This window comes from Pipistrellus kuhlii, unplaced genomic scaffold (genome assembly GCF_014108245.1).
Source record: "Pipistrellus kuhlii isolate mPipKuh1 unplaced genomic scaffold, mPipKuh1.p scaffold_m20_p_96, whole genome shotgun sequence".
Taxonomy (NCBI): Eukaryota; Metazoa; Chordata; class Mammalia; order Chiroptera; family Vespertilionidae; genus Pipistrellus; species Pipistrellus kuhlii.
Genome location: NW_023425602.1, coordinates 319,697 through 441,592, shown reverse-complemented (window position 1 = coordinate 441,592; position 121,896 = coordinate 319,697). Strand labels below are relative to the sequence as shown.

The 121,896-nt window shown below is 46.7% G+C and overlaps 3 protein-coding genes and 2 long non-coding RNA genes across 17 annotated transcripts; 1 reads left to right on the top strand and 4 right to left on the bottom strand.

Moving 5' to 3' along the window:
- Positions 1-3,826: 3,826 nt before the first annotated feature.
- On the bottom strand, positions 3,827-34,703 carry LOC118714068. Of its 3 annotated transcripts, none has more exons than XR_004986481.2 (2): positions 34,652-34,703; positions 3,827-6,154 (listed from the first exon to the last, which is right to left on the bottom strand). It is a non-coding gene; the product is annotated as an uncharacterized LOC118714068 (long non-coding RNA). The 3 variants fall into 3 exon arrangements; XR_004986482.2 differs by lacking the exon at positions 34,652-34,703 and adding an exon at positions 8,675-8,720; XR_006740963.1 differs by lacking the exon at positions 34,652-34,703 and adding an exon at positions 6,777-7,697.
- Positions 12,454-15,489, bottom strand: RPP21 (ribonuclease P/MRP subunit p21). 2 transcript variants are annotated; one of them, XM_036428980.2, is made up of 5 exons: positions 14,854-15,489; positions 14,681-14,781; positions 14,505-14,587; positions 12,717-12,842; positions 12,454-12,594 (listed from the first exon to the last, which is right to left on the bottom strand). In XM_036428980.2, exons 1-5 carry the CDS (start codon positions 14,908-14,910, stop codon positions 12,464-12,466), a joined length of 498 nt encoding a protein of 165 aa, XP_036284873.1. In that variant the 5' UTR covers positions 14,911-15,489; the 3' UTR covers positions 12,454-12,463. The 2 variants fall into 2 exon arrangements, with proteins under 2 accessions (XP_036284873.1, XP_045434300.1); XM_045578344.1 differs by having other exon boundaries at positions 12,454-12,630; positions 14,854-15,002.
- Positions 15,918-31,678, bottom strand: LOC118714057 (E3 ubiquitin-protein ligase TRIM39). Of its 4 annotated transcripts, XM_045578334.1 has the most exons (8): positions 31,167-31,277; positions 30,794-30,873; positions 27,832-28,291; positions 25,872-25,967; positions 20,685-20,915; positions 19,290-19,312; positions 18,569-18,684; positions 15,918-17,882 (listed from the first exon to the last, which is right to left on the bottom strand). In XM_045578334.1, exons 3-8 carry the CDS (start codon positions 28,282-28,284, stop codon positions 17,335-17,337), a joined length of 1,467 nt encoding a protein of 488 aa, XP_045434290.1. In that variant the 5' UTR covers positions 28,285-28,291; positions 30,794-30,873; positions 31,167-31,277; the 3' UTR covers positions 15,918-17,334. The 4 variants fall into 4 exon arrangements, with proteins under 4 accessions (XP_045434290.1, XP_036284852.1, XP_045434292.1 ...); XM_036428959.2 differs by lacking the exon at positions 30,794-30,873 and having other exon boundaries at positions 31,167-31,307; XM_045578336.1 differs by lacking the exons at positions 30,794-30,873; positions 31,167-31,277 and adding an exon at positions 28,994-29,018.
- TRIM26 (tripartite motif containing 26) lies at positions 31,980-108,417 on the top strand. 7 transcript variants are annotated; one of them, XM_045578332.1, is made up of 8 exons: positions 31,980-32,087; positions 100,073-100,563; positions 100,658-100,753; positions 101,725-101,955; positions 105,430-105,452; positions 105,831-105,946; positions 106,083-106,115; positions 106,540-108,417. In XM_045578332.1, exons 2-8 carry the CDS (start codon positions 100,126-100,128, stop codon positions 107,220-107,222), a joined length of 1,620 nt encoding a protein of 539 aa, XP_045434288.1. In that variant the 5' UTR covers positions 31,980-32,087; positions 100,073-100,125; the 3' UTR covers positions 107,223-108,417. The 7 variants fall into 7 exon arrangements, with proteins under 7 accessions (XP_045434288.1, XP_045434287.1, XP_036284850.1 ...); XM_045578331.1 differs by lacking the exon at positions 31,980-32,087 and adding an exon at positions 89,757-89,873; XM_036428957.2 differs by lacking the exon at positions 31,980-32,087 and adding an exon at positions 89,782-89,890 and having other exon boundaries at positions 101,728-101,955.
- On the bottom strand, positions 74,245-88,250 carry LOC123651948. Its single transcript, XR_006740962.1, has 3 exons — positions 88,238-88,250; positions 88,117-88,155; positions 74,245-75,806 (listed from the first exon to the last, which is right to left on the bottom strand). It is a non-coding gene; the product is annotated as an uncharacterized LOC123651948 (long non-coding RNA).
- Positions 108,418-121,896: the final 13,479 nt, after the last annotated feature.

The following is a 121,896-nucleotide window of genomic DNA, read 5'->3' as shown; positions in this document are numbered from 1 at the left end:
TTTTTCCATAGAGCTGTCAGAAGGAGCATGGCTGGGGTGACACCTTGATTTTTCAACTTCCAGCTCCAGAAATGTGAAAGAATAAGTTCTCTGTGTTTTGGTTAGCCAGTTTATAGTACCTTGTTACAAAAGGCCTAGGAAACGAATAGTCTACTTCCACAGACCCATCTTCAAATCACTCAACCAAAGTCTAAATCTTTTTTTCTCTCTAAATCTTATAATATGCATTTTCTAACACCCTCTATTGTGATACTCCACAGTTCCCTATGTCATGTGTTTTCCCTCACTACACTACACTAAACAATAAACCCAAGTTGTTTAACTTTAAAAAAAGAAATGAAGAATACATGAACTACAATGAAGAATACATTGCAGGGAATCAACCGTAAAACAGACGAAGCAGAGGATCAAGTAAGAGACTGGAAGATAAGGAAGCAAGAAAACAGCAAAAAAGAAAAAACACTCCAAAAAAAAAAAAAGTTTGAATAAAGAGCCTCTGGGACTTCAAGCATATTAACATTTGCATCCTTGGGTATCAGAAGAAGTGGAAAGTGAGGAATTGAAAATCCATGTGGAAATAACGACAGAAAACTTCCTTAACCTGGTGAAGGAAATAGACATACAAGTCTAGAAAGCAGAGAATCTCAAACAAGATAAATCCAAAGGGCCTGCACCAAGATACATTATAATTAAAATGCAAAAGGTTAAAGACAAAGAGATAATCTTAAAAGCAGCAAAAGAAAAACAGTTAGTTAGTTACAAGGGAGCTCCCATAAGACTGATTTCTCAACAGAAACTTTGAAGGCCAGAAGGGCAAAAAAATATTCAAAGTGATGAAAACCAAGGACCTACAATCAAGATTATTCTACCCAGGAAAGATATAATTTAGAATTGAAGCATATATAAAGAACTTCTCTGACAAAACAAAAGCTAAAGGAATTCATCACCACCAAACCAATATTACATGAAATGTTAGAAAGTCTTAGGAAGGAAAATAAGCAAAAATATGAATAATAAAATGGCAATAAGTATGATCTATCAATAGTTGAATCTAAAAAATAAACAAACACAACAGAAATGGATTCATAGATATGGAGAACATTTTGTTGGCTGCCGGATGGGAGGGGATTGAGGGGGATGAGTGAAAAAGGTGAATGTAATTGAAAAGTAAAAAATTATAGCGCTGCCCCCGCAAAAATACTAATGGCATTTTCCAAAGTTGGAGATATCACACTACCTGATATCAAGCTATACTACAAGGCCATACTACTAAAAAAAAAAAAAAAAAAAAAAAGCATGGTACTGGCATGAAAATAGCCACATAAATTCATAAATTAATGGAACAGTATAGAGAACACATGTTTATCTGGTCAATTAATCTATGACAAGGAAAGCAAGAATACACAGTGGGGTAAAGGTGCTGGGACAGATACATGCAAAAAAAAAAAATGTCCAAAGAGGAGATAGAGATGGCCAATAGACATATGAAAAGATGATTAACTAATCATCAGGGAAATGTAAATTAAACCACTTCACACCAGTCAAAATGGTTAGCATCAAATCAACGAAGTGTTGGCAAGGATGTGGAGAAAGTGAACCCTCATGCACTGTTGAGGGGAATGCAAATTGCTCCAGTTACAGTATGAAGATTCCTCAAAAAATTAGTAACTACCTATGGCCCAGCAATTCTACTTCTGGGTATTTATCTGAAGAAGTTCAAAACACTAATTTGAAAAGATATATGCACCCCTATGTTCACTGCAGGCTTATTTACATTAGCCAGGATATGGAAGCAACCCAAATGCCTATCAATGAACAATTGTTTAAAGATGTGTACATATATACAAAGAAATATTATGTGGCCATAAAAAACAAAATCTTACAATTTGCAGCAACATTGAAGGACTAAGAGGGTATTTTGCTGAGTGAAATAAGCCAGTCAGAGAAAGACAAATGTCATATGACTTCACTTATATGTGGAACCTAAAATAAAATATAGCAGATACCAGTTTGGCTCAGTGGATAGAGTGTTGGCCTGCGGACTGAAAGGTCCCAGGTTTGATTCCGGTCAAGGGCATGTACCTTGGCTACGGGCACATTCCCAGCGGGGGATGTACAAGAGGAAGCTGATTGATGATTCTCTCTCATCGATGTTTCTAACTCTCTATCCCTCTCTCTTCCACTCTATAAAAAATAAAATATTAAAAAAACCACTTTGCAACTTTGGTTCTCAAATTTAATTTGTTCTGGAAGGCTGAGAAACGATTTTTTTTGAAAAACTGAATCATCCCCCCCCCCCGCATTGTAAATTATGTAAATTAATTCATCTCAGACCCTTCCCCCAAAATGCTTCCATTTTAACCTTTCTTATATACAGAACATGTCTAATGTATTGTTTAGTCTATAAACAAACACTTCTTAAAATTATGGAACCACCCCGAATACTGTTAAATGAATCACTCTCAGCACTTGTTCGGGGTGTTTGTTTTTCAGTTCAGCATGTGGCATCTCCCGTTGTTCACATCTTGTTGTCAACAACAGTCTTCCTAGCTCTTCAGTTGTCTGTGACCATTTTTCTTCACACCATTAGCAACGTTAGCACTCTTGATGGCCTCTTTATGTTTTGAAATTGTGCTAATTATCCATTTTGCCAGCAACAAAAGTAAAAAACCCTTAATACTCACAGCATGAGTTCTTGAGATATAGACAACTGATTCACATCCCCTTGTTTGTGGCTTGAAAAAGCTTTTTGTCATTTTTAAAAAAAAAAATCAATCTTTATTGTTCATATTATTACAAAGGTTCCTCATTTCTTCCCCCTTCCGCCAGGTTCCCAACCCATCCTCCGCCCCCTCCCCACCCCCAATTGTCCTCATCCATAGGTGCACAGTTTATGTTCAGTCTCTTCCTCCCTCCCTTCCCTCCCCCCTCCCCCCCCCAGAACAGTCAGTCCACTCCCCTCCCATATCGCCGACTCTACTACAATGAACAGCTATTATTGTTCATCAGGTTTTCAATCTCCTTTTTTTTTTAATTAATAAACTTTTACACTTCTAAGAATAAATTTTAAAATCTAATATTTTTAAACCTTGTTTTTTTTCTGCCCTGGGAATTGAGAGCAAACTTGTTTACATGTAAACTTGCCCTTAGGCTATCAAAAGGTGTAGCCATTCAAGTGTAAATGGACACATTGTTTAAACATAGCTGCTCTTTGGAATTGGATTACCTGTTCTGGGTGGGAAGGGCTTGTCATTCCCTTTCTCCATTAAAATTAAGGTGTTAGCTTTAAAACCTCTTTTTGGCAAGAGACCTTAAACTTTCAGAACTTTAAATTTTTCAGATAGTAAATCAGTTACTTAGCATTTTCTTAAATCAATAATGCCTCCACATGCCCAGGGATACACTTCACACAAAAGACCTTTCCAAATAGGTCAACCAACCTCATCCAGGCCCCACACAAGGCACTCACAGATCAACACCCCAGCGCTATACTAACTCAACACATCCAGATCTAAGCCTTCATCACTTGATTCAGCAGACCCTCAAGTTCCCCCAAAAGTTTCCAGCCATGTCTGAGAGGCAGCCTTGGGGCAGAGGCAGGCGAGGAGCGAGCTGTTTCAGGCCTGGCTGCTCCGGGCCTGGCCTCTGTTGCTCTGGTTTGTTCCACAAGCAGCTGCTCCGGGTCTGGCCACTGCCACTCCCGACTTGGCTTCTCCGGGTGTGGCTGCTGCTGCTCCAGGCCTGGCTGCACCCGACCCGGCTGCTCTGGGCCCGGCTGCTACAGGCCAGCTTTTTGTCATGATGATGTATCAGCAGGAAAGGGTTGTCAGGTTGAGAACTGAAGATTTTGTTCAACAACTGAGACATTATTCATGAACAACTTGGTTGAGAATTGAATTGTTTGAGATGAGAGATGTTCAAGAACTGAAGTTTAACTGTAAATTGAATCTATTCTAGAACCCCAAATGATTTTGTTTTGACCTTACATACAGTACACGTCTAATGTACTATTTATAAGTAAATAAGAAACAAAAAGGAATGTACAGTAAAAATGGAAATTTACAGACACTAGAACTTAACGCTGAGAGTGACCGAGGACTGCATGTGGAGGATGGTGTTCTTGTTTGGAAGGGGAGCTCCGTCCATAAAAACGTCAGGTGGCTATTCTGGGGTTCTTCCTCTTTCGTCTCTTTGCTCCACTAGAACGTGCCTCAGGCTCGCTGGGCCTCTGTCTCACTAAGAACCTACCCAGAAGTTGCTTTTGCCTGCGGTTTAACACTTGCCGGAAGTGCCACACGGCACTGTCATTGAACAAATTTATTGCTCGGTTTGCTACCTCTTTGTCAGGGTGATATTTCCCAATGAGACGCTGCATCTCTCCCCATTTCCCAAGCATCCCCTAGATCAGTGAAGTGGGAATAGCCTCCCTCCCCTCTGAAGAGCGCTCCTCAGCTGCCGGCTGTTGCTCCTCCCTCTGAAGGTCTTGGAGCTCCTCGGTGGTCAGCTCAGTGCCGCGGTCCTCCACCAACTCCTCCACATCATCACCATCCACCTCCAAGCCCATGGACCTGCCCAGAGACACAATGTCCTCCACCACAGACCCGGGCTCGTCCTCACAGGCTCTGTGGGCGACAGACTTGGGCCACAGCTTCTTCCAGGCCGCCCACAGGGTCCCGGAACGCACTGCCCCCCATGCTTCGTCTACGAGCCTCAAGCAAGCGAGGATGTGAAAATGTCCCTCCCAGAACTCGCCGAGGGTCAGAAGCGTTTCAGAGGTCACCTCCAAACACCTCTGAAACAGCGCCTTTGTGTAGTTTCTTAAAGTCAGCGGTGACCTGCTGGCCCCTGGGCTGGATGAGTGGGGTTATGGGAGGCGGCAAGAACCTCGCCGTGATGAAGCCGTGCGCCTCCGACAGCTCAGCCTCCAGGCCCGGAGGGTGGCAGGAGCCTCGTCCATGACAAGCAGTGCCCTTAGTGGCAGCAGTTTTTCCCGGAGGTATTGCCTCACACTTGGGGCAAACACTTCCTGAACCCACTCAATAAAAAACTGCCTGGTCACCCAAGCTTTGCTGTTAGCCCTCCACATCACGTTCCACCTGTTTTCCATGACATTGTTTTTCCTGAAAACTCGAGGTCTTCAGAACGGTAGACAAGCAGAGGCTCCAATTCACAGTCCCCACTCACATTCCCACACAACAGCCACGTCGGCCGGTCCGTCAGCGGTCCGTGTCCTGGCGGTGACTTCTCCTGTGTGGTGTGGGTCCTCTTTGGCATTTTCTTCCAGAAGAGGCCGGTCTCATCACAATTGAACACTTGTTGGGGAACAAATCCCTCAGCCTTGACGAATTCTTGAAATTCTGTCACAAAATTATCAGCAGCTGCTTTGTTAGAGCGGTCAGACTCCCCATGCCTCACTACATGACGAATACCACTTCTTTTCTTAAATTTGTCGAACCACCCCCTGCTAGCCTTGAACAAACCCCCTGTGCACTCACTCCAGGGGCGTCTCTCAGGAGGTCAGTATGCAGCAGCCTGGCTTTTTCGCAGATCATTGCCTCCGAAATGCTGTCACCGGCTCGCTATTTCTCATTTATCCAAATCAACAACAACTTTTCTACCTCTTCAGTTGCCTGTGATCATTGTTTTGTGAGCACTGTCACACCCTTAGCAACATCAGCTTTCTTGATGGCCTCTTTGTTTTAGAATTGTGCTGATTTTCGATTTCGTCATGCCATACTTGGTAGCCAGATCAGACACACGAATACCTTTGTCATAATTTGCAATTATTTCTTTTTTAAGCTCTATCGTTGTTCTCACAACTTTCCGCTTCACTTTGCTATCACTGATTTTCTTAGGACCCATGATGACTTACTGTCCGATACTTAATAATAAGCAGCAAAAAGGCAAAACACAGAAACACCCAGAGCAGTTTCCTGAGACGTTAACAGCATGAGGCTTAGCGGCAGTGACTCACACTTGTGCATCCTCTCCTTTGTCACCCTAGAGAGGCATGCCTCACCATGCAGCGGTCAGCATGAAAGGGCTGTTGGGTGGAGAACAGAAGTTTTGTTCAACACCTGAGACACTTTTCTGTGAACAACTTGGTCGAACATGGATTGTTTCAGATGGGAGACATTGGAGAACTGAGGTTAGACTGTAAACGAACAAAGAAAACAGAAAGACTCACAGACAGAACAAGCTGATGGTTGCCAGATGGAAGGAGGTGAAAAAGGGGAGTAAAAAGTACAAGCTGGCATTTACAGAATAGCCGTAGGTGTGTACAGAACAGCACAGGGAATATACTCAGTAACACTGTAATAACTATGTATGGTGCAAGGTGGGTATTATACTTATTGGGAGGGTCACTTCATAAATTATATGAACGTCTGGCCACTCATTGTACTTGAAGCTAATATAATATTGAATGTGAACTGCAATTGAAAAAAATATCTTAAAAGAGTAACCCTTTTATTTATTTTTATTTCAGAGAGGGAGATAAGGAACATCAATGATTGGAGAGAATCACTGATTGGCTGCCTTCTGCACACTCCTCACTGGGGATCAAACCACAACCCAAGCATGTGTCCTTGATTGTAATTGAACCTAGGACCCTTTAGTCAGCAGGCTGACACTCTATCCACTGAGCCAATCCAGCTAGTGCAAGAGTGACTCTTTTAAAATGTTAAGCCATCTTTCCTTGCTAAAATTTCCCAACGGCCTCTCAGTGAACAACTTCCTTACGATTGGCCACACTGCCTACTCTCCCTGACCCACACACTGGCCTTTCAGACTCTGGGACCCCCTGGGCAGGCTCCTACTCCAAGACCTTTGTCCTTCCTGTTCCCTCTGCTCTGGTTCTCCCCAGATGTCTACATGGTAGTTCCCTCACTTACTTTTTTCAAATGTCACTCATTTTGGGTTCCTTCAAAGCAAACAGAGACAACTTGGTGCACTTAGTTTACCTGGAAGATTATTCCAGAAATTATGGTGAGGGAGTGGAGAGTGAGACAAGGGAGGGAACTGTTATCAAGGGCATGTGCATCCCTGGCCAGTGGCTCAGTGGTTAGTCCATCAGCCTGCACACTTCCAAAGTATTGATTCCTATGTACTTTATTACAATGCCCTATAATAGCCTTTAAAGGTGTCTTCACATATATTCTCATTTGCAGTAACTATGTGATATAGAAAATACCAGAATCATTCCCTTTGTTGAAAGACTAAGGAAGTTTCCAATTCCCTTTTGAATTCAGAAGGATGGTTTTTCAATCCTTTCCTCTCTTGTGCTCTCCCCTTGATAATAATAATACTCATTGTTACCACTTTTTAAAAGTGCTAAATGTACCTACCTGTGACTTGGGGATTAAGTCTTGATTTCTATGGCATTTGGGAGGTCTCATTTTCTAGAAAAGATCTAGGTTTTCTTTTTTGTCCACTTCTAAATGTTATTTAAGGACTCTCAAGAGGATTCAAATTTTGAATTACTAAACTGTTTAGAAACATTGAAGAAAGCTGACTTGTGTACAACAGGGATTTCCTGTTAAAGGAAATCTTTTTTCTTTTTCTTTTTTTTGCATATATTGATAACTGGCACGTCATAAAAAGCAAGCATGAGAAACCAAGATGGTGGCATAGGGTAGACACCTGAATACAGCCTACCACAACAAATTTGAATTTAGAACTGGAAAACAGGGGAAACATCACCCTGAAGCGCTGGATGGCTGGCTCCTACCCTCTGGGAAGGAGAGAGAAGGCACGCTGAACCTCAGGAACTGTGAAGGTGCGGAGAACTGTGCGCGCGAAAAGGCGGCCGCCCGACTTCGCTGCTGGCTTGCAGAGCTCGGAGAGGGTGGGCAGAGCTCCCTGATGGCTTACTCCCTGCGTGCAGAGAGGGCAGACAGCTAACGTGCGGCTGGCTTTCTCTGCTTTCTTGTTCGAACCACCCTATTGCTCTGATAGACGGCCCCAGACAGGGAGAGGCCAGACTGTCGGGCAGTGGGCGGGATCTCTCGGAGGTGTGTGAAGCCAACGGCCATTCTGCGGGACTCAGAAACCAGACCCTTGTAGGGAGGGGCTGACCAAAGCTTGTCTACATGACCTGAGACTCCGCCCCATCCAAGCGCAGCACAGAAGCCCTTCCAGTGGCTAGCTTTCTCGTTTGCCCCGAATAGGACTCTCCTAGGGAGGGGCAGACAGGAATCCAAAGCTTGTCTGCGCCTATACCAGAGAGGTGCATGCATCTGTAATCAATCTTGCGGGATTCACCAAAGCTTGGCTGTGCCACCCTGAGACTCCGCCCCATTCAAGCGGAATACAGAAACCCTCCTAGCTGAGACACTTCTGATCCTCAGAGCCAACTGGCTTGGAGATCAGCACTTCCCAGTGATACCAACAACAAGCAAGGCTTAACAAGACTGCACACACAGCCCACAAAGGGCTACACCAAGACTGTCCACCTCAGGTAACTGGGAGGCTGACTCACTGAACCATATAGGACACCTTAGCACACAAAGCCACCCTACCAACTCAGGAAAGCTGTGAAAATGCCAAGACAAGGAAACAGATCACAAACAAAAGAAATGGAGGACAAGAAGAGACTGGAGCTAAAACTGGTTTGGCTCAATGGATAGCATCGGCTTGGGGACTAAAGGGCCCCGGGTTCGTCAAGGGCATGTACCTTGGTTGTGGGCATATCCCCAGTAGGGGGTGTGCAAGAGGCAGCTCTCATCGATGTTTCTAACTCTCTATCTCTCTCCCTTCCTCTCTGTACAAAATGAATAAAATATATTAAAAAAAAAAAAAAAGGAGAATGATTAAAAAAAAAAAAGCGACTGGATATAGAGTTCAAAACCACGGATATAAGGTTTTTCAATAATTTCCTAGAAAAGGCCATTAAATAAATGAGACCTATGAGGATATGAAAAGGGATCAACTAGAAATAAAGAATACATTGTCTGAAATAAAAAATATTATACAGAGTCCTAAAAACAGAATGGAAGATTGCAAGAATCAAGTCAAAGATTTGGAACACAAAGAGCCAGAGGACACTCCTCCATAGAAGCAAGAAGATAAGAGAATCCAGAAAGTTGAAGATAGTCTAAGAAACCTCTGGGACAATTTCAAACAAACCAACATCAGAATTATGAGAATCCCAGAAGGGGAGAGAGAGCAAGATACCGAAAGAATACTGGAAGGAATAGTGACAGAAAACTTCCCCCACCTGGTGAAAGAATTAGACTTATAAGTCCAGGAAGCGTACAGACCCCCAAACAAAAGGAATCCAAAGAGGACCACACCAAGACACATCATAATCAAAATTCCAAGAGCAAAAGACAAGGAGAATATTAAAAGCAGCAAAAGAAAAGCAGGTAGTTGCGTATAAAGGAGCACCCATACGATTGTCAGCTGATTTCTCAACAGAAGCCATGCAGGCCAGACTGGAATGGCAAGAAATATTCAAGGTGATGACTAGCAAGAACCTACAGCCAAAAATACTCTACCCAGCAAAGCTAGCATTCAGAATCAAAGGCCAGATAAAGAGTTCACAAATAAAAAAAGCTAAAGGAGTTCATCACCACCAAACCAGAATTATATGAATTGCTGAAGGGGGTTCTTTATGAAGAGGAAGAAAATAAAGATAAAAATTATGATCAAGAAAAACGTAACTATCAACAAGTGAAACTAAAAGCCAAGGGAATTAAAAAACCTGATGAACAATATTAACTGGTGAATATAATATAATCAGAGGTATGGAAGGGGAGTGCACTGATGATTCTTGGGGAAAAGGCGAGTGGGGGTGTGTGTGCAGGAAGAGCCTGAACAAAAACTGTGCACCTATGGATGAGGACAATGGGGGATGGGGAAAGGGCAGAGGGTGGGGTGGGAACCTGGTGGAGGGGAGCAACTGGGGGAGGGGAGGGAAAGAAGAACATTTTTAATAAGCTGAACAATAAAGATTAAAAAAAAAAAAAAAAAGCAAGCATGAAAAAGGACAGTTTTGGATGGAGGCTGTGACCTAGGGAACTTTTTCCTGCCAGCAGCCATTTGGGTATTTGTAACACCATTTGTGGACCATACACGTTACCACCTTAAAAACTAGCCTATTTGGTGAAACATTTAATTACCTCACCCCAGATGCGTTGGCAGGGACAGACCTCACTGGAGTTACAGGAACTCATAGTGATACAAACACAAACCAGACCAACAAGCCAGGCGCATAAGGAACCACATCTCACACTGACTGGGATCTGATTCCCATGTTCTTCCACAAGAGGAATCACTTAATGGCTCAGTCACGAAAACAGAACTCAAAGCTCCCCACTGCTATTCCACCGAAGGCACGTGCAGCCATAATCACACTCAAGATAACCTTTGCCAGGAGTCAGTTTGGTGCGTGAGCCAATGAACTCGGAAAGGGGAGCGGTCGGGGGAGCCGAGGAAGGTCAGCTGACGGCGGGAAGGGCCCAGGCCTGCTCGGGCTGCTCTAGCTCCGGGTCTAATGTCTGCTTCAGTTGGCCGAGGCGGCTCCAGCACCAGACGTCAGCTGTGGAAGGCTAACTCGGAGCACTCAGCTCCATGCAGAGGTCAGCATCTGCACGTGAGTAATTTTAAATGGAGACTGAGTCAGGGACAAAGGCAAAACAGACGCGGCAAGCTGCTGCATCCGTGGTCCCAGGGAACAGTGGGCTCCCTGCCTTCGTGCCTGTGTTGGATCTGGGCTTGGCCATGTGACTTGCTCTGGTCAAGGGGGAGGAATTAGCCAGCACGGAGAGCACAGAGGCTTGACAAGCACTTTGCATTTGGAGCTTGTCTTCTCGGAGAAAAGCCCATGCACCTGAGACAGCCCCGCTGTGCAGACATTAGCAAGGTCACCTGAAGGAGCAATGAGAGGTCCCACTCATATACAACAAAGCTTCTTCATCTCCCAGGCCAGGTACCGGCCACCAGCAAAATACAGTGGAGTAACTCCAGGCGGTGCTAGTTGGAAAAGAAGAGCCACCCATTTCACGGAATTAAAAAAAACCTAACCCCCCGCCCCCCACCAAAAAACACCACTACCACCCCCCCCCCCCAAAAAAAAAGAACCATCCAATCCAGCCAGCCCTCTAACAGCCTAGCCCACCGAAGCAGAGGAAACAATAAATGACTGTTGTTTTAAGTCACAACATGATGGAGTATTTTTTTTTTTTTTTTTTTTAAAGAAAGCAAGAATTTGCAGCAAAAATTACTTAGGACAAGAAACAAGGAAGGGCACAAAAGCAACAGGAGAGCGTAGGCTGGGCTGCTCTGGTCACTGGGAAGGCAGAGAAAAGGGAGCCATAGGGACAGGGTCAGGGCATTAGTCAGGACAAATGTCCACTGCTCCGCTGGGGGGAGGGATTACCTGCCTGAGAGGGAAGGAGAGGGGAAGGGACTGGCAGGGCGCGCTCCCTGGAGGGAGAGCACCATGTGCTTTTATGAAGCTGTTGATTTTAATGCAGCAGTAAGTGTAGCACAGGACTGATGAGAGAAAGGGAAGAACTGCATGGTGGGAAGAGCAATTTTGTTTATGTACTTTTGGGGCAGACTGATTAACTGGCACCTAACACCGCGGTCAGGATGAAATTCTGTCCCTGAGCAAGTTCTCTAGGGTTCCGAAGAAAACTATTTTGTTGTTTACTAATTCTCAAGAAAATGTTGAGGGTTACTTACAGAGCATACTGTATGTTTGCAGTGTCCTTGTGATTATCACCTTTGACCTTGTTCATTCTGGTTGTACAACTTCCCTCAGTGGAATGTGGTTTTTTTTGTTTGTTTAAAAAAATATATATTTTATTGTTTTTTTAGAGGGAGAAAGGGGAGAGATAGAGAGCTAGAAATGTCGATGAGAGAGAAACATCAACCAGCTGCTTCTTGCACATCCCCTACTGGAGATGGGCCCACAACCAACGTACATGCCCCTGACCGGAATCGAACCTGGGACCCTTCAGTCCGCAGACCGATGCTCTACCACTGAGCCAAACCGGTTTCGGCCCTCACTAGAATGTTAAAGGAGAAAATCCAGAGATGGGAAAGACCGATGCTGGCGTGGGCCGAGGGTCTGAAGCCCCTCCCCCACAGCTTTTCCCTATTTAAAAACAGCACCCGTGGCATCAGCGGTTTGTCCAGCCCATCTGTCAACAAGTCAGGGTCACCTAAATCTGGAATGCCCTGAGGAGGCTCAGGCCACCCTAGGGTCCAAGTCCCAGTCCTGGCACTGCATTAGGAACCACAGGAACCAGGTGCGAAGGGGCCCTGGAGCTGGGGGCCTGGTGTGCGAGCTGCTCAGGGGGGCTGTGGGCTATGGAAATAGGGCCTGCCTGGAAGGTGGGAGTAGGAAGGCGGAAAAGACAAAGGAGCTCTTACCTGGCGACAGAGAAATACAGACAGAGGAAATGAAGTAAGAGCTGAAATACCTACGTTACCGACTCACCAAAGTGAAACAGAATTAAACTTTATTTGTCTGGAAGACAGTGACTCCATCACTGGGTCTAGAGCTCTGGGGCTGCGCTTTCTCCTCAGCGGGGTGGGGTGGGGTGGGGTGGACTGTGCTTGGCAAGGGCTGCGGTGGTCTCAGATCTGGATAGATGGGAGAGTTTTCCAAGACTGTGGCACCTGTCACACCAAGCCAGAACTCACCTGTGTGTCCCCAATCCATCCCTCTCCCCATCGGATAGTCCACATTTCTGCCCACTTCTCACCTGGCTGGCCCCCCAGCTGGGCCTGAGGCAGGTCTCCCCAGAGAACGTGTGCAGGGTCATTGAGGAACCGCTGGCTGCGTTGGCACGTCAGGCAGGTCTGCACCGTCCAGCGCTGTCCCCTGCAGCCTGGGGTGAGAGCAGGAAATGAAGAGTCTGGGTCAGAAGAAAAGGGCTCTTATATCCAGGTTTGTCTCCATTGTTTTCTAGTAGGAATCCACCTGGTCCCACTTTCAATGAAAATTTGATAGTGTCAGTTCCCTGCATAAACTATCAATTTCACCCGAGGATATTTTTTCCATTGATCTTTAGAGAGCATGGAAGGGAGGGAGGAGGAGGAAGCGGAAAGAGAGACATTGACCAGTTGCTCCCTGCATACACCCTGACAGGGGCCAGGGATCAAACCTGCAGCTAAGGTATGTGCCCTTGACTGGGAATGGAACCTGAGGCCCTTCAGTCTATAGACTGATGGGTCAATCACTGAGTCAAACTGCCCAGAGCTAAACTATCAATTTCTTGGTAATTTTTTTTTAAGTTTTCACCAGAGGATATTTTCTCCCATTGATTTTTAACGAGTGGAAGGGGAGAGACAGAGAAAGAGAAGCACTGATGTGAGAGATGCCTCCCACATGAGATCAGATAGGGGCCAGGGTAGAACCTGCAGCCCTCCAATCCCAGGTCTGACACTCTAACCACTGAGCTGAATGGGCTAGGGCCTCGGTGTGCTTTAAGATAAAGTCCAAACACCTTTACAAGTCTCTAAAACATCTGCCATTTACTTCTCCAGCATCATGTCTTGTGCACTTTAAACTCCAGCCTCCTAAACTCTTGCGTGTTTTTTTGTTTTTTTTTTGTTTTTGGCTAAACCTCAGCCAAGGATATTTTTTCCATTGATTTTTAGAGAGTGGAAGGGGGAGGGGAGCATTTACTATGTGAAAAAGACGCATTTATTGACTGTATCCTGTACCGCCTCAACTGGGGCTGGGGCTCGAACCTGCAACCCCGGTACATGCCCTTGACGGAATGAGTCTTTTAATGCTCTAACCACTGACCAGAGTGCTCTTTTAATTGACAGCACGTGCCCCAAAAGCTCTCCTCTCAGAGTCAACACCCATGCTGAGAATTTCCATCTCCCACTGCCTCTTCTTATGCATCTCACCACCACTGGCATAAGGCACAGCATTGTACTCCTCCAACTAAAGCATTTCCTTCACCAGCTAAAATAATTTTTAAAAAATGCAATACCTGATTAGTCAGGTGCACTGACCTCTTTCCCCTCAGATTGTCAAGTAAGGTGGCTCAGATACCAAAAAAGGCTGCGGGTCCCTTCCCGGTCAGGGCACCTGCGGGTCCCAGGCACCTTCACTGGCGGTGCGGGAGGCTCGCCCGACCGCTCTCTCAGTCAATGAACACACCCTCGGGCAAAAACAGCCCACACAACAGTGGTCTGCTGCGAAGGAATCAGCGTCGTGCCTATTTCTTTTTGTCAGCAGAGAAGAGTTTTGGGTGTGCTGCAGAATTTTAGTGGCCGGTTTGTGTGTGCCAAGAGGTGAAAAAGGCTAAGCAGCGCTGTGCTCCACTTATTTGAGCGGTTCCTTCCTCAGTCTGCCCACCAGACTGTGCCGTCACGGACAGTGAGTCCGGCTCGGGACTCGGCACACCCTGGGACACAAGCACCTGAGCCCGACGGCGAGGACCGGCCTCCGCAGTCCGCGCAGCCGCCCCTCCTGCCGGCGGAGTCCGGCCGCGCCGGACACCGCGGCGCCCCGCTCCCCCTCCGGGCGCACTCACGTCTCTGGCGCTGCGTGCAGGTCAGGCCCGGGAGGAGGAGGGAAGAGCAGCCACGGCAGAGGGTCCTCTTCACCGACGGGTCCCTGCGGGCGGAGGGGAGAGAGGGACGGAGGGAGGGAGGGAGGGGGTTCGCGGCCCTCCCGGCCCGGCCCGGCCCGCCGAGCCGCCCCGCTCACCGGCGCAGCACGAGCCGCCGGGCCACGGTCCTCTCCGTGTGGCAGTAGAACCTCGCCAGCGCCTGGTTCTCGGGGTCCTGCGCGAGGACGCAGTGGGCGGCCTGGGGGAGAGGCGGTCACCCGGGGCCGGCGGCACCGGGCGCCCCGTCCGAGCGCCCCCCGCTCGGACTCACCTGATACAGGAAGCTGAGCCGCTGGAAGGCCTCGCGGTCCTTCACCTGCCCCGCCATCCGGGCCTCGCGAACGCGCGCTCTGGCCCGCAGGCCCCGCCCCTCAGCTAGGCCCGCCCCGGCGCCAGCGCAATGCCTCCTGGGAAACGTAGTTCCAGGTCCGCGAGGCACCACCCTGTGGCCTCACAGATCCATCTGTTTGAATTGCATTCTAAGCCATGGTCCCTTTATGAGTCCTAGTCCAGGCTTCCAAGTCCGTCACTAGCAGTGCTCGGTAGAGACTGGAGAGGCTGGTGGAACAGAAGAGGGTTCTCTATGCAGCTAGGTAGGGGGGATGGTTCTGTACAATTTATAGCCAGATAGACGTTCTGCACTACTCTTTGAAGCCAAAGGTGAGTGCCTGGAAGATGTACAGATAGAAGGAGCAGAGGTTATACACTTAAAAAACCACTGATGCCAGTGGGAGTGAAATTGGAAAGGACCATGAGGGTGGTGGAGGGGAGGAACAGGGTTCTGGCCCTCAGCACAACTCTTCCTTGGAGCCACACACACAGTTAGCGTCTGTTAGTTCTAAACAGACACTAACTCCTAATCGTAGGTACTGGAGCACAGAGAAACAGCATCTCCTGCCCCTGAAACCACCCCACCACAGGCAGTCCCTTCTTCTGACCTGTCTCCCATTTGTTCTGTTTGGCCCCCCGTTTCACCTCTGCTTCATAGTTAACGACCAATTCCTGAGGTCAGAGTAGAGGGATGGAGGGGAAGAACATGGATGAACTCCGAGACAGGGAGAGGGCGGCCCAAGTTCTGGGAGGGTGAGGCCTCTCCCCTCTCAAACCCCCTCAGGCTGGGAACCAGGCCTCCAGCTCAGGAAGTGGCTGAAACATCTTCACAAGTTTTACCAGTGTCCCCAGACTCAGATGGAAGGAGGATGCCCAAAATGCAGAAGCCCAGGCCCACAGACCTGATCAGTCACTTGGGATGAGCCCAGGAACACCCATTTTCAACACCCAAAGATTCTGACACATTGGCAGTGGCGGCCATCAAATCAGCATACAGCACAAAGAGCACGTCAGTGGATCCTTTGTTCCATATTGTTTACCCACCAAAGTGTCTTGCCACAAAGAACCACAGTCAAGGCACAAAGGTAAGAGGAGAGTCTGGACAGAGTCCTGTGGAGGTGGTCAGAGGAACTGAAATGCCCTCACTAACCTGCAGCTTGTCCCACCTGTGAACCCCATTACCTGAGCAGCAGATGGTTCAGTCGTGTCCCTTTGGTTTGGCATGCATCGCTCTGCCTTTTTTGACATGTACCCTACAGGTTATTTTGGCCTAACATTAAGTGACTTACATTTTCTGATGTGGGAAATGGCAAACGGTGAGGGATGGCAGCAAACAAGCAAAAGTCTGGCTCCTGTGAACACTAGTTCCAGGCCAGATGCACGCAGGCACATGGAAGTTGCCTCTCTGTCCTTCCCTGCACACTCCACCCTCTTCTACCCTTTCCTCAGGGCGAGAAGACTCTACACCGCTCTCCCTTTCTGGCTTAGACATTTTACCCAGGTAAGAAAGCTGACAACTTGGGAGTAACTATTTTGTAACATTCCTTAAGCTTTGGATAGAAATACTTTTCTCTTTCCTCCAATACCAGACTCTCTCTTTTCCGCGTTCCTTTGGGAAAGCAGTAAAAGGACAGGCTGTCTTGCAGGATCTCTGGCAACTCATCCCTGAAGAGTAAGGTGACCAACTTCTTGGACACGATCAACTCTAAGGAGACAGGCAATAGCCAGCTCTGCTGAAGGCTGACAGGACCTGGGCTCTCCTCTTGTCCTCCTCACCCTTTCCTCCCCACAGTGCTCCTCCGGCCAATCCAACTCACACTGGCAACCTCATTCTGGGAACAGATGGCCAAAGAAACCTCTCTCCCCGTCATTAGTGTCTAGGGGTCTGTCCCTTTGCCCCCTCCCTGACCTTCCTCACCTCGATGCCCGCTCTCTGCCCACAGAAATCTTTGCTCTCGTGGGCCCTCAACTCCCAGACCCACGAGAGCAGCTGTCTTCCGTTTCCATTCAGCCAGCGGCTCACGCACCCGTGCTCTTCCTCAGGAAACCTGGCTGTTCTGCGTTCAAGAGCCCAACAAGGACCCATGGGCTTGTTCGCTCCTCTGGTTTGAGTGCCACACCCTCCCACAGACATTTTGCTTCCGGAAAAGCCCCTCCTCCCTTCCCGACCCGTCCTGTGCAACAGAAAGCCTGACTGGCTTCAGGGGATTGAGTCCTTGGGAGCCTACGCCCCACCCAACAGCGTGCTCTCACCCGGCCAGGCCTGCCTACGCTTCCACAGAACCACTCTAGACCGGGCTCCGCCCGCTGCCTCAGCCGCGCGCTCCCGCAGGTCGCAGGTCACAGGTCACAGGTCGCAGGTCGCAGGAAGGCAGGCCCGTAGCTCCGGATCCGGCCTCGTCCCAGGGTGCCGGCCTTCCCGTCACTCCCAGTCTGTCGGGGGCCTGATGGTGAGCGGTGCCGCGTTCTTCCTTCCAGCCCGGATGCCCGGGTAGAAGAGGGGCCACAGTTTCTCAGTAAAAGTGTCAGTGAAGGTGTAGATATGGGAGCGGTCTGTGACGTTGTAAAAAGACAGTGTGCCGGCCTCATAGTCTAGGAATATGCCCACCCGCTTGGGTTTCACCTTGATGTGCAAAGGAGTGAAAGGCGTGGTGGTGGCTGCATACTTGTCTCCGTTCCACAGCCGCACCCGCCAGTAGCCAGTCTCCGGCAGCGGGGTCAGCTCGCCCTTGCGGCTCACCGAGTCCCGGCACACGCCCACTGCCCAGTGGGTCTTGTCGCCCACCTCCACCTCCCAGTAGTGCCGGCCCGAGGTGAAGCCCTCCGTGGCCAGGACGCAGGGGTAGAAAGTGAAGCGCCGAGGCGTGTCAGGCAGGTCCCGGAGTCTGGTCTCCACAAACTTGACGCTCTTCCGATCTTCCGACAGGACCAGGTTAGGATGAGCAGTCTCCGGGTCCAGGGTCACATCCGCTGGCGGGAGAAGCCAGAGTGGGGAGCTAGATGAGGACGGGGAATAGCTCAACGCCCTGCCTCAGTCTTCCAGCCTGCCTGACAGAGCCTGCTCCCTTAAAGGCCCAGAACACTGTGGTTTGGTAACTTTCTCCATCCCTGGTGTCACCTGAGGCAGGGGAAGGACACTGCTTCGCGTTTCACCGGCCCTAAAAGGCGCAGGTGACTAACTCGCTCTTGCCTTGCCAGGGCCGGTGGGTTAGGCCCTCCATCCACAGCCCCCGACATCATCATCATCTCACGGTGCAGAGAAGCACCAGGCACAGTCAAGGGCCAGAAAGAATGGAAAGTGTATGTGAAGAAGGATACCAAGAAGACACCATCATTGGGTCTAGGGGTAGGGTGACTTGACATCCGTTTTCTTGGAAACTGTATGACTGTATTCTCTGAGTGAAAATGAATGACAATCCCTTCACTCTCTAGAGTGGACTAATTTTAGGCCAATTATTTTACCTTTTTGGGCCCCTGTTCAGAAAAGTGTGGGCCTAAGGTTAGATGACACAAGCTTTTCTCTGCGAGTTCTGTGACTCAGAGTGACCGAAAGCCAGGTAAAGGGATGGGTGACAGATAGGGCAGCTGAAGCCCAGATAAAGACTTTTTGCTCTCTGCCGATTCCCTTTGCTATTTTCCTTTTGGGAACAACTCACCAATTAGCTGCTTAAGGATTTTCCTTAGGGCAAAGTACTGTCGGGGGAAGTTGCTGAAGTTCTTTTCAAGCTGTATGGATACTGAAGTCACCTCCATGGTCTTCATCTTTTCACATCTAGGAGGGGCAGGAAGAGAGGGGAAGAAAGGGCAGGTCAGGGAAGCCCCATCCTTCCACTTTCTCCCTCCTTCCTGAGGACAAGCACTTAAGTATCGCTTCCTTTTGCCAATCTGTGGATAGCCATATGGTCCCCTGGACAAATCCTTAAGAATGAGCCTCAGGATTTTCTGGAGGTATCTGTTATATTCCTTTTTTTTTTTTAAATTAAATTCTTATCTGTGTACATATTTTTCCATTGCCCCCCCCCAATACATATCCTCCCTCCCTATTTGTTATATTTCTTGCAAATGGGTAATTATCCCCCCACCACCACCACCACCCCTATCCTTCTTCCATCTTGTTTGGGCACAATTCCACATACAGGCACAGGCAGAATCTGGTTCTACATGACCTTGGTATCTTCCTTAACCAGGAAGTCCTGATGCTCAAAGGGCTACTATTCCCGATGATTTGCTCTCTGACTGGCATCACGGATGTATAGCCCTTTCCCACGGCCTCCCAGAAGCTGCACGGCTTTTCCATCTTACCCTCCCACTCCTTACTGTGCCGCCAGGCTCTACGCCAAGATCTAATTCACTGAAAGAGCTGCAGGAATCACTTACTTTTCCAGGGTACTTTTGACATCCTAGAGGGAAGGAGAAAAGAAAGCAGTATTGGTCCTGGTAGTCAGGGTCCTACAGGCAAAAGGGCCCCCCTCCTCCCCAACCTCCAGATCTCTAAAACAGGAACAGGGCAGACAGAGGCTGCCATGCAGGAGAGATCCAGAGGGGTCTGAGCACATCTCGCCCAACTTCATCCTCACTTTCAACTTCTGGTCACCACGAAGCTCGGCAACTTATGTTCCTTCCAAATGGCTCCTGTACGTTTGTCTTTGTTCCTCAGGGACACTGGGAGCGCAATGCAGGGCGCAGGGATTGTGTCTGCTCTTCGCTCTGTCCCCCAAGTACCGACCACAACACCTGCCTCCTTGAGGATTAGTACAGAGAGCTCCAGTCTGTGGTAGAGGAACAGGTCCTACTTCCCACTATGGGCTGGCATCCCCTGTTTGGTGTTGGTTAATAAACACTAACAACCGTGTTCCTGATTTGCGAATACTTGGGGTCCAGAAGACAAAGAAGACAAATCTCTGCCCCCAGGATTTCCCAGTTTAATGTGGAAGGCAGAACACACATACATGAAAAGACATGAGAATAAACACCAAGGAGTACATCAGCATGCAGATCACTGTGCAACGGTGCCTCGCTGATTCCAATGCTGCTGGTCTGATCTCTAAGGTGAGAAACATGTTTCCTACAGCCTTGCTAACACCACGCGTCTCCTTAAGACAACAAATGATTTCAAACATCTTAGAGGTGTTTACATATCAAAAACAATGTATTTTTTAATACATAACTTTTAAGTGTCTTTCAACTAGGTTTCTATTGTTTTTTAAAAATGTATGTTTTTATTGATTTTAGAGGAAGGGAAAGAGAGAGAGAGAAACATCAATGTTGAGAGAGAACATCAATCAGCTGCCTCCTGCATGCCTCCTCCTGGGGACTGAGCCCATAACCTGGCATGTGCCCTGACCGGGAATCGGTTCCTGATGCTCAACTGAGCTACACTGGCTGGGCTGTTCCTCTTCTCTTTCAGCACTAGGTCCATCAAATGCCAGGACTTAAAAGTAATGGTGACTGCATTTACACACTTTTTAATGCGTAGTTTTTTTGCTTTTTCACGAATTCAGATTAGATTTCCCTCCTTTCAAAAGAATGGATTTTCCTTTGGTACAAATCAACCACATAATTGTTGACAAGATGTAAGAACACAGAAATGCTCAGAAGGAAACGGGAGCAGTGGGAGGAGCTTTCTGGGGGCAGACCCTCTGCATGTGCCTAGAAGAAAGGACTGGGTTTAAAGGAGCAGAGCAGAGAAGCGAGCTTTCCGGCTGACAGGACCGCCTGTGCAAAGCTAGCCTGTGCCCGACCCGAGGGGCCACGCAGGGGCAAAGGGCGAACCTTAAGCATCTCGAAGCCCGACTGCAAGCACTTGCCCTCCACCTCGGCAGCCAGGTGGGCCAGCTCGCGGCGCCTGTCTCCGAGGCGAGCAGCATTTTCTCGGAGGCGCTGCAGAATGTCCTGTTCCTCCTCCTCCAGTCGGGACAGCAGCAGTTGCTGCTCCTCATCCAGCCGCCTGTGAAGCTCTTCAAACTCCTTCAGGACCTGGTGTCGGCGACTCTCCACCAGCCTCTGAGGAAAGAGGGACGGTATTGCTTCCTTACAGGGGCACAGTGTCCCTCTCCCTACCTGCCACGAGCATAAATTCCAGTGTCATTAAAAACAGTTTAACGGGACACTCATGTTTCTCTCCACTGTCATTTCCTTCTATAAAGAATGGCTCTATCCCACTGGTGACTTGGGAGTGAAGACCATTGGGAAGATAAAAATCAATGTTTATAAGTTTTAATTTTCTTAAATTATATTAACTTCTAAAAAAACATGCTTTTATGTTTTAGGAAAAATAATTCAAGACATAAGAACTCAATAATATAATGACAACCTATTTCAGACATAAGCCATATCTGATGATAAAGCTCTAGGTAATGTAATTTGTTAAGAGAAGGAAAATACAGCACCAGCCAGTGTGGCTCAGCAGATAGAGTGAGTTGACCTGCAGACTGAAGGCTCCTGGTTCCATTCTGGTCAAGGGCCCCCAGTAGGGCGCGCAGGAGGCAGCCAGCCAATCAATTATTTTTTCTCATCATTTATGTTTCTCTCTCTCTCCCCCGATCCTTCCTCTCCAAAATAAAAAAAAACATTAAAAACAAAAACAAAGAAAAGGAAAATACAAATACTGGCCAGTTAAGTGATATGACTGTCATCATTGGTATGTTAGAAGATAGCTACCTGATGAAAACATGATCAGAGAGAACTAAGTGGAAAAGAATCAGTAAGGTTCTAGTAATGGGCTGCAACAAATACAGAGATTTCAGAGCTGTTCCTGAAATAGTTTCAAGTCATTTCTGAGACTTGCTAGCTGCCATCCCAGGAGCAGGTTCCCAAGTTTCTTAGTAAATGAGTTGCTTAAAATGTGAAACATGCTTTCGCTTAGCCAGCACAAAGATTGAAGCTTTCCCATTCCTGAAACTTGCTAATTGGGGACAGTCACTAGCCACAGCCCTTCTGAGGGTTGTCAGCAAGCACAGCCCACCTCTGTACTGCCACTGCAACAAGTGGAATGTAGAAGTCATACTGTGATAAACAGATAGCAAAATAGTTCTCCCTCACATAGCCCTACAGTCCCTTCTCTTTTTTTACTCTGCATTTGCAGTGCAGTGGTTCTTAGAGAGGGAGTGAAATGATATTTGGAAATATCATTCTGAGATATCATGTCACTAAGAGCTAAGCTGCTTGTGGTATGTAAGTCAACATGACTCTCAACTGCCTCGGTCTGAGCCTGCATTTACGGCGTGGTTGATGATGGCACAATTAGGTGCGTGGTTGATGATGGCACATGTAGGTGCAGGGATAAAACCATACTGCCGTGTCTTTCAGGGCACTCGTGTTTAAATATCACACAGCAGAACCATTAAGCACCTAAGCTACTGCCTTGCACAACAATTTCAAAACAACAACTAAAAGACAGAACGGACATCATCCAAAACCACAGGAAAGCTGGCGGAGTGGGAAATCTACAACTAGAAAGGAGAGAGGCTCATGGATTGGATTGGGAGCCACAAAGTGCTGAGATAGGGAGACGCTTGTGTGCAGAGAAAAAGGGCGGCCGAATGCCTGGCTGGCGGGAGGGGAAAGGAAGTCCCCGATTGCACTGAACCCTTTCCGACTGCACTGAATGCCAGCCCCAGCCAAAACCCCGGGGACCCAGGCTCATACGGGTGGAGTCTGGACAGTAGAGAAAGGCACCCAGAGACTCAGAGACTGGGAGACTGGGGGAGCCGGGAGCCGCAGCGGGCAGGGTCTACAGTCGTGCGCGAGTGAGTGCGAGCAGAGGTCTGACCGTGGAGGTTGCCGCAGCCTCTCCATAGCGGAAGGAGTCTGAAGCTCCAGACTACAGAGACCCAACCCAATTCCGGGCGAGCCCCTGGGGCACCCACGCTCTTGCAGGGGAATCTGGACGGTCAGGCGGAAACCCAGGGGAGCCGGGGAAGGCAGAGGTCTGAGGCTCACACACAAGGGCAGGGCTGACAAGAAGCCAAGACTGTCAGCTCAGCCCTGAGACTCCGTCCCATCCAAGCTAAGCACAGAGGCTTTTGCAATTTTGCAAGTCTGATCCTATAAGACTGTCTCCAATACAGAAGGTATCCCAGAGTAGACACAGCTGATACATCCAATGGGCCTGGAGGTCAATTCCTCCCAGGGATACCAACAACAATAAAGACTTAACTACAACAAGACTGTATACTCAATCCACAAAGGGGAGCACCAAGAGAGTCTACCTCAGGTAACTGGGGAGGCTGACCCACTGGGCCATATAGGACACCAAACACACAAAGCAATCCTACATAAAAAATGCCCAGACAAGGAAACAGATCTCAAGTGAAAGAGATGGAGGAGAACAAAAGACTGGATATAGAGTTCAAAACCACGGTTATAAACTTTTTCAAGAATTTCCTAGAAAAGGCTGATAATGAGACCCAACTAGAAACTAAACATACACTGACTAAAATAAAAAAATATTATACAGAGATCCAACAGCAGACTGGAGGAACACAAGAATCAAATCAAAGATTTGGAATACAAAGAGCCAAAGGACACTGCTCTGGAGAAGCAAGAAGAAAAGAGAATCCAGAAAGCTGAAGATAGTGTAAGGAGCCCTCTGGGACAACTTCAAGTGAACCAACATCCGAATTATGGGGTGCCAGAAGAAGAAAGAGTGCAAGATACTGAAAACCTATTTGAAGAAGTAATGTCAGAAAATTTTCCCTACCTGGTGAAAGAAATAGACTTACAAGTACAGGAAGCGCACAGAACCCCAAACAAGAGGAATCCAAAGAGTAACACACCAAGACACATCATAATTAAAATGCCAAGAGCAAAAGACAAAGAGAGAATATCAAAAGCAGAAAAAGAAAAGTAGTTGGTTACCTATAAGGGAGCACCCATAGACTATCAGCTGATTTCTCAACAGAAACTATGCAAGCCAGAAGGGTGTGGCAAGAAATATTCAAAGTGATGAACAGTGAGAACCTACAACCAAGATTACTGTATCCAGCAAAGTTATCATTCAGAATTGAAGGCCAGGAGTCCGGTTTGGCTCAATGGATAGAGCGTCGGCTTGGGGACTGAAGGGTCCCGGGTTCGATTCTGGTCAAGGGCATGTACCTTGGTTGCGGGCATATCACCAGTAGGGGGTGTGCAAGAGGCAGCTGATCGATGACTTTCTCTCATCAATGTTTCTAACTATCTCTCTCCCTTCCTCTCTGTACAAAATCAATAAAATATATATACCGTATTTTTCGGACCATAAGACGCACTTTTTTCCCCCCAGAAGTGGGGGGAAAAAGTCCCTGCGTCTTATGGTCCAAATATAGCCTACACATATACTTAAAAAAAAAGTTTTTTTACTTGCCCGGCTCTGTGTGGTCTCTGTGTGCTTGCCCGGCTCTAAAATGGTTCTAAATGCTGCTGTTTACTTTACAGGGTTGATTACATGTGTTTATGACTGTGATGTTGGGTTTTAATGCACATAAAATATTTTAGGACACTATTTGTTTCAGAATCTTTTTTTCTTCATTTCCCTTCTCTAAAAACTGGTGCGTCTTATGGTCCGGAGCGTCTTATGGTCCGAAAAATACGGTATATATTAAAAAAAAGAAAAGAAAAAAAAAGAATTGAAGGCCAAAGAGCTTCACAGATAAGAAAAAGCTAAAGGGGCCGGAAAACGGTTTGGCTCAGTGGATAGAGTATTGGCCTGCAGACTGAAAGGTCCCGGGTTCGATTCTGGTCAAGGGCATGTACCTTGGTTGCAGGCACATCTCCAGTAGGGGGTGTGCAAGAGGCAGCTGATCAATGATTCTCTCTCATTGATGTTTCTAACTCTCTATCACTCTCTCTTCCTCTCTGTAAAAAAATCAATAAAATATATTTAAAAAAAAAAAAGAAAAGAAAAAGAAAAAGCTAAAGGAGTTCATCACCACCAAACCAGTATTATATGAAATGCTGAAAGGTATTCTTTAAGAAGAGGGAAAAAAAGGAAAAAGATAAAAGTTATGATCAACAAATACATATATATCAACAAGTGAATCTAAAAATCAAGTGAATTAAAAATCTGAGGAATAGAATAAACTGATGAATATAATAGAATCAGGGGGAAAGAAAGGAAGTGGATTGATAATTATCAGGGGAAAGGGGTGTGGAGGGTGCAGGAAGAGACTGGATTAAAATAGTACACCTATGGATAAGGACAATGGGCGGGAATAGGGTGGGGCGGGAATAGGGTGGAAAGGAGCTATTGGGGGGGCGGGGAAGGAGAAACAATTGTAATAATCTGAGCAATAAAGATTAAAAAATAAATATCACACAGCAGACTTCATTACACATTATTTTTCTTTTGTTGTATTATACTATATTTCGACATGACAGTTTACTTTTAAAATTATGTAGATAGATTATTTTATGAATAATTATCATTTCAGCATGGTTAATTACAAGTTATTATTTTTTTAATCTTTATTGTTCAGATTATTACAGATGTCCCTCTTTTTTCCTCCATCCGATTCCCACTCCACCCCAGGACTTTGCTACCCTAACTAACACATTAGTTTTAAAGTCATTGGGTCATCTCAGAGGGAAGGCAAGGGAGGGTGATTGGGTGGAAGATAATCAATCAAAGACCTTGTATGCACATATGCATAACCCAGGGGCACAGATAGTGGTGAGGGCCTGGGGCGGGGGCTTCTCAGGAAGTCCCACCTCTCACACTCAGCAGAACAGCCTCCTCCTGCTGCACAGGAGCCCAGCAGGCACGAAGCCCCTGCACTCACCAGGTGTAAGGCACCCTGCCTGTCCTTTACCCTTCTAGCCTCTTCCTCAGTACTTAGCGCATGACAAGCAACGTCAGTACAATGTCTACTGACCATCAAGCTTAAGAAGATACCATCATTTCTGAGAGTACAGCATTTTTCTAATGAATCAGAACTGGTGGGTGAGATAATGTGGTAATGCTTGGTTCCCTGCCTGCCTTACCTTGAGCTCTGAAGGCTTCTGCTCTTCCGAGGACTTACAGCAGGTGATCTCCTGCAGCTTCTGCTCCAGAGGTGCCAGGCACTTCTGCAGTTTTTCCTGAGGGCAGGAAGTGGGAGAGGTGGGTTGGCTGGCATAGCCTACATTCAGAGGTTAACCTATTTGTTTTAAACCGTTTGTTTGCATCCTACGCCTCTCACCAGCTCTTAAGCCAACTTCCTCCCTTGCCTATCACTTGCGATGTTAACTTCTTACAGGTCTCTCCTCCTGCCACCAGCCTATCTCTATCACCATCTCTCCCCCATATCTAACAGAAGAAAATATGTAAAATATCAATGCGGAGCTAACTCTAGAATTAGGGTTTTACAAGTGGGTAAATATCCTCTCACTGAACCACAGTAGTCCAGCGGTCACCAACTCCATCCACCTTCTAACTCAAGTAACTACCTATTACTGTCAAAGTGACCTCTGGACTCTGATGTCCATCTTTAAACTTGCATTCCTCTTCAACTCTAATCATCTGCAAATACAATGAAATCTTACTTATAAACAACCTTAAATCTTTCTTTCTTTTCTTTTCTTTTTAATTCAGAAAGCTTTATTCTTTTTCTTTTCTTTTTTTTTTTTTTAAAACAAATGTATTTTATTGATTTTTTACAGAGAGGAAGAGAGAGAGATAGAGAGTTAGAAACATCGACCAGCTGCTTCTTGCACACCCCAACTGGGGATGTTCCCGCAACCAAAGTACATGCCCTTGACCAGAATCGAACCCAGGACCTTTCAGTCCACAGGCCGACGCTCTATCCACTGAGCCAAACCCATTTCAGCTTTAAATCTTATTTCTAAAGATTTTATTAACATAACTAAGTCCTGGCCGGTTTGGCTTGGTAGTCAGAGCGTCACCCTGCAGATTGAAGGGTCCCAGGTTCGATTCCAGTCAAGGGCACATGCCCAGGTGGTGGGCTTGATCCCCAGTGGGGGGCATGCAGGAGGCAGCTGATCAACAATTCTCTCTCATCATTGATGTTTCTATCTTTCTCTCCCTCTTCCTTCCTCTTTGAAATCAATAAAAATGTATTTAAAAAAACACAAATTAAGTACTTGATAAAGTACTAAGACATTAGCACCTCTAATTTCTGTTTCTCAAACACTTACTTTGACCCAGCAATAATTTAAATCAGATGTAATGTTATCCATTATCTGGGGAAGATGCAAATAACAGACTGGCTCAGTCTAAAGTGGAATGACAGTCTTCCCAGTGCCAACGGGAAGGGATGTTCTGAGCAGGGAACAGAATGAGGAAACTAGACAACTTTTCAGTTCTTTCCAACGTGGATTTTCTGTATGTGCTCTCATTCATTATGAAAAATACTAGAGACCCGGGGCACTGATGGGGTCCCTCGGCCTGGCCAGCACCCTCTCACAACCCGGGACCCCTCGGGGGATGTCGGAGAACCAGTTTCAGCCCAACCCCCACAGGCCAGGTCAAGGGACCCCACTGGTGCACAAATCCGTGCACTGGGCCTCTAGCATGCATATAAGATCTTTGGTTAATCTCTTCCCGCCCTTCCTCCTCCCCTCTGAGATTCATCAGTCTGTTCCATGTTTCTATGCCTGTGTGTTGAGTGTCTGCCCCCTGGTGGTCAGTGTGCGTCATTGCTACTGATCAAATGGTTGCTTAGGCTTTTATATATATAAATGTCTCTCTTCCTCTCATGCTCAAATGTGTTAGAAAGGTCAGAGAGAAATTTTGGGGTACTCATTGCCACTGTTCTTCGTGCTTGAGGATGGCTGGTAGATGTACTGTGTGGGAGTCCCCTGTGTATGCACCTTAGAGGGAACTATAGAATGAGACCCAGATACAGTCTCGCCCTCTGGAGCTTTTGATCCTCTACCCAGAGAGCCTGCCTCCACAGTGTGCCTCCCTTTGCCCCATGCTGACTTCATGTGCCTGGTTCCCCACCTTGTACTCCTGTGTGGCGTCGTCCAGTGGTGCGACGTTGTGGGCCCGATGGGTGTGGGAAATTGCACATATCAAACACACAGCCTCCTGGTCCTCATAGCAGAAGAGGCTGAGTGCCTCATGATGCTGGGGGCAGAGGCTCTCATCCCGGATCTTCCGCTTGACAGTTTGGAGCTGCTTGGCAATTTCCACCATACTGCCTAGTTGACGATTAGGCCGGAGACTGCGGTACCGGGAGGTCTTTCGACAGACAGGACAAGGAAAGTCCCTCTCTAGGTCCTCCCACCAGCGGGTGATGCAAGCTTTGCAGAAGTTGTGCCCACACTCAATGATGACAGGCTCCTTCAGGTACTCCAGGCACACAGAGCAACTGGCCTCCACCTGTAAGTTCTCCAGAGCCGCGGCTGTGGACGCTGCAGAGGCCCCAGCCTCTAACAGACTCGTCTCTGCCATTATTTAACTTCGGGATAGGAAGGAGGCAGAGAAAAATGTTAGTTGGAGGTTTAAATCTTTCTTTTTCTACATCCCTGCTCCGACATTTACCCACTTGTAAAACCCCAATTCTAGAGTTAGTCCCACATTGGTATTTTACATCTTCTGTTAGATTCAACCTCTCTTTTGTTACTCTAGTTCCAAAACTTGTGACTCCCAGCCATCAATCAAATTTTTTTTTCCTATGCAGCAAACTGATACCCCTCTCCCCCATCTCTTCTGTCTTTTAGCTCTGCTTTCCCTTATTAGAAACAGAGGGTTCCTTTAACTGTAGCTCAACATACTCCTGATCCAGGCTCATCCCACTTGTGTCCTAAAACCAATTTTCTAGACCAGGGTTGGGGAACCTTTTTTCTGCTAAGGGCCATTTGGATATTTATAACATCACTAGAGGCCCGATGCATGAAGATTCATGCAAGAATGGGCCTTCCTTTCCCTGGCTGCCGGCGGCACTGCCTTTGCTCCGGCTCAGAGCCACCTTTTTGCTTTCATTCTGCCCAGAGTCGCTTTTCTGCCTTTCCACGCTGCCCAGAGGCCTGGAGAGACTGGGGCGGTTTGGAATGCCTGTGTTGTCGCCATGGCAATGATGCAAGCATACCGCCTCCAGCCACTTGGCGCCTATGTATGCAAATTAACCCACCATCTTTGTTAGGTTAACTTGCATACTCACTCCTGATTGGCTGGTGGGTATCACGAAGGTAGGGTCAATTTGCATCTTTTCTTTTATTAGTGTAGCGTTGTGGGCCATACAAAATTATCAACTTAAAAACTAGCCTGTTTTTAAAAAAAGAAAACAAAAAAAGAAAAGAAAAAAAAATTAGCCTGGTATATTTGTCTAACATTTAATTAACTCACATCTAATGCCCTAACAGGGCCAGACCAAATGATTTTACAGGTTTTATATGGCCATGGGCCAATGTTCCCCACCAGTTCTATGCCTAGTTTGACATTTTTCTAATAGATGAAAAAGGAGTTTGAGAAAGTGCAGTGCTATAAAAATCAAAGTATTAAGATTTCTTAAATTTATGGATTTTTATTGATTTCAGAGAGGAAAGGAGAGAGATAGAAACATCAATGATGAGAGAATCACCAATTGGCTGCCTCCTGCATGCTCCCCACTGGAAATCGAGCCCACAACCTGGGCATGTGCCCTGACCAGAATCGAACCTGGGATCTTTCAGTCTGCAGGCAGACACTATCCATTGAGCCAAACCAGCCAGGGCACGTTATAGAATTTTTTTTTGCAATAGTCCCCTGGAGCCTAAGCCAGATTCTCTGACACTGTTCTCTCACTCTTTTAAATAATAATAAGCAGAATTAGATAGGCAAGGGTAACAACCTCTTCTTTTCAGGAAAGTCTGATATTATTCTTCCTTCTATCAATTAATCTAGAGCAGTGGTCAGCAAACTCATTAGTCAACAGAGTCAAATATCAACAGTACGATTGAAATTTCTTTTGAGAGCTAAATTTTTTAAACTTAAACTTCTTCTAATACCACTTCTTCAAAATAGACTTGCCCAGGCCGTGGTGTTTTGTGGATGAGCCACACTCAAGGGGCCAAAGAGCCGCGTGTAGCTCGAGAGCCGCAGTTTGGACGCGTGCCCTCCTCTTGGAGTGAAACGATTTATACAAATCCCATTTCTATTCCTGCATTTGGACATTTAGAACTACTGAAAAGTGGCAACTATACTAAAGAGTGTATTATTGACCCAGGCCAATAACTCCAACTTCTTGAAAAGAGAGCTGAAGTCTCTTTCACTCAGCAGTGACTGGAGTCTTATGAAACATCTATCAATAACAAATTCCTTGGACACACTGTGCTTCTAGCTAATGGGTATTGGATGGTTGGGGAAGAAAATAAAGAGGCAATCAAAACCTCCCTCAAGTGAAGCCTTAAAGAGATATATAAGGCAGAAAGCTAGTCCTCTGCTGGTAAAACACCACTTTTACCCCAAAAATGTTTGATTTCTCTATCTGCATGACCCCTCCTGTCCACCTCCCTCCCCTACAGGGGACCGGACAGAGGGAAAGAAATTTAGTAGGTCTGTGTTGAGAGAGAAGTGACCCTATAATGAGTTGGGTTAATAATGACTATTATTCCTGTGTATATTGATGGCACAAATTTAGTCTTTAATTTGGAGTAACTTATTTGAATCTCAAATTCTTCCCTCAACCAGGAGAGACTGTTCAGTCCATGAGGCTTCCCCACCTAGGGGACCCCAATGGTGGTGAGCCTGTCCTTTCCCCAAGTCTTCCAGGAATTAAGAGGTCTCCCCTCCTGGGGGAGCTGAACTGTTTGCAGTTAGGGAACTAGACTGGCAACGTGAGGGGAAACAATGGGAGGAGGTTAGGGAAGGAGACTTGGGGCCGCGGCGCTCTGGGCTGCAGGTCTCTCTCTATTTCTCGTGTGTGCAGAAGCGCCAACTCCAGGCTCGTCCTCATTTTGCTTCTACACTGTCCGGGCCCCACCGGGCGACCCTCTCCTGAGCGTGGTTCACAACTCGGTCCCACCCGGTCTCCGTCTCCTCCCGTCAGGTCAGGCGCAGGGGCTGAGAGGGAGGGAGGGGTGCGTGTCCAGCTGAGGAGTGGACGTGCAGGTGGGGTGCCCGCAGCCGGAACCGCCGGGACGACGTCAGCTTCACCGGGAGGCAGCGGCGGCGGGAAGGGGGCAGGCGGGGTAGCCAAGCAACGCCGGACGCGCTGACGTCGCCGGGGCGGCCAACGTCCCCGGCCCGAGGCGGGCGGAGGCGGCGGCGGGCAGGTGCGGCCGGTGACGCGGGCGCTGGGACGCGGCGTGCGGGCCCGGCCGGCGGGGCGGGCCCGGCGGCGGGGCGGCACCTACCTTCCGGGCCACGGATCCGGCAGTGCGGGCGCGGAGCCGCCGGAGCGCAGCCTCCTCCTTCCTCCTCCCCCCGCCCCGCCCGCGGCGCGACACACAATACTCGCCGGAAGCGGAAGTGGCTCCTGGAGGCTGGCGGCCGGGAGCCCGTGGCGGCGGGGCCGCCGAGGGCGGGAGGCCGGAGGTGAGGGACGCTGGCCGGACGCTAGGGCGAGAAGGGACCGCGGGGCAGGCGGCCGGAACGTGGGCGCCCGGCGGCCCGAGGAACCCGCGGCACCGAGGGCCGCGCATGCGCGTGGCTGAGCGCTGAAGCCAGCCCGCCGGGCGCCGCCGGGCGCGCTGGGAGCGGACCGCCCGGCGGGGCCGGGCTCCGGCTCGGCTCGGGCCGGGTTCGGTCGGTTGGTTCTGGTGGCGCAGGGAGCTGCCGGAGCCGGGCGGGTCGGACTCGGAGCTACCCCTGCCGGCCAGTCCGGGGGAAGGCGCCTCGCTGCGGCCGCCATTTATGGGGCGGGCCTGCAGGCTCCGCGCACGTCACTTCCGCCCGGGTCAGGGCGCGCCCTTTGCCTTCGGAGCCCGGCTCCCAGCCGCGGGGTTCGTGCGCTCGCCGTGACCTCCGTCCCCGCTGGAGCGGGGCCGAGAGCGGCTCCCGCCGCCCTGCGCTCCGCCCGGCGCCGCTGCGCCGCCCTGCGCACCGCGCCGAGGCCGCCCTCTGCCCGCGGGGAGAGGGTCTGGTGTGGACCGCGCAGCGCCTTGGCCGCTGGAAGCTTCGCAGGCCCGGGCCGGAGGGATGGCGGGAGGGCTGGAGCTGGGCCCGGCGGAAGGGTCGCGCCTCTCTCCCCGACCCGGGGCTGCGGCATCCGGCAGAGGGAGGGGACCTGTTGGTGTGCCCGCCGAGGGCGGTGGCCAGAGGCCCACGTGTCCCGGGTGAGTTGTGATGCTCTTGACAATGCTCGGTGTTTAGCTGCACGTCCTGGGAGCCAGAAACTATTCAACGTGTGAGTTATAAAGATTTGTGATCACACGTGCGAACTACAGGTCTGTTTTTTCTTCACTGTTCTTTTGCTTTTTGCTCACTTTTCGATAGCCAATGATTGAAGAGGATTAAACTTGAGAAAATTACATTTATTAACTCCCTACCTGCCTCATTGCTGTTGGACCATTAGAAATTGTAGCAGCAGGCCAAAACCGGTTTGGCTCAGCGGTAGAACGTTGGTCTGCGGACTGAAAGGTCTCAAGTTCGATTCCGGTCAAGGGCGTGTACGTTGGTTGTGGGCACATCCCCAGTAGGGAATGTGCCAGAGGCAGCTGGTCGATGTTTCTCTCTCATCGATGTTTCTAGCTATCTGTCTCTCTTCCTCTCTGTAAAAAATCAATAAAATATATTAAAAAAAGAAAAGAAATTGTAGCAGCAGTATTTGTTCTAGTTCACAAAATGCCCCAATTCTAAGGTAGCCTGGCTTTGCAGGGAGAGTGATGATGTGTAATGCTGATTTATACCAAGGGATGCAAAAAGTGAATTACAATGAGATGATTTTTTTAATGGGATGAAAATTTGTAAACATTTTAAATATAGTTTTTATATCAGAAAGGGAGACTAGAAGATGGCTTAAAATTAATGAGTCGTATAGAAGAAATAGCCAAATTAGCAGCGCAGGTAGAAAACTGCTGAGGTCATGTATGGTGGGTACGTTGTATTGCTTAAGGTGTGCAACGTAATGATCTGGCATGTTTGCACAGGAATGTTTAGATTGTCATGCCATAAAGCAATAAGGTTTCTGGAAGTTGGGTTGCTGGGTCAAAAGGCTAGGACATGAAACGTCTAATAGAGTCTTCCCATAAGGTTGTACCTATGGATGCCCACACTGCATGTTATAAGGTGTCTATCCCTACCACGGAGCCAGTGTTGATATTTCAAGTGTAAACATTTTTGCTGATATTTCTCATTTAATATATTTAAGAAATATATTTTTTATTGATTTTTTACACAGAGGAAGGGAGAGAGATAGAGAGCTAGAAACGTCGATGAGAGAGAAACACCGACCAGCTGCCTCTTGCACACCCCTTACTGGGGATGTGCCCGCAACCAGCATACATGCCCTTGATTGGAATCGAACCCGGGGGGACCTTCAGTCCACAGACCAACGCTCTATCACTGAGCCAAACCGGTTTCGGCTCATTTAATATTTTTAATGATTGCTGAAGGTCTGATGCTGCAGGTACCATACATTTTTCAGCCTTTTGTCAGTAGATGGCATTTATTAATTTATTGAATGTTTCTTGGTTTCCTTTTTAAATTTTTGCTGCTGCATAAACAGTGTTACAATAGTCTCTGAACATATGTCAGTATGTATAGTGGAATATCACTCGGAGGATGGCTCCCTGTTGAGGATGTAATGCGTACTGCAGTGTTGGTTTTTCAGAAGCCTGTTCTTCACATGGCCCTGGCAGCAGAGCATGAGCTGTCCCTCTCCCACACCCTGACAGAGGTGTCATCTTCGTTGGCCACCCCCAACCAGTAAAGAGATGTCTTAGTCACTGAAACTGCATTTTCTCTTCAGTAATTTAGAGTGTTTTTTTGTTAAATGTTTGTCAGTAGCATTTGCTTTTCTGGGCATTTCCAATCCTGCTCTTCGCCTGCTTTTCCTATTGGGTTGTTTGTCTTTTTTATCTATGTCTGCATACACGTGTATGTATGACAAGTTGTCCTCATTAAGAAGTCCATCCTGATTCTAATTTACTTTCCTAGGATCTCATATGGTATTTTTTTTTTTCTTCCCAGAGAGGAAGGGAGAGAGATAGTTAGAAACATCAATGAGAGAGAGTCATCAATCAGCTGCCTCTTGCACACTCCCTACTGGGGATGTGCCTGCAACCAAGGTACATGCCCTTGACTGGAATCAAACCCAGGACCCTTCAGTCCGCAGGCCAATGCTCTATCCACTGAGCAAAACCGGTTTCGGCTCATATGGTATTTTTTATTTTAACTCTATCTTTATTTTTTTAAATTATGATGTAAAGGGAAGATCTTTATTTTTCCTTAGAGCAGTTCTGTTCATTAGAAATATAATGTAAAACACTCAAGTTTTTTATTTGTCGCTGCATTTTATTTTATTTATTTATTTTTAATATATTTTATTTTTTTATTTTTATTTTTTTAAAACAATGATTTTCTTTTTCTTTTTTCTTTTTTTTAAAATATATATTTTTGATTTTTATACAGAGAGGAAGGGAGAGAGATAGAGAGTTAGAAACATCGATGAGAGAGTCATCGATCAGCTGCCTCTTGCACACCCCCTACTGGGGATATGCCCACAACCAAGGTACACGCCCCTGACTGGAATCGAACCCGGCTCCCCAAGCCGACGCTCTATCCATTGAGCCAAACCGGTCCTGGCTGTTGCTGCATTTTAAAAAATTAAAAAGAATAGGTGAAATTTAATTTCACCAACTTAATCCATTCTGTAAAAAAATAGTTTTACAGCCAAAACCGGTTTGGCTCAGTGGATAGAGCGTCGGCCTGCAGACTGAAAGGTCCCGGGTTCGATTCCGGTCAAGGGCATGTACCTTGGTTGTGGGCATATCCCCAGTAGAGGGTGTGTAAGAGGCAGCTGATCGATGATTCTCTCTCATCAATGTTTCTAACTCTCTATCCCTCTCTCTACCTCTCTGTAAAAAATCAATAAAGTATATTAAAAAATATAGTTTTACACGTAATTCATTTTAAACAATAGTTAATGAGATATTTTGTTCTTTTTTTAATATTAAGTCTTTAAAATTTGATGTATATTTTACTTACATCACATCTCAGTTTAGATGCTCAGTGGCCACATGTGGCTCGTGGTTACTGTACTGAACAGATACATTAGATGGATTAGGTGAATGAGAAGTTCCTGTCATGTGTGAAATTCCTTCATAGTTAAGATCTATTTCTGGATTTTTGATCCTGTATTCTAATCCTCTCACCTACAGGGTGTCCCCGAAACATGTATACACATTTTAACAGCTGGTAGCTCAATTGATGTTTCTTTCTTTTCAGCCAGACTAAGCTTCGAACAAAGGAAATTCATCCTGAAATGCTACTAGAAGTTTAAAAATGCAGTTGAAGTACAAACACTGCTTTTATATTTAATCAAAGTGTCTATACCCAGGGTGTCTCCCAAAAAACGTATATACACTTTAACAGCTGACGACTCATTATAGATTCAATACAATCCCTAATAAAATACCAACGGCATATTTCAAAGATCTAGAACAAACACTCCAAAAATTTATATGGAAACAAAAAAGACCCTGGAGAGCCACAGCAATCTTGAGAAAGAAGAACAAAGTTGGAGGAATCACAATACCAGATACCAAGTTATACTATAAAACTACTGTACTCAAAACAGCCTGGTACTGGCACAAGAACAGGCAGATAGACCAATGGAACAAAAACAGAGAACCCAGAAATTGACACAAGCCATTCAACTCAATATTTGACAAAGGAAGCAAGAGCATATAATGGAGTAAGGACAGTCTTTTCAATAAGTGGTGCTGGGAAGTTGGACAGGTACACGGATCATAAGGAAAATGCTTCTAACTTTTTCCAGTTGAGTATCATGTTAGCTATGGGTTTGTCATATATGCTCTTTATCATGTTGAGGTAAGTCCCCATTATTTCTGCTTTGCTGAGAATTTTTATCATAAACGGATGTTGGATTTAAAAAATGTTTTTATTAGCCGAAACTGGTTTGGCTCAGTGGTAGAGCGTCGGTCTGTGGACTGAAAGGTCCCAGGTTTGATTCTGGTCAAGGGCATGTACATTGGTTGCGGGCACATCCCTGGTGGGGGGTATGCAAGAGGCAGCTGGTCAATGTTTCTTTCTCATCGACGTTTCTAGCTCTCTATCTCTCCCTTCCTCTCTGTAAAAAAAATCAATAAAAAAATATATTAAAAAAAATAAAAAATAAAAAATGTTTTTATTAGTTTTAGAGAGAGGAAGGGAGAGAGAGAGATAGAAACATCAATGATAAGAGAATTATGGATTGGCTGCCTACTGGGGATCAAGTCTGCAACCTGGGTATATGTCCGGACTGGGAATTGCCCTATGACTTTCTACAATAGTTCATAGGTGACACTCAACTACTGAGCAGAACTGGCCAGGCTGATGCAGGATTTTGTTGAATGCTTATTCTGCATCTATTGATATGATCATATGATTTTCACCCTTCATTTTTAAATGTGGTGTATCATGTTAATTGATTTGTGGATATTGAACTAATCTCAGGAATAAATCTCACTTGATTCATGATTTATGATCTTTTTTAACATACTACTGGATTCAAATTACTAATATTTAGTTGAGGATTTTTGCATCTGTTCATCAGGGCTGTTGGTCTATAATTTTCTTTTTTTTGTCTTTGGTTTTGGAATAAGGGTAAAACTGGTCTCATAAAATGAGCTTGGGAATCTTCCCTCAATTTTTTTGAGTATGAGGATAGGTATTTTTTTAAATTTTTGTTAAAATTTACCTGTGACATCATTCAGTTGCAGACTTTTGTTTGTTTGGAGTTTTTTGATTACTGATTTGATTTTATTGGTTGTTGGTCTATTCATATTTTTCTGTTTCTTTTTTATTCAGTTTTGGAAGATTGTATATTTCTAAAAATTTATTCATCTTCCAGATCATCCAATTTATTGGTATATAATTGTTCATAGTATTTTTTTAAACATACTCTTTTTTTAAATAGATAACTTAAAATTTCATTTATTTTTTTATATATATTTTTATTGATTTCAGAGAAGGGAGAGGGAAGGAGAGATGGAAACATCAATGATGAGAGAGAATCATTGATTGGCTGCTGCCTCTTGCACATTTCCTACTGGGGACTGAGCGCACAACCTGGGCATATGTCCTCGACCGAATTCAAACCCAGGATCCTTCAGGGCCATACTCGTTTTTTTTGTTTGTTTTTTAAAAAATATTTTATTGATTTTTTTACAGAGAGGAAGGGAGAGGGAGAGAGAGTTAGAAACGTCGATGAGAGAGAAACACCGACCAGCTGCCTCTTGCACACCCCCCACCAGGGATGTGCCTGCAATCAATGTACATGCCCTTGACTAGAATTGAACCCGGGACCTTTCAGTTCTCAGACCGATGCTCTACCACTGAGCCAAACCGGTTTCGGCCATACTCGTTTCTTAAAATATGTTTGTATTGATTTTAGAGAGAGGAAGGGAGAGAGATAGAGAGAAACATTGATATGAGAGAGAAACATCAATTGGCTGCATCCCATATACTGGTACATTTCTAATGGGGATAGAACTACAACCTGAATTGAACTGGTGACTTTTTGGTGCATGGAGTTATGCTCAACCAAGTGAGCCATACCGTCCAAGACTCATAGTTTCCTATATAATAAAGAACTAATATGTAAATGGTTATCACCCTGTCACACCATAAGGGCTCACACCCCCAACACTGGGAAGAGAGGAAAGGGAACCAGCCAGGCCACTGCCTGGGAGAGGGACAAGCCACACAGCCTGCGGTCCTGGGGGCTGGGGCTGTGGCCTGGGAGAGGGACAAGCCGTCCGCCCCATGGTCCTGTGTGCCAGCGCCTGTGACGGGCCCAGGAGAGGGACAAGTTGCCTGCCCATGGCCCTGGGCCCCTGTGGCCCAGGTGAAGCTGCCAGTCCACGGTCCCCTGCAGCTGCAGCCAGCCCAGCCAGAAGCTGGCTTGAGTCCTGGGTACCTGTGGTTGGCCAGAGGGAGGGAAGCCAGGGTCCTGGGTTCCTGTGACCGACCAGAGGGGAGAATCCTGGGTCCCAGATGTGGGGCAAGACAGAGACCGTTAAGGGTGATCAGGCCATCAGGGGAGCAGTTAGTGGCAATCAGGCTGATAGGGGAGCAGTTAGGCAGGGGGATTAGGGGCAATCAGGCAGGCAGGCAGGTTAGCAGTTAGGAACCAGTGGTCCAGAATTGTGAGAGGCAATTGGATAGGGTGCAGGCCCGGCTGAGGGATTCCCCCACCCCTCCATGCACAAATTTCATGCACCAGGTCTCTCTCTATATAAAAGGCTAATGTGCTAAGTGTTCTTCCCACTGTCCAATGGGTTGCTATGACTCACACTGACCACCAGGGGGCAGATGCTCAACACAGGAGCTGTTGTGTGCTCAGAGAAACGGCACCACAGACCTGATGCTGACAAAGTAACACTGGGCATCCCCCAAGTGTGAAACAGGCCCTGCCACCACCCTGGAGCAACACCACACCAAATCTTTACCAAGACAACATGGTGCAAATGCAGCCCACAGCCCAGCCCAGGTGGGCACTGGGTAATGATGTCGCATAGCAACTCCTGGCTTCCTCTCCCTAGCAACGACTAGCCTTGTAGTTTCTTCAGTCCAAGAACACAGATGGAACATTTTACACTTGAACTAAATGTCTGTGAAGTGTTTTCCCTGCCTCATCTCATTTGATCCTCATAGAAGTCCTGGAGTAGGTACATAGGAGATGCAGTGGAATCCTATTTTTTCATTACATGGAAAATGGAGATTTAGAAAGTTTAGAAATTTGATCCAACTGAAACGAAGTCAGAAATGGACCTCTCCTTAGCCAGTTTTGCTCAGTGGATAGAGTGTCGGCCAACGGAAGGGTCGTGGGTTTGATTCTGGCCATAGGCACATGCCCTGGTTGTGGGCTCGATCCCCAGTGTGGGGTGTGCAGGAGGCAGCCGATCAATAATTGTCATAATTGATGTTTCTCTATCTCCCTCTCCTCTGAAATCAATAAAGAAATACATGGTTTTTAAAAAAAGAAGAAGAAATGAAATTGTGGACTTTGAAATTACCTGAAAGAAGTTGGGGTGCTTCACTGAGCTGGAAAAAGTGTAGCTAAATCAGAAAGCATGCCTAATTAAGCAAATTTATTCTATGTATGTATAAAAGGCTAAGTTGACTCGTGCATGTGTGATACATATGAAGCTCTTGCTGGCACCAATCGAATGCATGTGTTTTGATCTGTCATTGTTGATTTTATATTTGGTTGACACCTATTTAGAGAAAGGGCAAATAGTGATGTTAAAATATTTCTTCTAATTAAATTCCTTTTAGTGGGCATGAATTCATGCACCGGGCCATTAGTTTTATAATCTTTTGTATTTCAGTGGTGTCACTTCTATTTCATTTCTGATTTTATTTACTTGGATCCTCTTTTTTTTCTTTATGAGTCTGGGTAAAGGTTTATTGATTTTACCTTTTTATTTTTTTTATTTTTTATTTTTTTAAAATATATTTTATTGATATTTTACAGAGAGGAAGGGAGAGAGATAGAGAGCTAGAAACGTCCATGAGAGAGAAACATCGACCAGCTGCCTCTTGCACACGCCCCACCGGGGATGTGCCCGCAACCAAGGCACTTGCCCTTGACCGGAATCGAACCCGGGACCTTTCAGTCCGCAGACCGACGCTCCACCACTGAGCCTAACCGGCTTCTGCTGATCTTACCTTTTTAAAGACCAGCTCTTTGTTTCATTGATCTTTTAAATTATGTTTTTAGACTATTTTGTTTATATCTATGCTGATTTTGATTATTTCCTTTCTTCTACTCACTTTGGCTTTGTTTCTTATTGTTCTAGTTCCTTTAGGTGTAAGTTTGTTTATTTCAGGTTGTTCTTGAGGTAGGCCTGTGTTGCTAAGAAGTTCCCGCTTAGAACTGCTTTTGCTGTGCCTCACACATTTGGGGTCATTGTATTTTAAAAAATATATATTTTATTGATTTTGTTTTTTTACAGAGAGGAAGGGAGAGGGGTAGAGAAACATCGATGAGAGAGGAACATCAACCAGCTGCCTCCTGCACACCTCCTACTGGGGATGTGCCCGCAACCAAGGTTCATGCCCTTGACCGGAATCGAACCTGGGACCTCTCAGTCCGCAGACCGATGCTCTATTCACTGAGCCAAACCGGTTTCGGCTGGGGTCATTGTATTTTTAAGGTATCATTTGATTTCTTCTTTGATTTTGTTGTTAAATCACTCATTGTTTTATAGCCTTCATTTAGCCTCCGTGTGTTTGTGAGTTTTTCAGTTTTCTTTACTTAATTTCTAATTTTATACTATTGTAATTAGAGTCAATGCTTGATAAGATTTCATTCTTCTTAAATTTATTGAAACTTGTTTGTGTCCATTGAAGTTTTTTTTGGTTCCATATACATTTTTGGAGTATTCTAGATCTGTGAAATATGCCCTTGATATTTTATTTATTTATTTTATTTTCCCCCCTGTTTTATTTATTTTTTTTATTGATTTTTAAATTGATTTTTTTACAGAGAGGAAGAGAGAGATAGTTAGAAACATTGATGAGAGAGAAACATCAATCATCTGCCTCCTGTACACCCTCCACTGGGGATGTGACTGCAACCAAGGTACATGCCCTTGACTGGAATCGAACCTGGGACCTTTCAGTCCACAGGCTGACACTCTATCCACTGAGACAAACCAGTTTCGGCTATTTATTATATGTTTTTTAAAAAAATCTTCCTTGTTCAGATTATTAGAGTTCATCTTTTTTAGCCCCCATAGCTCTCCTTCACCTGGTTCCAACCCCACCCTTACCCCCCTGTCCCACTGTCCTCATCCATAGGTGTAAGATTTTTGTCCAGTCTTTTTCCCCACCCCTCACACCCCTCTTTACCCGAGAATTGTCAGTCCACTCCCTATCTATGCCCCTGATTTTATTATATTCACTAGATTATTTTGTTCATCAGATTTTTTTGTCCACTTGATTTTTAGGTTCACTTGTTGTATTTCTTGTTCATAATTTTTATTTTTATCTTTTCTTCTTCCTCTTAAAGAATACCTTTCAGCCGGGACCGGTTTGGGTCAGTGCAGGGGTCCTCAAACTTTTTAAAGTGGGGGCCAGATCACGGTCCCTCAGAGAGCTGGAGGGCCGGACTATATGAACTACTAATTCCTACCCACACTGCACATATCTTATTTCGCAAAAAGGTAACAAATACAATATAAATAAAATGAAGAACATTTATAAATAAACAGATCACTTACCAGTATTTCAATGGGAACTGTGGGCCTGCTTTTGGCTAATGAGATGGTCAATGTCCGGTTCCATATTTGTCACTGCTAGTCGTAACAAGTGATGCAAGTGGGCATCAGTTAATCTTGATCTGGTTGGAGATTTCAGATGTTTCATTCTTGAAAAAGTCTGTTCACAGACATAAGTGCTACCAAAGATGGTTACCATTTTGAGTGCATGGTTCCTGATATTTGGATATGTCTCAGAGGGGAGAGATGCATAGAAATTCAGAAGGCTACTTGACTTGAATGCGTCTTTCAGAGAGTCACAATTCTGCAGTTCAGCCAGTTCCATTGGTAAATTGTAAGGACATTTTCAATCTCAACAGAAAATGGGTTACGAAAAAGCTGTATGTCCTGTTCATGGAGATGAAGCTCTTTGAATCTAAATTGAAACTCCTTTTGCAACAATTCCAGTGAATCCACACATGTTTTCTTTGGGAATGCAACCAATGGTTTGTCCGCTGACAGGTTTTGAATTGTTGGGAGATGGCTGAAGTTTTCCTCCTTTACTTGTTTGATGAGAAGGCCTAATTTTACTTCAAATGCTTTCACATGCGATGCCATATCACAGATGAGCTTCCCCTTTCCTTGAAGTTGCAGATTGAAACTGTTGAGTAGCTCTGTTATATCTGTCAGAAAGGCAAGGTGCCATTTCCATTCTGCATCATTGAGCTCTGGTACTTCTTTGTTTTTTGAAAGTAGAAAAGCTGTAATCTGCAGAAGTAAGTCATAGAAACATTTCAAAACTCTCCCTCTACTCAGCCAACGGACTTCTGTGTGGTACAGAACATCCTCATGGGCAACATTTAGCTCAGACAGAAATTCCTGAAATTGTCTGTGGTTTAGTGCATGAACTCTAATGAAATTAACACAAGATACCACAATTTTCATAACAGAGTCCCACTTCAGTGATGTAAAACACAGTGCTTGTTGGTGGATGAGGCAGTGTATGGCAATTGGATGAGGATGGTTATGTTTGTCCATCTCTTGTTTAATGTGAGCAATTACTCTCCTCTTAGACCCCACCATGCTAGGAGCACCATCAGTTGTCACACTGGCTAGTTTAGCCCAGTCCAGCTCCAAACCATTCACAGTTTGGCAAACCTTTTCATATATATCCACTCCTGTAGTTGTACCTTTGATACTTTGCAGTGCAGCAAGCTCTTCTGTGACTTCAAAATACTCATTTGTCCCACGCATGAAAATGAGAAGTTGGGCAGAATCACGAACATCATTGCTTTCGTCGAGTGCCAAGGAAAAATAGCAAAGTTTTTTTGCAGAGTTTTGCAAATGGTGCTGCAAATTGTCTCCCATTTCTTCAATCCTTCGTGTCATTGTAGCTCCTGAAAGACTCACTGTACTAAATAAATCGGCCTTCTCTGGACACATCTCTTTGGCAAAAGAAAGAAGGCATTCTTTAACAAATTCTCCCTCCACAAATGGTCTGCCATTGCGTGCTATTAGCTTGGCAACTTGAAAACTTGCCCGCAGTGATGAAATATTTAGCTGCTTCTGCTTCACAAAAGTATTTTGCTGAGTTGTCAGTGTATGTTTCAGTTTTAATATTTTATCTTTTCTCACTTCTCCGACCAAACAATCATATTTATCTTTATGTTGAGTTTGATAGTGGCGTCGCAAATTGTATTCTTTGAACACAGCAACTGTATTCTGGCATATCAGACACACAGCTTTTTCTTTGTACTGCGTGAAAAAGTAATCATAAGTCCACTGTTCTTTGAATATCCTACACTCGGAGTCAGTTTTTTTTTTCTTGTTTTTTTTAAAATAAATTTTTATTGTTCATATTATTACAAATGTTCCTTCCCCCCCCCCTTCTCACCCCACCCTTTGCCCTTTCCCCACCCCCCATTGTCCTCATCCATAGGTGCACAGTTTATGTTCAGTCTCTTCCCACATCCCCCTCTCCCCTTTTCCCCAAGAATAAACAGTTCACTCCCCTTCCATACCTCTGATTCTATTACAGTGGTGCCTCACACAACGAACTTAATTCATTCCAGGAGCAAGTTTGTTATGCGAAAAGTTCGTTATGTGAAACGTGTTTTCCCATAACAATACATGTTAAAAAAAATAATTCGTTCTGTAGCATAAAATATGCCAAGATGACATAAAAAAAGATAAATTTTTTGTTATTATTTTTATTCAGATACATCATGATATAAAAAAAATATTGAGTTTAACTTAAAAGGACGACTGCCGTGATATGTGCGTGATTTAATTCGTAATGAAGAACGATTGCCGCGATACGTGCTTAAGTTAAGCGCAGTGACTAACGACTGCCTGCAGTGCCTGCGCGGAAGGATGCAATACATCGGCAGCGATCGTGGAAGCTCGGGCGAAGCAGTCGTGGAAGCTCGGGCGACTTCGTTGTGTGAAACGAAGTTCGTTGTATGAATCATGAAAGGAAGTTCGTTGTGTGCAGCGTTCGCTGTGCGAGGTGTTCTTTATGCGAGGCACCACTGTATATTCAACAGTTAATATTGTTCCTCAGATTTTTTTTTTTTAGTTTCCTTGGTTTTTAGATTCACTTGTTGATAGTTACGTATTTGTTGTTCATAATTTTTATCTTTATTTACTTTCTCTTCTGAAAGAACCCCCTTCAGCAATTCATATAATTCTGGTTTGGTGGTGATGAACTCCTTTAGCTTTTTTTTATTAGTGAAGCTCTTTATCTGACCTTCGAATCTGAGTGATAGCTTTGCTGGATAGATTATCTTTGGCTGTAGGTTCTTGCTATTCATCACCTTGAATATTTCTTGCCATTCCCGTCTGGCCTGCATGGTTTCTGTTGAGAAATCAGCTGACAATCGTATAGGTGCTTCTTTATAGGTAACTACCTTCTTTGCTCTTGCTTCTTTTAATATTCTCTCTTTGTCTTTTGCTCTTGGAATCTTAATTATGATTTGTCTTGGTGTGGTCCTCTTTGGATTCCTTTTGTTTAGAGTTCTGTGCGCTTCCTGGACTTGTAAGTCTAATTCTTTCACCAGGTGGGGAAAGTTTTCTGTCACTATTTCTTTCAGTATGTTTTCGATATCTTGCTCTCTCTCATCTTCTGGGACCCCCATAATTCTGATGTTGGTTCGCTTGAAGTTGTCCCAGAGGTTTCTTACATTATCTTCAACTTTCTGGATTCTCTGGCCTTCTTGCGTCTGCGGAGGAGTGTCTTCTGGCTCTTTATGTTCCAAATCTTTTACTTGATTCTTGTGATCTTCCATTCTGTTTTTAGGACTCCATAAAATATTTTTTATTTCAGACAATGTATTCTTTATTTCTTGTTGATCCCTTATTATTTCTAGTTGATCCCTTTTCATATCCTCATAGGTCTTGTTTATTTTATCGGCCTTTTCTAGGAGATTCTTGAACAACCTTATAAGTGTGGTTTTGAACTCTATATCCAGTCTCTTTTTGTCCTCCATTTCTTGCGTTTGTGATCTATTTGGTTTAGGCATTTTCGCAGGCAGCTTTCCTGATGGGGCGGGGTTTCAGGGTGGAGCCTACAGCCTTGGCTTCCGTCAGCCCCGCCCTATGGGACTCCTGAGACTCAGGGTCCTTCAGTACTTGTTGCGAGCGCCTCTGAGAGAAAGGTGCCCTCGCTTTTTGCCTGCTGCCAAACTGTCTATGCTCTCCCCCAATGAGTCCGGTATTGGGGTTCAGTTCAGTTGGTAGTGGGATTGGAGGTGGCGTTCAGAGCAGTCTGGAGCCCCTGTCTCCTTCCCGTCAGGGCAATCCCGCGGCACAGCCGGCCGGCCCTTCTCTGCGCGCAGTGTGCGCGCCTCCGGGACCTCCTTTCGCCGCTTCCCCGGAGTCCCGCCTTATAGCCCGGCTCCCTATGGATGAGCGTGGGTCCCCGGGGTCTGGCCTAGAATTGGGGTTCAGAGCAGTTGGAGCTGGGCCCAGCACAGTCGGAGCTTTTCTCTCCTTCCCGCTTGGGACCGCCAGCCAGGCACTCGGCCTCCCTCCCCTCCGGCTCTGTCCTCTCCGCGCGCACCGCGTCTCCATACCTTGGGCTTTTACAGCTCCTCCGCTCCTCCTTCTGGTTTTCTCCTTGCTTCTTGTTGTAGAATTTCCAGTCAGTCGACTTTCCTGTAGTTCTGGGTAATGTCCATTTTATATTTTAGTTGTATTTTGTTGAAATTGTTGTGTGCGGCTGCGGCTAGTTGCCTACCCGAGCAGCCATCTTGGATTCTCTCTCTTTTCTTTTTCTTGACATCATTGTTTCCTAGGGATTCCAAATTGCTATTAGTAAAATACTAATATGTGTGTGTGTGTGTGTGTGTATACACACACACACACACACACACACACACACAGTGTATGAACTCCCATCAGTAGGTCTCTGCCCCCGATGTGGACGCTTACCTCTTGCAGGCTTTTCTAAGCAGACCAGCTCAGTCCCTGATGGGGTTCGGTTATATCTCCCTATATATCGGCCAAATTGATATGTTCGGAATCAGCATGTGAACACTGAAAAGGAAATGCAAAATGCATATAAAACTTTTAATGTAAACCCCTTTAAAAGGCTTTAATCGTCTTTTTACACTGGAGTTGACTTTCTGGTTTGGAATGGGCCTGGCTATATTAGTAGGAAGATGCGATCAGGGTTGCCTCATGGAAAAAAAAAGGCTGTTGGCTGGGGCGGCATGCTGTCAGTCTCAATTCTTCCACAAAGAAACTTGGTCCAAGTTCCCCGCCCCCCCAACCTGGCAGAATTTTGATTTCTCATATCAGCACCGAACACCTTCCCCCCAAAACTGGCAGAATTTTCCATATGGGCAATTCAGCACCGAAGCCCTGACCTCCCAACCACCCCCCACTGCCCACCCCCCAACTGGCAGAATTTTGATTTCAGCACCGAACGCCCCCCCCCCCAAGGGGAATTTTCATATGAGTCCCCAACCCCCCACCCCCCAACCGGGCAGAAACCCCCCATCTGGCAAAAATTTCTTTCTATGGCACTTTCGACCGACCTTTGGTGAAGGCAGTGGAGGGAGAGGAGGAGAGCCTCACTGACAGGCAGGCACAGCACACACACCACGTTGCCTGGGGGTGAAGCGGGCGCCTTTTTACATCGTTGCCGCGCAGCACAGCACAGCACAGACGTGCCTGTGCGGCGGCACGTCGCACGCTCTGAGCCCAGCAGGCACTGTGCTCTTAAAGAGGCAGAGGGGTCCGAGCGGCCGTGCAGTGACAGTGTGTATGCAGGTCCTGGGGGCCGAACTGTAACACCTCGGCTGCGCTCACTGCCCAAAAAACCTGGCGGGCCGGATCAGACTCCTCCGCGGGCCGCATGTGGCCCGCGGGCCGTAGTTTGAAGACCCCTGGGTCAGTGGATAGAGCGTCAGCCTGCGGACTGAAAGGTCCCGGGTTCGATTCCGGGCAGGGGTATGTACCTTGGTTGCGGGCACATCCCTAGTGAGGGGTGTGCATGAGGCAGCTTATCGGTGATTCTCTCTCATTGATGTTTCTGGCTCTCTATCCCTCTCTCTTCCTCTCTGTGAAAAATCAATAAAAATATATTTTAAAAAGAGAATACCTTTCAGCATTTCATATAATACTGGTTTGGCGGTGATGACTTCTTTAGCTTTTATCTGTGAAGCTCTTTATCTGGCCTTCAATTCTGAATGATAGCTTTGCTGAGTAGAGTAATCTTGTTTGTAGGTTCTTGCTGTTCATCTCTTTGAATATTTCTTGCCACTCCTGTCTGACCTGCATAGTTTCTGTTGAGAAATGATCTGACAGTTGTATGGGTGCTCCTTGTAGGTAATTAACTGTTTTTCTCTTGCTGCTTTTGATATTCTCTATTTGTCTTTTGATCTTGGCAATTTAATTATGATGTGTCTTGATGTGGTCCTCTTTAGATTCCTTTTGTTTGGGGTTCTGTGTGCTTCCTGGACTTGAAAGTCTATTTTTTTCACCAGGTGGGGGAAGTTTTCTATCATTATTTCTTCAAATAGGTTTTCAGTATGTTGCTCTCTTTTTCTGGCACCCCCATAATTCTGATGTTGGTACGCTGAAGTTGTCCCAGAGGCTCCTTACACTATATTCATATTTTTGGTTTTTTTTTTTTTTTTTTTTTTCGGGTTGGGTGTTTTTTGCTTCTTTGTATTTCAAATCTTTGATTTGATTCTCACCATCCTCTAGTCTGCTGTTGGATCTCTGTATATTATTTTTTATTTCAGTCAGTGCATGCTTAATTTCTAGTTCCTTTTTCATATTCATTGAGGGTCTTGCTAAATTGTCTGCCTTTTCTAGAAAATTCTTGAAAAACCTGTAACTGTGGTTTTGAACTCTATATCCAGTCATTTGCTTTCCTTCATTTCTTTCATTTGTGACCTGTTTCTTTGTCTCTGCATTTTGGCTGCTTCCTTGTGTTGATAGAATGGCTTTGTGTGCTAGGTGTCCTATAGGGCCCTGTGGCTCACCCTCCCCATTTACCTGAGGTGAACATATTGGTGCACCCCTTTGTGGGCTGTGTGCACAGTCTTGTAGTTAAGCCTTGACTGTTGTTGGTATCACTGGCAGGCCAATTGGCTGTGAGGTTCAGTTGTGTCTGCGATTGGAAAACTTCTGTGCTGGAGACACATTATGAGGCAAGGTTTGCTTTAGTGGGGTTTTGGTGCTCACTGAGTCTGCTCTCTGAGTGTGTCCCTTATGGATCTGAGGAGTTGTAATCTGGAGGGTCCCACTCTGACTCCTAGGTACATTGGCTCTTGGATCTCCAAGGAGGTGCTAATTTACTCTCTGCCTGATGCCTCCCAGCATGAGCTACAGAGAGATGTGCAGATTCCTCTTCTTTGTTTGAGATTTGGAGGTGGCGAGATGAGGCCCAGTTATGAAGCAATGCAAGCTGCTATGGGGCGTTGGGCCTTCTTTTGGATGTTCTGGGTCTCACGGACTCAGCTGCAGTTTGATAAGTAAGTTTAGATTTCAAAGGACCAGGCCATTCATATGTAAAAGCCTCTGTGCAAAGCTTGGATGGGCGGAGTCTCAGGGCAGAGCAAACAGCAATGGCTTCCCGTCAGCCCTCTGCTAAGAGGGCCCTGGGTCTCATGTCCCTCAGTACTTGTTGCAAGTACCTTTGAGGGAAAGCCCCCCTCAAGTTACACCCTCTGCAGACAGTCTCAGTATGAGTCTGGGTCCCAGAGTCCTGCCTGGAATTGGAGTTCAGAGCAGTTGGAAGCTGTGTCTCACTGTGGGTTGAAAAAACAAGCCACAGACTTCGTTGCCAGCCCTCTCCCTGTGCATGCCTCTGTACCTCTGCACTTTACTTCCGCAACTCCTCTGAGACTCAGTGTGCTTTTCTCTTCCCTTCTAGTTGTAGAATTTCCACTTAGCCAGCCTTCCTATGGTTCTGGATGATGTGCATTTTGTCTTTTAGTTGTAATTTTGAAGTTGTGTGAGGCTGTAAGTTCAGGTGTTTATGTATGCTGCCAGCATGGTTTCTCCATCATTGATGTTTGCCCTTGGAATTTTAATAGGGATTGCGTTGACTCTGTGGATTGCCTTGGGTATTGTGGATATTTTAATGATGTTGATTCTACCAATCCATGAACATGGTGTATCTTTCCACTTATTTGTATCTTCCTCGATTTTTCAACGTCCTGTAGTTTTCTGAATATAGGTCTTGTCTACGGCCGTACCACCCTGAACGCACCCGATCTCGTCTGAATATAGGTCTTTTATCTCCTTGGTTAGGTTTATTCCTAAGTATCTTAAAAGTTTTTGTTGCAATGCAAAGCTGGTCCCTTCAGAGTCACCTCCTGTTGTTCAACAGGACTCGGGTGAAAACCATGTCATATGCTATAAGTTAAGAAAAAGGCTTCCTGGGAAATTTCCAATTTAGTGTTAGCAAGTAAAGAGAAGGCATGAGTCCCATTCCTTCTATTATTCTGTAACGGAGAAAACTGGGCACCCTGTCGACGTGCAGCAGGTTGTATGTGGCATTGGAGGATCCTGCCTTATTTTCATTGTGATTAGCCTTTTTGATAAGATACAAACTGTTTAGGCAGTTTAGGCAAACTGCTCTGCCATGCCACACCTGCTGCCCTGGTGGGGCTAAGGGGACTGGGCAACACCATCTTGTGGCTGTAGGTACTGCCATCTTTGAGGGTGTGGCAGTCAATTAGCATATTTTAATTTGCTGTGTGGTAAGCAGACTTTTCCAGTAGCTCCCAGTGATCCTTACAGTGGTATAAACACTCTTGTGAAATCCCTCCTCTTGAGTTTGGACTGGATCTAGTGACCTCCTCCTCCTCCTCCTCCTCCTCCTCCTCCTCCTCCTCCTCCTCCTCCTCCCCCTCCCCCTCCCCCTCCCCCTCCTCCTCCCCCTCCCCCTCCCCCCCTTCTTTTTGAGAGCCACATTATTTTTTTTAAATAAATCTTTATTGTTCATATTATTACAAATTTCCTCATTTCCGCCCCCCCATTGCTCCTCTCCACCAGGTTCCCACCCCACCCTCTGCCCTTTCCCCACCCCCCATTGTCCTCATCCATAGGTGCACAGTTTATGTTCAGTCTCTTCCCACACCCCCTTCTCCCCTTTGCCCCGAGAATCGTCAGTTCTCTCGCCTTCCATATGTATTTGTTGTTCATAGTTTTTATCTTTATATTTACTTTCTCTTCCAAAAGAACCCACTTCAGCAGTTCATATAATTCTGGTTTGGCGGTGATGAACTTTAGCTTTTTTTTTTTTTTTTTTTTTTTTTTTTTTTTTTTTTTAGTGAAGCTCTTTATCTGGCCTTCAATTCTGAGTGATAGCTTTGCTGGGCAGAGTATTTTTGGCTGTAAGTTCTTGCTAGTCATCACCTTGAGTATTTCTTGCCATTCCCGTCTGGCCTGCATGGTTTCTGTTGAGAAATCAGCTGACAATCGTATGGGTACTCCTTTACAGGCAACTACCTACTTTGCTCTTCCTGCTTTTAATATTCTCTCTTTGTCTTTTGCTCTTGGAATTTTAATTATGATTTGTCTTGGTGTGATCCTCTTTGGATTCCTTTTGTTTGGGGTTCTGTGCGCTTCCTGGACTGTCACTATTTCTTTCAGTATGTTTTTGATATCTTGCTCTCTCTCATCTTCTGGGACCCCCTTAATTCTGATGTTGGTTCACTTGAAGTTGTCCCAGAGGTTTCTTACATTATCTTCAACTTTCTGGATTCTCTTGTCTTCTTGCTTCTGCGGAGGAGTGTCTTCTGGCTCTTTATGTTCCAAATCTTTGATTTGATTCTTGTGATCTTCCATTCTGTTTTTAGAACTCTGTATAATATTTTGTATTTCAGACAATGTATTCTTTATCTTGTTGATCCCTTATAAGTTCTTGTTGATCCCTTTTCATTTCCTCATAGGTCTTATCGACCTTTTCTAGGAAATTCTTGAAAAACCTTATAAGCGTGGTTTTGAACTCTATATCCAGTCTCTGCTTTTCCTCTTATTTCTTTTGTTTGTGATCTGTTTTCTTGTCTCGGCATTTTCACAGCTTCCCTGAGTTGGTAGGGTGGCTTTGTGTGCTAAGGTGTCCTATATGGTTCAGTGAGTCAGCCTCCCAGTTACCTGAGGTGATCAGTCTTGGTGTAGCCCTTTGTGGGCTGTGTGTGCAGTCTTGTTGTTAAGCCTTGCTTGTTGTTGGTATCACTGGGAAGCGTTGATCTCCAAACCGATTGGCTCTGAGGATCAGAAGTGTCTCAGCTAGGAGGGTTTCTGTATTCTGCTTGGATGGGCGGAGTCTCGGTGTGGCACAGCCAAGCTTTGTTGAATCTCGCACAATTGGTTGCAGGTGCGTGAACCTCTTTGGTATAGGCACAGACAAGCTTCAGATTCCTGTCTGCCCCTCCCTAGGAGAGTCCTATTGGCAGCGAACGAGGAAGCTGGCCACTGGAAGGGCTTCTGTGCTCTGCTTGGATGGGGCGGAGTCTCAGGTGGTGCAGATAATCTTTATTCAGCCCCTCCCTACGAGGGTCTGGTTTCTGAGTCCCATAGCAATGTCCACTGGCTTCACACACCTCTAAGAGATCCCCGCCCACTGCCTGACAGTCTGGCCTCTCCCTGTCTGGGGCTGTCTATCAGCGCATAGGGTGGTTCTGTTTTCCTCCTGAACAAGAAAGCTAGCTGCTGCACATTAGCTGTCCGCCCTCTCTGCACGCAGGGAGTAAGCCAGTAGCGAACTCAGCCCACCCTCTCTGTGCTCCGCAAGCAGTCCGGTGCACCGTTCTCCGCACCTTCACAGTTTCTGAGGTTCAGCGCGCCTTCTTTCTCCTTCCCAGATGGTAGAGTCTCCTCTCAGCCGGCCGTCCGACGCTTCAGGGTGATGTTCCCGTTTTTCAGTTCCAGACTCAAACTTGTTGTGGTAGGCTGCATTCGGGTGTCTGCCCCATGCCGCCATCTTGGTTTTTCCTCGTGACTTGCTTCTTTTGGGGAAAAGAATTTTTTTAATTGATTTCAGAGAGGAAAGGAGAAGGAAAGAAAGAGAAACATCAATGATGAGAGAATCATTGATTGGTTGCCTTCTGCACACTCCATATTGGGGTCAGAATCCACAACTTGGGCATGTGTACCGACCTGGAATCAAACTGACTTCCTGGTTCATAGGTTAATATTCAGCCACTGAGCCACACCAGCTGGGCTAGTGACTTTATTCTAACCAATAGAATATGGCACAGATGAAAGGATATCACCTCTTGAGGAGATTATAAAAATCTCTGACTTTCTTCTTGGAAGATATTCTCCTTTACTGTCTTTGAGGAAGCAGTGTAGAAAAATGAGTGGTGTCTCCTGTTCAACTGCCCTTGAGGAACTGAGGCCCTTCGGCCAATAGCCCCCAGGAACTAGATCCTGCCAACAAACATGTAAGTAAGGTTGACAGTAGATCCTGCCCTCGTGGAGCCTTCAAATCCAGTTCCTGGTTGCATGCTTGTCTGTAGCCTGAGGCAGACAGTTCAGTGGCTGTGCTTGGACTGCTGGCCCACAGTGTTGTGAGGTGATAAGTGTGTGTTGTTAAACCTCTTGTTTTGGGTTAATTGCTTCTTTATTTTCCCAGTGATTCATTCTAATACTTCTAAGGTTTCATAGCACCCCACGGCCAAACGGTATGCTCTGAGCCACCTTCAAATGAGAGAGAGGAGACATTGTCTTTTGCTACTGTACATGTTACTATTGAAAATTGTTCCCACAGAATTAATGGAGATGATTTTTTACTGCTTTGCTTATCCAAACAGGTCTCACTAATCCAAACTCCTGTCTAGCTCCCGTAATTCTCTGAGAGATAATTACTAAAGTTGGTGATGGGATCATTTTACTATCTTTAATTTTTTCATATATGAAATTTTACATACTACCATGTTTCCCCGAAAATAAGACCTACTTATAGGTTTCCTTCTGAGTGAAATAAAAGGCATCCTTCTGAAAATAAGGGCCCCCCCCCTAAGCTAAACATGAGAGATTTGGTCCACTGATTCTGAAAGAAATGGAGTCACAAGAAATTCACCAGGAAAATCAGGAATTGGATTGTTATGATGATGAAGATGATATGATTGTCATTGAATAAATGAGTAAATTCTTTTTTTTTTCTTTTAAATATATTTTATTGATTTTTGTATAGAGAGGAAGGGAGAGAGATAGAGAGTTAGAAACATCGATGGGAGAGAGTCATCGATCAGCTGCCTCTTGCACACCCCCTACTGGGGATATGCCCTCAACTAAGGTACATGCCCTTGATCGGAATCGAACCCGGGACCCTTCAGTCCCCAAGCCGACGCTCTATCCATTGAGCCAAACCGGTTTCGGCTAAATGAGTAAATTCTTGATACTGTAGGTTTCACAGTTTGTCTGATTTGTGTTGACAACTACAGTACTACCGTACCATATACAGGTAATAAATTTCCTTTATTTTCATGTACCGTATTCTTCTTCATGGAAAAATAAGACATCCCCTGAAAATAAGACTTAGCGCATCTTTGGGAGCAAAAATTAATATAAGACACTGTCTTATTTTAGGGGAAATAGGGTAGTTCTATTATATGCAGGTTTACACCATGATCCAAAAGTAATGCATTCCATGAAACCTTTTATAAGCTGAAATGGTATAGAGTGGAGTTTCCCTACTTTCTCAAAAGTAGTCTATGCCACTTCACTTAAAAAAAAATAGATTTTAGAGAGAAACAAAGATGGCGGCATAAGGTAAACATTTAAATGTAGCCTACCACAACAATTTTAAAATTACAACTGGAAAACAGAGCAGACATCATTCAGAACCACCAGAAAGTTAGTTGGCTGAATGGAAGCTCTACCAACTAAAAAAAAGAGAAAAGGACGCTGAGCCTCAGTGGAGATCCGTGAGTGTGGAAAGGGCGGGTGGCTGACTGTGCTACTGGCTTAACATGCGGCTGCGCAGAGAGGGCGGGCAGCTAACGCGAGGCTAGCTTTCTCGTTCGGGAGGAAAACAAAACCTCCTAATTGCACTGCTATCCTGCTCCAGTCAGGGAGAAATTGGACTGTCTGATAGCGGGCGAAATTCGAGAGCAACCTTCTCTCAGAGGTACACGTGGCCAACAGCCATTGCCGTGGGACTCGGAGAGCAGGGCCCTGTTAGGGTGGGGCTGTCGGGAAACCAAAGCTTGTCTGCGCCACCCTGAGACTCTGCCCCATCCAAGCTGAGAACAGAAGCCCTCCTAGCGGAGACACTGCTGATCATCACAGCCATTTGGCTTGCAGGTAGGTCTGCCCTACAGATTTTGAACTTGTCAGCACTCCACCATTGCAGAAGATAATTCCATAAAGTAAATCAGTCAATCTCTCTCCCTTTCTCCATATATACACATACATCCTACTGGATCTGTTTCTTAGAGCTTCTTGACTAATTCTGTACTATTATGGGCAATAAGAAAAGAAGTGTTTTCTTGGGATTTACTGAGGCAGAGGTGAAATTGCAGTGACACCTTGCCTGGGGTGAAAGGTGGAGAATAAATCAAATAATCCCTGGGAAATAACATTTTAGGAGAAACGAGAAGAGTCAAGACCAAACTTTGTGGCAAGTAGATAGGGTAGAGTATACCAGATGAGAGAAGAATAAGGGACTAAAAAACAGATGGATGAGATACATTTGTGGAATAGAAAAGTGATAGGGTGGCTGGGATAAGGAGAGCTAAGGTTGTCCCTCCCTCTACCTGCACCATCTCGTACACACTTCTCACATGGAATCACGGTGCCTTTAGAAGCGATGCAGTTATAGAATACTAGTGCTGGGAGGTCTCTGCCTTCTAACCTTACAACTTTTTTGTAGATATGAAGAAGCCCATGGAGGGAAGTCGCTTACCAGGGAGGTAGTGCATGGTAGGGTTGGAATTTTTTTTTTTTTTTTTAATGACTTTTTACAGAGAGGAAGAGAGAGGGACAGAGAGCCAGAAACATTGATGAGAGAGAATCATTGACCTGCTTTCTCCTGCACACCCCCTACTGGGGATGTTCCCACAACCAAGGCACATGCCCTTGACCGGAATCGAACCTGGGACCCTTCAGTCCGCAGACCAGTTTTGGCGGGTTGGAACTTTCTGCCCTAGGTCATACCATTTTCCATAGTGACATCAAAGGTGATCTGAGTAAAGAGAGCATTAGTGGGGAGGAAGAGGGAATGGTCAAGAGTTGAGGTGCTACAACATACTAGTGGTGGACCTGGAGGAGGATTCATATCTAGGCAACTCATCACAATCTAAGACAGTATTTCTAAAACTTCTCTTAAAGATCTTCCCACTTCTATAAGCTCAGCTCAAGGACAGCTTCCTTGTGAAACTTTTTTTCATTGAGGGCTTATGCTAACATCTTTATTGCTCAGAATTTTCCCAAAGCATACTCTGGAATTTGAATTCACTTGTGCTATTGTCCTATTTTATTAGTCATACTCACCTGAGGATATTCTTTGTTTTCTCCATTGCTTTTCAGAAACAGTGGAAGGGAGGGTTGCGGAGAGGGGAGAATGATGTGAGAGAAAGACTAGTTGTGTCCTGCATGCATACCTGCTGCTGGGCACAGACACCACTGTTCACACCATTAACACTCGTGGACTCTGAAACTGTTTCTAGCATTGCTGTCATTGACACACTTGGAAACGATGTCAGTATTCCCATTCACAGTACCTTTGTCAAATGAATTCTGCACAGCACCAGCCTCTCTGTGGCACCACATTCTGAGTCAGTCCATCATGTAGTCATCTGACTGTTGGATGCTCATGTCTGTGTCCAACTGTAAGAAGTTTGTAAGTGGAATTTTCCTCTCTTAGGGAAGGAGGTGGTCTCTTCTTCTCATGAAGAGTACATTACAACTGACCACAGAAGTACAAAGAAACATGAAAGACCACTGTGAATAATTATATTTCAAATAAACTAGGTTAATGGGAAGAAATGGAATAAATTCAAGACTGAATCATGAGGAAATAGAAAATTTGAGCAGATTGAATCAATAATCAAACCCTCCCAACACAGAAAAGTCCACACAAGATAGATTCATTGGTGAATTCTATGAAACGTAAAGCATTAATCCTTTCCAAGCTTTTTAAAAATTGAAGAGGCAGGAACAATCAAACTCATTTTATGAAGCCAGCATTAACCTGATACCAAAGCCAGAAAAGGACACTATAATAAAAGCAATAAGTAGACTAATATCTCTGATAAGGTACTACATTTAAAATAAATAAAATATATATATATATATATATATATATATATATATATATATATATATATATATATATATTTTTTTATAGAGAAGTGAGAGAGAGAGCCAGAAACATCGTTGAGAGAGAAACATCGACCAGCCGCCTCCTGCACACCCCCTACTGGGAATGTGCCCACAACCAATGTACATACCCTTGACCGGAATCAAACCTGGGACCTTTCAGTCCACAGACTGATGCTCTACCACTGAACCAAACCGGTTTTGGCAAGGTACTACATTTTTATATAAAATATTAATAAACCAAATTCAACTCATTTAAAAGAGTATGGAGGGTGGAGGGAAAACAAGATGATGTAGGTAACAGCCTGAACTCTCCCATGAACATATTGAAATTAAAATTAAATTATTGAACATCCATCAGTAAGCCCTCTAAAGACTAGCTGAAGAGAATTCTTATAGCTAAGGATACCACTATAGAAGCCACATTAAGATAGGGATGTTGGAGATGCAAGTCCTACACCCACAGTATGGTGGTGATCGGACAGCTTGACTCCCCATTCCAGGGCGCTAGGACTAGGGAGAGGGGCCCCCATAGCATTTGGCTTTGAAAATTTGCAGGGAACCTGGCTGATGTGGCTCAGTAGCTGAGCGTTGACCTCTGAACCAGGAGGACAGGGTTTGATTTCCAGTCAGGGCATATGCCTGGGTTGTGGGCTTGATCTCCAATAGGGCTTTGCAGAAGGCAACTGATCATTGATACTCATCATTGGTGTTTCTACCTATCTCTGTCCTCCCTCTCTCTGAAATAAATAAAAATATTTTTTAAAAAAGAAACCCAGTAGGGATTGAATCAGATAAAGAGCTTTGGAAGACCTATATGCTGCTCTTAAAGGGCTTGCATACAAACCGTCTAACCCTAAGCACCATAAGAGCAGCAGTTTGAGAAGTGCGTAGGAGCAACTGGGAAAAATTAAGGTGACCAGCTTCAGGGTTGGGTTGGTAAGACGGATTGGGGTATTCCCAGGGGATGGAAGCACTGGTAGGTACATTATTCCTTGATTGAGTTCTTTTCCCACCCAGATAGGCATGAAATCTCACTCTATTAAAGTAACACTGTTCACCCCATCCCAGGATCTCCCTGAGACTTTGCCCTACCCAACCCACTTGCCTGGCCCCAGCCTCTCCCAGTGGCTATAGACCTACCTCTTGAGCATCTGCCTCAGCTTGTGTTACAGACTCCCTAACCCTACAGGCATGGTGGCTGGTCTCAGCATACATTGTAGCTTCTACCAAGAGGCTCCAAGCCTGGCAGCCAGCCACAGTTTGCATCATAGCCCCTTCCAAGCGCTTACACACCTGGCACAAGTGGTGGTTTACCATAGATCACATTGTGGCCTCTAGCAAGAGCCCTAAGCATGACAAGTGGCTGATCTCAGCCCACACTTGAGTCCCTCCTGAGAGGCTCCAGACACACAATGGCCAGATAGCAGTAGAGAGACACCCAATCAGCTCATGACTGACAGATCTAATGGGCAGCCCTGGCTAGCAACAGAGCCCCACTAAATTACTCCTCCCTGGAGTCGGCCTCTGAATAACAACTTGCTATAATTGCAGCTGGCCCTATAGTCATCCTGAGAGTCAGCCCCACCCACCAATGAGCCAGTGGCAATTGAGATCCAGCTACATCAAGAGGACACATGCAACTCATGTAGGCAACACTCCTGGCTCAGGTGACCATGGGAGAATGCACAACTGGGCCCCACACCTACATAAAGCCACTCTTCAATGATTGAAATGTAGTGGGTCTACCTAATACACAGAAGTAAACAGCCAAAATGAGAAAATGAGCATGTACCAAATGAATAGGACAAAACTCCAGGAAAAGAACTAAGTGATATGGAGACAACCTAAAAGATATAAAAATCAAAATGCTGGTTGTAAGGATGCTCATGAAGTTAGAAGAATAAACTCCATGAGGACTTCCACAAAGAGATAGGAGATAACATGGAAGAGAACCAACCAATTGGAGAATGCAATGATTAAAAATGAAAATTACACTAGAGGGATCAAAGCAGATTGAATGGAGAGGATCAAATCAGTGAACTAACTTAGTAAAAAACACTTAACTAGAACAATAATTTTTTTTCTTTTTTTTAATGAGGGTAGCCCTAGCTGGTTTAACTCAGTGGATAGAGGTTCCCAGATTTGATTCCAGTGCACATGTCCGGGTTGCAGGCCCAATCCCCAGCAGGGGGCGTGCAGGAGGCAGCTGATCAGTGATTCCCATTATTGATGTTTCTATCTCTCCCTTCTCTGAAATCAACAAGTGTCATGCTCAGGTGACTGGAAAGGCTGATCTACTAGGTGCTACAGAACACCTACTACACAAGGCCATTCTACCAATTCCAGGAGGCATTTCCCATCTACCTAACATAGAAACAAACACAGGGAATCAAACAAAATTTGGAGTCAAATATCTTACAATGAAAGAAATAGAAGCAAACTATTGGATACAGAGTTCAAGTAGTGATGATAAGGTTACTCAAGAATTTTTTTTTAAATATATTTTATTGATTTTGTACAGAGAGGAAGGGAAAGAGATAGTTAGAAACATCGATGAGAGAGAGTCATCGATCAGCTGCCTCTTGCACACCCCCTACTGGGGATATGCCCGCAACCAAGGTACATGCCCTTGACCGGAATCGAACCTGGGTCCCTTCAGTCCCCAAGGCGATGCTCTATCCATTGAGCCAAACCGGTTTCGGCTACTCAAGAATCTTAATGAAAGCTTCATGGGGTTCAAAGAGAGCATCAAAGGACTTAGTGAGACCTTTACGGATTTTGGAGTATTTCAAAGACAAAATAGGACCAGTCAGAAATTAAGTATACACTAAGTGAAGTAAATAATTTACTTGAATTCAAAAGTAGAGTAGAGGGTTCAAATAATTAAATCAACGATTTGGAGTATGAGGAAGAATAAAACCAAATAAGAGCAAAAAGGAAAAAGAATCCAAAAATATGAAGATAGTGTAAAAACTTCAAATGTACCAACACTCTCATTATGGATGTGCCAGAAGGAGAAGACAGAGCAAGATATTGAAAACCTATATGAATGAGTAATGACAGAAAACATCCCCTACCTGGTGAAATAAACTTACAAGACCGGGAGGCTCAGAGAGTCCCAAACGAGGAACCCAAGGAGACCAAGACACATCATAATTAAAATGCCAATGGCTAAAAATAAAGAGAATCTTTTAAAAACATATTTTGTTGATTTTTTACAGAGAGGAATGGAGAAGGAGAGAGCTAGAAACATCAATGAGAAAAACATCAATTCAGCTGCCTCCCACAAACTCTCTCTGGGGATGTGCCCACAAACCAAGGTACATGCCCTTGACCAGAATTGCACCTGAGACCCTTCAGCCTACAGGCCAACACTATCAAGTGAACTAAATCAGTTAGGGCTAAAGAGAAAATATTAAAAGCAGCAAAAGGAAAGCAGTTAACTACACATTGGTGATTTTCAGCTGATTTCTCCAAAAAAAACTTTGCAGCCCTGAAGGGAATGGCAAGAAATATTCTAGGTGATGTATAACAAGGATTTACAGCCAAGATTACTCTACCTGGCAGAGCTATCATTTAAAATTGAAGTTTAGATAAAGAGCTTCCCAGACAAGCTAAACGCGTTCATTGCCACCAAATCAGTATGACATGAAATGTTGGATGATATTTAAGAAGAGAAAGGAGAAGAATTATGAACAATAAATACATATCTCCGAGCTATTGAATCTAAAAATTAAAAGAATAAGAAACCTAAGAACAAAATAAAGTGATTAATAAAATAGAACCAGTTCTAGCTGGTTTGGTTCAGTGGATTGAGCATTGGCCTGTGGACCAAAGGGTCTTAGGTTCAGTTCCAGTGAAGGGCTTGTACCTCAGTTGCAGGCTCCTCTCTGGCCTGGGCCCTGTTCAGGACACATGCAGGAGACAATGTGCTTTTCTCGCATCAATATTTCTCTATCTTTCTCCGATTCTCTTTGAAATATCAATGGAAAAATGTCCTTGAGTGAGAATTAAGAAAAAGAAGAACCAGAATAATGGAACCATGGAACAAGACTGATGAATCTCAGAAAAAAGGTGGGTGGGAAGATAGGAAGAGATTAACCAATATCTTACCTATGGATACAGACAAAAGGGTGGTGAAGGCCTTGGGCAGGGCAGGGTGGGAACTGATAGGGGAGGGGGCAATAGAAGGAAAGTGGGAGCATCTGTAATATTCTCAACAATAAAGATTTAAAATAAGTAAAAAGTCCATAGTATTTAAACCCATGTATAATCAATGGAATCCCTTTCAAAATTCCAATAGCATTTTCCACAGAAATGGGGGAAAAAAATCCTAAAATTTGTATGGTACCACAAAAGAACTAAGTAATCAAAGCACTTCTGATAAAGCACAAAGTGAGAGGCATCACATTTTCTGATTTCAAATTATACTACAACTAGAGGCCTGGTGCACGAAGTTTGTGCACTGGGGGTGGGGGAGTCCCTTAGCCCAACCTGCGTCCTCTTGTACTCCTGGACCCCTCAATGGATGTAGCAGTGAGCTAAGAGGCAGGCAGCCAGGGAGGAGCCCGAACCAGGGCCGAGCGCTGCTCACGCTCATCCCGGCCTGCTGTGCCTGCTGCTGCCGAGTCAGGAGAAATTCTTGCTGTGGCAGCTATGCTCACCAGCTGTGTGCCCAGCTTCTGGCTGAGTGGTGCTACCTCTGTGGAGCATACTGACCACCAGGGGGCGGTTACTGTGTTGAGTGTCTGCCCTCTCAGTGCACATCATAGTGACCAGTTGTTCCACTGTAACTGTTACTTAGGCTTTTATTATGTAGGCTAGAGGCCTGGTGCACAAATTAGTGCACCAGTGGGGTCCCTCGGCCTGACCTGTGGGATCAGGCCAAAACCTGCTCTCCAACATCCCCCCAAGGGGTCATGGATTGCGAGAGGATGCAGGCCACGCTAAGGGACCCCACCAGTGCATGATTGGGATTGGGGAGGGACACGGGAGGTTGGTCAGCTGGGGAGGGACTGCAGGAGGGCTCCAGGGCATGTCAAGCCTGTCTTGCTCAGTCCCAATTGGCCAGACCCCAGCAGCAAGCTAACCTCCAGGGCGGAGTGTCTGCCCCCAGTGATTAGTACACGTCATAGTGACTAGTTGACTGCCCCTTGGTGGTCAGTGTACATCATAGCAAGCAGTTGAGTGGCCTTCGCATATCATTAGCATATTATGCTTTGATTGGTTGAATGGCCAACTGGTTTACCAGACACTTAGCATATTAGGCTTTTATTATATAGGAAGTTATAGATTCAAAATAGTACCATACTGGCCTAAAAATAGATACGTAAACCAATAGAGCAGAACTCAGAAATAAACTGTCACATATATAGTTAACTAATTGACAAGGGAGCCAAGAACGTTCAAAGGGCAAAAGGATAATCTCTTCAGTTAATGGTGTTTGAAAACTGGATAAACATAGGCATAAGAGGGTTACTAACATATTTCTCACAAAATGGGACCAAAGTGGGTTAGAGGTTTAAAGGTAAGACCTGACACCATATAGTCCCAAGGAGAGAACAGGAAATGAGCCCCCTGACAGCTGCCTTGGTAGTGACTTCCTCACTGTGACACCAGAAACAAGCAACAAAAGTAAAACTAAGGGGCATGACATCAAACTAAGTCTTCAGTACAGCCAAACTAGTAACAAAAGGAAACGGCATTATATAGAATGGGAGAAAAGGTTTTGCAAATCTTTTATCTGATACAGGGCTAATACCTGGAATAGGCAAAGAACTAATATAACCCAGTAACAAAACAAAAACAATCACAAAACAACCTGATTAAAAATGGGCAGAGGAAGAAAACACAAATGGCCAACAGAAACATGAAAAGGCATGCAATAGCACTAACCATCCTGGAAATGCAAATCAAACCCACAAAGAAGTCTGACCTCACACAGATTAGAATGACTGTCATAAAAAAGATGAGATAAGAAGTGTAGGCAGCCAAGACCGGTTTGGCTCAGTGGATAGAGCATCGGCCTGCGGACTGGAGGGTCCCGGGTTCGATTCCGGTCAGGGACATGTACCTCGGTTGTGGGCACGTCCCCGTTGGGGGGTGTGCAGGAGGCAGCTGGTCTAGGAGATGTTTCTAGCTTTCTATCCCTCTCCCTCTCTGTAAAAAATCAAAAAAAAAGAAAAGAAAAAGGAAGAAGTGTAGACAGCCGAAACCGGTTTGGCTCAGTGGATAGAGCGTCGGCCTACGGACTGAAGGGTCCCGGGTTTGATTCTGGTCAAGGGTATGTACCTTGGTTGCGGGCACATCCCCAGTAGGAGGTGTGCAAGAGGCAGCTAATCGATGATTCTCTCTCATCGATGTTTCTGACTCTGTTCCCTCTCTCTTCCTCTCTGTAAAAAAATCAATAAAATATATATTTTTAAAAAAGTGTAGGCAAGGATGTGAAGAAAAGGAAACCCTCATGAGTCAGAATGTAAATGGTGTAGGCACTATGAAAAACTGGAGAGTTCTCAATAAAAAACAAAACAAAAAACTTCCATATGATCTATCAATTCCACTTTTGGGTATTTATCCAAAGGTAATAAAAACAAAATATTAAATAGATATCTGCACCCCAATGTTAATTGTGGCATAATTTACAATAGCCAACATATAGGAACAGCCTACAGTTCATCGACCTATAAAGTGAAATGTGGTTCAGCTATGAGAAAAAAGGAAATCCTGTCATTTGGGAAAATGTGAATGAGCCCGAGGGCATAATGGTAAGTGAAATAAGTCAGAAAGTCAAAGACTGTATGGTATTGCTCATAAATGGAATCTGAAAAGCTGAATTCTGTCTGAGAAACAGTAAGGTAGTAGTTACCTAGGGCAGGCATTCGAGGCAGGGAGTGGGGAGATATTGGTAAAGGTACAAACTTTCAGGTGTAAGATTAACAAGTTCTGGGGATCTGCCGGGACCGGTTTGGCTCAGTGGATAGAGCGTCGGCCTGGGGACTGAAAGGTCTCGGGTTCGATTCTGGTCGGGGGCATGTACCTTGGTTGTGGGCACATCCCCAGTGGGGGGTGTGCAGGAGGCAGCTGATCGATGATTCTCTCTCATTGATGTTTCTAGCTCTCTATCCCTCTCTCTTCCTCTCTGTGAAAAATCAATAAAATATATTTAAAAAAAAAAACAAGTTCTGGGGATCTAATGTACATCATAGTTATAGCTAATGCTACTGTATTATCTCCTTGAAAGTTGTTACAGGAATAGACCTGAAATGTTCCTACTGTGTAAAAGAAATGGCATGGACAGGTTACTTAATGCTGTAATAACAATTATTTTATAATATAGAAGGGCTTCAAATTAACACAAAGTACACTTGAAACATACACAATGTTATATTCCAATGATATATCAATAAAGTTGTAAAAATAAATTTAAGTGTGAAACTTTTTACATAGGCTCTGGGAGTGGTGATGGGCATGGATTGGAAAAACATGGCAAATGTCGGCTCCTGGAGCAGTGATCTGATGCACTGCAGGCACTTGGGTTTGGTTATGTAAATGAGTGACTAATAAATGACATATTTCGGCTTATTTCTTTAATAGTCTATAATGAGGTCCAGGTTTTGTTTACTCTAGTTTATACTTTCAGATAAGTGGAGTGGCATTATGGGTTAGTAAACTGATTGCTCAAAATACCTTTTCCTGTCTGTCACTTGGTAGGATTAAAACACAGCAACCCAGATTTACAAGATTTCAGAGGATCCAGGCAGACACCGACATTTTATATTAATTTTGATGTTTCTTTGTAAATGCATGCATTTCTGGGGAAAGTATAACATTTTTCAGTTTTTATGAGACCCTGCTTAAAGCGGTAAAAACCATCCTACGTTAGACACCATGCTATTCAAATCTGGTCTATGAACTGCTGATAACTGTTTTCAGCCAACATGAAGACATAATTTAAGTGGTCACCTTTTCCTCAGCTTTATCAGCGAGGGGTTACTAAGATAGAGGTTTATAGCTCATGTCCCTTCCAGCTTCTGTGTGTATCTTGTTGTGGGCTGCTAAATTCACAGGCCGCATGGACCCAGAAGACACTGAGGAGCCTGATGGAGGTGGCTTGGTGTTCCAGCACCTGCCCTGCTGCCGGGTAAATACAGTGACGACTTAGTGGGGATTCCATGTCCAGTGATATGTCAGCTTGGTTTCAGGCTGCTTCTTCCATATAAACAACTGAAAATAACAGATAAAATGTATATTTTTAAAATAAATCTTTATTCATATTATTACAAATGTTTCTCATTCCTCCCCCCATTGCTCCCCTCCACCAGATTCCACCCCACCCTCTGCCCTTTCCCCACTCCCCATTGTCCTTATCCATAGGTGCATAGTTTATGTTCAGTCTCTGCCCACACTCGCCTCTCCCCCTTTCCCCAAGAATCGTCAGTTCACTCCCCTTCCATACCTCTCTGATTCTATTATATTCATCAGTTAATATTGTTCATCAGGCCGAGACCGGTTTAGCTCAATGGATAAAGCGTCGGCTTGGGGACTGAAGGGACCCGGGTTTGATTCTGGTCAAGGGCATGTACCTTGGTTGCGGGCATATCCCCAGTAGGGGGTGTGCAAGAGACAACTGATTGATGACACTCTCTCATCGATGTTTCTAACTATCTCTCTCCCTTCCTCTCTGTACAAAATCAATAAAATATATTAAAAAAAATATATATTGTTCATCAGATTTTTTAATTCCCTTGGTTTTTAGATTCACTCGTTGATAGTTACGTATTTGTTGTTCATAGTTTTTATCTTTATTTACTTTTTCTTCCGAAAGAATCCCCTTCAGCAATTCATATAATTTTGGTTTGGTGGTGATGAACTCCTTTAGCTTTTTTTTTTTTTTATTAGTGAAGCTCTTTATCTGGCCTTCGATTCTGAGTGATAGCTTTGCTGGGCAGAGTATTTTTGGCTGTAGGTTCTTGCTATTCATCACCTTGAATATTTCTTGCCATTCCCATCTGGCCTGCATGGTTTCTTTTGAGAAATCAGCTGACAGTTGTATGGATGCTCCTTTATAGGCAACTACCTGCTTTGCTCTTGCTGCTTTTAATATTCTCTCTTTGTCTTTTGCTCTTGGAATTTTAATTATGATTTGTCTTGGTGTGATCCTCTTTGGATTCCTTTTGTTTGGAGTTCTGTGCGCTTCCTGGACTTGTAAGTCTAATTCTTTCACCAGGTGGGGGAAGTTTTCTGTCACTATTTCTTTCAGTATGTTTTCGATATCTTGCTCTCTCTCATCTGGGACCCCCATAATTCTGATGTTGGTTCGCTTGAAGTTGTCCCAGAGGTTTCTTACATTATCTTCAACTTTCTGGATTCTCTGGCCTTCTTGCGTCTGCGGAGTAGTGTCCTCTGGCTCTTTATGTTCCAAATCTTTGACTTGATTCTTGCAATCTTCCATTCTGTTTCTAGGACTCTGTATATTTTTTATTTCAGACAATGTATTTTTTATTTCTTGTTGATCCCTTATTATTTCTTGTTGATCCCTTTTCATTTCCTCATAGGTCTTATTGACCTTTTCTAAGAAATTCTTGAAAAACCTTATAAGTGTGGTTTTGAACTCTATATCCAGTCTCTTTTTTTCCTCCATTTCTTTTGTTTGTGATCTATTTCTTTGTCTCGGCATTTTCACAGCTTCCCTGAGTTGGTAGGGTGGCTTTGTGTGCTAAGGTGTCTTATATGGTTCAGTGAGTCAGCCTCCCAGTTACCTGAGGTGATCAGTCTTGGTGTAGCCCTTTGTGGGCTGTGTGTGCAGTCTTGTTGTTAAGCCTTGCTTGTTGTTGGTATCACTGGGAAGCGTTGATCTCCAAACCGATTGGCTCTGAGGATCAGAAGTGTCTCAGCTAGGAGGGTTTCTGTATTCTGCTTGGATGGGCGGAGTCTCGGTGTGGCACAGACAAGCTTTGTTGAATCCGGCCCAATCGGCTGCAGACACACACCTTTTTGGTATAGGCACAGACAAGCTTTGGATTCCTGTCTGTCCCTCCCTAGGAGAGTCCTATTGGCAGCGAACAAGGAAGCTAGCCACTGGAAGGGCCTCTGTGCTCTGCTTGGATGGGGCGTAGTCTGGGGTGGTGCAGACAATCTTTATTCAGCCCCTCCCTACGAGGGTCTGGGTTTTGAGTCTGTAGTAATGGTCTCTGGCTTCACACACCTCCCAGAGATCTCTGCCTGCGCAATAGGATGGTTCTGTTTTTCTCCTGAACAAGAAAGCCAGACGCTTATTAGCTGTCCGCCCTCTTCGCGTGCAGGGAGTAAGCCAGCAGCGAACTGGGCCCAAACTCAGTACCATGGGCCAAAGCAGGAGCCTCCAGGTGGCCATGGTCTGATGTGCTTTGTCTGCAAAACTATCTGTTTGGCGCCACCCCACTCACCACTGTCTCTGAAGAAGTGGTTGTCACAGGAGCTGATACTCAGAATCCACGTGTCCCCCCATGGCTGGTTTGCCTACCTTCATTTTCCCTTCAGGTGCTTTTTCTTGTCCTAAAAACACTCACCTAGCCAATGGCGGGGCCCCAGGTGTATATTGCCATCAGCAGCCTCGCGGATCTGGAGAAGGCTCAGCTCATGAGCATGGAAGACGCAGGGAGGGAGCAGGAGAAACCAGCATTGTGGGGGGCTTTCTTCCTCAGGACCAGAAAGGGCAGAAAAGAAGGCAACATGAAGCGAGGCCCTGTGAGGAGTCTCGAAGGTCCTTTGCAGCAGCTTCTCTGAAAACCGCTTCTTGCTCCCACAGAACACCGGAGAAGAACCAAGCAGCACTTAGATGGAATTACATTTATTATGTGCGGGTCCGGAGGAAAACGTCTCTCAAATTCTGGGCCCCAACATGGAGGAACTTTCCCTATTTATATGATTCTACCTTCTTTGTCTCCCAAATATGGGGTGTTTCCGGCCCCTTTAAAAGTTCTTAAAGAGCCCGGATGTGCTGGCCCTGAGACCTCAACCAGAGGCCGGGCCTGGTGCCAGCACTGATAACCCCGCCCACAGGCACCGCTCTGCCCCTGCCCTGCCCCCAGCCACCCCTGCTCCACCACCACCTCGTCCATCCCCACCACGCCCTTCCCCCCGCTCCTGCCACGTCCAGCAGGAGTGGATGGTTCCGTGTCCCAATCGTCTGCCCTGTGGCCCCAGCTGTCCACTCCTTGTTCCTGCATGCTCTGCCTGCGGACCACTCATTTGGATTTTATCAGTGTGGCGTGGCAGGGCTGGACGTGGCAGGAGGGGGGGGAAGGGCGTGGTGGGGATGGACGAGGTGGTGGTGGAGCAGGGGTGGCTGGGGGCAGGGCAGGGGCAGAGCGGTGCCTGTGGGCGGGGTGTGCTGGTGGGCGGCGCACGGGCAGGGCTGGCTGGGGGCGGGGGCTGAGCAGGGTGGGCTGGGGGGCGGGGTTGTGGGCGGGGGCTGTGGACTGGGTGGGTGGGGCGGGTACTGTGGGCGGGGTGTGCTGGGGGTGGGGAGGCGGGGGCTGAGCAGGGTGGGCTGGGGGGCGGGGTTGTGGGTGGGGGCTGTGGGGTGGGTGGGTGGGGCGGGTACTGTGGGCGGGGTGTGCTGGGGGTGGGGGGGCGGGGGCTGAGCAGGGTTGGCTGGGGGCGGGGCGTGGGCGGGGCTGTGGGCGTGGTGGGCTGTGGGCGTGGTGGTGGCAGGGCGGGGCCTTAGCCGCGCCTCAGACTGCCATGCCATTGCTGCTGCCTCCAGGCCCAGGGCGCCCACTGAGGCCATCACGCAGTTCCCACAGGAAAGGAGTGGATGGTTCCGTGTCCCAATCGTCTGCCCTGTGGCCCCAGCTGTCCACTCCTTGTTCCTGCATGCTCTGCCTGCGGACCACTCATTTGGATTTTAAAAAATATATTTTATTGATTTTTTACAGAGAGGAAGAGAGGGATAGAGAGTTAGAAACATCGATGAGAGAGAATCACCGATCAGCTGCCTCTTGCACACCCCCTACTGGGGATGTGCCCGCAACCAATGTACATGCCCTTGACCGGAATTGAACCTGGGACCTGTCAGTCTGCAGGCCGATGCTCTATCCACTGAGCCAAACCGGTTTCGGCTCATTTGGCTTTCAATGCAAGATGGGGACCCAAAGAGCAAGGTGGGCCAGAGCGAGAGCCTCCTGAGGACAGCACTGCAGCTGCTGGGTCTATCCGAGGCGTGCAGGGACAGGAAGACCTGGGCAGGAAGTGACTATGCAGGACCCAGTGAATGAAGCACAGAAATCCCAGAGGGGGAGAGGCTGCCAGAAATGGCAGTTCTACATAATACCCAGCCAGTGTCCTGTGGTTTCTCAAGCCCAGTGACTCTCCATGTGGCTGAGTGAAGACCTGCATGTCCCAGCACCTCAGCCTGGGGAGGATGACAGTCCGGAGGAAGTCCTGACACTGCCCTCTGCATGTGCACCAGAAAGCACCCTGTGATGGCAGGAGGCACTGCCAAGGAACACAAGCTGTGTGTGTGTGTGTGTGCGCGCGCGCGTACGTGTACGTACATACAGTCAAACATAGGAGGAGGGTGAGGACAAACACGTAAGGCCAAGCTGTTCAAGCCACAGAGCACAAGGCCCTCTCTTATTAGACATCCTGTTATCATGAAATATCAGGTGGAGCATGGGCCCAGGTGTCCATTTGGGAGGGGTGGGTCTCAGAGCTCTGCCTCTACATATTCCTTTTACTCCTCTCCCCTTTTTTATTTTTTTGTTTGTGTGGTTTTTGTTTGTTTATGTTGTGTTTTCTCCCCATGTTTTGTCTTTCTTCTTTCCTATCATTTGTGCTCTCTTTTCGCTTTCCTAATTCTCTCCTTCCTGGCGGGCATGTTTGCTAGCTGTAGGGGTCTTGTGTACATTCTTGTTTTGTTTCTTCTGTGTCGGGTTTTGTATTTTGTTCCTTTCAGTCAGCACTTCCACAATAGCCACATGACAAGGTTAGGGGTGAGCCACATAGTGAGATGACCTGAGAGCAGACTCCATCCACGAATGAAAGAATAACATTCAAGACCCAACTACAACAAGATAACCCAAATAACTCAAGTAGGGGACTTTCCTAGAACACCCAGCTCAGGAGATGTGAGAGACTGTACCAATGAGTCCCACAAAACCCTGCCTACATAAGACACCCCCATCCCCAAATCTGAGTGGCATAGCACTTTGATCTAATACACAGAAAAAAATACAGAGGGACAGTAAAAATGGGAGACAAGCAATCTCCAAGAGAAGGAAAGGAGCAATCACAAGAAAATGAACTAAATGAAATGGAGGTAAACAATTTGTCAGAAAAAGAATTCAAAGTGGAGGATCCAAGATGGCTGCACAGGTAAACACCTAACCGCAGTCACACACAATTTCAATAAAATACAACTAAAATATAAAATGGACATTACCCAGAACTACAGGAAAGTCGACTGACTGGAAATTCTACAACAAGAAGGAAAGAGAAAACCAGAAGGAAAATCAGAGGAGCTGTAAAAGCCTAAGGTACGGAGACACGTGGCGAGCGGAGAGGAAGGAGCCGGAGAGGAGGGGTGGCTGAGTGCCCGGCTGGCGTTCCCTAGTGGGAAGGAGATAAAAGCTCTGGACTATGCTGAGCCCCAGTTCCGACTGCTCTGAACCCCAGTTCTAGGCCAGACCCCGGGGACCCAGGCTCAAACAGTGGGAGACTGGGCTGTAAGGCGGAACCCCGGGGGAGCAGCGAAAGGCAGAGCCCCCGGAGCCACGCACACTGCGCACAGAGAACGGACGGTTGGCTGTGCCGCGAGATTGCCCTGGCAGGAAGGAGACAGGGGCTCCAGACTGCTCTGAACGCCACCTCCAACTCCACTTCCAACTGAACTGAACCCTAGTTCCGGGCTCATTGGGGGAGAGACTAGACTGATTGGTAGCAGGCAAAAATCGAGGGCACCTTTCTCTCAGAGGTGCTTGCAGCAAGTACTGAAGGACCCTGAGAAACACCGAGACTCAGGAGCCGCATAGGGCGGGGCTGAGGGAAGCCAAGGCTGTAGGCTCCACCCTGAAATTACATCCAAGCAGAACACAGAGACTTTTAAGGCTACCAACTCAGGGAAGCTGCGAAAATGCCAAGACAAGGAAACAGATCACAAACGAAAGAAATGGAGGACAAAAAGCGACTGGATATAGGGTTCAAATCTATGCTTATAAGGTTTTTCAAGAATTTCCTAGAAAAGGTCGATAAGACCTATGAGGATATGAAAAGGGATCAACTAGAATTAATAAGGAATCAACAAGAAATAATAAGGGATCAATAAGAAATAATAAGGGATCAACAAGAAATAAAGAATACACTGTCTGAAATAAAAAATATTATACAGATTCCTAAAAACAGAATGGAAGATCGCAAGAATCAAATCAAAGATTTGGAACATAAAGAGCCAGAGGACACTCCTCTGCAGAAGCAAGAAGACAAGAGAATCCAGAAAGTTGAAGATAATGTAAGAAACCTCTGGGACAACTTCAAGCGAACCAACATCAGAATTATGGGGGTCCCAGAAGATAGAGCAAGATATCGAAAATGTACTGAAAGAAATAGTGACAGAAAACTTCCCCCACCTGGTGAAAGAATTAGACTTACAAGTCTAGGAAGCACACAGAACTCCAAACAAAAGGAATCCAAAGAGGATCACAACAAGACAAATCATAATTAAAATTCCAAGAGCAAAAGACAAAGAAAGAATATTAGAAGCAGCAAGAGCAAAGCAGGTAGTTGTGTATAAAGGAGCACCCATACAACTGTCAGCTGACTTCTCACCAGAAACCATGCAGGCCAGACAGGAATGGCAAGAAATATTCAAGGTGATGAATACTAAGAACTTACAGCCAATAATACTCTGTCCAGCAAAGCTATCACTCAGAATTGAAGGCCAGATAAAGAGCTTCACTAATAAAAAAAAGCTAAAGGAGTTCATCAGCACCAAACCAGAATTATATGAATTGCTGAAGGGGGTTCTTTAGGAAGAGATAGTAAATAAAGATAAAAACTATGAACAACAAATACATAACTATCAATGAGTGAATCTAAAAACCAAGGGAATTAAAAAAAAATCTGATGAACAATATTAACTGTTGAATATAATAGAATAAAGGTATGGAAGTGGAGTGAACTGATGATTCTTGGGGAAAAGGGGAAATGGGGGTGTGGGAAGAGACTGAACATAAACTGTGCACCTATGGATGAGGACAATGGGGGGTGGGGAAAGGACAAAGGTTGGGGTGGGAACCAGGTGGAGGGGAACAATGAAGGGGGGGGGGAAAGAGGAACACTTGTAATAATATGAACAATAAAGATTTATTAAAAAAAATAAATACGGTAAATAATATAAAATTGTAATAACTATGTATGGGGGGAAAATAAAGAATTCAAAGTAATGGTTATAAGGATGCTCCAAACATCTGACTGAGAAAAACAAGCAATTCAATGAGAATTATAAGGAACTGAATGAGAAACACACCAACATGAATAAGAATCCAGAGGAAATGAAGATTGACATAGCTTCAATAAAGAACACCCTGGAAGGTTTCAACAGTAGACTAGAAGAAGCTGAGGGCTGAATCAGTGAATTAGAAGACAAGAAAGAAATAAACACCCAATCAGAGCAATAATTGGAAAAAATAAGGAAAAAACAGGAGGAGAGTGTAGAGGAGCTTTCGGACAACATGAAACAAAGCAACATTCACATAATGGGGTGTCAGAAGGAGAAGATGAGCAAGGAATGAAAAACCTGTTTGAAGAAATAATGCCAGAAACCTTCCCTTGGGCAGTAGTGGGAAGTAACTCAAGTCTAGGAAGCACAGAGTCCCAATCAAGATGAACCCAAAAAGACTCCCACCAACACACATTATAATTAAAATGGTAAAAGATAAAGAAAAAGAAAGGATCTTGAAGGCTGCAAGAGAGAGATAGAAAGTTATCTATAATAGGAAACTATAATACTCCATTGATATCACTGGATAAATGTTCTAGACAAAAATCGACAAGGAAACATCAATCCTAAATAACTCACTAGGTTAGATGGAACTAATTGGCATTTTCAGAACATTTCACCTCAAAGCTACGGAATATACATTCTCCTCAAGTGAACATTGGACATCCAAAGAGAGACCACATGTTAAGACACAGGCTAAGTCTCTACAAATTTAAGAAGATTGAAATCATATCAAGCATCATCTCAGATCACAAGCATGAAATGACACTGAGACAAAACAAAACACAAAAGATTAATAAAACCAAGAGCTGGCTCTTTGAAAGGATAAACAAAATTGATGAGCCTCTATCCAGACTCACCAAGAAACAAAGAGAGAGGACCCAAATAAACAAAATCAGAAATGAAAGGGGTGAAGGAAATGCTGACACCACAGAAATACAAAGGACTGTAAGAAAATACTATGAACAACTATATTCCAATCATCTGGATTACTTTGATGAAATGGACATATTCTTAGAAAATACAAGCTTCTAAAACTCAATGAACAGCTGGGACCAGTTTGGCTCAGTGGATAGAGCGTTGGCCTGCAGACTGAAAGGTCCCGGGTTCGATTACGGTCAAGGGCATGTACCTTGGTTGCGGGCACATCCCCAGTAGGAGGTGTGCAAGAGGCAGCTGATCGATGATTCTCTCTCATTGATGTTTTTAACTCTCTATCCCTTTCTCTTCCTCTCTGTGAAAAATCAATAAAATATATTAAAAAAAACAACACAAAACTCAATGAACAAGAATCCCAAAATCTGAATAGGCCAATAACTACATATAAAATTGGAGCAGTAACAAAACACACACACACACACACACACACACACACACACACACACACAAAAAAAAAAAAAAAAACCCACAAAAAAACAAAAACCCACCAAAAAACTGTCAGCAAACAAAAGTCTGGGCCTGGGCAGCTTCACAGGGGAGTTTACAAACATTCAAAGGAGAATTAACACCTATCCTCCTCAAACTATTCCAACAAATTTAAGAGGAAGGAATACTTACAAGTTCTGTTATTGAGGTCAGCATTATCCTAATCTCCCACAAAAAAAGAGATTTACAGACCAATATCCCTGATGGTCATAGATGCTATAATCCTCAACAAAATTTCAGCAAATCAGATTCAGCAATACATAAAAAGATCATACTCCACAACCAAGTGGGATTTATTCCTGAAAGCAAGGCTGGTATCACAAATCAATAAATCAATAAATGTGATATAGCACATCAATAGATTTGAAGACAAAAATCACATGATCAAATCAATTTATGCACAAAAACATTCGATAAAATCCAACACTTCTTTTGATAAAAACTCTCAGCAAATTGGCAATATATCTCAACATAATAAAAGCCATATGTGACAAACATACAGAGAACATCATACACAATGGGCAAAACCTACAGTCATTTCCCCTAAGAACAGGAATAATGGATGCCCACTGTCACCGTGACTGTTTGACATAGTACTAAAAGAGCTAGCCATAGGGATCAGACAAGAAGAAATAAGCACTAATCGGTTTGGCTCAGTGGATAGAGCGTCTGTCTGCAGACTGAAAGGTCCCAGGTTCAATTCTGGTCAAGGGCATGCACCTTGGTCAGCTGTGTCTATGATGGGAGAACCTAACTTGGTCCGCCCTTGGGTGTGGCTGGCACAAAGGGCTCTCACTGGACTTCTGCTGTCTCCCTGAGTGGGGTGATTTAGGCATTTACCCTCTCACTGGGAAGGAGGAGTGTAAATCATTTACTCTTAAAGTGTCCTTGGTCAGGGAAGATAGGATTTTGCAACTTGGTAGGTGGCTGTAAGCTGTTAGTTTACTGTTAGCTGTCTCCCTTTCCCTGGTCCGCTGTCCTGGCTGACGGGCTTCTCGATGTGGCTGAGGAGGAGGGGCAGCCACGCAGGGCTGAAGCACTGGGAAGGAGGAGGTGCGAGAGGGTCCACAGCCCTTCAGTCCCTGCAGGGCCTCCATTCTCTACAGTGGCCTGGGAGGGAGAATTTTAAGCAGGAGAGGAACTCTATGCAGGAGGGTGCACAGCATGATCTGTGGGCCAGGGAAGTGCCTCTTAGAGATTGGGAGAAAACGGATTAGTTTCCTCTTAAGGAACATTTTTTTTAATTTAAAAAATATATATTTTATTGATTTTTTACAGAGAGGAAGGGAGAGGAATAGAGTTAGAAACCTCGATGAGAGAGAAACATCAACCAGCTGCCTCCTGCAAACCCCCTACTGGGGATGTGCCCGCAACCAATGTACATGCCCTTGACCGGAATAGAACCCGGGACTCCTCAGTCCGCAGGCTGACGCTCTATCCACTGAGCCAAACCAGTTTCAGCCTCTTAAGGAACATTTTAAATACACCCTTTTCTACAACACCGAAGGAGGAAAGTATGAGGCTGAAAGGGGTAAAGAAGTATGAATTTATTATGTCATCGGAAATCCAGGGCTGAGCCCCAAAGGGTGCCAGTCCCCGGGGTGGAGGTCAGAGGTTTTAAAGAACTTTAGGTGGGCTTTTTTCGGTGGGGAACTCTCTGGGCAGGTCTGGATCCTGGGAAAATCCAGAGGGAAAAGAGAATGGTTTTAGCAGGTGGAATGTAGTCTAAGCCGAAAGGGAATGTGGGTTGTGAAGTGGCCTAAAGGTCAGTGTCGCTGGGAAGGCAAGGGATCGGTTCACTTTTTGATGTGACCAACAGAGACCAGCAGCCAGAGTCCCGTGGAATAGGGTGAGGTCCAAACACCTCCTGCCAGAGACCAGATAATCCATCGGTCCTCGTGCCCGTCCCTACTGGAGCCAATTAAGCAGAGATAGAGTTGAATCCTATATGAGTGTTTATTCCGTAATGCCGGCGGCGTGGGAGAACAGGTCACCCACAAACATCTGCTCTCTCCCTACCATGAGCCAGCTGCTTATATTTGTGCGAATATGACCCCCTCACATTGGGCTCCAGTTGCGAGTGTACCCCCGCATCCTGCATGGCTCAGGGTTCAGGTTCAGGGTTTGGGTTTTAGAGGAGGCGCACACAAATGAAAGAGACTCGACAAGAAAATAATTTGAGAATTGGGGGCCAGGTGGAAGCCTAAGAGAGGACTCTGCTTTGCTCTGGCCTTGCTGTCCTTTTTACTGAGGTCTGGGTACATCCATAGCCCTTAGGAAGGCAATTCCAGTAAGAGCTGGTGATAGCCCATCAGCGAGGACTTACATGAGACTAAAAGGTGGAAGTTGCTCCAGCTCCCTTTGTCTCCACCACACAGTGGGTGCTTGGCTCTAACCCTTGCCAGAGCCTCAAGGTTGACCAGCTTTCTGGGTTCTTGGTCCACTTCTTTCTGCTAGAGAAGCCAATGGGTGGCCTCCAACATCTCTCCTGTTTCTTTTCCTTAAAACATCTTGCATCTGCAGACTAGAAATCAACACATGAGAACAAAGAGACAAGCAATTGTGGTTATGCTGAGAGGCAAATGAATTAGTCTGTAGTGAGTTTCTTTCCGGGCCAGCAGTTTCTTGAGTCCCAATTCAATGTCCAACAGTTTTGAGTCCCAATTTCAATGTCCAACAGTTCCTTATGTGTACATGTCAGCAATATTTCAGTTCTGGATGGTGGACAAATGGTGGCAATGCACCTTGGTTTGACCTTCTATGGCTTGGTCCTGAGCAACCTGCAGTGACGCATACCTGCTGACTGCTAGCATGGCAAGGTGTCCTCACTGTCTTCCATTCTGTGCTGTCTCCCCTTCTATCCTCATGGCTGGAGCAGTCTGGCTAGCCTCTCTCTGGATCCGCTGCCGCACAGGCCTGGAGAGGTTTTTCTGGAAATACACAAATATATTCTTCACCAAAGGTTAATAAAGGAATCTTTTTCTATAAATTAGACTTGGGATCCCTTTTCATTTTCTGCCCAAACAATTTTCCTTTGGCTTATTTTGACACCATGTGATTTCTCCATGGATGTCTTGCTATCAGCATTACAAATGAAAATTAATTTTCCAAAGTAAAAATTTTCTTGATGCAATTTACTCACAAAGTATTTCTCTTACAGGATATAATTCTATTTTGCCCCCTTTTAATATATATATATATATATATATATATATATATATATATATATATATATATATATGATTTTTTTATTGACAGGAAGGGAGAGGGATAGAGTTAGAAACATCGATGAGAGAGAAACCGATCAGCTGCCTCGTGCACACCCCCTACTGGTGATGTGCCCGCAACAAAGGTACATGCCCTTGACTGGAATTGAACCTGGGACCTTCAGTCCACAGGCTGAAGCTCTCTCCACTGAGCCAAACCAGTTTTGGCTATGCCCCCTCTTTTTATTTATTATTGGAGGCTTTTGGAAATCTTGCAATGCAACCTTGATAACTTTTAATTTTAATTTTTTGTACAGAAATATTACTACTTTGAATTCATAGCATGTCTGGCAATTTTACCATGAGATAAAACATCAATAAAAATTTTAGTAAATACTTCAGGAACCGTTTTTTTGTCCAGTGCAATTAAGTTTTCATGAATATTCATTTATTTCAATTATCCAATTTAAATTAATCTGAAATAAAGCTTATTTTTTAACTTCACTTGTCCTAGATTAAAGGGAGATAGAGAGCTAGAAACGTTGATGAGAGAGAAACATCACCCAGCTGCCTCCTGCACACCCCCCACTGGGGATGTGCCTGCAACCAATGTACATTGCCCTTGACTGGAATCGAACCTGGGACCTTTCAGTCCGCAGACCAACGCTCTACCACGGGGCCAAACCAGCTTCGGCTTGACTTTACTTTTAATTACAATTCTTAAGATGTTTGAAGGAAACCTCTCTTTTTCCTTCCAAAATAATTTTCAGGCTACAGAGAGTTTTATTTTAAAATCTTTGTTTTTCTTTACACCAACCAACCTACGGGGCTGCTGCTTGAACACTGGGCCAGGCATCCGAATAGCCATATCACAAAAAAAATCTCATTACAATAAAATTGACTACTATTTTACTGTCAGATTTAATACTTTAACAATCTTTAGTTTACACTGTAAATATTAGTGGAAGATAATTCAAAATTTTTAAATTTCTCCTTTTTATTAAATTTATAATTATATTTTAAAGAATCCCCTTTGGTTAATTTGCATATACAGAGAGATCATGGGAGGTCTCAGTAACTTTCTTAGAAGAGACCGGTTTGACTCAATGGATAGACCGTCAGCTTGGGGACTGAAGGGACCCGGGTTCCATTCTGGTCAAGGGCATGTACCTTGGTTGCAGGCATATCCCCAGTAGGGGGTGTGCAAGAGGCAGCTGATCGATGACTCTCTTATCGATGTTTCTAACTCTCTATCTCTCTCCCTTCCTCTCTGTACAAAATCAATAAAAATATATTTTTTTTTAAAAAAAAGACTTAATTAAATTGCTTACAAAGACATCTGCTTATTCAAAGGAAGCCTTTGCTGTTTCAAGATGGCGGCCCTCATGGGAGTGGCAAGCCATGTGGCCATCATGGTGGCTTTCTAAACTGTTCTTTGATAGAAACGATGTTTTTTGTTTTTTATTCTCACAGCAAACAAGGGAAGAGCAAACCAAAATATCTAAAAGATAGTCAAAATTATATTGCAGACAAACAGAAATCTCACTAGCTGTTTCTGGTGGCTTTATTAGAATTTATTTGTTTATAAAAATATTGGCTTTTCATTTAACTTAATTTATATGAGACCTTGATTATGTTTTAAAAAGCTAATATATTTAATTTAAGTATTTTTTATTGAAAAGGCAAAGCAAAGCAAATTTAGTAAATGTTTATGTCTGATTCATAAGCTGCAAATGTTGCCCCACCTCCGGCAGGCTATGGTCTTTTATTTTAAATTTCGTCTTAAAATTTTGCTGTTGGATTTTAAGAAATATTTTGCCCTCCTTAGAGGCCAAAACCTTAATAACATTTATAAGTAAGCCGAAACCGGTTTGGCTCAGTAGATAGAGCGTCGGTCTGCGGACTGAAAGGTCCCAGGTTTTATTCCGGTCAGGGGCATGTACCTTGGTTGCCGGCACATCCCCCATAGGGGGGGTGCAAGAGGCAGCTGATCGATGATTCTCTCTCATGGATGTTTCTAACTCTCTATCCCTCTCTCTTCCTCTCTGTAAAAAATCAATAAAATATGTTAAAAAAAACCATTTATAAGTAAAATATATTTATTTTTTATTTGATAATTTGATAAAACTTTCCATGCAATTTCAAGTATATTAAATTGGTTTAATTTCAAAAATATTTCCTTTAAGAGAGTACGAATCCCTTGAATTACTCCAGGCCCTTGGAATTTTCCAAGAATCATCTCTTGGTTAAAGCCTTGAAATTTTAACTTGGAAAAAACCCCATAAAATATATATCTATATATGATTTAAAGATTATAATATCTTTTTATAATTATCTTAAGATATCTATTATATTTAATCTGGTCTTTATATTAAAAATTTGGTTGATATCACAGAATCAATTCTCTTTATTAGATTAGCAGGCCCAGCCTAGCTGCTTGACTTTTTTTTTTTTCCCCATCTATCATTTTATTTTTTATTTTTAAAAACATAATAAGTCTTTATTGTTCAGATTATTACAGGTGTTCCTCTTCTCCCACCCCCCAATAGCTCCCCTCCACCTGATTCCAAACCCCACCCCATGCCCTTACCCCCGCCACTGTCTTCATCCATAGGTGGAAGATTTTTGTCCAATCTCTTTCCACACCTCTCAGACCCCTTTACCCCTGAAAATTGTTAGTCCAATCCCTTTCTATGTCCCTGATTCTATTGTATTCACCAGTCCATTTTGTTCTTCAGATTTTTTATTCACTTGATTTTTAGATTCACTTGTTGGTAGGAATGTATTTGATGTCTTTTTGTTGTTCATACTTTTTTACCTTTACCTTTTCTTCTTCCTCTTCTTAAAGAGTACCCTTTAAAATTTCATGTAATCCTGGTTTGGTGGTGATGAACTCCTTTAACTTTTTATTGTCTGTGAAGCTCTTTATCTGACCTTCAATTCTGAATGATAGCTTTGCTGGGTAATCTTGGTTGTAGGTTCTTATTGTTCATCATTTTGAATATTTTTTGCCATTCCCTTCTGGCCTGCATAGTTTCTGTTGAGAAATCAACTGACAGTCGTATGGGTATTCCTTTGTAGTTAACTAGCTGTTTTTCTCTTGCTGCTTGTAAGATTTTCTCTTTGTCTTTTGCCCTTGGCATTTTACTTTATTTTTATTTTTTTAAATATATATTTTATTGATTTTTTACAGAGAGGAAGAGAGCAGGATAGAGAGTTAGAAACATTGATGACAGAGAAACATCAATCAGCTGACTCTTGCACACTCTGTACTGGGGATGTGCCGGCAATCAAGGTACATGCCCTTGATCAGAATTGAACCTGGGACCTTTCAGTCTGCAGGCCAACACTCTATCCACTGAGCCAAACTGTAATTATGATGTGTCTTGGTGTGGTCCTCTTTGGATTCCTCTTGTTTGGAGTTCTGTGCGCTTCCTAAACTTATAGGTCTATTTCTTTCACCAGGTAGGGAAAGTTTTCTGTCATTATTTCTTCCAGAAGGCCTTCAGTATCCTGCTCGCTCTCTTCTTTGGGACCCCAAAAATCCGGATGTTGGTATGCTTTAAGCCATCCCGGAGGCTCCTTACACTATCCTCACACTTTTGGATTCTTCTTTCTTTTTGCCTCTCTGGTTGGGTGATTTTTGCTTTCTTATATTCCAGATCTTTGGTTTGATTCTTGGGGCATGTTGATCTATAGTTGAGTTTCTATATATTCTTTATTTCAGACTGTGGTATGTTTAATTTCTGGCTGGTCCATTTCCATATTTTTATTTATTTATTTTTAAATATATTTTATTGATTTTGTACAGAGAGGGAGAGCGTTAGAAACATCGATAAGATAGAGTCAATGATCAGCTGCCTCCTGCACACCCCCCACTGGGGATATGCCCTCAACTGCCCTTGACTGGGATTGAACCCGGGACCTTTCAGTCCCTAAGCCGACGCTCTATCCATTGAGCCAAACCGGTCTTGGCTCATATTTTTGGTATTCTCATTAAGGTCTTTGAAGGTCTCACTAAGCTTCTTGGAGGTCTCATCAAGTTTCTAAAAGGTTTTTAGAAGATTATTGAGTAACCTTATAAATGTGATTTTGAACTGTGTGTCATCCAGTAGTTTACTCTCCTCCATCTCTCCCATTCGTGTCATGCTTCTGTCTTATTTTGGCTGCTTCTCTGTTTTGATGGAGTGGCTTTGTGTTGTCGGTGACCTATAGGCTTAATTACACCAAGACTTTGCACTCAGCCCACAAAGGGATATAGCAAAAGCGACCACCTCAGGTGATTGGAAAAGCTGAGCTTCCTATAGGCTTTGGTGCTGAGGCCACCTCTCGAATGTGTCACTCACGGGTGTGAGGGGTTAAAACTGAGCACTAGGAACACTGGCTTCTGGATCTCCAATGGTTGCGGTTCAGCAACTGCACTCTGCAGGAGCTACAGCATGAACCACAGTCCTCTCCTCCTTTGCTAGGTTAAACTGCAACTGAGAGGGCCATTCATATGCAAAAGCCGCTGCTTGGAGCTTGGGTGTGTTGTGAGGGGCAGAGTCTTAAGGAGGAGTCTCAGGGCATCGTCAACCGCCTCTCCGATCCTGCCTCTCCGATCCGTGTCTCAGCGTCTCCCCACGTCTTGCACCACAGCAGAGCAAACAAATATTCTTGCTCGAAACTCTGCAAGCCAGCCAGCCTCACTTTCCGACCCAATGGCAGACAGTCTAGCCTCTTCCCAGAAACTGGATTTCAGAGAGATCGGGAGCTTGTCTCTCTTCTGGTTGAAGAAAGCAACGCCCTCTGCCAGCAGGGATCGCTGCCCGCCCGTATCGCGTCTGCGCCCTCCACCTCAGTTTTTCAGCGCTGTGCCCTGAATTCTCCTCTTTCTCAGTCTAGTTGTAGGGCTTCCTTTCAGCCAGATTTCCCTTGGGTTTCGGGCAATAAATGTTTTATTTTATAATTGTATATTTGAATTGTTATGCACGGTAGCAGATTAGGTGTGTTTACCTATGTCGCCATCTTCGTTCTCCTGCTTGACTTTTTAAAAGGACCATAACTTTTTCTGCTCAGGGAAGGGCAGCTAGCAAACTTGTAGCCATTTAAATGCAAATGAACATATTCTTTGTCCTGAGAAGACTGATTTCAAATGCTCCACATTCCTTAAAGATGGCTCCTGGAGGAAACCAGTTTACCTGTCTGGTGGGGGAAGGGTGACCACCTCTCTCCATTAACAAAGGGAGCCTTCCTGTGCTGCTTTAGATCTTTACATTTTTCAACAATTTCTTTGAGATTCAAATCCAATTCTAATTATTTTAAAGCATTTTCTTTGGCAATTTTTGTAACAGACAATTTTTTTTTAAAATATATTTTTTATTGATTTTATACAGAGAGGAAGGGAGAGAGATAGTTAGAAACATCAATGAGAGTCATTGATCAGCTGCCTCTTGCACACCCCCTACTGGGGATATGCCCGCAACCAAGGTACATGCCCTTGACCGGAATCGAACCCGGGATCCTTCAGTTCCCAAGCCGACGCTCTATCCATTGAGCCAAACCGGTCCTGGCTGTAACAAACAATTTACTGATTTTCTTGAAGGTCTAAAAGTTAACTTTTTTACATACCTCATTAGCATTTTAAAAACTACTCTTTATTATGGAAATGCAAATCATGTTACAACTTGAACCTAGCCTGAATTTTTTCTTTTTGGTTCAAATCTGCCATTTTTCTTAGGGAAAAAACAATCTTGGATTTTTCATTTCTTTCTTTTTTAAATTTTATTTTATTAAGGTCTCACATAATTGTCCTCATCCCCCCATTCTCATCCCAAACCCCTCCCCACGTATGTCCCCACCCCCCCTGTTGTCCATGACCACTGATGAGGCTCATATGCGTGCACACAAGTCATTTGGTTGATCTCTCCCCCTTTCCCCCACCCTCCCCTACCTTCCCTCTGAGGTTTGACAGTCTGATCAATGTTTCCCTGTCCTATGGGTCTGTTTTTATTAATCAGTTCATTTTGTTCACTATTTCCCCTAGATGTGTGAGGTCATGTGATACAAGAAAAACACTTAAAAGAACCGAAAATGAGACAAACCATAATGGTTATGCTGAGAGGCAAATGAATCAGTCTGTAGTGAGTTCCTTTCTGGGCCAACAGTCCTTTTGAGTCCCAATTTCAATGTCAAACAGTTCCTTATGTGTACATGTCAGCCATGCTATTTCAGATCTGGTTGGTGGACAAATGGTGATGATGCAGGTCCAACTGTCTCTGGTTTGGTCCTGGGCATCCTTCAGTGACGCACAACTGCTGTCTGCTGGTATGGCAAGGCGTTGTCAGTGTCTTCCATCTCTCAAGATGTTTCTTTTGTCTTTATGGCTGGAGCAGTCCTGTCAATTCCTCTCTGTTGCAGAAATCCACATGGTCTCGGAGTTGTTTTAGCTGCTGAAAGGTGTGTCTTTGGAGGTGGAGGTCCCAGGGTCCGAGGGTTTGCAGCTGGGGTAGCAGGATATTGGCTGGAGTAGGAGCTGGGTTGAGTGGCAGTTCCATTCAACACCACAGTTTGTGGTGTTGATGAGTTCCTAAAAAAGGCCGTTCTCCCCTTCAAGATGGCGTGGGGTTGGTGCTGGAGTCCTGCAGTTGGGGGAGTGCCCGCAGCGGTGGCAGTCTCTCCTTGTCAAGGAGAGGCTGTCTGCCAGCTCCTGCTGCTCCTGGGAGAATTCCCTCCCTCCCTCACACACCCCATGCATATCCACACGCTGTCCTTTCATACCCTCACTCACTTCCTCTCCACTCCGTCCTTCCAGCTGCCATCTTTTTCTCCGGGTTTTTCATTTCTGTAGCCCTTATAAAGAGTCAAGTCCAGCTTAAGACTTTATTAAAATCCAAAGTCAGCTGAGACCGGTTTGGCTCAGTGGATAGAGTGTTGGCCTGCAGACTGAAAGGTCCCAGGTTCGATTCCAGTCAAGGGCATGTACCTTGGTTGCGGCACATCCCCAGTAGGGATGGTGCAGGAGGTAGCTGATCAATGATTCTCTCTCATCGATGTTTCTAATTCTCTCTCTACCTTCCTCTCTGTAAAAATTCAACAAAATACATTAAAAAAATAAAATAAAATCCAAAGTCAGATTGTATTGGAGTCTCTTTCCCAGCCGGCGTAGAAAGAGTTCCAATTCAGGGTTCAGCTTCTGGAGAAGGGCCGCACACAAATGAAGAGACTTAAAGAAATTTAATTTGGCGATTTGGGGGGCCAGGCGGTAGTCCAACTCTAGTGGGAGAACTACCACTGCTCTGGCCCTGCCATCCCCTTTTATTGAGGCTTAACAGCTGCTTCAACTTAACATAATCTCAACTAAAGGTTTAAAGCAATTGAGGTTGTTGACCAGCCTTCCTGGCTTCCTGTCAACATCTCTTTCCCAGCTGAAAAAGATTTGGTTTCCAGCATCTCCCCCGTTTTCTTTCCCTAAAAAATTTTACATACGTAGACTACAAACAAAAAATGAAATAAGCAACAATGGCTATGCTGAGAGTCAAATGAAATCAGTCTGCAGTACATTTCTTTCTGGGCCAACAGTTTTTGAATCCCAGATTCAGTGTCACACAGTTTTTTGAGTCCAAATTTTAATGTCCAACAGTTCTGAGTCCATGACAGCAATGGTATCCGGATGGTGGAAAAATGGTGTCAATGCAGGTCCGACCTCTGGTTTGGTCCTGGACGACCTGCAGTGACGCACATCTGCAGACTGCTAATATGGCAAGGCGTCGTCAGCATCTTCCATCTCTGGTCTGTTTTTCCTCCTGTCTTTATGGCTGGAGTATTCCTGTCAATTCTTCTCTGTTGCAGGAATCCACATGGTCTTAGAGTTGTTTTCTGAAAATATACAAACATATCTCGACCAAAATTAATAAAGGAATCTTTTCTATAAATTTTACTTGGGATACTTTTAATTTTTTGCCCAAACAATTTTTCTTTGACTTATTTTGGTACTATGTGTGTTTTTCATGGCTGTCTTACTGTTATCATTACAAATGATTTTGAAAAATTGGTTTTCAAAAGAAGAAAAATTTTTCTAGATGTAATTTACTTACAGGACACATTTTTTTTTTTAACATGGTATTTTCCACTATCCCCCTTTTTCTATTTAATTATTAGTAGGCTTTTGGAAAAATTTTATAATGCTGTTTTGATAACTTTTAACTTTTAATTTTTTGTACAAAAACTATGACTGCTTTAGGGTTTATTGTATGTTAAACAATTTTACCATGAAATGGACTACCGATAGAAATTTTGGTTAATACTTTAGGAACAGCCTGTTGTACAATTAAATTTTCTTGAATATTAACTCATTTCATTTAGCCAATTTAAATTAATTTGAAAACTTGACGATTTTACTGTCAAATTTAATACTTTAACAACATTTTTAGTTTACTCTGTAAATATTAATGGAAAGGATTATATGCATCCTTAAGAAAGCCCTGAGCACTCATAGATTTAGGCTGGATTTAGATGTAGGACAGTCGCCATCAGCCACTTTTCTGTTGCTTAGGTCTCAATAAGAGCCGTGCCAAGTCTCTTGTTTGTAGCTGGGTCTCAATCTGAGCTGGACCAAATCTGTTTGTTGCCTGGGTCCCAATCTGAGCTGGGTATGGGAAGCGTGAAGCAACCATGGGGCAGGAGACATCCCTCAAAAGGGCGAGTGTTCAAGCCTCTGCAGCGTTGGGGGGGTGAGGATCTGTGCCCCACCTCTGTTGGCCCCCAGGTCCTCTCCTGATGGCCCTCTGCGGCTGTGCCTGTCTTAGGTTGTCCCTCCCGTGAGGAATCTTACCCGTCATTGGCTAACCAGCCATCCTCCAGGGCCAAGCAGGGTGATGTGAGGTTCAGTTCTGTCTCCTTGTAGCCTATGCCCCTATGGCCTCCATGCCCAGTACCTGCCTTGGGATCCCCTCGCCTGCTGGCGGGGCCCCGGCATTGATCACAGATCTTAGGGAACCCAGGTTTCTTCTCCAGGGAGGATCCAGCTCACCCCATTGTGTGAGAGACGGATCCATAGTACCAGCCACCATGAGGTTTTAACCTCAGCATGAACTGAAAACTCAAGCAACAGCTGTGGGCAATTATTGTGACGAGAGGGTCCCTCTTCGCAAATAAGGCAAGAAAGGCCAATATAGAATGCTCAAGTACCTTCCCAGTGAGGCTTTCCACACAGCGGGAGGGATTAAATCCTTTCATATCCTTTTAAATTGTTGCCAAACATTCAAAAATTAGATTTTTAATTTTGTTTGGAATAATTGTACAATATGCTGTTGTAAAATATCAAAAATTATAAATCACATTGTAGAATACCATGCAAGGATATTCTTTGTTCTAAGCCAATGGCAATTCAAATTTAAACTGGCTGTCAATTTCTTTTTGTATAGACAAGGTCTTACATTCTCTGCACCTCTCCCAGGAGCAAGTAGTGATATTCCTCTACTTTGGTGCAAGCCAGAAACCTCTCTTTAATTTTATACACAAAGAAGCATTGGTTTGATTTTGTGTCATACAAAAAAGGAAGCTGGGTGGCAACACCTGTGTAATTATACTTCCTTGCCCCACCCATTTTCCTCCTGGATGACCAAGGTGTTTAGTATTATTGGTGACTACATTGGCAAGGGATCAGCCCACATAAGGGCTTTTACCCATGAAGGGTCAGGAACATAAGTCCTAAACACTTCCACATTTGTCCCAGGTAATATTACCGTACAGATGATTACTGCTAACATGGCAAGAAAGACATTCTCAGGTGTCAGGCGTCTGTACCGTCTTCTTCACCATGCGCCAGGAAAGTTAACTGCTTTCCTTTGCCATTAACAATACATACCTATAAACCTTCTAAAATATTTATATTTATTAATTTTTATTTGATAAGGCTTTCCATGCAATTTCAAGTTTATTAAATCTGTTTTAAATCATTTAAGAAGAGAATAAATTTCTTGTATTTCTCCGGGCCCTTGGAGCTTTCCAAGAATCATCTCTGTTAAGGCCTTGAAATTTTAACGTGGAAAAAACCATCAAACAAATATCTATATCCATATATGATTTAAATATTATAATACCTTTTATTATTATCTTAAGATATCAATTAAATTTAGACTAGTTTTTGCATAGAAAATATTTGGTTGAGATCACAGAATTAATCCTCTTTTTTAATTAGACCAATAATAAGTAACTTAATTTTAATTCCTAATTATTAGAGAAAACACACTTTCTATTTTCTCAAAAACAAGTTATGCTTTAGGTATTTTAATTACCACAACTATATAATTTTTTCCAATTTTAATTTGCACTTTGAACTTTTAAAGCTGGCAAATCAAATATATATTGCATGACCTAGATTAATGACACTTTACATTTCTAAGAAAAATACAAGACATAATTAAGAGCTTCAATTCTGTCCTCTAGATTTTTTATGAGGCAAATTTAAACTTTACTTTTTTATTTTTATAAGTAAGCAAACTTCCACAAAAATTTTGCCACAGGAATTTGGAGGAAGTTTGTAGCCATTCAAATGCAAGTTACCACATTCCTTAGCTTACTGAGAGAGTGGTCTTCCTTATAGGATTGCCTTGTGTCTCTTTCCTTCCCCCACATCAAGCTTACTTTGGGAGAAGTTTCAACAGATCTGGCCACACATTTTTTCATGCTTAATAGATAAAGACAGATCTCAAAAATTTTTTTCTTTCTCTTTTGCTTTCTGAAGTAATAACTATCACCCAATTTGGCCAAGATAACACCTAGTTTGCAGGTTCTTTTATAACTTTTAAACAAAGCATTAAGTAATCTCATTTTCGGAGAGCAGATGGCTCTGCCCTCTCCTGCCACCTTTGAATTTCTCCGCACCAGAGGCGATTTCAGCAGTGGAGTCTCATTTCTTATTACAGATTTTAAATTCCAAATACAGACTAAGATTTTAATTTGAACAAGAAACCACATTCTTTAAGCATACAAACCAAAATTCTATAATAAAGTTTACTTAATATTTATAACCTAATTCTTCCCCATTAGCCTGGCTGAAAAAAGACGTTCCCACCCTGCTTACAGTTCGCGACTCTGTAGCTGGCCGTGGGCTTTGAGTGCGATGAATTTCCCTCACCTTTTTTCTGGTGAATCTTCCCTCACCTTTTTCTGGTGAATTTTCCCTCACCTTTTTCTGGTGAATTTTCCACACCTTTTCTCGGTGTATTTTTCCTCCTTCGCTCTAGGCAAAAAATACCTTCTCCTCCAGAAGTCCCGCGTTGAAGGCGCCAGATATTGGAGTCTCTTTCCCAGCCGGCGTAGAAAGAGTTCCAATTCAGGGTTCAGCTTCTGGAGAAGGGCCGCACACAAATGAAGAGACTTAAAGAAATTTAATTTGGCGATTTGGGGGGCCAGGCGGTAGTCCAACTCTAGTGGGAGAACTACCACTGCTCTGGCCCTGCCATCCCCTTTTATTGAGGCTTAACAGCTGCTTCAACTTAACATAATCTCAACTAAAGGTTTAAAGCAATTGAGGTTGTTGACCAGCCTTCCTGGCTTCCTGTCAACATCTCTTTCCCAGCTGAAAAAGATTTGGTTTCCAGCAGGATTGTGTGTGCATTTTTTCCAAACTAGCTTTCTCTCTTTACGCGGGCACAGAAATCCCAGACCCATTTCTAAATTTTTAAAAACTTTTTCATGGTTAAAAAAGAGACTTTATTTTTTTTAATTTTATTTTTTAAATATATTTTATTGATTTTTTACAGAGAGAAAGAGAGAGGGAGAGTTAGAAACATCGATGAGAGAGAATCATCGACCAGCTGCCTCTTGCACACCCCCTACCGGGGACATGCCCGCAACCACGGTACATGCCCTTGACCGGAATTGAATCTGGGACCTTTCAGTCCGCAGGCCAACGCTCTATCCCAGGGGTCTGCAACCTTTAAGACATAAAGAGCCACTTGGACCCGTTTCCAAAGAAAAAAAAACCTGGGAGCCGCAAAACCATTGCGACATTTAAAACAAATATAACACTGCATATATTGTTTCTTACCTTAATGCTATATACCGGATTGTGCAGTTAGCTGTCAATCTGGAGAAAAAAAGGACTTTTTCACTTAACAATGTAAAATATATTTTTGCAAATTAATAGCTAATTAAAATATTTAATTTACCTGGTTAATGGGATTTTTGCTCCTGAACCTCAGTGCACAGTGTCAGCACATCAGGGCTGTAAGACGTTACCTTCATTTTCACACGGGCTTGCAAGTTGTCGGAGCCGCGGTAAAGCTTCAAAAGAGCCGCACGCGGCTCTGGAGCCGTAGGTTGCCGACACCTGCTCTATCCACTGAGCCAAACCGGTCTCGGCTAGAAAAGAGACTTTAAATTAGTACATATGGGAGAGTGGGTGTCCATATCACGTGTCTCCCTTCCCCCACAACCTGCTTGCTTTGGGGGAAAGTTTTCAGTAACAGATCTGACCAAATTTCTTTTTATGCTTAATAAAGACAGATCTTAAACTTTTTTCCTTTTTCGATTTCCGAGGTAATTAGTAGCACCTAAGCTTATCTTTGCCAAGTTTTTCATTTCCCAGCGAGTTCTTCTATAATTTTTTAAACAAAACTTTAAGTAATCTTATTGTGGGAGAGTGGATAGCCCTTCTTCTCCTGCCACCTTTGAATTTCTCGGCACCAGAGGTGGTTTCGGCAGCGGGGTTTCATTTCTTATTACAGATTTTAGACTCCAAATACAAATTGAGTTTTTAATTTGAACAAGAGACCACATTCCTTAAGCAGCTGACAGAGCGTGGCTAGTATAAGTATAGCTGCTCCCCAATATTCTATTTCTGTCCCTAACACCACTGCTGGACAGGAGGTAAAGCAGGGGAGTGGGTTTCTTCTGAATATCCCGCCCGGAGATATTCTGAATGTCTACCACCAGGCGATAACACTGATTATTCACTTCAAATCCCTTCGCCCCTGTGGGGAAGAGGGGGGGCGCAGATTTTAGGGTGTAGGACCTGAGCTCCCCCGTCCAACCCCCTCCCCATACACCTGCTACCTTACCCCGCGGGAGGCGGTCCACCTGTGCCCTCACAGGGGGCTCCGTCAAACCTCAGCGGCAGGAACTTGCTGACCGAGAACCTTCCCAGCGAGCCGCCAGCTGGCTGGGGAGACGGGGTCGTAATGCCGGTTCCCGGGTCAGGGCCACCGGCGGCCGTGGGCTTCCTGGGCGGGGCGGCGGGGCCCGGGAGCCAGTGCCCGGCGCCGGGCGGTCCCGGAGGCAGCGCGGAGGGAAGCGGCCCCCTCACCGGCTCAGCCCCCAGCCGCTGCGCCTGTGTTCCCGTCGGTCCGGTGGGGACCGGCTGGCGCCGGCTGGAGGGTGTTGTGTAAAGCCCTCCCTCATCGCCGCCGGCTCGGAAACAGCTCGTCTTTGCAGACCGCCCCCTGCCGTGTGTGCCGGCTGACGCCCGCCCGCCCGCGCCCGGAGCGAGCTGAGCCACGTGAGGGCAGAGGCCAGCTCGCGGGCGCCGGGCGCGCGGGCAGCCGCCGGGCACCCGACGCTCACGGAGGGGCTTCAGTTTCCGTTCCTCCGGCGCCCCGCCCCTCAGCCCCGCCGCGGCGCGCGGGCCGCTTTCCCATTGGCCGGCGGGCCGGGCGGGCCAATCCGGGCGCTGGACGCGGAAATCTGGGCGGAGCGCGCGGAGGGGCGGGTGGAGGCGGCCGCGGTCGGGCTGTGCTCGCGGAAGGTTGCGACCCGGAACTGGCCGCCCGGCCCCGGCGACGAGGACACGGCCCGAGCGAGGCTCCGGCCCGAGCGAGGCTCCGGTGAGTGGGACGTCGCTCGAAGAACGGCGCCCGGCGCCTCCCCGGCCCGGGGCCCCCGCATCCCGGGCCCCGCGGGCGCCGAGCGGCTCTCGCCGGACGGGAGGAAGCGGCCCTGGGCTGGCTGCCGGGAGCCAGCAGACCGCCTGCCCCGCACCGTGACCAGGGTCATGTTTTCTTTCCTTTTTAGCCGAATTGACCGGTTGAGTCACGTGTGCTTGGAGCCGCGGCGCGTCCGTATCGCTGCCGGCTCTGCGGGTCCGGCCGCGGCGGGAGCGGCTGTGGGCGCGGAGGCCGCGCTCCCGCCCCCGCCGAGTCCACGGCGGCCGGCGCTCAGGCCTGCGCGGGGCCTCGGGCTCACTTTGGCCGCAGCCCGCGCCGGGGCCCTTGCGCCGTGCCGCCTCGCCGGGCCGGCTGTTCCTGGGCGCCGGCGCTGGGCGCTGCTGCTGAGCGGCGGGCAGGCAGGTTTCCTTGGTTTTTACCTGCTTCTGCTCCAGGGTCCCACCAGCTCACCTACTCCCACATCTCCTCACGCCCCCCTGGGGTGGCAGTGTCCCAGGCGTTCCTTGTTTCTGACGACCTCAGTTTTGAGGAATACTGGTCATGTGTATTGTACGATGCTCCTCTACTGAATTTGCCTGCTATTTTCCCCTAAGATTGGGCTCATGGGAGGACTCCCTACATAGGTTGCATTTCATCACATCATATCAAGGGTGCACACTACCAGCAGTGTTTGGGATTCTTTGGCATGGCAGAGTTGTTCTTCTGAACTTACCAGGTGTGGGCGAGTCTGATTCAGGCCTTCACAGGAGCCAGGACTGAGAGCAGCACGCGCAGGGCCAGGGGTGGGCAGTGGAGCCTGGAGAAAGTTAAGTTCCTGGCGATGGTCCTGGTCACTGTATGTGGTGAGCCGGTTGCAAGTTGGACTTGTAGTAGGGCCAGGTCACAAGGCCTGTGTGCCCTGCTGTGCACTCTGACCTCAGCGGGAGTGTGGAAGCAGGAGAGGAATAAGATGACGTGTGTTAGGCTCCCTGCAGCACTTCATAGGAGGTATGCCACATCTCACCAAACCACTGCATGGAAATATGTTGACAGTCAAATTATGACATGCCATTGGTCACATTGACTTTAGTGACACTAAATAATGATTTGGATATCAAATTTGATGAAAAATGGAAACTCCCAGCAGATGGCTTAGATCCTTCCTCCAGGGAATGGATGGTTAGTGCCACTCAATCTCATTAACCCATGAATGTTGAGCTCACTACTCCTTTTTTGATCTTGAAAAAACTCTTTGATAAACTGCTGCTTTCTTGTCTGATAGCCACATTGTCAGACAGCACAATGGAGCTGCGTACCTGACCCAGAGGTTCGGCCTGTTGATGGCGCTCTGGTTGCCCTAATAATAGCCGCAGCTGGATGCTGCACAAAAGACATGCCAGCTGCTTGCCAAACCTTTATTCCGGTTTGTCCTGTTGTAATAGAAAAACTCAGTCCAACACTCACATGAACAGCCGCATGACGGGATATATAAGGCAAGGTCTGGGAGGGTTCAGACTACAGGAGCGTCTGTCCCTGTGGAGTTGGGGTGTGTCCACCCATCTGGAGGCTCCCCGAATCCGGCGCCATTGGGATTTGTGGAGCTTCCTCATAGGCGTGACCAGTATAACTCCCTTCGCAGCCCTCTCCCCTCTTGGCTAGGGGAGATGGGGCTGAGTCCCAGGCTTGTGTTCATGTCTCGGTCTTCTGGGCGAGCAGGCCCTTCCCGGAGTTGCCTCAGTAGAGGCTCCCGTCACCAGGAGTGACCAGGGTTTCAGGAGCCCTGCGTCAGGAACGGGAGCAGAGACTGTTGTGGGCAACCCTCGAATGACGACCACCAGTCAGCCAAATTGGAATTTAGGAAGCCTTTATTACGTACGTACTCGAGTCCGGGCTCACGTCTCAACTGACAGAGCAGCCAGCAACGAGAGCCCCGACCCACTCTAAGCATGCTACTTTTATCCCCATCTTAGGGATGCCTGGCAGATTATGATTGGCTAAAGTTTTGACAAAGAAAGGTCAGTTACAAGTTATAGAAAAATTCCACTAGTACAGTAACATTTAAAGTTTAGCCAAAATCAGTTTGGCTCAGCAGTAGAGCATCGGTCTGCGGACTGAAAGGTCCCAGGTTCGATTCCGGTCAAGGGCATGTACGTTGGTTGCAGGCACATCCCCAGTAGGGGGTGTGCAAGAGGCAGCTGGTCGATGTTTCTCTCATCGACGTTTCTAGCTCTCTATCTCTCTCCCTTCCTCTCTGTAAGAAAAATCAATAAAATATATTTAAAAAAAATAAAGTTTATACAACACCTGGGGTGGGGGTTTATTTTCAGCTTAAGCAGCCTCTGACCTGGTTTGGTCTGTTTGTTCTGCCTTGCGACTACTGGAAACAGGACATGCCTGTCTGGGGGTTGAGCCTTGCAACAGAATTATTTTATGGCTAACAGTAGTCTTGCTGGCCACAACAAGACTAGAGCATATTTTTCTATTATCTCATAACCCTGAAAGGCCTGGGTACGCCCTCCTACGCCTACCTGTTTGTGGTGATCCTGTGACCAGAAAGGTCCGGAGATCTAGCCCCAGGCTGCACAGTAGAGCAGCTGGGCTAGGTAAGAATCCCCGCCTTAGTCCTAACCCTGACTCGCACTTCCGGCATTGGCAGAGGACAGCTGGGGGGAGAAGACTGCCTGTGCTCCTCTGCCCAGGGCTGGGGGCAGGCGCGGGGCTGGGGGCAGGCGCGGGGGCTGGGGGCAGGTGGGCCGGAGCCCTGCTACAAGACCTCTGTCTAGATCACACATGTCAAACACAAGGCCCGCGGGCCAAATCTGGCCCGCCAGGCCTTGCAATGTGGCCCGCACTGCGCTGTCATCACTGCAGTCCGCTGCGTTCCATCACAATGACGCGCGGTGACATAGGAGGCTTGTGATCTCGCTGGCCGCCTCGCCAGCTGCCGTACTTGCTATCTATTACGCATGCTCATAGATAACAAGTCATGCGAGATTCAGGAGGCGTGACCTATAGTCTGGCATCCGATGTGGTTGTGCGGGTGGCAGAGCAGAGGAGAGAGTGAGTGTGCGGGCATAAAAAATACACAGCAGAAGCTGCCAGTTCCTGGCATAAAGTGCAGGCATAAAAATCGCAACAGAATCTGCTATCTGTACCCAGCCAGGCATTTATTGACTGACTTTTTTTTCCTCCACTCCATCTGCCAAATCAAGCTATCCCTGTGCAGTTTTCAACTTTTTCCTTCTAACGCAGATTTCCAATAAACTACATCTTTTACTGCCAATATTGATCCCAAAATGTCCAGGAAAAGAAAAGTTGATGGTGAAGGCAGACAATTTAATGACAAATGGGAAAATGAATACATGTTTGTTCTTAGAGAGGGCAAACCAGTGTGTATATTGTTATGAGACAGTGTCGGTGATGAAAGAGTTCAATATACGTCGTCATTTTGACACCAAACATAATGTTAAGTATGGCAAATATACTTTGGAAGAAAAGCATAAAATTGTTAAAGAACTAAAAGGCAAACTACAATCACAGCAGCAAATGTTTGCAAAGGCTACAGCGAAAAATGATGCTGCAGTGAAAGCAAGCTTTATAGTGGCTGAAGAAATTGCCCGTACTTCAAGGTGTTTTTCAGAGGGTGCCTTTTTGAAGCAATGCATGCTAAAAGTCTGTGAGCAAGTATGCCCAGACCAGATACAGAGTTTTCAAAATGTCAGTTTGTCAAGAAACACCATTGCAGATAGAGTTCAAGAACTCTCAGGAAATCTATCATCACAGCTGGCCGAACAGGCATGCAGTTATCTCGCTTTTTCACTTGCTATCGATGAAAGCACAGACAACACTGATACAGCGCAGCTGTCCATCTTTATACGTGCTACGAAGACCGACCTCTCTGTCACTGAGGAACTTTTGGATGTAGCTGCCATGCATGGGACGACGACTGGTAGAGATATATTTGAGGCTGTGGAGAAATCTATAAATAATTTTAAATTACCCTGGGAAAAGTTGGTGGGGCTAACTACCGATGGCGCACCTTCAATGTGCGGAGAAAAGAAAGGCTTGGTTGGACTAATGAAGGAAAGAATGCAAAAAAGTCACTGCCACACACCCTTGATTATTTATCATTGCATTATCCACCAAGAGGCTATGTGTGGAAAAGTTCTGGACATGAATGACATAATGACCACAGTCATTAAAACTATTAACTTTATACGGGCACGTGGCCTGAATCATCGCCAGTTCCAGCAGTTTTTACAGGAGGTGGGTGCAGAGCATGGAGACGTGCCATACCACACAGAAGTAAGATGGCTGAGCAAGAGCGCAGTCCTCAAAAGATTTTTTGAGCTCAGAGAACAAATTGCTCTTTTCATGGAAAGTAAAGGAAAGCCCTTGCCTGAACTGTCGGATCCCGCCTGGCTATGTGATTTTGCTATGATGTGTGACATATGCGAGCATCTCGCCCAACTGAATCTGAAGCTGCAGGGACGCAAACAAGTCATCACGAAGATGTCTGACATGATCACAGCATTCCAGCGTAAACTTCAACTATGGAAGTCCCAACTGGAACAGGACAATCTTGCCCACTTTCCCGTTTGTTTGAGTATCTCAACCACTATTTCTGGTACTTTTCCTTGCAGTCGGCTGGCTACCAAAGTTAGCCGTTTACTAAGTGAATTTGAGCGGCACTTCTCTGACTTTAGAACACAGCACTCAGGCTTTGACATCTTTGCCAATCCTTTTACAGTTGATGTCAACAATGTGCCGCATCACCTTCAGATGGAGATAATCGAGCTCCAGTCTGACAGTGGCCTGAAATCAAGGTTTCAGGATGTTGAAATTGAGGACTTCTACCCTCTACTGCCCCCTGACTCAATGCCAGAGCTCCGACTTCATGCTGCCCGTATTCTATCCATGTTCGGGAGCACCTATCTTTGTGAACAGATGTTTTCAATAATGAATCTGAACAAAAACAAGCACAGATCACGCATTACCGATGACAACCTCCATGCTGTTTTGCGGGTTGCTACAGCCCAAGAAATAAAACCGAACATTGACTCATTGATCCGGGGAAAACGGTATCAGACATCTAGCCAGAAAACAAAACAATGAGCATTTTAGGTACATTCCAATATTACTGTTTTGCTTGATACCAATATTACTGTTTTGCTTGATAGCATGTGAGTTGGTTAACAGCACTGTTAAGGAAAAGATTGTTCCACTCATTTTAAATTCACATTTCTGGTTAACATTGTCAGTTTATGACTGTTCAGTAAACCATTCGGCCCGCGATTTAGGCTGGATTTTAGATTTTGGCCCCTTCTCTGATTGAGTTCGACACCCCTGCACTAGACTGACAGAAAGTGAAAAGCTGACAATAGCAGGGTGGGTGCGCTTGCCTGCTGGTGGGAACGTGTGCTGGTGCAAACAGTTGCGGCTGCCTCTCCTGGTCTATGTGTACTAGGACGTGTGTGCAGAAATGAGCAGTTTGTAACTGTCCCAAACTGGAGACAACCAGGAGGCCATCAAAATAGACTCCATTGGAAGTAAAATTCTACAGGCAGAAAGCAATGGAAGTGCCTGGACTCAGGCATGATGCTGGTAGTCTCCCTCCCAAAATGCAGTGTGACTCCATTCCTCTGAAGCTCCCAGCGGAGAAGGGAGTTCTGCATCAGAGCTGTCAAACCAGGATGAGCAGGGACACCGCGGCTGCCATGCCTGCTCTCCTGGTTTCCCGCCCACCTCAGGCTCCCTGACGTGGTGCGGGCTCGTGCTGGCTGCGGGAGGGTGAAGAGGTCACCTTGCTGGAGAGGAGGACACAGGCTGAGACCTCGCAGGGGCTCAGGAAGCCTTTCTAGGCTCCGGGCGCTCTGCCGGCTCCTCCGCCGCCTCCGCCGGGGCCTCTGCAGTGTGTGTGGGTTCTGGGGTGAGGCAGACCACCGCTGAGGTTTGGCAAAGCTGCTATTAAATTGGTCAGCCCGCGATTGCAGAGAAGTACCTGGTGCAGCGTGGCTGTGTCCGGGCTTTACCCGCTGAGAGGGATTTGCTGGAGGAGGCGGCTTCCAGCCGAGGCTTCCAGCTGGAAAAGGAGTGGGCTCTGTGCAGAGGGGATAATGCTGGCAAAGGCTCGGAGGGCCGGGCAGGAAGGAGTGTGGTGCATCGTGAGGCTGAGAGGGGGGTCTGCCTTGGCCAGGCGTGGAGTCTGAGGTGGGAAGGGGCAGGAAATGAGCCTGGAGACAAGACTGGCCGAGGACCTGGGGCCTCGCAGGGCGTGGCCAGAGATTGGCCTGTCTCTGGGGCACCTGACGCCAGGAGAGGTGTGAAACAGGTGGCTCTGGGAGTGTGTTTGAGGGACTAACGGCACTCAGCAAGGGAGACAGGCTTCAGTAATGTGGAGGGCCTTGAGCGTTGCATAACCCCCACAAGTGGCTCTGGTTTCAGCTTCTAAAGAAAAGTTTGCTCAATTGTGTCCCAGATTTAAGCTCTGGGAGGTCAGGACTTTGCCATATTTGATAGGCATGCAGAACATGCCTAGTGACCTATTGGATGAATGATGCCACCCTTAAGTGGGGTTCCTACAGGGCGTGGAGCTCTCGGGAAAGTACTTTGGAATTGCAGGGAAGAAGGGGATCTTGTTTGGAGCCTCAACCATGAGCTCGAGAAGCAGGCTGGAGGCTGGATGCAAACGCAGGCCCCTCCCCTTGCCCTCCAGGCCTTGAAGTCCACATCTGGGTTCAGCGTCTTCCTGGTTCCTCCCTGGCAGTCGGAGCCCGAGGAGCCCGAGGAAGCAGGCGGCAGGCAGGAAGGTGCAGGGTGGCAGAAGCCACAGGAAGTTGAGGGAGAGTTTAGCACCTGCTAGGGCAGAGGCTGACAGCTGCTAGGAAGCAAGGGGCCTCGGGAATGGGGGGTGGGAGAGCAGGTGTCTGCCCAGAGGTGTGGCATTCCTGGCCTGGCGCTGCGGAGCCCATGGCTGAACGGGATGGCCACCCACACTGACTCCTGGCCGGAACCCGGTCCAGGTGCACAGAGCGGCCTTCCTGCGGTGCTCGCTGTCCCGGGCTGGGCGTGCAGCCCGCGGTGGCGTGAGCATAGCCGTTTGTCTCTCGTCGGGTGTCACGCTCTGACATGCCCTGGACGGGCAGTTTGTCTTCAGCTCCTCTGACCCACGCAGTGCTCTGGCGTGTGGCCTTGGCTCTTCCTGGTGATGAGTGCCGTGGCCTCTCCACTCGTGGTTTTGAACGTCTTTGGTCCCACAGAGCTGGGTGGAAAGCTGGCCTTCTCCTCAGGTTTCCTAACTTGCTGTTGTGGAGCGTTTAAAAGTAAGTCATGGTTATGCAGCCTTGAGCACTGCAGCCCACACTGCCTAAAGTATGGACATTCTCCCAGCCTCAGTCAATACCATTTTAAAAATTAACAGTAACTTCATAATGTGATTCAACACTTAGTCCTTTGTCAAATTTCCTCAGTTTTCCCAAAACGATTTTTATGCCTCTTTAAAACAACAACAAAACAAAGCAGGAGATGCCTGGCTTGTGTGGCTCACTTGTTGAGCATCAACCCATGAACCAGGAGGTCATGGTTCCATTTCTGGTCAGGACACAGGCCTGGGTTGAGGGCTTGATCCCCAGTAGGGGGCGTGTAGGAGGCAGCTGATCGATGTTACACTCTCATATCAATGTCTCTTTCTCTCGCTCTCTCTCTAAAAAAAAAATCTTTAAAAATGGATTCTATATAATAAAAGCGTAGTATGCAAATTGTCCCCTTGACTGGGAGTTCGTCCAGGAGTTCGACCAGGGGGCCGAGCTGGCCAGGGGAAGGAAGGGAGGCCTTGCCCTCTGCGGATGTCGCGCGCGCCCCCCCTCCCCCCCGCCTGCTAGGGACCTTACCAGTGCGCGAATTTTGTGCACTGGGCCTCTAGTAAGTAAAAAGAAGGGCAGGCCAGTTTTTGTGCGGCATGTCCTATCTTTTGGACTCAGCTGATTGTTTCCTCACGATGTGTTTTAGCTCATTGCTCTCTCCCTCAGATCTGTCAACTGGAAGTTAGGTCTAAGGCCTGGTTCAGTTCATTTGGGTCTGTGGCAGGACTGCTTGCAAGGTAACGTGCCAGTCACAGGCGCCACAGGGCCCCTGCGGGGGCAGGTCGAGGTGACCGCGGGCTCCTCCGTCAGGGTGCATGGGAAGCACTAGCCCAAAGGCAGGTACTTGGGCTCCTGGGACTGCGCTGTCCCCAGCACTTTCCTGGGGGCACACTTTCCTGCTGTGACACCCAGGAAAGATCCTGTCCCATCCTGAGGATGTTTTCCAATCGGCCACCCCTCCTCACTTACTCGCCACTCTTCTCTGTGACCCCGGGACCGCTTTACTTTTTGAATACGTACGGTGCCTGGGTTTAAAGCTGCTCAGAGCCATGTGCCCGGCGGTAGGAGGCTGTGCCCGCGAGGGCGGGGCCTGGCTGGCTTGCAGGCTGGTGGGCGCTGTGGCTGATCTTCAGTCCTCTCTCCTCCCGGGAGCTGCAGCAGAGGGAAGGCCAGTGCCAACAAGCAAAGGAAATGGCCTCCACCTTTAACCTCGGGGACTTCCACTGGTGCCGGCAAGGAACTCCCAGCCTGGGACCCTCTTCTCCGCAGCTCGGCCCCGCAGGCAGGCAGGCAGGCAGGCAGGGAGCTGGCCCGCTGGCCTGTGACTGTGCTAGCTTCCTGTCCTAAACTTCTGTTACCTTGTTTGCTGGTTACATTACTCCACCCGCCCCTTCCTTTGAGCTTCGTGCGCACCTCTTTTCCCCCTGTTGCGTCCCTCCCCCTCCGAGCGGAGCGTGCAGTGGCCTTGCTGGCCACCCGGAGCGCTGACGTCTCACTTCAGGTCCTCATGAAGTGGACATCACATCCACGCTTTGTTGTCCTTCGGGCCTTAGAGCCGGGGCTCATTCCTCGCTCATTCCTGTCCCTGCATGAAAGGGCACGAGGCCGCTGGGCTCTGTTGCGATGGCCTTTCAGCGGACACAGTCCTATGGCACTGCCAGCCGGCACGCGTGAGCTCGCTCCGGCCTCGAGTGGCCCGTGTGCCCCTCTGCCCTCTGTTGCCCTCTCCGTGCTGGACTGCTCGGTGCGGCCAGGATTCACCGCAGAGCCAGTTCCTCCCTCGCTGCGCTTTCCGTCTCGCTCTGCCTCGAGCTCGGAACACTCCGGGCTTGGAGCCAGGGTGTGCATTCTCTCCTAGACTTCTGTGAGTGCGTGGTCTCAGGGTCAGCACTCGCAGCATAATGCTTTCACTCAGCCCACTCAGGAAACCTGGAAGGTAAGTTCACCTCCACTTCAATGGGGCTCCCAGGCTGAGTTCTAGAAGAGTTCTCTGTTGTCCACAGGGTCAGGAAGTGGGTCAGGGCGGCACAGGTAAACGGACTGAAGTCCTCCGTGCGCAGCTGTGCGCAGCGGGGTCCGGGCCCTCTGCGCACAGTGCGGGCACGGCTGGCATCCCTGCCTTTGGCTTCCGTGGGCCCAGCCGGGACAGTCCTCCTTTTCCTCGCAGAGCGGCCGGGCCAGCTCTGAGGAGGCACAGCTGGGAGCGAGTCCAATGGTCAAGGGGTGCTCTGCAGGCCCCAGTCGAGTCTCACTGTCTGGGCACCAGAGCCAGACCCAAAGCCCAGGCCAGGGACACGTCTGCGCAGGAAGTGCCAGAGCCCACCCTGCTGGTGCTTCTGGGTCTTGTAAGGAGCCCCAGTGCTCAGTCTGTGAAACCTGAAGGAGTAGCTGCCTGGGGCCCCAGAGTGGCTGTGCGCCTGGGACTGCCCAGCTGAGAGCACTGCCTAGTGGACGGTGCAGGTTTGTGTATTTGTCACGAGTTTCCCAGCAGAGCCCGTAGTCCCCGTTCTGTCATAGTTGCATCAATGACGGATGGCAGGGCCTGGAGGCAGGACTGCTTTCCCCACCCCCCCCCCCTCCAGGCTGCGCCCTCCGGCCTCAGTGTCCTCATCTGTAAAGTGAGGAAAGTGAGGGGTGGGTTAGAGGTCAGTAAGCTGCTCTCGCTGCGGTTTGGTGCGCCTGTGGGAGCTGGTAAGTCTGCTGCTTGCTGGGGTGGCCCTATGTGGGCTGCCAGCTCCGCCCTCTGCTGGGTCTGCCCTTGACTCCATGTCTGGTCTCCAAGGAGCAGAAGCCCACCGGTGAGCAGAGGCCCTCTGAGCCAGGACCAAGGACAGCATGGCCACGGCCGCGCCGCTGCGCAGCCTGGAGGAGGAAGTGACTTGCTCCATCTGCCTGGATTACCTGCGGGACCCGGTGACCATCGACTGTGGCCACGTCTTCTGCCGCAGCTGCACCGCCGACATCCGCCCCGCCCCGGGGGGCCGCCCCGTCTGCCCGCTCTGCAAGAAGCCCTTTAAGAAGGAGAACATGCGCCCCGTGTGGCAGCTGGCCAGCCTGGTGGAGAACATCGAGCGGCTGAGGGTGGACAGGGGCAGGCAGCGGGGGGACGCGTCGCGGGAGCAGCGGGACGCGAGGCTGTGCGAGCGGCACGGGGAGAAACTGCACTATTACTGCGAGGACGACGGGCAGCTCCTGTGCGTGCTGTGCCGGGAGTCCCGGGAGCACCGGCCGCACGGGGCCGTGCTGCTGGAGAAGGCCGCCCAGCCCCGCAGGGTGAGCCCCCGCATGCACTGCCCGCCGCCACCGCGGGCTCCTGCCGCCCGGGGCCCGGCCCGGAACACCTGTCCCACTGCTTGTCTTTCTGCAGGAAAAAATCCTGAACCACCTGAGTATTCTAAGGAGAGACAGAGACAAAATTCAGGGCTGCCAGGCGAAGGGAGAAGCTGATATCCTGGCTGCGTTGGTAAGTGAGGCCGTGAGGGAAGCCTGAGGCCATGGCTTGGCAGCTGGCGCTCCGGGTCCTGGAGCAGGCCGGCCTGCCCAGCAGCTCCGGCCTTAGCCTGCTTCCTGCCCTGAGGGGGTTGCCTGGATGTCAGCTAAGGTCCCTCCTCCTCTGTGACTCACCTCATGTGTGGGGCCACCTCTAGCCACTCTGGCTCTCCCTTTCGGAGGAGACGAGGTTGCTGCGGCCGTGGGGCCGGCGGGCTGGAAGGAGGGCCCTGGCCCGGGACTAGAAGGAGGGCGGGCTGAGGGTGCCAGTGGGCTGCCATCGCTGCCGCGACAGGCAGCACCTGTGCGCTTGGGTAGACGTGGTGGCAGGAGGAAAACGGGCGGGCTCCAGTTTTCTGTGGGAAGTGGGCATTGCAGGGGTGTTGGGGCCAGACCTGCCACTGGGCCCTGGGAGATGGAGAGCGTGAGGCAGGAGACAGCAAAACTTCAAGGAGCACCTCCAGGCCCTGCTGTGTGTGGACGCAGCCCACCCTCTGTCAGCGGGCGCAAGGACACTGACCAGATTCCTGCCTGGACTTGCAGTGAGATTCGGAGGCAGCAAGGTCATGGTCCCTAGCACGGACCTTGTGCAGACTCGCTGAGGGCCCCGCTGGAGCGAGGGTTGGTCGGCTTGGAGGAGAGCAGTCAGCGAGTTCCTGGAAGAGGTGGCGGCAGAGATGAGTGTTCAGGAGGCCCTGGAACATACTGTTCTGGAACCGGAACAGGCTAAGCAGGCAGAGTTCCAGTCCTCAGGTCCTGCTCTGTGCCTGATCTGTGACTGACTGACTTCTTTGAGGAGGGAGGTTGGCCCAGGGATGCGCGAAAGGCCCCCATCCTGAGCTTGGGATCCGTGGCGGGAGAGGAGCCGCTGGCGCCGCGCACACGAGGTCCTGTGGGGCTTTTCCTCCGCCAGGCGGATCGTCACCCTTGTCCTTCCTCCCGCAGCAGAAGCTCCGGGAGCAGAGGCAGCACGTCGTGGCCGCGTTTGCGCAGGGCCACCAGTTCCTTCGGGAGCGGGAGCAGCACCTGCTGGACCAGCTGGCCAGGCTGGAGCAGGAGCTCGCCGAGGGCAGGGAGAAGTGCCAGGCCAGGGGCAGCGGGGAGCTGGCCCGGCTGGCGCTGGTCATCTCCGAGCTGGAGGGCAAGGCCCAGCAGCCGGCCACAGAGCTCATGCAGGTGAGAACCTTCCGGGGCAGGGCCAGGCACCAGGGCCGGGCACAGGGCAGCAGGCCCTGTCCTGCTATGGCCTGCAGGACCATGGGGATCTTGGCTTTCTTCTCTGAAACATGGGCTGATAACCCTGCTTTGCCCACTCATTCCAGTGGTTGCTTGAGCATAAAGTGTGATTGCCCGGTCTTTCTCAGCATCTGCCAGGGTTCAAGGAATCTGGAGAAGGGGCTGTGCATAAACGAATGAGAGAGACTAGACAAGAAATATGAATTTGGAAGTCATTTTGGAGGGCCAGATGGAAACTTAGTTCTGGTGACTAAGCTCTTGGAATCTCTGGACCCCCTGGCTTTTTATTAACACATTTTCCCTGTAGCAAAGATGTACATACCAAAGGTAAGGTTTGGGAAACAGTAAAGGATTATCAGGTTGGGGGAACTGCCCTTAGCTGTCTGGCAGCAGGTGATAGCATGCAGATCTTCAGCCCTGCTGAAGCCCCATGGTTCATCAGTCTTTTGATGAACTTCTTGCATAATTATGAACTGCTGGAATTAGCCTCCAGCATGCGATGGCTGGCATGGTGTCACTTCAAAGATTAAATTTCCTACAAAGTTTAAAAATATTGAGATGAAGCGGAAGGTTACCAGTATTTTCATTGGTATCTTCCATCCTCATCACCAGCATCATGAGCCTGTCTTCTGACAAGTCTCACACCCTGGCAGAGACTTGTCCATGGAAGCTCTTTGTGGCTCTGGAGCCGAAGCTGAGAAAGCTGGGGGGGAGTGTCAGAGAGGGCCGGAGGGTCAGTGTAGGCGAGTTTTTCTCTGGGCAGAGATGGACACAGGTGAGTTGCTGAGAAAGGAGGAGGCCTGGACCGGAGGGCAGACATGTGTCCCAAGCTGAAATGGCCCCACAAGTCCAAGCTCCGAGCCTCCCAGAGGAGTCGGCCCTGAGGCAGGGCTCAGCGCCGTGGGGGCCCGCCCCCCTCTGCTCTTGTGGGCCAGGGCGGCCGAGGTGGCGGTCCCTCCCCCTGCGTGGGCGGGTTGCTGGGAGATGTGTGTCGGCCTAGGAGATGCTGCTCCAGGCCAGCGGCAGGCAAGCCGGTAGCTGGTGGAGAGCGCAGGGCACATTCTTGGCATCTGGGCCAGCGCGGACCTGGGACCTGGGTGGCAGAGGCTTCGCCCTCCGTCCTCGTGAATGCAGGACTCGGACTGGTAGGGCTTTGGTCCTTCAGTGCAGCCCGCACGTGGCCGCTGAGGGCCAGAGAGCCGCCGGCGCCTCAGCCCCGCCTCTGCTCTCATGCTTTTCTCTCCTGTGTGTGTCTAGCTCCTCCCTTCCCTACGGACATTGTTCTGTTGCCTCAGCTTGCTCTCAGAGTCTGGCTGGGCCATTTGCTGCCTCTCCCCTCCCTGAATCTTTTCCTTTACCTTCAAGGACGAGTCTCCTTCCTTCCCACAGTCCCCACTGGCCCGAGCGCTGTGCATGGAGCAGAGGGCGTTGGTGCTGGCGGGACCACCTGCAGCTGCGTGTGCCCTGGGGTGCTACTTCACCCACAGGAGCTGTGTGGGCAGCGGAGGCCCAGCCTTCCGGGCTCCCAAGAGCCTCAGATGGAAGCCTTGTCGTGCTGGGGTGGGGAGAGAGGTGGGTGACAGCCCCAAGCCGGTGCAGAAAATAGACTGCTGGGTGTTGTCTGTGTTTGTTTAGATTTTTCTGGTCAGCCAACCCTTTGGTTGTCATACTTCCCAGGGTTACCTGATGCCAGTGGGCAGGAAGCCCGAGGTGCTGCAGACCGGGAGCTGGTGCCCAGGTCTGCTAGGGCCACTGGTGACAGGAAGCAGCAGGCTAACGGTGCACACAGGCTTCTGACCAGGGGACAGGAAAGGAGAGGAGGCTCTCTGGGCTGGGGACCTCACGGTGCTAAAGGGGGAAGGGAGAGGAGTGGCCGGAGGGCATGGACGTGCTCTCCGTCCAGCCCTGGGCAGACCTCCAGGTGCCCCTGTGGTTGCCTTCCTTGCTTGGGAAGAGGCCTTTGCTATGCTCTCATCCTTTCCCCTGGCGCTGCCTGCCTCACCACCTGCTGTGCGAGGCTGGGACGTGGCTGCAGGTGGCCTGCACCCTCAGGTCCCCTCCTTGTCCTTGGGGAGGAGGGTTCCTGCACTGCTGTCCTGTCCCACCCTCTCCAGCCACTCAGCACCTTTACCCCGTAAGCAGCTCCCACTGCCCATCTGTTGGCCCTTTTGCACCACATCCCTTTGCAGCCTCGGCACTCACTGCCTCAGACCTGCCACCCAGCCCTCCAGCTGCTTGGACTTCCTGCTCTGAGGAAGGAGTGGGCTCTGGCAGCTGCTGACCTCTTTCCTGTCCTTCCCTGCAGCAGACCCGCTGCCTCCCGAGGCGTTCTGAACTGTCAGCAGCAGCCACAATCGGCCGTGCTTTCGGTCCCCGAACCTCTGCCCTCCCAGGCCCTCCGCTCGGCTCTTCCTCCTGCCGCGCTCCCTGGCCCGCCTCCGTGATCCCAGCATGTACAGCTTTGTGGTGGCGACCGCTGGCTCTCCCTGCCTGCAGGTCCGCTCTAACGGGAGAGGTGGCAGCTCTTCCCGGCTGTGCCCGGCTGCTATTGCAGGGCTGGCATGTAGGAGGCGCTGAGGGTTTGTGAGTGAAATGTAGACAGCTGCGGAGGCTCTAGACTCAAGGGAATAACCAGCTCCTCATGAGAACCCCTCGCCTTCCACCCTCTGTCACCCACGGCAGCCTGGTCTCCCTCCTCCAACCATGGCCCGTGTCCCCTGCCGCGATGGCTCCGACCCATTGCGTCTCCCCGTCCACAGCAGCAGCCCCCAGGCGGCCTCCCTCGCGGAGCTCAGGACGCCGCGGGGCGGGGCTCTGGCCAGCTGCCGTGCCACACTCCGGTGCCAGGCCCGGCCTGAGCACGCTCGTTTGTCTCTCAGGAGCCGTTCCGTGGGGGGGCCTGGACTGATGGGGCTGTGAGCTCATCAGCGCTGGTGACTTCCTCTGGTTCCACTCACCTCGGGAGGGCCTTGTCCTCAGCTGTGTAAAGTGGGGCTCGCCCCCTAAAGATCAGAGGTCTCATGGCTGGAGCTTAGTCTCAGACCAGACCTGGTCACCGGGGCTGTGGGAAATGGAGTTTCTGTGGGTCCCGTCACTAACAGGAAGAAGGGAGAATGGGTCCTGGAGCCACAGCCACGTGAAGGCTCCCCTTCCTGAAACCCAGCGTGTGTGCCACGGTCCGTCCGCGGAACGAAGTTTGAGCTCCCTGCTGTCCCTGCTCAGCCTGTCCCATCCCGTCCCACCTCCCTCCTTCACTGCCAGCACCTCCCCTCGTCTGCGGCTGCCAGGCAGGGAAGCCCCCCTGCTGCACCCTGCCGGCGCCCCTTGCTTTGTTTCCTTTACCCAACACTCCACCAGAACTGCGTAGCAGGTGAGTGAGGCCCCTCCGCTGAGCCTGTGCTTTCTTCCTTCCAGGACACCAGGGACTTCCTGAGCAGGTAACAGCTTCTTCGCCGAGCGTGCCTCGCCCTGCCGAACTCCCTTCCCCTTTTCCTTGACCTTGAGCCATTTGAATGAACGGGGAGTGAAACAGTACCAAAGGTGCCCACACTCGTGATTCCTCCTGGGAAGCAACAACCACCTGAACCCGTCTCGCTGTCCACAGAGCAAGCTCTCTGGCGCCCCCCTCGGCCTGAGGGGGGAGCTGAAGGGCTCTGGGGTTGAGTCTGCTGACACTGGCAGCTCTGTCTCTGGCCTGTTCCTCTGTGTGTGTGTGTGGGGGGGGGGGGGGCAGGGGGATCCGGTTCCCCCCTCAGGCCTGTTCTGAGGGCTGAGAGGAATGTGAGAGCAGCTGAGGTTGTGTCTCCTCTCCTCAGGTACCCGCGGAAGAAGTTCTGGCTCGGGAAACCCATTGCTCGGGTGGTGAAGAAAAGGACAGGAGAATTCTCAGATAAACTCGTGTCTCTGCAGCGAGGCCTGCGAGAATTCCAGGGTGAGGCTGGGGAGCGCCCGGGCCCGAGCGGGGGGGCGCGGGGCTGGACGGGGAGGGCCGCTCTCGGGGCCTGAGGCTGCATGGAGGAGCAGTGAGCGGTGCTGGGCCCCTGCCATCGCTGTCCTCTTCTCCGCAGGGAAGCTGCTGAGAGACCTGGAATATAAGACCGGTGAGTGTCCAGCAGGGGGTCCCCCGGAGATGTGGCTGTCCCTGCGGGCGTCCCCTCGGGCCACAGGAGAATCTCCCAGGGCAGAGCTCAGCCACTTCATCTCTGGCCACTGTCTGCCCTCCCCTGCAGGGGAGGTGCCACCACACGGTCTGGCCTTCTCTGCCCCGTGGCCGTGGCTGCGTTTCCCAGCCTCATGGGGCCTGCCTCCATCCCTTCCCTGACTCAGTTTCCTCTCATTGGCCTGGTCACATGCTTCCGTATTCGGAGCCCACTGGGGGGGCAGCCTCGGCCAGGGCGTGCCCTGCGTTGGGACACGGTGTGACTGGCCCCTGGGGTGGTGCAGTGTGGCAGCCCTGCCATGGACACCGTGGAGGCGGGTGGCCCTGTGGGCCCACGGGTGACCCTTCACCTCTCCATCCTGCAGTGAGTGTCACCTTGGACCCGCAGTCCGCCAGCGGGTGCCTGCTACTGTCGGAGGACTGCAAATGTGTGGCCTACAACAGCGGCCTGTACCGCTGTGCTTACCTGCACCCCCAGCGGTTCGACTGCGAGCCGGCCGTGCTGGGCAGCAAGGGCTTCACCTGGGGCAGGGTGTACTGGGAAGTGGAGGTGGAGCGGGAGGGCTGGTCCGAGGATGAAGAGGACGGGGACGAGGAGGAAGAGGGGGAGGAGGGGGAAGAGGAGGAGGAAGAGGAGGCTGGCTATGGATACGACAACTGGGAAACAGATGAGGATGAGGAATCGCTGGGGGACGAAGAGGAGGAAGAGGAGGAAGAGGAGGAAGTTCTGGAAAGCTGCATGGTGGGCGTGGCCAGAGACTCTGTGAAGAGGAAGGGAGACCTCCCCCTGCGGCCGGAGGACGGGGTGTGGGCGCTGCGCCTCTCCTCCGCTGGCATCTGGGCCAACACGGATCCTGAGGCCGAGCTCTTCCCAGCAGCGCGGCCCCGCAGAGTGGGCATCGCCCTGGACTACGAGGGGGGCACCGTGACCTTCACCAATGCCGAGTCGCAGGAGCTGCTGCACACCTTCACAGCCACCTTCACCCGGCGCCTGGTCCCCTTCCTGTGGCTCAAGTGGCCCGGAACACGCCTCCTGCTGAGACCCTGAGCCCGCTGCCTGCCGCCCCCACGGTCTCTGGAATGCCAGGACTGACATAGGAGGAGATGCCTGGCCCAGCACCTGATGGCGGGAGAGGAGGGACCACAGCCACTGCTGCTCCACCACTCTGCAGGGCGCCTCTTCTCCCGCCTCCTGGGCCCTGTGCCAACTGCCAACCCGGCTCCTCCCGCCCTCCCGGGCCTTTGACCCAGCCCTGCCACGTCTGCGGAGTAAGAGGCCAGGCAGCACTTTCTTGCCCAGCATAGCGTTCCGTGCCACGTGTCCTTGGGAAAGACGAGTGGACTGTCCTACCCTGGTCACTGCTGTCCCCAGACCCCACAGCTTCCCTCACCCCGTCCACCCTGCTGCCTTCCCTGGCACTTACAGAGCGGCCCCGACGCGGAGGGAAACATCTAGGAAAAGGCTGCAAACGGACGGAGGGAAAGGCAGCGAGGCCTCCCTGGCACTGGAGTCGCTGCGCGGAGATCCGTGTGGAGGGCAGAGGTCACCTTCGGAGCCCAGGGCTGTGCCGTGCGGTCCAGACAGTGGAGGTGGGGCTCCTTCCGCCACGGGGTCTTGGGGATGGTCTACTTCCTTGGCTTTGGGATGACAGTTGAGACCAGTGAACAGTAAGTGAGCTCTGGGTTGGTCCTGGTTTGGAGAGTTTGTAAACACCCAGGATGCCTTGCTCTTCGTGGTCCATCTGGAAGCACAGGGTGAACATCCCCCTGAGCAGAGCCTCCCCCCGCAGGGCTGGACCAGCTGCTCCAGTGGGGCGCTCGGCTCTGCCCGCCCCCATCCTCCGGGCTCAGGCTGGGGAGAGCAGGCAGAGGGTGTCCACAGGCCCACATGCCTTTATGTCACGAGAGGAATTAAAGCAAATCTGCCCACAAGCCCAGCCCTGGTCCCAGCCTCTGTCCAGGCCCCATAGTGCCCACAAGCTCCCTGCTCCAGCCAGATCTCCTCGAAGCTGCCCTTCCATGGCGAGCACTCTGCCTGGCCTGCCCTGAGCGGCTGCTTCCCACCGCTGGACCACAGTGCCCTCTTCGCCAGGCCACATGCTGCCTCCATCACGCACGTCTGACTTGTGTCTAGTTCTGTAAGCTCTTGGAGGGCGGGCACCGTATCTTGTATTTCTCTTTATTCTCCATGGCACCTAGTGCGGTGCTGCACAGAGCAGGTGCTCAGTAAAACCTTGGACAGCTGGGTTCCAGTGAGTTTCCTTACAACTCGGATGTCACCGGGCCTTCTCTGACCACAAAGGTGCCTTTGGCAGCAGTGGCTCAGCTCCCACCTGGGCCTTCAGAACTCAGGCTTTGCTGTCTGCCCTGCACACGCATTGTCACAGCTGGATAGCCCCCAAGGGACCCAGGCCAGCCAACACGGGTCCAGCATGTGCACAGGACAGGGCTCCCTGGGAAGTGTGTTGCTCCCCCAGCACCCCCAGATCCTTCCTTGGAGACTAAGCAGTGCCCTGAAGGATTCTAGTTGCAGTCTGACCTCAACTGACTGGCCATTTCTTTGTTCTGAGTTTTCCTCGTTGCCATGTCAGAGCGAAGGGCCACAAGTGTGTGCCTGAGACTCGCTGCTCAGACAGCACACGCCAGGACTGTTGTTGACTCATTCATGCTTTATCTTTTTGTTTATTTCTCTTCTAAATACATATATGCAAAATGTGTCATTTGTTAGAAATGAGACATGTATATCAATTAAAAAGCCCATTAATTTGCGCTGGCCGGTTTGGCTCAGTGGATAGAGCGTCGGCCTGCAGACTGAGGGATTCCAGGTTCCATTCCAGTCAAGGGCATGTGCGGGCACATTCCCAGTAGGGGGTGTGCAAGAGGCAGCTGATGTTTCTCTCTCATTGATGTTTCTAACTCTCCCTTTCCCTTCCTCTTTGAAAAAAAAAAAAATCAATAAAATATATTTAAAATAAAATAAAAGGCCCATTAATTCACATTTGAATCCTGGTAGGCAAATTAGTAGCATATTCTTGAACATTTAAATTTATTTTGTTGATAAATGAGGATTACTCTCTAAAGTGCTCTATTAATCTAACCTTTTGTTTATGGAACCTTATCTAACGGAAGAGCAATATGTAAATTAGCCATCACTCCACTACACCATAAGCCACACCTACCAATCAGGAGCAAGTATGCAAATTAACCCCAACCAAGATGGCTGCAGCTACAGAGCGAGCAGGAGGCTCCCTAGCAATGGAGGAAGCTACACTTCCTACACACCCTGGCAGGCCCAGGCCTCCACTCAAGACTACAAAGTTTCAATTATAGGAGATAGATAAATCTCAACAGAAATGGCTACTGCCATGGAGTGAGCAGGAGGCGTGGCTCTGCTCTAGGCTACAAAGGTCCAATTATAGAAAGTAAATAAATCTCAGACACCAGGGTCTCCGCTTGGAGACCGGCCTTCAAGCCACCACAGGCCCCTTGCCCAGGCTGTCCCATGCCCCAACGGAATGCCCACCCTGACCTGGACACCCTTCAGGGCAAATGAGCTGGCTCCCACCATGCACCTGGCCTCTATCCTATCTAATAAAAGAGTAATATGCAAATTGTCAATCCAACACACAATACGGATGCCCCTATGTGGCCAAAGATCCTGTCCCCATGTGGACACAAGATGGCCACCATAAGATGTCCATCAGGGGAGGGCAATTGGGAGGGAGCAGGCCTGCAAGGGAGAGCCGTTGAGGGTGATCAGGCCAGCAGGGGAGGGCAATTGGGAGGCACCAGGCCTGAAGGGGAGGGCAGTTAGGGGCAAACAGGTTGGCAGGGAAGCAGGCATCAATCAGGCTGGCAGGGGAGTGGTTAGGGACAATCAGGAAGGCAGGCAGGCAGCAGTTGGGAGCCAGCAGTCTTGGATTGTGAGAGGGATGTCTGCCTGTTTAGGCTATACAGGCAATCGGACATCCCTCAAGGGGGCCCAGATTGGAGAGGGTGCAGGCTGGGCTGAGGGACCTCCCCCACCTGCACGAATTTTGTGCACTTGGGTCTCTAGTAATGTCATCATTCTCAAAATGCCTTTTATTATTTCTTGGAAAGAATCCTACCTAATAAAAGAGTAATATGCAAATTTGCCATCACTCAGCTCCACAAAGCCACACCCACAAGCCATGCCCATCAGCCAATCAGAGAGAGTATGCAAATAAACCCAACCAAGATGGCTACAGCCACAGCAGGAGGGAGGCATTTTCCTGGCAACGAAGGAAGCCAAGCTTTCCGCCTGCCCTTGCTGGCTTAGGCCTCCACACAAGGGTACAAAGTTTCAATTATAGCCGAAACCGGTTTGGCTCAGTGGATAGAGCGTCGGTCTGTGGACTGAAGGGTCCCAGGTTCGGTTCCAGTCAAGGGCATGTACCTTGGTTGCGGGCACATCCCCAGTAGGGGGTATGCAAGAGGCAGCTGGTCGATGATTCTCTCTCATCAATGTTTTTATCCCTTTATCCCTCTCTCTTCCCCTCTGTAAAAAATCAATAAAATATATTTTTTAAAAAGTTTCAATTATAGAAGGTAAATCCAAACAGAAATGGCTGCCACCACTGAACAAGCAGGGGGCTTGGCTCCGCTCCAGGCTACGAAGTTTCAATTGTAGAAAGTAAATAAATCTCAGAAAGCAGGGTCTCCGCTTGGGTCGCTAGGGGGCCTGGCTGGTCTGCAAACCACCACAGGCCCCTCAGGCTGCCCCACGCCCCAAGGAAACCCCTACTCTGATCCAGGACACCCTTCAGGGCAAACCAGCTGGCCCCCACCCATGCACCAGGCCTCTATCCTATCTAATAAAAGAGTAATAAGCAGATTGACCATCATTCCAACACAAAATATGGCTGACCCCATGTGGTCAAAGAACCTGCCCCTCTGTGGACACAAGATGGCCAGCAGGGGAGGCAGTTGGGAGGGAACAGGTCTGCAAGGGAGGGCAGTTGAGAGGGACCAGACCTGCAAGGGAGGACAGTTGAAGGTGATCAACCCTGTAGGGGAAGGCAGTTGGTGACCAAGCCGGCTGAGGAGGGAAGTTGGGGACAAACAGGCTGGCAGGGGAGCAGTTAGACATCAATCAGGCTGGCATGGGAGTGGTTAGGGGGTGACTAGGCTGGCAGGCAGAAGTAATCAGGAAGGCAGGCAGGTGAGCAGTTGGGAGCCAGCAATCTTGGATTGTGAGAGGGATGTCTGACTGCCCGTTTAGGCCCAATCCCTCAAGGGGGTCCCAGATTGGAGAGGGTGCAGGCTGAGCTGCACTGGGCCTCTAGTTTTTTTATAAGATTTCTGAAACTTTTTTTTTTTTTAACATATTGATTTTTTTACAGAGGAAAGGAGAGAGCTAGAGAGCTAGAAACATCGATGAGAGAGAAACATCGACCAGCTGCCTCTTGCACGCCCCCTACTGGGGATGTGCCTGCAACCAACGTACATGCCCTTGACCAGAATCGAACCCGGGACCTTTCAGTCCGCAGACTGACGCTCTACCACTGAGCCAAACCAGTTTCAGCGATTTCTGAAACTTTTTAAGGTGATCATTGTATAACTAAAAACTAATAGTTATTAAATGAGGAATTCCATTTGAACAATATACTAATGCTTTCAGGTTATTGTTGCTTTAATGAGTTTTATGAGCATCATACTTCCAAAATAAACTGGAAAAGATAAATAAGTTTCAGCGTAAAAGACCCTTGCAAAATAATAAGTGTTTCCTGTACTAATGTACCATCTTAGCATAGAAATTTGCCTGTAAGAGTTATTCAACAAGAACTTTTGAAACTTTGAATTATAAAAAATATATCTATCTATCTATCTATCTATCTATCTATCTATTATTGATTTTTTACAGAGAGGAGGAGAGAGGGATAGAGAGCTAGAAACGTCAATGAGAGAGAAACATTGACCAGCTGCCTCTTGCACACCCCCAACTGGGGATGTGCCTGCAACCAATGTATTAATACATGCCCTTGACCGGAATCGAACCTGGGACCTTTCAATCCGCAAACCGACGCTCTACCACTGAGCCAAACCGGTTTCGGCTGAAACTTTGAATTTTTTTATATTCATGTTTTCAAAGTTGTTTTTTATGAATTACAGCTACATATATGGTAACTCATATTTGCAATACTATTGCAAAAGACAGCCACGTCCCATTGCTCTCCCACAGGCAGTTCATCCTTGCAGCAGACTATGTTGGTGCTGACCTTCATGTTTCCAGGTGACATGAGTTTGGACTTCACCCTCTGATTCCACTTGGGAGGGTAGATGGAGCTCGGTTCCTGTCACCACAGACACCCCACCCTTCATCACAGACGAGCTCAGTAGGCTCTTCTAAACCACACCTGTACAAACTTTGTCTTCCTGGAGTCAGATGTCTTGTCCCTTCTTTGCTTGCCTCCCACACATTGCCACCAGCTGTGCAATCTGGAGATGTGTGTCCTCAGGTGCCCTGCACTCTTGGTCCCTTGGATGCATTGCCTTCAACCGCACATGCATCTGCAGCTTTGCAGCTCTCTATTCCCTCTCTGGGAGTCCTGGGTTGATGCTATTTCTTTTTTTCTTTTAATTTTTTTGGCATTTTAAAAATTTTTAAATAAATCTTTATTGTTCAGATTATTACAGGTGTTCCTTCCCCCCCCTCCCCCCCATAGCTCTCTTCCTGGTTCCCCACCCCACCCCATGCCCTTACCTCCCACCACTGTGCTCATTCATAGGTTTAAGATTTTTGTCCAGTCTCTTCCCGCACCCCTCACACCCCCTTCCCCATGAGAATTGTCAGTCCACTCTCTTCCTATGTCCCTGATTCTATTATAGCTATCAGTTTATTCTGTTCATCAGATTTTTTATTCATTTGATTTTTAGATTCACTTTTTTGTCACTTTTTTCATAATTTTTATCTTTACCTTTTACTTCTTCCTCTTCTTAAAGAATACCCTTCAGCTTTTCATATAATCCTGGTTTGGTGGTGATAAACTCCTTTAGCTTTTTTTTTTTTTTTTTTTTAATAAATCTTTATTGTTCAGATTATTACAAATGTGATCCTCTTCCCCCCCTCAATTGCTCCCCTTCACCAGGTTCCCACCCCACCCTCTGTCCTTTCCCCATCCCCCATTGTCCTCATCCATAGGTGCACAGTTTTTGTTCAGTCTCTTCCCGCACCCCCACTCCCCTTTTCCCTGAGAATCGTCAGTCCACTCCCCTTCCATACCTCTGATTCTATTATATTCACCCGTTAATATTGTTCATCAGATTTTTAAATTCCCTTGGTTTTTAGATTCACTTGTTGATAGCTACGTATTTGTTGATCATAATTTTTATCTTTATCTTCTTCCTCTTCCTAAATAACCTCCTTCAGCAATTCATATAATTCTGGTTTGGTGGTGATGAACTCTTTTAACTTTTTTTTATTTGTGAAGCTCTTTATCTGTCCTTTGATTCTGAGTGATAGCTTTGCTGGGTAGATTATTTTTGGCTGTAGGTTCTTGTTATTCATCACCTTGAATATTTCTTGCCATTCCCGTCTGGCCTTCATGGTTTCTGTTGAGAAATCAGCTGACAATCTTATGGGTGCTCCTTTATAGGTCACTACCTGCTTTTCTCTTGCTTCTTTTAATATTCTCTCTTTGTCTTTTGCTCTTGGAATTTTAATTATGATATGTCTTGGTGTGGTCCTCCTTGGATTCCTTTTGTTTGGGGTTCTGTGGGCTTCCTGGACTTGTAAGTCTATTTCTTTCCCCAGGTGGGGGAAGTTTTCTGTCACTATTTCTTCTAGTACTCTTTTGGTATCTTGCTCTCTCTCTTCTGGAATCCCCCTAATTCTGATGTTGGTTCGCTTGAAATTGTCCCAGAGGTTTCTTACACTATCTTCAACTTTCTGGATTCTCTTATCTTCTCCCTTCTGCAGAGGAGTGTCCTCTGGCTCTTTGTGTTCTAAATCTTTGTCTTGATTCTTGCGATCTTCCAGTCTGTTTTTAGGACTTTGTATAATATTTTTTATTTCAGACAATGTTTTCTTCATTTCTTGTTGATCCCTTATTATTTCTAGTTGCTCCCTTTTCATATCCTCATAGGTCTCATTTATTTTATTGGCCTTTTTTAGGATATTGTTGAATAACCTTATAACTGTAGTTTTGAACTCAATGTCCAATCTTTTCTTTTCCTCCATCTCCTTCCTTTGTGTCCTTTTTGTTGTCTGCATTTTAGTTGTTTCCCTGATTTGATGGAATAGCTTTGTGTGCTATGTGTTCTGGTAGAGCCCAGTAGCACAGCCTTCCCAGTTACCTGCAGTGGACAGTCTTGGTGTAGCCCTTTGTGGGCTGTGTGTGCAGTCTTGTTGTTAAGCCTTGCTTATTGTTGGTATCACTGGGAAGCGTTGATCTCCAAGCCAATTGGCTGTGAGGATCAGCAGTGTCTCAGCTAGGAGGGTTTCCGTACTCTGCTTGAATAGGGCGGGGTCTGGGGTGGCGCAGACAATCTTTGGTTCCCTGTCAGTCTCGCCTTAGAAAAGTCCTGTTGGTGGAGAGTTTTGGAAGATTGGTTGCAGGCGCGCACGCACCTCTTTGGTAAAGGCACAGACAAGCTTTGGATTCCTGCAAGTCCCTCCTCAGAGAAAGCCAGCCTCTGGGAGAGCTTCTGTGCTCAGCCACAGGTAGGGCGGAGTCTCGGGTTGGTGCAGACAAACTTTGTTTTCCCTTCGGCTCCTCCCCAAGTCCCGCAGTAATGGACTCTGGCTTCACACACCTCCAAGAGATCTCTGCCCACTGCCTGACAGTCTGGCCTCTCCCTGTCTGGGGCCGTTTATCAGAGCAATAGGCTAATTCTGTTTTCCTCCCGGACAAGAAAGCCAGCCGCTTTAGCTGTTCGCCCTCTCGGCGCCAGGAGTAAGCCAGTAGCGAACTCAGCCCGGCCCGCCCTCTCTGTGTGCAGGGAGTTAGCCAGCAGCAATCTCGGTCCGGCCCTTCCTCTCCGGACCGGGATTAAGCCAGCGCCTTTTCGCACACACAGTTCTCCGTACTTTCACAGTTCCTGAGGTTCAGCATGCCTTCTCTCTCCTTCCCAGATGGCAGAGCCTCCTCTCAGCCAGCCGTCTGGCGCTTCAGGGCAATGCCTCCCCTGTTTTTCAGTTCTAAATTCAAATTTGTTGTGGTAGGCTGCATTCGGGTGTCTACCCTATGCCGCCATCTTGGTTTCTCCTCTCCTTTAGCTTTTTCTTATCTATGAAGCTCTTTATCTGACCTTCAATTCTAAATGATAGCTTTGCTGGGTAGAGTACTCTTGGTTGTAGGTTCTTGCTGTTCATCACTTTGAATATTTATTGCCACTCCCTTCTGGTCTGCATAGTTTCTGTTGAGAAATCAGCTGACAGTCGTATGGGTGCTCCCTTATAGGTAACTAACTGTTTTTCTCTTGCTGCTTTCAAGATCTCTCTTTGTCTTTTGCACTTGGCATTTTAATTATGATGTTTCTTGACGTAGTTCTCTTTGGATTCCTTTTGTTTGAGATTCTGTGCACTTCCTGGACTTGTAAGTCTATTTCTTTCACCAGGTGGGGGAAGTTTTCTGTCATTATTTCTTCAAATAGGTTTCACTATCTTGCTCTCTCTGTTCTTCTGGCACCCCTATATGTTGGTATGCTTGAAGTTGTTCCAGAGGCCCCTTATTTCTTCTTGTCTGATTGCTGTATCTAGGACTTCTAGTACTGTATTGAATAAGAGTGGTGAAAGTGAATATCCATGTCTTGTTCCTGTTCTTAGGGGAAATCGTTTTAGTTTTTGCCCATTGAGTATGACGTGGCTGTAGGTTTGTCATATATGGCCTTTACCATGTTGAGATATTCTCCCTCTATTCCCATTGTGCTGAGAGTTTTTATCAAAAATGGGTGTTGGATTTTATAGAGTGCTTTTTCTGCAACTATTGATATGATTCTGTGATTTTTGTTTCCGAATTTCTTTATGTGATGTATCATGTTTATTTTTTTTTCTAATAAAAAAAGTATATTTACTTAGAAGCATTCAGAATGTCAACAAAACAGCTGCAACTTTACTTGCAATTACAGAGTGGTATTCAGTTAACAGAACAACAATTATTTCGTATAAGCTGCATCAGAGACAACTGAAGTATGTGATGCATCATGTTTATTGATTTGTGAATATTGTACCATTCTTGCCCCCTGGAATAAATCCCACTTGGTCACAGTGTAAGATATTTTTAATATATTGCTGGATTAGATTTGCTAATATTATCTTGAGGATTTTAGCATCTATGTTCATCAGGGATATTGGCCTGTAATTCTCTTTTTTTGTATTGTCTTTCTCTGGGTTTGGGATCAGGCCTTATAAAAAGAGCTTAGTAGTATTCATTCCTCTTGGTTTTTTTTTTTTTTTTTTTGGAATTGTTTGAGGAGGATAGGTGGTTACTTCTTTGAATGTTTAGTAAAACTCCTCTGTGAAGCCATTCAGGCCTGGACTTTTGTTTGATGGTAGTTTTATTTTTATTTTTTATTACTGCTTCTGTTTCATCAGTTGTTATTGGCTTATTCTGGTTTTAAGATTCTTCCTGATTCAGTTTTGGGAGATTGTATTTTTCTAGGAATTTGTCCATTTCATCCACATTGTCCAGATTTTTGGCCATAGTATTTCCTTACAGTCCTTGTATTTCTGTGGTGTCAGCGGTTACTCCTCCACTTTTCGTTTTTAAAAAATATATATATATTATTGATTTTTTACAGAGAGGAAGAGAGAGGAACAGAGTGTTAGAAACATCAATTAGAGAGAAACATCGATCAGCTGCCTCTTGCACACCTCCTACTGGGGATGTGCCGGCAACCAAGGTACATGCCCTTGACCGGAATCGAACCAGGGACCTTACAGTCCGCAGGCCACCACTCTATCCACTGAGCCAAACCAGTTTCGGCTGAACCCTTTAGTATTTTGTAGTTATCTTTGTTGTCTCTTGTGATGGCCTTCATTTTTGAAGTTTATTTTGTCAGACATTAATATTGCTACTCCAGTGTTATTGTGGTTTTTATTTTCTTTTCCATTTGCATGGAAATATTTTTCCATCCCTTCACTCTCCTCTTATGTGAGTCTCTTGTGCTGAGTTTGGTCTCTTGTAGACAACATATATTTGGGTCATGTTTTTATATCCATTCAGCTTCCCTAGGTCTTTTGATTAGAGTAGTTAATCCATTTACATTTAAGGTTATTATTGATAGGTACTTAAATTGCTATTTTAATTCTGTATGCCTACATTTCTATATTGTTCTCATTACCACAGTCTCTTTAGCATTTCTTGTAATGCTGCCTTGGTGGTGATGAACTCCTTTAGCCTTTTTTTTTTGTCTGGGAAGCTTTTTATTTCACCACTTATTTTGAATGATAGCCTTGCTGGATATAGTAATCTTGGTCTCAGATTCTGCTTTCCCTTAGCTTAAGTACTTTATGCCATTCCCTTCTGGCCTGTAGAGTTTCTGGTGGGAAATCATATGGCAGCTCCTTTGTAGGTAACAGTTTGCTTTTCTCTTGCTGTCTTTAAGATTCCCTCTTTGTTTTTTATTTTTGGCATTTTAATTATGATGTATTTGGGTTCTTCTTGCTTGGGGTTCTCTATGCTTCCTGAACTTATGTGACTTTTTCCTTCACCAGGTTAGGGAAGTTTTCTGCCATTATTTTTTTCAAACATGTTCTCTACCTATTTTTCCCTTTCTGCCACTTCTGGAACCTTTACTGTGTGACTATTGTTACATTTCATGTTGTCTCACAGCTCCCTTAAGCCATCCTCCTGCTTTACTTGTTTTTCTTTCTTTTTTAAAAAAATATTTTTATTGATTTTTTACAGAGGGGAAGAGAGATGGATAGAGAGTTAGAAATATCGATGAGAAAGAATCATTGATAAGCTGCCTCTTGCACATCCCCTACTGGGGATGTGCCTGCAACCAAGGTACATGCCCCTGACCGGAATCAAACCCGGGACCTTTCAATCCGCAGGCCAACGCTCTATCCGCTGAGCCAAACCAGTTTCTGCTGTTTTTCTTTTTTTGATTCTCTGATTGAGTGATTTGTTTCCATTCTCTCTTCTATTTCACTTATCTGATCCTCAGCCTTCCCAAATCTGCTGTGTGTTCCTTCCTACATGTTTTTTATTTGTGCTATGTTGTTCTTTATTTCCATTTTCATAGTTACTATATCTTCTCTCATGCTGTTAAGCATCTTTACTATCATAATTCTGAACTTTATATCAGATAAATTTCTTATTTCCATTTCATTTGTCTCTTCTTCAGGAGAATTCTCTTATTCTTTCATTTGGGGGTTGTTTTTTATTTCATTTTGGCTGCCTGTTTGGGTTTGTGACTATGTATTAGGTAGATCTGTTGTGCCTCTCAATCTCTAGTGCAGGACAGTGTCGAACGCTGTTTCTGACTAATTACCGTATTTTTCGGACCATAAGACGCACTTTTTTCCCCCCAGAAGTGTGTGTGGGGGAAAAGTCCCTGCGTCTTATGGTCCAAATATAGCCTACACATATACTGTAAAAAAAAAGTTTTTTTACTTGCCCGGCTCTGTGTGGTCTCTGTGTGCTTGCCCGGCTCTAAAATGGTTCTAAATGCTGCTGTTTACTTTACAGCAGGGGTCTTCAAACTTCTCTCATTATGAGAATCACCTGGTGGAGTTGTTAAAACACAGATTCCCAGATCCCAACTTAAGAAGTGCTATCAGGAATCTGTGTTTTAACACCTCCACCAGGTGATTCTCATAATGAGAAAAGTTTGAAGACCCCTGCTTTACAGGGTTGATTACATGTGTTTATGACTGTGATGTTGGGTTTTAATGCACATAAAATATTTTAGGACACTATTTGTTTCAGAATCTTTTTTTCTTCATTTCCCTTCTCTAAAAACTGGTGTGTCTTATGGTCTGGAGCGTCTTATGGTCCGAAAAATAAGGTAGATCAGGCAGACTCAAAGCCTTCAAAGATTGACTCTGCCTGCAGACTTATTTGATTCTGTCTTGAGTGTTCACAGGTGTTGCAAGTTTTCCAACAGGGTAGGGTAATTGCTTTTGCCTAGAGGCTAATTGTTATTCTCAGTCTCTTAATGCACCTCAGGAACTCCCCACTGTAGGGCAAGGTGTTTTTCAATAGGGTAGGTCCACTGTCTTCCCTAGGCAAAACCACCTGGATAGCAAACATCAGTCTCTATGTAGTCTCCACTTTCCATCTTGATTATTAGGGTTCTCTCTTGCTAATTTTCAGTTGATTATTCAGGATTAAAAAATTTTTTTTAAATGTAATTCCAGTTTGGTCCTGGAAACATGTCTATGTAGCATCCACTTACTCTACTACCATTTTTCTGACATTTAAAAATTTGTCCCTTTGCCCATTAATATATATATTTGATTTTAGAGAGGAAGGGAGAGGGAGAGAGAGATAGAAACATCAATGATGAGATTGAATCATCATTTGGCTGCCTTTTGCACAGCCCCTACTTGGTTTTGAGCCTGCAACCGAGGCATGTGGTGTGACCGGGAATTGAACTGTGACATCCTAGTTCATAGGTCAATGCCCAAACACTGAGCCACATCTGCCAGGCCTGCCCATTTTTTATTTGGCTTATTTGTCATCATGCTGTGGAGTTGTATAACTTCTTTATATATTTTGGAGTTTATCTCCTAATCAGATGAATCATTGGTGAATATGGGCACATACACAGTCGGTTCTTTTCATTATTTTTAATGGTTTCTTTTGCTGTACAGAATCGTTTTAGTTTAATGTAGTTCCACCCCCCCCCCCTTTTGCCCTGCGTTTCCATTGCCCTTGGAGATATATCTGCAAAAATATTGCTTTGAGAGTTGTCTGAGATTTTACTGCCTATGTTTTCTAGGATTTTTGTGTTTTTTGTAACTTCATATAAGTCTTTTATCCATTTTGAGTTAATTCTTGTGTGTTGTGTAAATTAGAAGTCTAGTTGCATTGTTTTGGATGTTACTGTCCAGTTTTCCTAAACATTTATTAAGAGACTGTCCTACCATGTGATCTGTCTTTCAGAATGTTCCATGTGCAGTTAGGAAGAATGTGTATTCTGCTGCTTTAGGTTGATGTTCTGTAAATATACATTAAATCCATCTGATCCAGGTAGCTGTTGCCTTGTTGGTACTTTTGTCTGTACCAGTGATGATAGTGGATTAGTCAAGACCCCTACTATGACTGCATTACTGCAGATCTCTCTCTTAAAATCCACCAAGAGGTTTTTAATATGCTCCTATATTGGTTGCATATATGTTTACAAGGATTGTATCCTCTTCTTGAATTGATCTCTTTATTATGATGTTGTGACCTTCATTTATGGCCTTTGTTTTGATGTATATTTTGTCAGATATGAGTATCTACCCTAGTTTTTGTTTTGATTATGTTTCCATTTGCATGCAATATTTTTTTCCTCCATCCCTTCACTTTCAATCTGTGTGACTGTTTTATTCTGGATTGTGTTTCTTTATTCACTCAGCTACCCTATGTCTTTTGATTGGAGCACTTAAGCCATTTACATTTAAGGTTATTATTGGAAGGCATTTATTTGTTGTCATTCTTTCTTTATATCTATAGTCCTCTATATATTTCTTCTTCCTAAAGCAGACCTTATAACATTTCTTGAAATGCTGGTTTTCTAGTAAGAGATCCTTTAGCTTTTTCTGTTGTTGTTTGCTTGTTGGTCTGGGAGGCTTTTTATTTTGCCTCTATTTTAAGTGATATCCTTGCTGGATAGAGTAGTCTTGGATTCCAGTCCTTGCCTTTTTTTTTTTTTAATTTTTTTATTACCAAAACCTTGCATTTATTTATTTATTTTTATTTTTCTAAATAAGTCTTTATTGTATATATTATTACAATTGTTCCTCTTTTTTCCCCCCAAAGCTTCTCTCCACCCAGTTCCCACCTCACCGTTTGCCCTTACCCCCTGCTCCACTGTCTTCATCCATAGGTGTACTATTATTGCCCAGTCTCTTCCTGACCCACACCCCTTTCCCCCCGAGGATTGTCAGTCCACTCCCTTTCTATGCCCCTGATTCTATTATATTCACCAGTTTATTTGGTTCATCAGATTTTTTTTATTCACTTGATTTTTAGATTCACTTGTTGATAGATATGTATTTGTTCATAATTTTTATCTTTACCTTTTTCTTTTCTTCCTCTTCTTACAAAATACCTTTTAGCATTTCATATACTATTGGTCTGGTAGTGATGAACTCTTTTAGTTTTTTCTTACCTGTGAAGCTCTTTAGCCTCCCTTCAATTCTGAGTGATAGCTCTGCTGGGTAGAGTAATCTTGGTTGTAGGTTCTTGATATTCATCACGTTGAATATTTCTTGCCACTCCTGTCTGGCCTGCATAGTTTATGTCGAGAAATCAGCTGACAATCCTATGGGTGCTCCTTTGTATGTAACTAACTGTTTTTCTCTTGCTGCTTTCAAGATTCTCTCTTTGTCTTTTGCCCTTGGCATTTTAATTATGATGTGACTTGGTGTGGTCCTCTTTGGATTTCTTTTGAGGTTCTGTGCACTTCCTGGACTTGTAAGTCTATTTCTTTTACCAAGTGGGGGAAGTTTTCTGTCATTATTTCTTCAAATAGGTTTTCACTATCTTGCTTTCTCTCTTCTTCTGGTACCCCCACAATTCTGATGTTGGTACACTTAAAGTTTT

Excerpts from the sequence above, each read along its gene's own strand:
- RPP21 (XM_045578344.1), bottom strand. The coding sequence starts at position 14,910 with ATGGCGGGGCAGGTGAAGGACCGCGAGGCCTTCCAGCGGCTCAGCTTC. Across the intron at positions 14,588-14,680 it reads CGGCGGCTCGTGCTGCGCCG|GGACCCGTCGGTGAAGAGGA; the intron begins GTGAGCGGGGCG and ends CTCCGCCCGCAG. Across the intron at positions 12,843-14,504 it reads CTGCACGCAGCGCCAGAGAC|GCTGCAGGGGACAGCGCTGG; the intron begins GTGAGTGCGCCC and ends CTCTCACCCCAG.
- LOC118714057 (XM_036428959.2), bottom strand. The coding sequence starts at position 28,284 with ATGGCAGAGACGAGTCTGTTAGAGGCTGGGGCCTCTGCAGCGTCCACA. Across the intron at positions 19,313-20,684 it reads CGGGCTTCGAGATGCTTAAG|GATGTCAAAAGTACCCTGGA; the intron begins GTTCGCCCTTTG and ends CCTTCCCTCTAG. Across the intron at positions 18,685-19,289 it reads GTCAAAAGTACCCTGGAAAA|ATGTGAAAAGATGAAGACCA; the intron begins GTAAGTGATTCC and ends TGCCCCTCCTAG.
- TRIM26 (XM_045578332.1), top strand. The coding sequence starts at position 100,126 with ATGGCCACGGCCGCGCCGCTGCGCAGCCTGGAGGAGGAAGTGACTTGC. Across the intron at positions 100,754-101,724 it reads CTGATATCCTGGCTGCGTTG|CAGAAGCTCCGGGAGCAGAG; the intron begins GTAAGTGAGGCC and ends TTCCTCCCGCAG. Across the intron at positions 106,116-106,539 it reads AGACCTGGAATATAAGACCG|TGAGTGTCACCTTGGACCCG; the intron begins GTGAGTGTCCAG and ends TCCATCCTGCAG.